The 137510-nt window shown below is 42.3% G+C and overlaps 3 protein-coding genes and 1 long non-coding RNA gene across 13 annotated transcripts; 2 read left to right on the top strand and 2 right to left on the bottom strand.

The window, feature by feature from the left end:
• Positions 1–3330: 3330 nt before the first annotated feature.
• On the top strand, positions 3331–51443 carry greb1l (GREB1 like retinoic acid receptor coactivator). Of its 5 annotated transcripts, none has more exons than XM_030403882.1 (34): positions 3331–3452; positions 25873–25984; positions 29528–29687; positions 29781–29954; positions 30096–30272; positions 30444–30620; positions 31603–31725; positions 33456–33578; positions 35199–35336; positions 35433–35558; positions 36586–36723; positions 37153–37338; positions 37605–37904; positions 38013–38141; positions 38423–38557; positions 38944–39141; positions 39233–39413; positions 39979–40168; positions 41248–41381; positions 41549–41891; positions 42272–42387; positions 42868–43100; positions 43286–43845; positions 44246–44354; positions 44641–44787; positions 45496–45635; positions 45852–46013; positions 46123–46327; positions 47181–47343; positions 47495–47722; positions 47809–47950; positions 48047–48247; positions 48778–48916; positions 49169–51443. In XM_030403882.1, exons 3-34 carry the CDS (start codon positions 29531–29533, stop codon positions 49330–49332), a joined length of 5838 nt encoding a protein of 1945 aa, XP_030259742.1. In that variant the 5' UTR covers positions 3331–3452; positions 25873–25984; positions 29528–29530; the 3' UTR covers positions 49333–51443. The 5 variants fall into 5 exon arrangements, with proteins under 5 accessions (XP_030259742.1, XP_030259740.1, XP_030259739.1 ...); XM_030403880.1 differs by having other exon boundaries at positions 41245–41381; XM_030403879.1 differs by having other exon boundaries at positions 38941–39141.
• Positions 36571–37008, bottom strand: LOC115573194 (uncharacterized). The gene is made up of 2 exons (XR_003982239.1): positions 36892–37008; positions 36571–36784 (listed from the first exon to the last, which is right to left on the bottom strand). It is a non-coding gene; the product is annotated as an uncharacterized LOC115573194 (long non-coding RNA).
• Positions 51444–54924: 3481 nt separating the features above from the next.
• Positions 54925–72225, bottom strand: abhd3 (abhydrolase domain containing 3, phospholipase). The gene is made up of 9 exons (XM_030403318.1): positions 71879–72225; positions 68866–69029; positions 65394–65576; positions 62779–62824; positions 59147–59259; positions 58398–58571; positions 57596–57644; positions 57339–57504; positions 54925–57198 (listed from the first exon to the last, which is right to left on the bottom strand). The coding sequence occupies exons 1-9, from the start codon at positions 72038–72040 to the stop codon at positions 57017–57019; spliced, it is 1239 nt and encodes a 412-aa protein (XP_030259178.1). The 5' UTR covers positions 72041–72225; the 3' UTR covers positions 54925–57016.
• A 1714-nt stretch (positions 72226–73939) lies between these two features.
• On the top strand, positions 73940–131079 carry mib1 (MIB E3 ubiquitin protein ligase 1). 6 transcript variants are annotated; one of them, XM_030402578.1, is made up of 22 exons: positions 73940–74864; positions 75836–76007; positions 79495–79624; positions 83687–83791; positions 84826–84892; positions 85372–85576; positions 86006–86189; positions 87542–87686; positions 87798–87931; positions 88817–88924; positions 89062–89259; positions 89452–89603; positions 118135–118267; positions 119285–119371; positions 119855–120013; positions 121906–122087; positions 123539–123728; positions 123834–123912; positions 124036–124122; positions 125716–125784; positions 126467–126567; positions 128776–131079. In XM_030402578.1, exons 1-22 carry the CDS (start codon positions 74636–74638, stop codon positions 128914–128916), a joined length of 3057 nt encoding a protein of 1018 aa, XP_030258438.1. In that variant the 5' UTR covers positions 73940–74635; the 3' UTR covers positions 128917–131079. The 6 variants fall into 6 exon arrangements, with proteins under 6 accessions (XP_030258438.1, XP_030258437.1, XP_030258436.1 ...); XM_030402577.1 differs by having other exon boundaries at positions 125713–125784; XM_030402576.1 differs by having other exon boundaries at positions 124036–124185.
• The last annotated feature ends 6431 nt before the right edge of the window (positions 131080–137510 follow it).

The following is a 137510-nucleotide window of genomic DNA, read 5'->3' as shown; positions in this document are numbered from 1 at the left end:
GCGTCGAATCTATTCTGTTGTATTCTCTTGTGTTCTATTTCAAGTTTCAATCAAGTCACATCTATTCTATTCTCTTCTATTCTATTCCGAGTCTCAGTCAAGTCCAAAGTATTTTTTTTCTTGGGCAGTTGTTTTCAGGTCAAGTCCCAAAAGTCACAAGTTGTGTTATGTCAAGTCTAATCAAGTCCTTGATTAAGTCCTTACATAAGGTCTGGATGCTGCAGTTTTACGTGCAGTATTCAGACTTAATAGAGATTAATAACAAGATATCAGTGCATCGGCCGATGATATTATCCACCAATTGGTCTTACTTGTTCTAAAAGTATGACAACGGAATTCATTTGTGTTATAAATTATGATAATCAGTTAAATAAATGTGATTGAAAAATAAACAATTTTGCATAAGATTATTCATTCTTAAACTCTTCTCAATCAAATACAGACGTCCCTACCCATCACTTTTTAAACTTCACAAACTGACAGCTGGACAAAATTGAATTGTGTTCTATTAAGTACATACTGTAAATAATCCATGTGGGTTGGAAATGCTCTTGGTTCTGAGCCATAATTACTGTAAATGTTCTATTCTATTCTGTAGTGTTATATTCTACCCTTTTCCATGCTATTGTATCTGTCACTGTGCCGCTCACGCCGGGATAGCTGTTCACCCCTCTCACCCCTGCGAGCTACATGATAAGGTTAGATGGTCATCACTGACATCCAGAAGGCATCAGCATACCGATCTTTTAATTTATAAGGTCACGCTCTCTGAATTGCCAACATATTTAACATCCTTAGTTGGGTTCAATGTGAAGAACCATAAAAAAAACATTATCACAGGATCAGTTTTCTCTGAGATTTTCTCATACCAACTGGAACAAGGGGAGGCTGGTTTCCAGTTCCATGCATCTTACTACTGGAATGAACTGCAAAGAAAACTGAAGCTAGGGGCACTGCATTAATGGGGCTTTAATGCCATTTATGCTGACTTTTGTTTTTTATTATTTGTTGTTGATTTGATGTGTCTGTTCATTGTTGTGTGATGAGTGTTTATCATAACAGCAAAAGACATCTTGATCAAGTTGAGATTCCCTGAATGAACAAATATCGACTTTCTGTCCTGATCATATTCCATTTTCTAATGTATTCTACGAAGAAATGATTATCATGTGAGTTGTGGTCTTGATTCTCAACTGTATTCTATCATTCATCTGTTCTGTCTGCTTTACATCTGCTTTCCTAATCCCACAGCATCCTGCATTAACTCTAAGTCGTATTAAAGAAAACCCTATTCTCTAAGATGTCTGAAAATATTAAGGTTGTTAGTCATAGCATACATTTTAGGAGTCCCAGCTTCAATAAGGTAACTGTAACTCACTTGACTCCATGCTGTGACTGTCAAGGTGGCTTTCACACCTTTTTAAAGGGCAAGCCAGAATCTCAAGGCACGCAGGTTTTCATATCTGTGCAAAACAGACTCTATACCATGTTATATATATATGTTTACTTTTTATTCACTAGATTATCATATCTTCATAGGTTGTAGAATTTGCTTCTGTATAAGGACATTAATTTGTACAAATGACTGATTTAGTCAGTTAAAAACTCATGCATTACTTGTTGTATATTTGTATTTTGCAATCATAATCTATGGTTGTAACAAAACACCATTTAGAAAAACTGGTGAATGGAAAAAAAGATGAGTCGATCACAACACTCTCGTCATCTTCTCTCGATTATGCTGGAGTGATTTCAAATATAATCTTTATTTCAAAGAGATTCATCTGTCTGCTTCTTTCTAGTTTAGATTAAATGCCTACTGACTGTACATGTGTCTACTGTGATCACACACAGGTAGTCCTCTGCACGATATAATGATGGCCTGCTGTCAGTTGCTCCCTGGGGAATGGCAGCTGGTCTCTTGCATGGTTAAGTGTGATCTATCTATACTTGCTGTGTAACTATCTTAGCGTAATTATTTAATGATAACATATAACTGTACAGATTTTCTCTTTTCCTCTCTTTGTTCAGCATGTCATCCAACAGAGGGCGCTGTTGTTCCACTTTTATGAAGAGAACTCTGCTGTGTTCACACACTTAAGGCACATGATCCTGAATTTTATGGCTATGAAATATGTACTGAAGCTGCTGCCAAGTGCTCCTCGTGAACTGGTACTCCCCTTTTCTTTTTATTAATATCACCTTAAATATACTTTCTTTGGTAAAAATGGATTCCCTAAAACTTGCAGAGTGAGGCAGCCCTCGATAGTGCAAGCTGAATTCGGTTTCTTTTTTTGCCCATAGAGGGAGATGTTTCAGCTTTGAATACGCTGAGTCGGAGATATACTGTGTAAACTTTATACAGTTACAGACTGTATCTACAGTTTCAAAAGAAATATTGAGTGAAGGCTTGCTCGTAATTATTTTGTAATCAAATATATTAGCCAGTCATGTATATGTTGTATACATGTTTTGTAGGCTTTATTGACAAAGGGTATAGACTATAACCTGCACAAGAAACTTGAAACACAAGTCCATGTCATGTTCATCAAGGTCTACAGTCAATCACCATACCACCTTCATCTTTTCTAAGCTATACTGCAATAATTTAAAATTCAATCTTTAATTCATGTATGTATATATGTCTGTAGGCCTGGTATGTATGTATGTAAGTTTGTATGTACACTACTCAGAATTAGTTAGGGATACTGGGATATTTCATTGTTTAACTTGTTTGTCAATTCTGTGACATATCTGAATTTATAATCTTAATCGTATGTATGTATGTATGTATGTATGTATGTATGTATGTACGTGTGTATGCATATATATATATGTGTGTGTGTGTGTGTGTGTGTGTGTGTGTGTGTGTGTGTGTGTGTATGTACATAGCTATATATGAATATTTGTATGTATGGTTGTACATGTGTCTGCTGGCCTATGTCAAGTCAAAGCGTTAATCATGTAAGATAATAAGATAAGAATATCTACAGATGATGTCAAATGTACAATATGCAAAACATTAACAGTAGCCTACCTGTACAGATATACATTATTATAGTAGCCTATGAATACAATTTACAGTATCAGTGCAGTATACATATCAAGTGCAATATGTAGTGTATATATGTAGCCCATGTTCTCCTACGTATACACATATATGTATAGTCCTACTGTATAGATAGATAGATAGATAGATAGATAAAACTCCTTTGTGTTTATTTCCTTCCCCCTGTGCAGCAACGAGCTGATCCGAACATTTTTCTTGCGTCCATGTGAACCAAACGGCACGTACAGTAACTCCCTGACGTCAGCTGGCAGCTCCTCGGCTGTGCGCAGATCAGCTGTGGCAGAGCACAGCGAGCCGAGCCGCAGCAGCAGCAGAGGTGGTGTGTACTGGACCCAGGGACGCACATTTACCCACAGACTGACCCGCTTTCGCGCTGATACAGGTAGGGTGCCCTGCTGCTTTTCCGTGTCCTCAGTTGAATCGCACGTCATGATAAACGTGTTGGCGATCATAAACTAGGCGCGGGGCTGCTGACGCGCTCCGGAGGATGGTCGCTCCTGCGTGCGCGCAGCTCGTTTTTCGGTCCGAGGCTGAAAAAGATGCTTAAAGTTTGTTTCGTCCTTGAATCTAATTTGACTAACCCATATGTGTTAGAGGATTGGGTGGCTAAAGTGCGAAAGAGGAAACTGGAGGTGACCAACTCTCGTCTCGTCAGGGGACCCGTTTGAATGCTCGAGAACACTGCACGAATAGCCTGAACCTATTTTATTTTTTCTTCAGCTGCTTCCTTTGACTAACAAGCCTCTCCAAGTGTCGCGGCTGTCAGTGATGCTCGGCCACTGACTCTCATCCAATAGCTCAACTATGACTGTAATGAACGTAGTTTAGTCCGTCAGTGTGCGACTCAAACTTCTGTGAGAAGTGTACCAACAACGAAGATTGGAGATTATTCTGGATCAGCAGTCAAGTAATTCCTCTCGTATTATCTTGCGGATAACTCATTTTATTCATCTCTGAAAGTGTCAATCCTGCTGATTAATCATCGTCTAAGAAGTCATGTCAGGAATATCGGGACCCAGCCCACTCTCCTGTTGAACACTGTCCCAGTTGCCCGGGGCTCCGTGTTGAAACAGGCTTCAGCAGCTCAGATAAAGACCTATCAGATAAGAGGGACCAGGGAGATGTATTTGGTGGTTTGTCATTGTAATGACAGGCAAACCAGTCTGTCTTGACTGCATCTAATCTGCCATTCCTCATGTTTCGTGTCCCAAAGGTTGCATTCCTCTTGGCTCCACTGCCCCCCTTTCTCTGTGCTCTCTCAAAATGCCAGAGAGTCAAAGCCAAAGAAGCAGAGAAAGAGAGACAATATTCATGTTAAAGTAACATTTTCACGTATCAAGTTCTCATCCGGGGCCAGTTTTGCTCTCAAGTATTTGCATGCATGATTAGATATATTGACAATTGCTGCCATTAAGTGTATATTTCATTCATGGTTGTCCACTGTAACTCCTATGCCAAGTAGCGCAGTATCTCTGTATGAGCAGTGTGGATTTGTGTGTGTGCTGGGTGGCCAGTCTCGCCTAGAGCATGCGCAGCCCTGTCAGAGAGGGCGAGGGGCTGGAGGGGTCAGGGGGCTCTGGACGCTGACCATCTGGCCCCTTGGGGAGGGGATGGTTTCCTCACTGGCTGCCTTTGTTCAATGCCGAACAATTGGGACTTAATCTAGAAGGAGATAAGTAAGGCCTCCGTGACAGGGCTCCTGCGCTCGGACAGGGATCCCTCTTCAGCCTTGAAGGAGACATCTTCGTCCCCATGATGCATTGTGATGGCCATGTGGCTCAGACGTTGTTGGCACTGGGCGTCTTGTTTGTTCGATTGAAGCATCCTAACCTTTTTCTGGAATTTTCAAAGTTGAGCGGTAAATTAGCAATGGAGTTGGGTTTGGTTTTGCAAGCGGTATTTGTGAACTTTGAAAATGGCAAATCCCAACCATATTAATCCATATGTGAAACGTCACTGTCTACTGAGCCCCTGATGGAAAGCCGGGTGAAGTTTTGTAGTCCTCAAAACACTTCTGGAGCTTCACGCTAAAAACAGCGCTGCAGCATTCTCCTACACAACTCAGTAGATGTTTTAAAATGTAAAATAACAGCTCCTCTGGCATAACCCAAGCCTGCCGAAGCTCCAGATTCCCAAACTGATTTGAAAAGATGTTTACACCTAAATAGAAATGAAGGGACATGACCTGCCAGAGATGCCCTTCTTTCACAAGTGCTGTTCTATCCAGTGATGATAATGGTCCTCATTCACAGTTGATTTATTTGGCATCAGACCTGCTGTGAGGCAAAGAGGCTTTTCCAAAAATGGACCATGTCATTTGTCACATGGAAAAGCTCCGCCAAGCTGCGGACGGGTGACTGTTTGCATGTACAAGGCAAGTCGTCACCGTGGTAACAGATTGATTCTCACATTATTCCCTCTCTATCATTACGGGCACATCAGGACTCCTTATTCAGACGCTCCTCCTCCGCTCTACTTTTTGTTGGGTGGGGGGGAGAGACAATATGCACATTCGTTCAAGTGTTCTGTAATCATTACTCTCTGTTATGACAAGTGAGCGTGTGATAGAGCGCTCCGATTTGTATTCGGTGTCATAACAAAAAAGGCATACATGAGAATTGATTACCGATGCAGTCTGTGACAAAGAGGTTTCAGTTTCTGCTTTGGCTCCCGGATCATATCGTTCTGAAGATTGATCACTGAGGATGTCGAACGGATCATTCGCCGTCCCAGTTTAGATCTCAAAAACACCACTGGGACCAGTCAGCGGCAAAAGCAGGCAGATGCTCCTCTTGATCCCTTCAGAGGTGCGTCTTAGTGGTTGTGGGCCTCTCTGATCCTCAGTACAGATGGTACGAGGGATGAAATCCCAAGTAGAGAGATCAGCGCTATTGTTTCACACTTCATTCGTTGAGTCCGATGTAAAAGGACCCGAAAAACAGTTTCTTCAAAATAGCTGTCATTCATGTCAATCTGCTGAGGCAGAAGCCAGGAGCATCTTTGAGTAATTCTCCTTGTGGCACGCGCTCACGTTGATATAAACAGACAGATGATTGTTGTAGAAACACACGATATGATCTGAAACTACACAATCAAACACCAGCAGCAGAGGAAGTCATCAGATACTGTGAAAATTAGCAGAGAGAGCCCGATCAATACCTGATTCTGGGGACTGATCCCAATACTAAAATTCTTCCTTACTTAACTACAAGTAATATCAGACAAATTTACCTAAGATATCAAATTAAACATGTTCATTGCAAAATAAATGGCCTCTAAATTAGTATATGTAACATGATTTTATTTGTAAAACAATTATAATAGTACATTTAGTTGTTTTTCAGCGTTGCAACTGTTGGAGATGAAGCTCATTCACACTGCTTTATTCAGGGTTGTGTGTAATCTCGAACAGTCCATTATAATTCATATATACGTAGGTCATACATGTCGTGTGTGTGATGTTAATGTGAATTGTACATTTCAAAAGCTGACTTGATTTTAAAAAAGCCAGGAAAGCGTGTACCTCAGAATTACCAAGACAAGTAGACTATTAGATTTAAGTCATACGAGCTAAAAAGTTAGTCTGCATTACTCTGTAATTCTGAGGTCATCGGTTTTCTCTATTCTTTTTGAGTAAAGTCACTTTGCCAGGTTTTACAGTGTGCAGATGAACTGTATCTTTATCATGCAAATGATGCAAAATAATAAGTATGCTATTTCCTTATGAAATGTAGCGGATTAGATGTCTAAAGTAGCATCACATGGAATTACTCAAGTACAGTATCTCTCGAGTAACTCCAAACTGAATATCATCTTTTAGTAAAGTCACCAAGTAAAATGCACTCAGTGTTGAATGAAGAATGTATATCCACAGTGTAAGGTAGAGTTACAATTTTGACAAACTTGTACTTTGTCTGAATATTTCAATGTTATGCTACTTATACTTAATTGATGTCCAGGGAAAATATCACTCCATTACATTTTTTTTTGAAAGCTATTGTTACTTTTTACATAAAAACACACGGTTGAACACATATGATGTGATGCAGTACTATACTGTTCATCTATGGTAGTATAGAAAAGTATTTATAATTTGCTCTAATCCGACGAAGTACAGCATTGAAATACTCCTGCCTATTCATAAGTGTTAAAAACAGAATATTCTATTGAAAGAAGCCATTCTGCATAATAAAACTTGAACTTTTGATACTTTAATTTGCCTACATTCACTACTGCAAAATTCTGAAAGAGACCATTTCACACCTAACACGATTAAATCATATGTTTATACCAAACACAAACCAATCACATACCCGGAAATATGTTTCATGATTCTTGACAAAATATCTTTATTGCTTTCGCACTAACAGTGTCCAATGTGAGTCAGAATCATTCAGTTAGATGAACTGAAGGAGCATCTCGCTACTGATCTGCCGAGCCAGATGCGTTCTGCATGGATGGTTGTAAACTTTTTAACCTGTCCTCTTTTATTGAGGGTTAGGAACACTAGGAACACTGTGTTCTCGCAGCGTCTATAAAATAAATAAATATTCACAGAGTGTAATGGTAGTGGCTCGGTTTTATTTTAACTTTTCATGCCAGTCGGGTATAAACATGGCCAATTAGTTTCAACTCAAAAGCAGTCATTTGAATATCTTACTTTAACTGAGTGTTTATTTTGAGCCGCTTTTTCATTCAAAGTCTGAATGTTAGATTCATGTAATGCTTTGCTTCTTGCACGGGAGGATCTTGGAAAGCAGTTTATTTATGTTTTTGTTCTCTTCCTGCCTTGGGTCTTTTTAAGTGATCAAACTCCTGTAGGAAAAAAAATGCAGCATGAAAGAGGAGGGAGGGTAAGTAACAGATAAGGAGAGGAGCAGGGGAGGCTGAGGACTCGAGGTGATGAGGGAGAGGAGAAGGAAGCAGATGTAGGAGCGAATGAAGCGAAACAAGGCGGCTGAATGCGGGCGGGTATTAGAAGATACGGGGCAACACTTTTTTTTTTTTAATCCGAACCTCACACTTGTGGCTGGACGGTTCAGTGAATGAAACCATGCATGGGTTGAATGAGTGCGCGGGGTGGAGTGGAGTGAGATAAGATAAGGTAACACTTTATTGAACCCCCAGCAGGCAGATCGGGGTATGAAAGTGTGCAATAAACTGTATGTACTGTATGACGTGGCATGACACAGTCGACAATTGGATCATTAAAGCCAATCTCACAAAGGCCCGTGCCCCTCCCCCGGCTGAAAGGACATGTCAAAGGTCTGTGACCTCTTCCATTTATGTGCATTGATCCCTCTGGTGGGGGGAGGGGCTTCCTCCTCAAAGCCCCCTCCACCGTCAGCTGTTATATCTTAGTTTCACCTGCAGGAAGTGGAGTGATTATTTCATTTTTGGTTAATTTAGTTTCCCTCAGTTGTTGTTTTTCTTCTTCTCCTTGTTCTAAATTATTCCAATTTTAACGTTTCAAGTATTAGTACAGCTTTGTAGCCATGCTGCCCTCTATCCATAGAGGATAGTGACACACTGGAGAAGTTGCAAAAAAGCAGAACAATACTCAAATAAGTCAATACCAGTGCTGGAAAGAGCACTGAAAATGTTTACTCAAGTACGAGCACAGTTACACTGCTGAAATATTGCTCAATTCCAAGTTAAACTATTGGTCTTAATGTAACACGTCAATAAAAGTACATTTTTTAACCGGTTGATGTTTTTAAGGCATTAACAATAGCAGGCCTTCAATCAAAGGGGGTCTCTGTTTCTCTAAATCTTTAGTCTACAAAAATGCACACGGGAGGTTTAGATATGAATTCAAATTGTAGTCAGTAATCAGTTGTGATTTTAAAAGTGACTAAGTAGATTACATGGTGTAATGCATACTGAAGTGCGAGTGAAATTACAGACATATACTGAAATAATCCGAAGTACAAGTACCCCAGTTGAGCGTGCTATTGTTCAAAGCTGAAGCGATTGGTCAGTCAATCAATTACTCAGTCAAGAAGAAGAATCAATTTATTGTGAGGAAATTTTCCAAGCAAATATGACAAAAGTTTGTTGGTTTCAGCATCATGTTTTCACAGTCTTCTATGAAAGAAAATGTAATATTTTAAGTTGTTTTTTTTTTTATGTTTTGGGATCTAAGAAATTCTGGTGGGTCTTTCTGTTCCTATTATAATTGGCGGATGAATCACATTTTGCCAATAAAGATGTAGCTAATGTAGGAGTACTGACCTGCAGCTTGGTTTTTTTTTTTTTATGGATGAGAATTGAATTTGAATATATTGCGTTCCAGCAACTCATTAAACAAATACGTTAACTCTAGAACAGCCCGTTCTTCCTTTAGATGCCTGACCATGAATTTGTGCTGCAGGGTGTTGAGTCTACTTCACGCCTCTGCATTTACGGCCTGCTCGGGGAGTGAAGGGGAAAGGGGAAGGTTGTGAAGATGAGATTCCTCTGAGTTGAAACAAACAAAAAAAGAAAATCCTTCTTGTAGTGGCCTTTAAGTGATGGTTGAAAGGAACTTACAGTCAGGAAGGTAGGAGTACGGCCAAAAAGACAGGCCTGGACATCCTGCTCTTTGTTGCAAAAGGAGACTCGGGATGCTAATTGTGCATGTTCGTCTACATTTATGCATGAGTGGAACATGACCCCGGTAGATGGCACTTCCTGTTGTCCTGTTAGTTATCTCTGATTCTGACATGCAGGGCAGGTTCTTATCTGTCACCGCTGGATCCTCTGGTTGACTAACTAAAAGAAAACTCAATGAACCCCAATCCCTGTAGTTTATTTAAGCCCTCCGTCTCTGTAACAGTAAAGGTGCTTCCTCCTCTTTTTAAGGCTCTTTTTTACATAGTAGTTGTAAAGGCATCCGAATGCAAAGCTTAAATAGTTGTAAGAAGTTGAAAGCTCCAAATTTGGGCTCTTTCTCTCTGACCTCCAGATCGAAGTTGCAAAAGCTCCCTGACAAAAAAAAAAAAGAAGAAAAGAATGGAGCTGATCTGGACGTGTCCCTAATCATTCGTCAGGAAGCGTGTCCAGAGCAAAGTCAAAGGGGTCGCCATTAAGCTGCGAGTGCATTTGTCTGTTTCGCAGGGGCGTGATGGCGTGTCAAGGTGAAGGAGGAATTTCAGTCTTTTGTTTCCTCGAGGTTGAACTCTTTCATTTGCAGCCGTAATAAACAAATGAGGCCTAATAACCCCCGACGCCTGGGCCCTAGAATCTTGCGTCTTGCATCGCATCGCACCAGCACTGTGGTATGGAGCGCTCGTCTCGTGTCTGCAGTTGTCCTCCTTGTTTTCTTTTTTTTTTCTTGTTTTGAGATCAATCGCGTGGATTCTGTTCGCGGGGCTCCATTACATCAAGTGTGCGGCGGGCTCCGTGGAGAGCACTTAGTAAGAATAGATCCTCATTCTAGCTGCTGAATCCTGGACAGCATCCAGCTGCGATTCCCTTCTGGCACAGCGCTGTTGTGGAACAGTGTGTTCTCACAGGGTGTACCGCTGTATCCCCCTCCCCTCCTGCGTGTGTGCGTGCGTGCAGATGCCAACCCATGAACAGCACCGGTGGCCAGAAATGACTGCTAACAGCTCTCCTGTACTTATTAAAGAGTACGGTGTGTGCTGTGCTGCTTGCTGGATCACAGAGCAGAATGCCCTGAGGGAATGTTAATGGTTTTTTAGATTGGATTTTTTTTGTTTGGCCCTCTGCTACAAGGGTCATTTTTCTATTTTTTTTTTTTTTTGGAATAACAAACACTGTTCAAATAGTTCATCATTATACTGGGTTCCTATCTGTTGATTAACATGTTAGTTAGACACACCGGTGATCATTGTCTGCATTTACTACTAATCGGTGCAGACTGCAACACTGAACTTCCGTCTACCGTAGACAACTAGTGGTATGCTGAGATATATGCAGCGATACTGCGTCTCTACTTTTGAGTCGTGTAGGGTTGTCAGGGAAAGGTAAATAGAAGGGTTGGCCATCTGTATCTACAGTAACTTATGTTATTATCAAGATAGGGGCAGGTGATGTTAGATCTTTCTTCTTCCTGCTCCCGTTGGTTCCTGGAATCTGAAGTATAGCGGGTAAAAGTGTATATTGTATTATCCGTTATGGTTTTGGAAATCATGCGCAGAAGCCAAATATGAAAAGAAATATGAATAAAAGTTTGACGGAAAGACATCGCAATTATTTTGACAGATATTGCGGGTATGGTAAGATTCACCATTAATAATGGATTGGATTTGTATGGCGCTTTTCTAGACACTCAAAGCACTTTTACAGGGTTCCAGGTTCCGTTCATTCACACACAGTCATACTGGTGGTGGTAAACTACGGTAGTAGCCACAGCTGCCCTGGGGCAGACTGACGGAAGCGTGGCTGCCATTCAGCGCCTACGGCCCCTCCAACCACCACCTCAAACATACAGCAGTCATACACATTCACACGAGGCAAGGTGGGTGAAGTGTCTTGCCCAAGGACACAACAACCATGACACAATTTGGCAGGGCGGGGATCGAACCGATCGAACTCCGAACATAGGCCAACCCACCTGAGCCACGGTCGGAATGATCTTTTTTTTGCATCACAATTTTAATTTTTTACTATTATAACTATTAAAATCGAGGTGATGTGACATTTGTTGGAGTCTGTACCAAATAAACATGTTTTATTAAATCTGGAGTACACGATTTGGAAGGCCAGGGCAGCTCTGCAGCACCACAGTACTTCATTATAATGCTGTTTTGTCACACATTTGACCTTTGGCAAAAATATTGCGGATTATTGCAATTTGGATATTGCATTCAGCTGTATTGTGATTCCAATTATATTTGGATAAATTTGGCTCTTCTAGATGATACCAACAATTATTTCTCATTATTGGTGATTCTGACAGTTATTTTCAGAAATAACTGATTAACCATTTAGTCTATAAAAATGACAGCTTCACACTGCTCCTTTTGTACAACCAACACTCTAATCCCAAATACCCTTTATTTACTCTCATAAATGACAAAGAAAAGCAGCAAATCTTTACACTTAAAGGGTGACTTCACCAGTGTTACACATTGAAGGGCAGTTGTATTGCATATGTGGCAAACATAAGTATAAAGCCGTTCGTCAAGCCAGAGGGAGCTGCATGTAAACTGATGAACTGCCTCCAGTGATGTCAGTGCATTGTGGGTAATGTAGGCACTGCAGGTTACAAAAGGCAAGAAGAATGCGTGGAATAAAAAAGCCGATATCTCTGTGCTGTTCCCATTTTGAGTCCAACAGTTTTTGAGTGTGTGCAATGCTATACCGCAATGCAATTTAGCAACTGAGTGACATCACCGGAGGAAGTTCATCAGATTATGTTTGTTTTTAATATTCTGTGATATTATGTGGTGATATTACTCTGTGATTTTATGCTTTTATCCTATGTAAGGTGACCTTGGGTGACTTGAAAGGCGCCATCAAACAAATAAAATGTATTATTATTATTATTATTATTATTATATGCAGCTCCCTCTTGCTTGAGAAAAGGCTTCATGCTACTTTTTTCATATATGCAGTTGGCTTCCCCCAGGACCTGTAAACACACTTCAATCTGTTAGGTTGGTGGAGTTACCCTTTAAGAATTCACTAGTTGACTTGTTGCTGCTGTAGTTTGTAACGTCTTTGGTTTCAGACTGCCGAATGTGAGCTTTAGTAGATTACAGGCTTCTAATATATTGGTGACGATTATGTGTTATTAACGGAAAGTGACACTGTATATCAACCGTCATTAATAAATGGAAAATGTTCTGTTGATTAAGCTTTAGTTTATAGTTATTTCAATTGCCTAACAATGATTTATAAATTATTTTCTTGTTTGTTACTAGTGAAATATATACTATAAGATAAAGTTTGATTAATTAATGATGGTTATTATCAAGTGTTACCCATGTGGTCAACTGTAGATTCTGTTTGTGGGTTGTTGCTGTGGAGAAGCAGGATGTGTGTGAACAACAGCTGGAAACACTCAGGCTAGAAGCCAAATATCCCACATCAACACAGCAAGCATCGCTGCCTTTGCCCACATGGATTGTCCCCAGATCTCCCTGCCTGTGCTTACACACACACACAAACGCACACACACACACACACACACACACTCCTGCTCTCCCTCCCTCTTGGTATTGAAGCACAAGGTCAGTGTGTGTTGATGCATCCAGGGTTTGTGGGGGAGAGCAGAAGGCTTCTCTATAGGCTGTCACAGATTGTCCAAGGCTACGGTGACCAAGACCCAGCCCTCTGCTGCGAGGACTCAGCGTTCCTCTGTGGCAGGAGAGGTCATTCTCTCTCTCTCTCTCTCTCTCTCTCTCTCTCTCACTCACTCTCATTCTCTCTTTTCATCCATTCTCTGTGCACATTAGCAGCTCAGGCACAACCAGAACAGTACATAAATGCAGCTCCCTTTCAGGTAATGAGGGGTTATTGAATGGTGAATAAGTGTTTGGAGATTTTAGCGGAGGTCGTTTAGCGGAGCTCTCCACCATCATCATTAAAACACCAAATGAAGGGAGTGTCTTTTGGGAGAGTGGTGTCCGTCCGTGGAGAAGATCTCCAGAGAGCCCAGGAGCATTTCAGCTGTTCTCTGTATGACTTTATGCTTTTACGTACACATGGTTGACTTTTCATGTGCCGTGTGGTGTTGTATGCTGTTTTCCGCCCTCTTTCTGTGGATTGAACAGCACAATTGTAACCTTAGACACTGTGGAAGGAAAACCAGCTGCCCTGAAAACATTGATTGTCATTGTATGAGCTTGAGAGGAGTTTGTGTGTGGATTTTGTTATCTTTGGAAAGAGCCAGGCTTGCAGTTTCCCCCCTATTCCAGCCTTTATGCTAAGCTAAGCTAATCAGTCACAGGCTGTCGTCTCAAATTGAATGGGCAGTTTTATGCGACCATTGCGCTGCAAAACGATACACCATGATGAGTAATATGTGTTATAGTTGTAATGATTCTACTTAATTTGACCATTATTACGCACAGCTGAACTTAACAGTAATGGCTTGAATAACGGAGTTGGGAGTCCGATGTTAAGCTGATAAAGTGACACTAGGTGTGTTTAATGTCTTCCTGTGCTGGTGTAGAATTCAGAAAATAAACTGAATTGAAACCGAAGCCCTTGTATCACACACAGCCAAGAGTAACTGGCAAGACAAACAAAACAAAAATTACCTGGTTCGGAAGAGCTTTCTCTGTGCTGAGGTTTAATAAATGTCACTTTCTCCATAATTTGGTGTAAGACTGTTAAGTAGGATCATTTTGGAAGTCACTTTAAAATGACCCAAGGATCCATAAAACTCAGTTTTTATCAGCATGGCTGAAAAATACGGAAGCTTAATGCTGCAAAGAAAAAAGAGGCGGGGAAAAGGATCAATATCATATTTAATGTGAAAAGTTAAATAAGGTATTTTAATGTAAACATGAAAGTTTCATGATACAACAATAACATGGGTACTTAATGATTTAATGATAAGTTTGTATGATGTGATAATGTGAAAAGCTTTTTCGTATTTTTCACATAATAATAGAATAGAATAGAACAGAATTACTTTATTGATCCCAGACTGGGAAATTATTTTGTCACAGCAGCAGTGATCCTGATTAATGTTCCTTTCTATGTGGTGGCAGCAAGAAGGAACGAATTTGAAATTACATTTTTATATTATTTTTATTTGAAATGTTCAGTCTTTTTTGTTACCTGAGTACCTTATTAGCCATTATTTCTGCCTGGTGAAACACATTGTCTGAGGCGCCTTGTCTTAACTGTCACATCTGCCAGTTGGTAAAGTATCTCATCTCTTGGAGGGATCAGCGCAGGATGAAGTGCAACAGACCTGAATAGGTTTACTGTCACTTTTTCTCATCAGCAAGGTTTGTGTGTGGGGTCAAGCTCCCAACAAAGGACAGCCCTGCTTCCATTGTCCCATTAAGACAAAGAGAGTCCTGCTGATGCTGTGGCTCTTGCTGCAGTAAGGAGGACTGATGGGATTTAAAGTGTGGGTCCTGTCACCGACGGCAACCTGGTGCTTATTAATCCGGAGGGTGGGGGGTAATGGATGAGATGTGGCAGGAGAGTGACGGGGGTGGGGTAGTTGCTGAGGCAGCAGTGCCGCCGCCTGGGGTCAGGAAGAGGGGGCATGATGGATACAGCTGATCGCCCGGTAAGGAAGTTTTGAGGGAAGGAGGAGGAGGCGCCTTCGTCGGGACGTTAAGAAGCCTCTTTGTCACGGTGTCACTCAAATGGATTCAAGGTGGCTGAGGCTTTTTTTCAGGGAGGAAAAGAAAGGAGGGGTCCCATTGTGAAAGGTGGATCTCTCTCTGGACGCCTGATAAACACAACAGACCTCTTTCTTATGTCCTCTCCATGAGTGCTCCTGCGTGGCTAAATTGAGTTAGTGTGTCAGCGGCGGGAACTTTTCAAGGAAGCACTTTGACTGAACTTTGAGTGGATCCGCTCTCTTTTGTATCTTTGCCTTTCATGTCTTTTCCTTTATTTGTAGGTATCTAGAATATTCTTGGCAAAGATAAAGGATGGCTTTATCTTTAACATGTCTTCAAGATTTCTATTGAAAATACTCACTAATTAGAATTAAACTGTATAATTTCCATCCAATAAACCTTCTTGTAAAATAAAAACCTTTCAAATTTACAAGTGTGGCCAAAAATTCTGTTGGTTGATGTTATCATGTGACCAACAATCAACCCTTATATCACGTGATGACGCAGGGGCCACTTTCATTTGCTGATGAAGACTGTACAATGCGATTGAAGGCTCAGAGAAAGCTCATGTGCAAATCCTCTTTCATCTGTTTTGGTAGAAACTTAGCTGACGCGGTAGAGATCTGGAAAACACAAAGCCCTTCTAATGTAGGCTGTGACCATCGGAAATCCCCCATGAGTATCACCTCTGAACCTCTGTTCGACTGACGAGTGATGCGGAGAGCAGCTCAGGCCGGCTCCTGGAAACAGAACCTGACCCCTCCAGCTAACTCTGTCATCTGATAAGAGCCAATGTTTTGATAGTGTTGGCCCTCTCAACGTGATCCATGGCTCTCCTTTTACACCCCATAACAAATAGGGCTGTCTAAACAACAGTTTATGGCCGGGACAAGGCCTGGTCAACCATCATCAAAGATCTACTCTGGGATGAGCCATTAGGTGTGGACCAGATGTTAGAAGAAGCTCTGGTGATGGTGGAGGATCAATTTTTATGTCGGAACAGGATAAGATACAGATACATCTTTATTTATTTGCTTAATTTGACCATAAAGTCTGTATGAGGTCAGGGTATTAGAATGAAAATATAAATCTTGAATGCATCGAGGTCCGGTTAGAATCAGGCTCAAGTTTTAAGATTAGTATCCCCTCCCCTCGTCTTGCCCTTTACCATTGACCGCCATTTGACCACAGCCCGTGACAGCTTTACAGTATGAAATAGAACTCATTGTTGTCTCATTCAATATGGCTTCCCTGAATAAGTCCATAAATGCATTAGGGTCCTGTGTCTCTCCCTGTTGTTCGGACTTAGGTGAACTGGCGTTCAACCCGGCAGCGTTGTAAAATGCAGATTGGGTTCACTGACAGGCCTTCCATTTTATTACACAGTCATGAACGGCATTGTAAACTGTCACTCGTCCTTCACTTTCATTCTCTGATTCTATCGGGGGGGAACAGCCATGAGAAGCAATGGCTCTGCTCAGCGCTCACATCGTCAGAACAACTGACTCTTTTGTTTTGGCCATCAGGATGGAACATTTCTTACATTCTATGAACACTAGTAAATGATGACAATATGGATGTATATGGTCATCAGTTTAGATTTGGCATTTAAAGTTGTTGCTTTTTTCCTTCCTTCGCAAGGATGAAATCAGGAGGAAATCTGGTATTGGATCAGTTGTTTAGAGCAATCACTTAAAAATGGCAGGAGATTATATAAGTTTCTTTTAAAATCACCGTAATAACACAAAACGTTTTTAACTTGTAAATGTCAGCTTTACTGAAAACTTTCAGAGTGACAAACAGTTATTTCATTGATTATTCAATCGCCCCAAATCAATCAGTCACCAAGACTGAAGATTGATTGTACCAGTGAGTTTCCAAACAAAAATAATACATGTTGGTAAATGGAACTGCTTTAGGACAGCCGGTTAGACATTACAAAAAGGATCATTAGAAAATTATTAGGAGTAATTTTCACTACTTTGTTAAGTTTGATAGAGAAAACAATTAACTAAACTAAACAATTAAGAGATGTTTTGAGGCTTCCTTCCATTCCTAAAAGTTTGACCGCACTCTCTCTAATTATTTTAATATGGGTGTGTCCAAAAACCCAACATGATGTTCTGAAAGGTCTTGTTTTGTCCACAAACCAAAGATGTTCAGTTGAGTCATGAAGTAGAAAAAGAAACCAGAAAATATTCACATTGAAGAAACAGGAGTCAGATGATTTAGCCCTTTCCTTAATTAGAAAATGATTCAAAGCAATAAAACGATTATTAAAATAGTTGCAGATTAATTTGATGATTAGCATCTAATCCATTAATTGATTGCACTGTAAAATCTGAAAAACTGACCTCAAAACTGTCTGTTAAGTCCAACTAAAGTTGTTTGCTTTGTCTGAGGTGACCAGTTTCCTCACTTTTTAAGTAAATTCAACTTAAAGTATACAGTTAAATCATTGCAGCGTTAGTCTGCATGACTATACAAATGCAATTTATTTATTAAAAAGACGAAACATTGTCTTCCAAGTGATGTTCAGGAATATTAATTATGATGTACACTGTCATTTTACTGTAAACAGATGTAGTCTGAAGAAGTGTCTAGAGAGCGCCCTTTAACAAGGCTTGTCTTCAGTTTGTGCTGCCTCAGCGAACTGCTCGGTTGCCCTGTGCCATTAAATGATGCCAGCCTTCGTCCGCGGCTGAGATTTAGTTTAAGGTTAAATGCCTTGCCCTTAAACTCATCCGCTCGGCCCAGAGTGTTTGACAAGGTCACCACTCCAATCAACCTGCTGTTAACACAAAGCCTGCTTGTCACCTAATGAATTAGCGCTACAGTTCCTCTGCCCCTCGCAGGCCTTCCCAGCCTTGCTGCCCTTTCACACACATACCCCTCGCCCCTAATTTTGAAATGAGTTTTATAACTGGACAGTAAACTTCCAGTGGCTTAATGATGATGACTTCTTCATCTGCCCAAATGCTCCTTTTGTCCGCCCCTCCTCAGACCTGGACCCTGCCCCCGTCCCCTCTGGTCACACCAGGTCTTAAACCCTGGTTCACCCCACTTTATAGTTCCACTGATAATCCCCTAGAACACACACACACACACACACGCACACACACACACACACACACACACACACACACACACACACACACCCTCAGGCTATTATCTCCACTGAGCCCTGCTCTGTCTCCTTCTCCCTCTCTTTCTCTCTGTTGCTGCCGACTTCAGCAATGGCATTCAGCTGGAATGTTTGCTTTTGTTTGTGTGGCCCACTGGAAAGCCATGAATGACCTCAGCTCATCTGCTATCCTCACTAGCACCGATTTGCACTTCAGGGCCCAGCAGGTAGTCCCGAGGAGCAGTAGGAGGGGGAGGGATTGGAAGAAGCTCGTGGGGCTTTTATAAGGAAATTAGAGCCGTGGACTACCACCCGGATAGTAAATAGCAGTGCGAGTCCTCACACCCTTGGCGTCAGGTAGCCCACGTGAAGCGGTCAGGAGAGGGGATTCTGTTGCGGGAATTTTCACATGGTGGCAGCTTCGTTTTCTTGTTTTGTTTTTTGACAGTTGAGCTGCTGGATTGTTTTCTTATTATAAGAGTCAGACGTGCTATTTAGCACCTCGGTTGCTGTACTTCCTCCACCACCTGATGCTCTTCACTCATCTCTTGATTCGTCGGTTGCACCTCATCTGCAGAGCAGTTTCCTTGCAGTGGCAGATCCTCCACCTGCCATGTTGAGTAATAAGTGCAAGCCATCCAAATTGGTAGTGTTGCATTGATCTGATATGGTTTATATGTGTCATATAAGTGTTTCTTCAGGACAGGCATTTCAACTGACCAAGGACGTATTGTGATGTCATAGCTTATGACTCATGAAAAAGACTGGGAAAATACCCACATGGAAGAAATGAGCCTTTTTCTAACATGTGGTTAACTTTGTGGGTCTATTTTATCCCAAACCATGATCTTTTCATAAACCAGTCTCTTCAGGATTTCTTTGTCTTTTTTGGGATTGGTGCAGCTTAAATTGGCTGATTTTAAGGCAGCCTTCCTCAAAACCACAATGTTTTTTAGGTTTTCCGATGCCCTCAATTTGGTGACGTGCATGCATGGCTCAACATTTGCAGGGAACTACAGTGATTGGTCAAATTTGAGTAAAATTGGTTGGAATTGGACAACACTTAATGGTCAAGTCAAGTCAAGTCAGTTTTATTTGTATAGCCCAAAATTACAATCACACACATACACACAGTGGGCCTTTGTTGCCTTGACTTAACATTACTACTACAGAAAACAAGAAACTGCAATTATTAAGTGAACTGAATCTAAAAACAGTAATTCAACAGTACAATATCTTCTCCCTGATCTCCCAAGTGAAAGTCCCGTGCCAGACCCATTCAACCACCAAATCCTGCTACCAGTGTGGACTTAAACCACATGCAGTGATGATTCTGGACCTGCATTAATTATGATGTGGTCGCAACGTTCAACACGATGACATCAGTTAAATCTAGGGGGGGGGACACATCTTTGCTGAGTCAGCTAAGACAAAGCTGTGATGCTCCTCTGGGAATCCCAAAAGAGGAAGAACACTCTCCCCCTACATTAAGACCCCCACAGCTGATCACGTGACTCGTCTTTCCTCAGGTGGCGGTGGCAGGGATACTTCCCCTTTGTCAGGGACTTTAGCAGGAGCTCAATGCAGTGGTGAAGGATGGGCTCGGGGGGCGGGCGAGCATTCAATCCACACTCCTTTGTTATTTTGCACAGTGTCTTTTGAGGCCAAAGAAAATGCGGGGTTTACTCATTATCTCCATTCTAAATGGGCTATATAAGACAGGCCATGTCAAAGTCAGGGGCTTAGAGATAAATCACACTGACAGCTCTTTTCCCCCCGTTTGAACTTGTGGCTGCGGCGGTATGGGACGGATCATTGTAGAAATTGATTACTACAGTTAATATACACCTCAATCACTTTAAGATGTTGAATATAAATCGAGTGGCACTACCTGAGACTCACCCGTGTTTCCCATGCGTGGTCAAAAAACAGCAATAGCCGGACAAATTTCACAGTCAAACTCAAGCCCAATGTTTAGACAAATGCGGCTGATTGAGAGAAAATGAGTGTGTGAGGACTAATGGACGCCCTGATTGGCTCGCGTGGTGGTTTACAGCGGGGCCCTCACACTGACGGCGCCCTAATATAACCATTGGAGAGGAGGTGAGAAGAGCTGCACACAACTTGATTAAAACAACTGTTGACTGTGTCCGTGGTAATGAACTGGAACATCAGTCTCGCGGCTCAGTGAAGCAAGAAACACAGGCCGGCGGAGGGAGAATGAGAAGAATTCATGGCGAGCATGAATTGCCGTCGTTGATTTGCGTTTTGAATTCACACAAATATGCCATTTCTCTGCATTTCTACTTCAATTAAATGTTCTAACTTTTAATGAATCTAATACGTACAACTGTAGGGACTAACTGGTATGAAAGAGAGACACCTGAAATCTCTGGGTCATGGTTAATCGTGAGTGCATCTTCCCGCTCATCAAGTAGATGTGAGTTTACTCAGACCTGCTGTTTGCCTGACAAATTCTTGCTGACTTGCTTGACATTAATTAGTTGGCCGGAAAAAACAGACGCAGAAGCCTTGCAGAGTGCTGTCCAACTGATATAGTTACCACAGTAAATGATGCACATATTGTATGGTATTCAAGCTATTGAATTAAACAGCAAATGTTCTGAGAATTGATTTTTTGAGAGAAAAAAAAAACAACCTCTTATTGAAATGGCGCTACGTAGCATGCACACTTCTGCCAGGGCCCTACAGTCCCCTTTAATACAATCCAGCCTAATAGCAATATTATGGAATACACACATTTAAATCTGCTAGATCTGGATTTTAACTTGGACCTGCATCAAATTGTACTAATTCATAGATACCAGCCACCTAAGCATGCCTGATTTTTTTTCTTACTTCCTGAGAAGTAAGAAAAAAACCACAAAAATGTCAACCAGCCTCTTACATCACAACGTAAAACAAAAAACCTTGCCTTGCATTTGGAAATGTGAGTACTTTCTGACTTCTTTACTCCTCTATGACAGCAGATTAAATGTGTTTGGGTTGTGGACTATAAGATATTTCAAGACGTGTCTCGGGCTTTGAGAAACAGTTTTTAACATCTTATCGACCAAACAGCTGATCGATTAATCCGACAAAGAGTAGCAGTTGGTTGAGGCCCTGAGCTGCAGTCTAAACAATGTCGTAACGGTTTACAGTTAGACTTGGCAGTCCGACAGCTGGTGGTGTTTACGATTCAAAGTCAAGAGATAACTCAGCAGCCCTGACCTGAAAACAACATTGACGATTTTGAAACTGTAATTGTTGTAACATTGATCGTAAATCCTTAATATAGTGTCAAAATACAGTGAGTTCTGCGACTGAAGGGAAATTGAGTCTTTTATTTCGAAGCAAGTTTGGCCTTATGCTCAGGCGTTGTAGATGTGACACGTGTGTAACTTCACACGCATGCGGTGTGATTGGCCTTTCCTGGAAGTGAGCGTCCTCTCGATCTCAGGATAAGGTACACGAGCAGTGATCGCTTGGCTATGATGACACACAATACCCAACATCTGCCTGCGCTGGTTGATTTGTGGTGCATTTCCGTTTATTTATTTTGGCCAGATGAGCCCCTTGGTATTTATAGCGGGAGTAAAAGCCCAGTGTGGGGTCAATCCCGGGCAAGGCTAACCAAGACAAAATGCTCAAGCTGACCTGACATTCTTGTCTCTATTTTGCTGGGGACGGACTCTTTGGGGCTGAATTGGCCCCCAATAAAAGTAAAAAAAAAAGAAAATCCGGTGTGGCAACGTGGTTTAACCTCATGCATGAGAGCGAGCGTTTAATGCAAAACGTCCACCTGATGCTGCGCCTGCAGCGTCTGACTCGGTGTGCTGGGGGTCACGCGTGGCAGGGCTCCGAGGATGTGTGGCTGCTGGGAGATGTGGGGCTTCTTCTTTGTTTCCCCCCCCCTCTCCCACGCGACTCTGCAGGCCTCCAAGAGCATCTGTCACCACAGGGGGTCAGCAGGGCCAAGATGAATGAGCCCCCGGTGGATTCCCTCCCTCCTTGGCAAATGGCACAGGAGAGAGGAGGGCATAGGGGACTAGGGGGAGGGGTCTGTGGTTATGTGTGTGTGTATGTGTGTGTGTGTGTTTGTTTGCATGTGAGTGAGAGAGAGGGCCAGAGATAGAGAGAGAGAGAGAGAGAGAGAGAGGTCCAGAGAGGGAGGGTTTCTGCTGTACTGAGGGGAAGAGTGGGATTCCCATTTCTTTCTATCATGACAAAGGTGACTTGAGACATACCAGGGAAGAGTGAAACTCCATATGCTGCCTGGGAATCAGCAAATTCTTTCCCAGAGGATTTATTATCTAAAACTGGACTATATTTGAAAGGAAAAAGGAAACCACACATTTTGGGATTTACCGCTTTTAATTTGGAATTTGAAGGGCTCATCTCACCGGCCGTCATGGAAGGTACAGGAGAAGCTTCTTTTTTTTTTTAAAGTGTGTCACATGTGGCCCTGATGTAGCATTAATGAGATGGGCTTTTTGCACCTAATTTAGAGAACATGGAGAGATGTTTGTTGTGTCCCCCCCCTACATTTCTCACCCCATCCCCCCTTTTTCTCTCATGTCTGATGGGCAGTGGCTTTTCACCACCACTGCTTTTCTAATGTTAAGAGTGTGCTGAGCTCTTTCCCGCATTTCAACTATTGGCATGGGCTTTATATGTTGAAGCATGACAATGAGGGCGAAAACAATTAAGATATTTATCAAATATTCATTAACATTAGATCTACGGCTTAGGCGAAAAGAGGAAAAAGAGCTAATATAGTCAGGGGGTAGCTTTAATTTTGTATGTTTAAACACATGCTAAATTAGCTTTTTTAATTTCTCTGTAGCTCAATTTTAACAACACCCAAGTGTCAAGTTGAACTGTTTGGACGGTATCAACATCTTTGTACCCATATTTCTCAAAATATTTATAAGGAATGGAGATAATATTACAGAGGGATTTCTTCAAATGCATTTAGAAATTGTGGTGGCTTTGACTTAAAGGATTTGGTGAGTCAGAATGTGTGAAACCATGTTAAAAAGGCAAGTTTAACCCTGCCTCTCTGCCTCTATTGTAAAACAGTAATGTAATTATCCAGTTGAGGGAGAAACAATAGGACTGGAGAGAAAAGAAAAAGGTTGGGCTGAAAGTAAGATTAGCCCATTTGGAAAAGAGTTCACCATCTAAAATAATGTGTAAGATAAATGTTATGTAAGGCTTGATTTACACCACGTGTAAGAATTTAAATCACTTCACCACAATGTTGACCATTGCTTAACAATACTTAACAATTTGTGCCAATTACAGGGAATTTAAGTGAACATTAATTAAATTTTGGTGATTTTCTTTAATGTGCCCCATTGCCAGTAATGTAAACTCCTTGTTAACAAAATGACTGCAGATAGCCTACACTTTATTATACTTCATCCGAAACAAGATGAATTCCTCGAACATAAACATTAACCAACAATATTCTGAGAACTTACCGATTTTTGCTTTCCGATCTTTACTAATTACAAAAAAAAAATATATTTCTGAATAAAATGAGGATATACAGAGAAACATGAGGCTGAGGCTGATATCCTTTTTGATTACAGCCTTCAGTGTAAAATGTAAGCAATGATATCAGCACAGACAGCACAGATGACTGTTTAAAGATACTCTAATGAAATATATATTTCTTGAATGAATGAAATCTTCATATGTGCATATATTGTGCTGTGTATATTGCAGCGAGTGCATGATTTACAGATATTGGGTATGCACGTGTCCAGTTGCACTCAGGCTGTACGTGAGAAAATGTGCCTTTAATGGGTGAAAGACCAAACCAGCGGGTGAGCCTAAACTTTAACTCAAACGGGATTTCTGGAAAAACAGGACCTTATTAAGCACCCCGGGCTGGGCTCATGTTGATCTCTTAGGTTTACGGCTCCTTCATCTCAGGAGCCATCTGCGTCTCCTTCTGTGTCGTCTACCCCTCGCGACTAGATAAGCATCAAAATATTTCAAGATTCTGCTCCCTGGGTAATTAGCAGAGGGAAACCTGTGGTTGAGATTCTTCCCTCTGTTGGCAACACCCAGTGCATGGAGTTGCGTTAGCTAGAATAGTACATTTCACGTGATCAATGCTACATTGAATTCTGATGGAATTGTCTTCTATCTTAAATGACATTTTCAATCGGCCAGAAGGTGAAAGAGTGGAGGTTTTCTGACTTATTGACATTTTTAAGTGTACACTGAGTTGACTGTATCAAGCTGGCTAATCATTCACAAAATAAGGTCCAGTGAATGCAAGCTGGAGCAGCTTATGTACACTTGCTACGTGAAGGACTTGGACCCCAGGCCAGCGTGCATGAATAGCACTGGACAGTCAGAAAATGAAGATGGGGTAGATTGTGACAGTCAATGTTTAGAAGGGGAACTTTGCTTATGTTATATCAGAGCCTGAGTGGGCAAACAATCCTTTGTCAAAGGGTCAAAGTAACTGGCAGTTCCATTCAGAGTGGAGTGACTTTGTGCAGCGAGGGCAGCTACAAACTAAAGAAACCCAATTGTGTTTTTACGAAAATAGCCCGGGGCCATGGTATCAAATTGCACCCTTTTTAGGCCCGTAATAGTGAGTACATATGTCACGGTTGGAGCCACTGTTATTGTTTGGGTGGCCATAAGTGCACCCATTTATTTTGTGAATGGGTATGCTCTCTGGATTGTGGTGACCTGCAGTGCCTGGATATCTGTAGCATTTCAGAAAACAGCTTGTGTTCTTGGCTTTCCATTCAGTAGTACACTACCTCAACGTTGTGTTTTATCTTGCAGGATATTTGTGTATACTACCAAGGTCTACAGACTTATTTTGCTGGATTCAAGTGATACAACCTTTAGCAGACAAGATTATTTCCACTTTTATTTCACATTTTGATTTAAAAAAAAAAAGCATTGGACTGAAAAATAATATTAGGAAAATCACAAACAGTGTGTCTCCAAAATTGTAAAATGTGTCACAGAGCACCATTATAAAGAAGCACCGTAGTGCTGCACAGACTTCCTGGTTGAACAAAAAGATGTTCGTTCAGTAAAGAACCAAACAAATGTCACATCGTCAAGACTTTAAATTAAGTTTTTACAGTGAAAATAATAAAAATTAATAAAAATTGTGGTGCATTGTGATGATTTGTTTGCCTTAACATTAAGCCCTATTTCAATGATTTTCCATAGTAAATAATACTTATGTTTTTGTTGAGTTTGTAATGATTTGAGATTAAAACCCAAACATAAACTGCAACATTACTGGCTGCTGAGAGAAAATCTAGCCCCTGGCAGGCTACAGCTTATCTTTCAGGACATATGAAATGTGACATTTGTGTTTCATTGTGTCCTCGTCAGCGACCTAACTTAAGATCTCCCTTCTCCTCCTCCAGGTCTCGAAGCGCTGAGTGAAATGTGCTTGCTGAAAGTTTCTGCTGAGTGGTAGCGATCCAGCATGTAGCAGAGGTGAACTAGTCCCGTCACGCCTGGGAACAGTCCGACAACGTAAGTCACCTCATTGTTTTTATGTAATGCAAAGCTTGTGTGTTAGAAATGCAGCTGAGTGTCTGCCTTCTCATATTTTTCCTTCGTCTCAAATCCGCTGAGTGAAGATTAGGCTAGTTTGTGCTGACCTGGGGTCACATTCATACAATCTGTTGCTGCCACCCAGGAGCTGCATGGCCTTGACTGAGCATCTGAGAGGCAGTTTTAAAGCCTCCACTCAGTGACATGGACGCCCACTTTTAGCCATGAACATTAAACTATTTCTTCCCCCCTGGTAGAGAACACTCATTATGTTTGACAATCCATCAAGCAGGCTGCAGCCGCTGACTCACCTGAAATGACCCCCCTCCCTTGCCACTGCAGCTGACCTTAGCAACCACCTGAGTCACACCCCAGAAACACCCGTTAAGCGACCTCCGCCGCAGTCGAGCTTTGTTTTAAGTCTCGCAGGTGATAAAAGGTCATTCTCTGTGTTCACCTCCGGCCCCGTGCGAGGTTAATGACAAATCTGTCCGTTGAGGCTTGAGGGGTCAGCCAGCCAAAGAGGCCCTCCGGAGCCTCCTTTGACTTGACAATCGAACAGGCAGCGTCCGCTTAAAAAAAAAAAAACGCCCCTCAGGCACTATTTACCCTCTCTGTCTTTGTTTCTCTGTGCAGCCGCCTTCCTCCATCAGTTAAGCAAGAAATACTGTAGCTTCATTCTGTTAAGCTTCTTATCTCTGTGACAGCACAGTCAGGCACTAATAATCTTGTCTTTTGTCTGGGTTGGTCAGATTCCTCCCCAGGAAGGTTGTTAGGTAAACATGGGATCTGGAACCCGTCCAGGCGTGGGTAAGATGAGTGCTGGGAGGAGGAAGGCAGCTCCAACTTTTATTCCAACCAAGCCCATTATTGATGAATTAAAATATGACTGACAAAATGATGTATTCATATTATTCTTATCCTGGATGAGTTCAACAACTACAGAGGAGTGTTAGGGTCAGGAGTGAGGATAAAGAAGTTTTTTTTTTTTTTAGTACAAAGTGCAGGATAAAGTTGACATTTCAACACTAAAGTCGACCTTTTTGAGACTACATCAAACAGCACATATCACTGCCTCAACAAAATGCCGCGTGTAGATGAATTGGTGCAACTGTACATCAGAATTGGCTTAATAAGAAAGAAACAATTTCTCCTTTAGCTCATAAACACGGTGTAGTTTTCATTATTTGAAGAGATTGTGCCGAAAGCTGCGTCTGTTCAGAAGGATAAACCACAAACGCTTGATAGAGGTGGCTGCACGAAACTGCAATTCAACTAAATTAGGACACTGTAACTTCTGTGTTTCAACTCGCAGATTTTGCCTGTAAAATCTGTTCACAAATTTTACAAATCAAGTCAGTTAATCGATTAGACCGTCAATGGAAACAAAAGTCAACTATATTTATAATCACTTAAGAGTTTCGGTTCTTTTTTTCACTTGATTTTCTTTTTCTGATATCAGGTAGAAAATTGACTGATGTTTGGGTTTCAGACTTTTGGTCATCAAAAACTAAATATTTGACTGAGCCGGACACTTATCGCTCCTTTCTGACATTTTATAAACAACACAACTGATCAGTTAATGAAGAACAAAATCTGTAGAATCAATAATTAAATAAATTGTAAGGTAGCCCTAATTTTTTTTTAAAAGTAGTCGTAATTAACAAATCCAATGATCTGAAAAATAGACCCTTTTGCTGGCCTTTGTTAAGTGCTAAATAGCTTTAATTATTTCAGTTTGGATAAGTGTTTTGCATCGTGACAGCTACATTTGTAATTCAGCCTTCGAGCACCGTTTCACAAAACACATAATTTGTTTAAAAGGTCCATCACATCAGCAGCAACTCAACAACTCTTTTTAAATCATTGCTACACTCTGAGCTCAGGGTTTTCTCAGTTATATAAATGACTATCATTGAAATGAAGCTTGCAACGCAACCTTGTCATGTAAGTGTTTCAACAGCTGTGCAGGATCTTTGTGAGACATGAAAGAGGACTGAAAGAGTTCCCAAACAGCTGAAGTCTTCAACCTGGCCTCCACTTGGCCGCTCCAGTGTTGATGAACCACAGCTCTGGTCTGCACCAGTCCAATGTAGTCCAAGAACAAACACTGAAGGCATTTCTGGCCAAACTCATGTGTCAGGATAGAAGCCAAAACTCCCTTTATTTTCCTTTCAACTCTCAGCCCCACGCAGCCTGAACACCCTTGATTACTGGCTTGGTATTAAAAACAAATCCAGCGAAATGTTGTGAAACAAATTGAAAAAGAGGGAGTTTGAGTAGGAAGCTCCATTGTCTAATGAATGGACACCGTGATGTAGGAATGGGAATTGTCAGTGCTGCCTTTTCACCGCATTAGGATTGCTTTCTTTCTTCTGTCCTTTGAGACGGCGTGCTCGGCCCTCTGTCCAGCTGCCACCTGCCACCAGAGAGCCAGCCAACTTCGGGCCCACACGGCCGACCCCGCCAGATGTCACGGAGTGGACACTGGGGCGGAGGGGGGCACGGGGGCAGAGCAGGCGGTGACAGAAGGAGAAAGAGCCAAAAAAAAGACTGGAAAAAGCCACTGGCCTTGGCCATTATGTTTGTGCTGACGTAGAGAAAAATCTTTGCGTGTGTGTGCATCTGCAAGCTTTCAATGGTGCTTGTGAAAGTCAATTAATGCAGTAGCCTCTGGTTAACCTGGAAAATGTATCACAGGACGGATATCACCAGTACCAAACCAAACAGCAGGGCGCCAACATTCATTACTTACTGATTGATAGTTTGAGCTATAAAATCTGCCAGAGCAATTACCCAGAGTCCCATGTGATGTACTGCGATAGTAAGCTTTGTCTGAAGAACAGTCCGAAACCTTACGATGTTTTGTTTGCAGTCATTTTAGGAAATCTTTCAGCAGAAGATTCAGCATTCTTGCTTGAAGAATTGACAAATCATGGTATGCCTGCATTCTTAAGATGGGAAAAGGGATACATGTAGAGATTTAATATGCTGTCCTCGACATGGCATATCTGCACCTCCTCCTCCTAAAATGCAAATACACGTGTAATTGCAGGCATTCCCTTGAATTTTTTCTAGTTTCTCTTGTATTGTAATTTTTTTGTTCTGGCAATCCATTTCCAGTCCGAACTTCCTCCTTGTTGAGGGTGCCTTTCTTTAAGTAGAAGAAGGCCGACTTTTTTAATTAAAGGAGAAGTTCACTCCCATGTTGCTGGAAAGTTGGGTGGTACGTCATCGTCCACAAAACCAGCATTGCAGCATTCTCCTAAACAACTGAAGATGACGGTGACTTGTTTTAATATGTAAAAAAAACTGACACAAAAACAAGCTCCAGACCCAAGTGTCACCCAAGTCTCCCAGGGATCCATGCACCCTATATTGTCATTTTTTTTATCTGACAAGCAGGCCCTATATACACAGTCACGCCAGTTGGCTGTCTTTGCTATTCTGTATGACTGCATTCTACATAACCAGTCAATGCATCGTGATAAACATCCAGCTCTTCTCCCTTCGCTCTCGCAGACAATGGGGAATTCGTACGCCGGGCAGCTGAAGTCTGCTCGATTTGAAGAGGCTCTCCACAACTCTATTGAGGCATCGCTGCGCTCCAGCAGTGGAGATCCACAGCCCATCTTCACACAGCTCTACCTCGACCCGGAGCCGTATCCTGGTAACATGGAAGGTAGGAAAACACTAAAAAAAACAAGATCTCGTCTTTTATTACACTGTTATGTAATCGACATCTAACTGAAATTTGATTTCCAACGTCGGTCAGACATGAAGCCGAAAGCTGACCTGCACAGACGGGAGCCGCCGAGCCAAGAGCTCATGAACGGCCACTCTTCCAACGATCTAGAGGAGCTGGAGGACGATGATGACTCGGACAGCAGCAGCCCTCCACTTCCCTACCTGCAGACCCCTGTACCTGACGGCTGCTGCACACTGGATGGTCAGCACGGCGCCCACAAAAGCCTTGATAATAACTGTCAAAACACCACATCGTTATATTGTAGTTTGAATTAAATACAGCTATAAAACATCTCTATTTCATCCAATATCTCATCTGTTTCTTCTCCTCCCCTCCCTTCAGGGTTCTGTCAGGCCGGCAAGGACCTTCGCCTGGTCTCCATAGCAACAGAGCCCATCGAAGTCCCAGCAGGCTTCGAGCTGGTCGGTGCCAAGTCCCCCAGCGTCCCCGAGCACATCCTGGTGTGCGCCGTGGACCGCCGCTTTTTGCCTGACGAGAATGGGAAAAATGCACTTTTAGGTCAGTGTGCCCCCCTCCCTGCTCTGAGATAAGAGTGGAGGAGACAGATAGCCATCAGCATCGTCTTAGGGCCTTGTTGTCAGCCTGTGCTGCGCATACAGCTGCACTGGACCGTAAATAAGGTTTGTCAAAAATAAGATACTAATTCTCTTTCTGTCATATCACCCGCAGGTTTTTCAGGAAACTGTGTGGGCTGTGGGGAAAAGGGTTTCAGATACTTCACCGAGTTTTCCAACCACATCAACCTAAAGTTATCCACCCAGCCCAAGAAGCAGAAGCACTTAAAATACTACCTGGTGAAGAGTTCTCAGGGTGCTCTGTGCAAAGGACCACTCATCTGCTGGAAAGGTAAAAACACTCACGAAATCCCAGCCTTTTTATTTCTGCGCCTGTGTTACACTTATTTATTCAACAGAACGACTCACAAATTTAAGAACAACAAGTCAGTTAGAACTTGAAAAAAAATCTTGTTTTCCCCATTATGCTTGTTCCCATTGCATTTTCACATTTGTGGGAATTCTTTTGAAAATATATCAACATTATATGATTATCATGATGTGGGACTGTAAATCATCTTGATTTTGGATGTCGTCACTTCGTGATATAGCACAAGTGTCGTCTTTTTAAGGTGTTAAACGCTGCATTACAGCACACTGACATCATTTTCGTCATTTTTCGACCATACTCGCGTAGCGGCCATCTTTCTGTGACATCAGGCTCAAATGTCGTAGTGTTAGGTTCCAAGTTGTATAAAGGTAGTAAATCCGACTAGTTGCTATCATTTCACGTCTTTCTTATTGTCCAGCAACTGAAAAGACAATGGATTGTAAAAATCTGGAGGGGCATTAAAATATTTAAAGGTTAAACAATATACCTTTAGCATTTGATGCACATTACAGTATACGATAGGAAAGGAGTTAAATTCATTCTAAAATATCATCCCACATTTTGAACACCTTTATTCAAACCAGGAAGTGAAACGCACTGGATGCAATAAAACAATAACGTTAGCTGGCAAGTGGTTGAATGCTAACGTTAGCTAACGTGTTGTAAAATATGTTGTTTTACCTTCAAATGTGGCTCGTTGTCCCCTCCAGATTTTCATCATCCATCATATTTCTAGTCAGAAACGGTGAAATGATCACAATTTGAATTCCTCGTGTTTATAAAACTTGTAAGCTGGAACATAGCAGCGCAACATCATCAAGCAATATATTTGATTTTGTCGCCCATTCCTTCCTACTGCCTTATATAATTTTAAGGCCAGCCTTTACGATGATGTGCCATCACATACTGCATAACAGTTTTGCTTCTCTTCGGGCATTCGCAGACTGTAAATCCCGCCAGTTCTCCAGCAGCGCGTCGACGTCAAAGCCCAGCTCGTCCTCGTCTCTCAGCAGTAAAGAAAACGGCGGCACCAGCGGACACAGCTCCTCTCCCTTTTCCCTCTCAGGTGAGACTTCACACTCTGGGCTGGATGTGTAGATAACCTCTGTGCTATATAATTAATATTTAGACAAGCCAGACAGTATTTCAACACGGGAGGCATTGTATCTGTTGGTTCATGCTTCGTGTTGTTGCTGTAGAGACGGGTGGTGGTTAACCCCCTGATATGTATTGCATGAGCGTGGTCTGACACTTGAAGCACTCAGCTTTTAAATCAGTTGATGATGAAGGGGCGGTTGTGTGTGTTGTGTTTCATCGCTCTCTGTTGATTTGAGGCTTTGCTGTTTATTCTGGTTACATTTCATCAATTGTAAATAGCCATTTCCGATAAAACTGAAATGTTACGTGTTTTAGCATATTTCTGCACAGAACATAGCTTAAGGGCCAGACATGTCAGGTTAAAACTTGTTGTCCCTTTTTAAGCAATGGTCAATTTTAATGTTTTGCACCGTTTTGCTTCCATAGAATTTCTCCTTTTAAACAAAATGTCCAAAATACACCCTGTAGGTGTTTATTTTAAAAGCCAGAGGCAATCCAGGCACTCCAACTATAAGGACATGTATCAGGAAACTATTTAAAAGCCTTTATGTGGCTAGTCTTTAAAAAAGCCAACATGCTTCAACAGCAACACAATTTCATACTATTTTACTATGTTTATATTTATTTTCCTCATATATTGAGTTTGTGTTATTATCTCATTAATAATGTAAAAATTGGAATTCCAAGTTTGAAATTCTTCTTCAAAACTACAATTTCTTTTTAACCTATTCACCTGCAGTGTCTTGGCTTCAGTGTCACATTGTAATAGGGGAAATTGTATATATTTGGTCAGAATACTTCTTGAGAGAACAGAAGCTAGACAAAAACATGTTTCTTGATAAACTGGTCAATTAACATTTCTTTCCGACTAGTGGAAAGAAATGTTAAACATTTATTTCTGCATTTCTTCTAGTTCTTCTAGAAACATATGGAAATTTGTTCACATTTGAATATATAATACATCATTTGCACACGTAACCATACAATTTTAGAAAAAACTGTAATAGAAAAAATGATTGATTATGATGATATCTATTCACCTGTATTAGATTGACTTAATTCTTTCACTTTCTGTCATTGACGTCATGACACGTAGAAGTTGTAACAGCGTAATGCGATAAAGCCCTGACTCATTTCTGCAGGTGAACTAACAGCTAAATGTCACATGATGGAGAGGCAGATCCTGCTTCTCTTCAGGGAGACGCTGTTCTTCTCTGACCTCTCACAACGGGAGTGTCTGTTCCCTCTTTGATTGAAAAAAGCTCCCAGGCTTATGCTATCGATTTGTTCTGAACCTGGAAGCTGCCTGTCAGCAGAGATCTCACAATTTAAGGTGTCAGACAGCAGAGCTGCAGGGCTCGTCGTCTGCCACCTCCAGGTACATCCTGCTCCTGAAGAGGTCGCTGACATACAGTTCCCTGCTCTGAATTTGCCCTGAAATGATTAATGGAATCAGGAGTTATGGTTTGTTTGTATTGTGCAGTGGACGTTGGATACAGCTGCAACATTTTTACTTTGATAAATGAAGGCCAGGAGCAACAGAAATAACCAATGGCTGCAGTTTTGTGGCCAAAGATCCCAAAAGATTTGTAGCCAGTCGATGGACAAGGGGAACATCACATACATCGTGGCAGGGCGTTGTTGAGTTATAGATGTTTTTTACTATAAACTCCTAAGTCATTTGTTTTTCACCTCCAGATTCTCCGCCCACCAGAGTGACGCAAGCATCCTCTGTGTTTTTCGGGAGCCAGGACCTCAGCAGAGACTGCAGTTTCCTCAAACCTCTAGCATCCACACCAGGAAACAAGACCCTCCCGATAGGTGAAGCTCTTTTTCAGATCCCCCTGGAATTTTCATGTTGTTTTACCAGCCAATTACATTATCGAGTTATTTCCCCTCTGCTTTATGCTGTACATTGGCTGTATTATATAAACACACACAATTACATACTCCACATGCAGTTTTGGTCTCATCCAGGCTTTTGACACTTTTCAGCATAAGACTGACTCATCGCTGACCGCGGAGCCAAGATTAACATCTGCCCTGACCTGCACACAGACACTCACTAGCCCTTGTACACACACACAGGAATCAATACAGAAGGAAGGAATGCTGTAATGACTTTCTAAGGCCTTGCTATCCATTAGCCCCTTTAAAGGTTGTGATATTGACAAGCAAGCGCTACACGTACCGATCAATGTTTTAACGTATTGCAAACATAGTGAATATATGAGATTGGAAGATGGTTACTATGGTCATTGGCAATTGACGTTCATGTGTAGGAGATCAATATGCTATTGTTTTCTGACTTGGCTCGTTTTTATGTATATCTCAGCCTCTGCTGATGATTGCAGTTGTTGAAATATGTTTAATTTTACGTTTTATTTATGCGTTAATTAGCTACTTAGAATTCCTTAGCCAAGTGAGTAGCATGGCTGTAATGACGGCAGCTTCTGAATTTTGATTGCCATCACTTTTTTTTTTTTAGAGAGACATTCAAAGATTCCAGAGGATAAATGCTTAAAATCTTGGTGGTCAAATTAATTCACCACTAGCACCATCGTCAGGTCAAAATTTTAATTAGGCATCACGACTAAATATCTGCAAAAAGATTAACATTCCCATCAATCTTAGCTGTGCTACCTCGCTCCACTAAGAGTGTGAACATGGTTGCATATTTGTCAATATATTAGCATTTCCACTGTAAGCATGGTAACATGCTGATGTTATGTTATTTAGAGCAAACCTGTGTCTACGTATTTAATTGTTGTTTCAGCAACCATTAGATACATTGTGTCAGGGTTCAAATTATTCGGCTTTAGTGTGAACTAAAACATATGTTATGGATACCTTTAAAGGTGCAATATGTAAGAACTTGAATGGAAGAATATACAAAAATAAACACGTTTTTTCAACTGAACGTGAAGAGATGGATGTTTTATGTAAATGTATTGTTGCCGATATCTTTTAACTGAAGTTAGCATGCTAACTAGCTAGCCCCCAACATTTCTCCACTGCTCTGAGCTCCCAGTCCAGCCCACTAACTGCACAGCTAACTGAGCTGACCACCTAACGGCAGCTGCAAGTTAGCTGCAGTTGTTTGTTGGTTTGGAGTATGAAATTGACAGGTGGCCAATTCTTACGTATTGTACATTTAAATTCGCAGAGAATGTTTAGCCCGGGAGCACAAAGAACCAGGAATTATTCAAGATTGCAATGCTGTTGTCTTTTTTGAAAAGCTCCTCACCAAGAAAAAACTCACAGTAGACAGGCAGTTACTTTACATCCAACGATGATGTTGTGTGGGAAAAAAAAATGCACGCTGCAAATGCACATTTCTGTGACACTCCTTTAGCTGTCCTGTATTTGGAACCCTGAATGCCAATAACGTAGTAAAATGTCTACATTTCTTGTGTATTTACGTGTGGTTTGCGTCTCCAGTACCCACAGCTCTGAGGGTGAATGGGCCAACAAATGGTCTAGGAGTTGACGGGCGTCCTCCCTTACTGAGCCCCTCCCAGGTCTCTTTAGGGCCTCAAGGTCAGGGGTATCGCACCGCTGACTTAGGCGACAGTCCTGGTAAGACCTTCGCTCTTGAGACAAAATAAAGTTGTTGTTTTTTTGCTACATTTTCTGCATTGATGTTGTTCTGTGTGTCTGTTTTTCATGTATCAGTGTCCTCTGCCATGAACTCGGGGCCTCCAAAGAAGCGCCACCGGAGCTGGCACCCTAACTCGCTGGTACCTGTCCCACCGACAGCCGTCCCCGTGCCAGCCATCCGGCCAATAGTTTGTTCTCCAGGTCAGTCCAGGATGGCTCTTTGATCTGAAATGTAATTCTACCACAGTCACTTTGAGATGAGCTATAAATTGACCCTCGCATGTTATGTGATCTTCTATTTTAGCTCGTTTCACTGCGTGTGCAGAAGTGTGTCTCTGCATAGACTGTGTCGATTATCAGCCCTCTGCACCCTCGGGTTTGGGGATGAGTACACATCATCCCTGATGTCCTTCTTGTTGTCAGGGATGATTCACCCAGTGTCTCCATGGAGATAGAGCTGGAGAGTTTGTGGCAGAAATTATTTTCTAAAAATTGCATGATCAGGGAAGATTTGTGCCGAGTCATGTAATCATGGTCAAAAAACACAACCGTCGTTTCAACTTAATCGTCTGACCTGATTTTTATTCTTTCATTTGTATTAGTCCTGTGGAGGCAGTAAAACAACCCCAAATATCACTGCAGTGTTTGCTTGCTAATGTAAAAAACACAGATATGTGAAACCAAGGTCGCTGTAGTTAATATATATATATAAAACTAAAAACATTTTAGTTGAGCACTTAGAATCAAATATCTGCAGCTACGTGTCTCTCACACAGCATGTAGCGTGGGATCGTGGGAGTTGTTGTCCTCATTCTTGAACAGCCGTCATCGCAAATAAAAATCCATCTGACGTGACTCTGCCGTGTTATGTTTTATTCATGTTACGTTGAGTCACATTTGCTGACAACTCAACAAAATATATAACATATGTGGAGTCACTTATACGTGGAGACATTTTGATCTGGAAGTGTAGAATATTGTATGTTTAACTGAAATAGAAGTAAAGAAAATTGAATTTTGAGGAAAATGAAATGAATTTGGACTGACATAAAAATACACAGGAAATTGTTTTTTGTTCAAACCCATCCTGACTGCAATTAGACTGAATTTAATTGACAACAAAAATTATAAATGAAACCAAAAAAAAAAAAAACCAAAAAAACCAATGAAAAACAAAAAACTCTGACTCTGGTTAAGGTTTTTTAACGTGTGATTTACTTCCCTCCAGGTTCTGTATTAGGAGTGTCGTCGCCTCAGGCGCCTGTACCAGGAGTCATTCAGCCTCAGCCCATCAACGCTGGAGAGACCGTCATCGTCCCCGACAACCTGCTCAGCTCCTCAGGAGTTCGCCCTGTCATCCTCATCGGTACGAGCCTCACTCCACTCATCTGACTGCACCTCTGTCATACTGCCAATTAAGTGTCATCCTGCAGGGCATATCACAACGATATCAACCATCGAGTAAATTGTAAAGTTTCGGCCATCGTAACAATTTTTGATACAAATTATTTGAATGTTTCCATCGTAGAAGTACCCTGCCTACATGTAGCTTGTCATACATAGCGCTAATTAAACTGACAATAATGTTACACTATATCACTCTGCAGGCAGAAAATGGTACACATGTGTCAAAACAAGTTGTAAATCATCTCTTTTTTTTTTATTTGTTTTTTGTTATTGTTCAGTTCGCTGTGTTTAGACGTTTTCATAGTAACAAATTGAAAGTGTTACAATTCAAACATTAGGCTGTTGTTTGTGGCTACTATATGTTTCTCACTGTGTCTTTTCTCCTCAGGGCACGGCACTTTACCTTATTTCTATGGGAATGTTGGGGACATAGTGGTGAGCCCCCTGCTGGTCAGCTGCTATAAGAGCAGCCAGCTGACGGACAAAACCCTGGAGACCCTGGGCCTCAACAGCAGCCAGCTTCTCTGCGTGGAGACGATGATCCTGCTCACTTTACAGTATCTTGCACGCTTAGGTGAGCAGCGAACACACACCCTCGCCGTCCCTGAAAGCTGAACGCACATGCTGGATGTATGCTGTTATAAAGCACACAGGGAAGTGGGGTGGATGACCGGGAGGTGCTGCTGTCTTATGCAAACAGAAATGTCACTGGCAAAACAAATATCCCACTTTGATGTTTATTTTGCAACATTTAATATTCTACACACTCCATACGACGGAGCTGAACTAAAAGTGCGCTTCCCTAGGAAATGACCCATCGTGTTTAAATCTCTCCCACAGGCTCGGAGCAGATTCCTCTGAGGGAGGAGCTGGAGCAGATCGTTCTGAAGGCCATGCTGTGCTGCCCCGGTGGTCCCGCCATCTCCCCGACCCAGCTGCCCTGGTTGGCTCGGCTGGAGGCCAGCGTCTCCGGGGGCAGCGTCCAGGTCGTGGTTACCCATAGCTCTCTGGGAGAGGGCATCTCAGAGTCACTCCGTTCTCTCTGCGAGGGCCCTCACCACCAGCAGTGCCTGCCCACATACGTCGTCATTATATGCGCCTCTAAGATGACCGGCAACGAGTTCTGCGTGCTTGTGTTGGGTGAGCGCTGCTGCATTATCTGCAATCATGTATCCTGGCTGTTACGTATGCACGATATGAGCGTTAACATTGTTATAATCTCGTCTTTTATTAACGTGTTGGACACAGGGAAGTACCAAGCGCGGGCCTTGGCCGAAGGAATGCTCACGACCAACGAGTTTCTGAAGGAAATCAGCTACGAACTCATCACAGGGAAAGTCAGCATCTTGGCATCTCACTTCAAAACCACCTCGCTAGGTGAGTGCTGCATCCACACGGCAGCTGTTTATGGCTTCACAAACAGATGGACGGGTGGTAATAATGAATTCATCACTGTCACGTACTTTGTACATACGCATGTGATTTTATTGATGACGTAGATATTTTAGTTTAAACTGGCTGAAAAAAAAGCAAAAAAACGTTGTAAAAAGAAACAAACAAAACCCCCAAAATTCAATCACAGGCGCATCTTGCTTTTAATAAGCAAGAAAACAAAAACAACTGCAAGACGTGACGTCATGTGACTCTTTCTTTCTCAGGGGACAATCTGGACAAGCAGCTGGTGCGATACCAGCGCCGACGGAAGGGACAGGTCATCCAGCCCTTTCAAGGCGATGTCACAGACTACATCCACTCTCAGGAGGCTGCCAGCATGTCACCGCCCTCAGACAGAGGTCAGACTGCTCTCCGACGTGCTCACTGTCTATGCTGCCGGGCCCACGAGCCAGGGGCAGCGAAAAACCTCATTATATATACTTCTTCTTATTGTGTATATCGTTAGTCTGCTCAGCCCTCTGTGATTGATTTGTACGCCTCTTTTTACTGCCATCCCAGCCAGACCATAACCACACTCTCATTAGTCGAATGCTTTAGTTTTAACTGTACTATAAATGGAATCTCTCAATGAATTCATATCAATATTTGTCATTGCTGGCAATATTCTCCAATTTTCAAATGTCTGTATTGCTTGAGGTCGTTCTTGATTTGCTGCACATTAAATTGACACACGTATTAATGCGTGTACTTGCATGCGTTCTCCCTCTTCTTCCCCCTGTAGCAGAGCTGCTGACCAAGGTCTTTCAGATCTACCCGACCCAGCTGAGTGTGGCCCGGAGCCTCCTTTCTCAAGTCTGCTCCATCGCTGACTCAGGGACCCAGAATCTTGATTTGGGCCGTTTTTGTAAAGTGGACTTTCTCGTTTTGGTCCCTCCATCTCACATTCTGGTACACCAGACGGCGCAGCGCATCAGACAATCAGGTTTGTGTCCACGGATGACTTTTCCACCTGCCCGGATCACATATCATCAGAAAAAAGTCTCAAAAATCATTTTGTCCTTTGCTTTGCTCAGGAGTGCTCGTGGACCTGGGGATCGAAGACGCCTCCTCGGCCTATCAGAAACCCGACAAGTACGTGGTGCGTCTGGACGGCGACGTTCACGCCAAGATGGAGGCCTTCATGAGGAAAGTCAAGCAGAACCCCTACACGCTGTTTGTCCTCATCCACGACAACTCCCACGTCGACCTCACGAGGTAAGACTCCTCTGGAAACAAGTTGCTGACGACATTTTGCTCTGTGCCGTGGGATGGTGGGATGATTGTTATGGCTGCAAACGTGGCCTCGACCTTTTTGATGCACTTATTAAAGTGGAGAGAGGAGAACAGCTGCGTGGAAGTCAAAACAGATACAGCACAGAGTGTCTGTTACCTTGAATTTTGCTCAAATGTAGCTCAGATACTTTCAGTTTCCTGTTTTTATTAATTAGTTTAGGAAATATTTGAGTTTGAATGATGTTGGATCAGTGATTTTGGACGTTTTTTTTACATTTTAGTTTTAAGGATCTTTTGCTTCTTTAAACCAAAACGTTTTTTTATTATTTTTTTTATTTGTGATACCAGAAGCATAAAATAGAGCACTTCCAGTTTCTCGGAGGATCTTAGGAATGACCTAAAACACGCTGGGCAGTTTGCAAAGCAAACCAAAAGCCATTGCAAACATAAATGACCCTAATCGAGTTGTTACTTGCGTCCATAACATCTAGGAATCTAGAATATCCGTCACAAATTCAAACACTTTGCCCTCCTCCCTGTCCTCCAGTGCTCTGTCGGGCTCTGTGTGCCACGGGGAGCTGCAGGGTTTGGCCGACCGGGTGGTAAACTGCCAGGAAGTCCTCGATGCTATGAACCTCCTGGTCCTGCAGGTCAGCTGCTTCCCGTACACGCTGCAGACCCGCCAGTCCCGCATCAGCACCCACAACGAAGTTCACTGGCCCTCCAAAGAAAGTCTGGTGAGTGTTGATTTAACAGCAAAAAACCCCCCCCAAAATCAGAAACACTATGTTGTTTTTGTTAAAAACCAGACAACATTAAACTTGTAAGAGGTACTGTTCGATGAAAGTCAGACAGTTTGTTATCTGAGCTGCTTTACATCTTGTGTTTTGTTGAGTTAAAACGTCATGGTTCGTCACAGTTGTGGTTTAGCTGCTCCACCTGGTGTGCTAAAACTGCAATTACACTCACGGGAGAGGGGACGTCACCCTCACTGACAGTTGGGATGTTAAATGAGAGATTGCTTTGCTATCTTTGCCTTCATTTGACATTTGTAGAAGACGATAGGAAACGTGTTGAGGTGCTATTGAGTCCTCAGAATGTTTATTTGGCCTGCTTTCAGGTCATTATGTGTCTGGTCACAATTATGTTAACACTTACTCCATCATGGGGGTTCAGATCTTTAATACGTTATTTTCCAAGGAGTATCAGAGCAGAGGAGGGGTGTGAAGGTCAGGCTCAGATTAGACTGAGCTGAATGCACAGTGACGTTGTCTGGATGATGATATTTAGAGCTGTGGCTCCCCAATTGTGACAGTTAACAAGACAGCAAAGCAGATAGGAAAAATAGTGATCCCTCTTGTCTTTTCTATTGAATTGGGAAAAACTGCATGATATTCAGGATTGTAAAAGACTATGCAACTGATGCAAGTGGACATTGCCTCTTTTCAGAGGACCACAGGCTCAGCTGTACCGACTAGTAGGTCGGAGGTGGTGGGGAGTCAATAGTTGGGCTCGGATTGTAATATACTGACAGTGACAGAGCAGGAACAGGAGCATTACACAACAACGATGTTCTCAGTTTAATTCTTTCACTTTTACTAATACTGCTCTTTCACTGTGGACCTGTCATTTATTATTTATACCGTTTGATTACTGTCTCGAAAAGCAGCAACTGTTTTTTTTTTAAAAAGCAGACAAAGACATGTAATGAGAGTTTTGTTTTTCCCCAGCCAATAATCGTACCATCAAAAAATCTATTATAGTTGCATCTGGAGTGCCCATCATGGCTCAGTCAGGTATCGTTTTCTTCCAGCAGGGGGTGCAGTCTCCTAATGACTTGCTGTACTTTGGCCTGAGGGACTACAGCAGATCCCTGCAGTGGGGCGTGGCCAGCCCCATCCTGCGCTGTGATGATGCATTCGAGAAGATGGTCCACACGCTGCTGGAGAGGTTAGTGCGGTGTCACCACTGAGAAATCATTAACACAGAGTGCTGCCGGCAGGTTGATCAAATCAGATGCATCCCGGCAGCGAGCACCGTATGTTTAGGTTAAGAGACACAGACACGTCAAATTGAATCATCATAATAAGTGTTTCCTTTCTCTATCTGTGTCCCAGACATCCTCACCTACACAGCATGGTGATCCGCAGCTACCTGCTGATTCAGCAGTACACCGAGGCCATGATGGCCCTCACCTCCTCCCCATCCCTGAGAGACCACATAACCCCGGAGACCCTGGCCATGGTGGAGGACCTGATCAATGCCCCGAGCAGAGAGGGCTCCCAAGGCCGGGGCCACATGCTGCTGGTCCGAGTCCCCTCGCTGCAGCTGGCGATGCTGGCCAGGGAGCGGCTGGAGGACGTGAGAGACAAACTGGGGCTCCAGCTGTGCTTCGCTGTGCTGCTGGGAAGTCCCGCCACGGAACTGAGCCTGCCCAGAAACTTCACCAACCGCCTCAGGGTGAGAATGAAAACAGTGACAAAAGCGTTTGACGTATTTGAATGTTTTTATTACTTTCAAGGAAGCTTTTTGGGTGCAATTACTTTATTCACTTATTTAACATCTCAAATCTCATTTTAAACCACTTTTAGACAACAGATACCTCCACCGAAACCCCGCTAGTCACATATGTGACTCGTATTTCAGATAGTATTGAAACTCTTTTCTAGACAGAGTTTTAAATAATTACATCTGTACTCAACATCTTCAATATTGTAAAAGAAACCCTCTTCCTCAGATAAATTTGAATATCAGTCCAGAATAAGCCCAGTAGTTGTTGTTCGAGTTCTAAATGATACAGACTTAACCAAGCATTATGTAATAACGGTGTTTTGCTGTAGGTGTGGCGAGGCTGTGAGAATGAAGACTGGGTACCGCACACTTACGAGGATCTGGAAGGGCTGCCCTGCATCGTCATCCTCACGGGGAAGGACCCTCTCGGAGAAACTTTCCCCAGGTGAGCTCACACGTCAGGGCTCCCCGGTCACAAGTCAACAACAAGTGTTGACAGGAAAGCAGGGAGAGGAGGGGGGATGACATGCATACATAGGTTATTAGTTTAAAAACATGTTCTGTCCTTTTTGAACAGATTTAGACTTCTCTTAGACTTCTCAATGCTCGGGAGTCTTGGAGATGTTTGGATCACAGCGTCAACATTATGAATGAAGTAGCAAAGCTTTCAGTTCAGACCTCACTATTTCTTTTATTCATCCTCCAGGCGTTGTTTTCCACTTCCACATTCACGCAGTGTCTGCTGTCTGTTCTCCAAGAAAGATCCAGTTACATTTATCTTGCGTTGAGTGTGTCAGCAGCACAGTATCTGTGCTGTGTCAGCATAAGTAAAGATGCACGTTGGTTTAAAAAATGCACTTTAAAAATTCTGTGAGAAAATATAGAAATTCTCAGTAACAACGTTCTTCTTACTTTCCCCCTCTAGGTCTCTGAAATACAGCGACCTGCGTCTGATAGACTCCAGCTACCTGACTCGTACGGCCTTGGAGCAAGAGGTGGGTCTGGCCTGCACCTATGTGTCCATGGGCGTGGCTCAGGACCCCAAGAAGGCCATGGCCCCTCGGGAATCAGACGGAGAGAAGGCCGCCACCAACTTGAACGATGGAGATGAGCTGGAAAGACCTCAGAGCAACGGCAGCGCTGCGACCAGAGCGTCTGGTGAGTCCCAGACCCTGCTGAGTCCAAACATTCAGTTTCAATCACTTGAAACTCTTGGGATTAGCTTGAGTCTCGACTGTGTTATTAAAAGTTATTTGAAGTAGATCAACCGATGTATCATATCTTGAAGCATTCATTTATCTGTGTTTAATTTTCACATTTCGCCTCCTCATGTCTCCACTCAGGCTCTTTGGCAGAGAACGGCGTCAGCTCATCCGACGTCGCCGACTCTTTCCAGAAGCCCTCCACCTGCCCACCTGAAGGTGCCGTCACATCGGACGCTGGCACCGTAACACAAGGCTTCAAGCAGGAGTGCGACTTCCTGGGGAGCCAGCTCTCCTCCAACTCCTCCCAACAGTCCAAGGCCCCACCCTCTCTATGCTCCAGCTCCTCCTCCTCCGCCCCCTCCCCATCGTCCTCATCCACCCAGAGGCCCAGCCAGTCCACGCAGTGTGGTCGGGAGCCCAAGCCCGCCCGGGTGTCCCCGCGGACGGTCATCATGTCGCGAGCGGCGTACAACCTGCTGGCGGGGGAGTCGGGGAGTCAGCTGAGCTCCTCCTCGTTGTTGCCTCACGCAGACGTGGCGTGGAGCAGCCCGCTGAGGCCCCTCATCACCCCCAACCTGCAGGGGGCCGATCAGAGCATGTACTACCGCCAGTGGACCGTCACCAGGCAGCACCACGCCGACTACGAAGCTCCACCTGTGCCACATCCTCGACGGCTGCTGCTCAGCGGACCACCACAGGTAACTGCCCTCCCCTCTGAGTGCATCGTCAACTCTATTTCAATAGAGGTGAACCTGTCAGAGGACATATTAATATATTTACAAAGAGTCAAAGGAGAGGATGACTTGAGACTAGTATGGGATAAGTTAAGGTTTTATTTCAAAATACCAAACCTGATTTGTTACTTTGACAAGTTGTTTGAGGAATTTTAATCACAAAAAAATGATACATGAGAAGTTTTATATTTACATCCTGACTATTTTCAACTGTAGCTGACTTTGTAAATGACTCCCAATGAAATCCTAAATGTTATTGCTGTCTATTTTTTGTCAGATTTAAATTGGGAAAAAGAAATGATCAAATGTCAATAAAACTTCAAAAGTGTCACAGTGACATTACCTTTTATTTGTCCGTTGCCAGGTGGGAAAGACCGGCGCCTATCTGCAGTTTCTTCGCATCCTGTTTCGAATGCTCATCAGACTGTTGGAGGTAGATGTGTACGACGAGGAAGAGGTGGAGGAGGAGGAAGGTAAAGATCATCGGGACTTGTAATTCTCTAAACTTTTTTAAAATTGATTGATGGTCATTGCAGTTTCTAGTCGCATGCGCTTAAATTATTTAAATGAATAAAAAGCATGCAATTTGGAACTTTATTCCTTTTTACAATTATTAACATGTGCTAAGAAATTTGAACATTATCTCATTTTAACTGAAAACGGTAGGAGCACCGGTTAGTGTAGAGCCCTGGATGTAACAAGGCACTTAAAGATTTTCATGGCGTTGCTTCACCTTCTCGTGTTTCCTTTCATCTCCAGAAACATCCGAGGTCACAACTCCAATAAACACCCAGTGGCCTGACATCGAGGAAGTTCGAAAGCTGCCCTTTGACCCCAACCCCCGGGACCCTAAGTTCAGGAAGGCCAGCCCTGTTTACACTGACAAGATGCCAAAGTGCTTAAAAGGTCAGCAGAATTATGCAAACACAGGGCAGGGTAGTATGGGATTACATGTGACCAAGTTTATGTACTCAGAATACAAAAAATGTAATGAATTCAGAGCACATTTGAAAAGAAATGTGTAGTTATAGGATCATAATTTAAATGTCAAGAAATGCTCGATCACATCTTTGATTGTGTGTTTAAGATATGGCAATTAAGAAAATAAACTTTTTCATGAACCTGAAGAAGATGAATATGTTCAACTTAATTGTGTAATGAATTTTTTATTTAAATTGAAAATGAAAGATAAACATATTAAGTGACTCCATGATGCTTTTGATTAGAAAATGCACATCTGTGGCTTGTAAAGGGTAAGCTAATTCAGCCAAAAGTGAATGTTGAATACGTTTAATGGATTTTATTTGTATTGAAAATATCTTGAGATGTTTATGGAGAAAAAAAGAATATTTGTGGAACTCATACTTTTGTGGCTGCGTCTATATTGTCAGCATAACATAGTTTGACTGAAGAAGTGAAAAAGTACTCAACAAGTCATCAGATTAATTTACTGATTTCAAAGTTTATATTCAGAAACCTTCTATATGTTTTATATTAATCCGACTTAACCCTGGCAGACACCGGCAGCCTCTGTCAAACAGTTGAATCTGCCATTGCTAATAAAACACAGATGTTCTATGATGTGTTAACACGTATAATTTCTCCTACCTGCAGACTTTAAGCAAGAGGGAGAGATCCAAGCACCAGCCAAACGAGAGACCAAGTCCATCCGCCTGAGCAGGTTTGCCGCCCACAATGCCTTTCATCACTGCGAGCAGTGTCACCACTACTGTGAAGCAGGCCCTGCCACACAGGTGAGCGCAGCGTGCAGGGTCACATCAAATGCCTGAGACACTCCTCTTCTGCCTTCTTTGAGCTCGAGTAACTCCAAACTGTTGGCTGACTTACGGATGCATATCCTAACCTGTCAAAATACTTTGACAGTGTAGAGCTGGAGAGCTCTCTACTCTCTGTAGCGGTTACTTAATGGCGTTCTCCCTGTGTTAATTATGCATGTGTGTGTGTTGCAGCTGTCGGAGTGCACCTTCCACGCTTTCACCTTCTGCTCGTCCATGCTGGGGGAGGAGGTCCAGCTCCAGTTTGTCATTCCCAAAGCCAAGGAGCAGCACTTTGTCTTCAGTCAGCAGGGGAGCCACTTGGAAAGCATGCGCCTGCCTCTGTTCTCCACCAAGGTTAGCTTCCTGTGCACATGTGGGAGTGTTTGTGTTTGTGTGAACTAAATGTCTCAAGAGGGTTAGGGTTTGGTCACTATTTTGACTCTTCTCCCGTGTCTGTCTCCAGGACCCTGCGCTGCTAAAGAGTCCGATCTTCACCCCGACCACAGGACGGCAAGAGCACGGCCTGCTCAACATTTTCCACACCATGGAGGGCGCCACTCATCTGCACATCCTGGTGGTCAAGCAGTTCGAGATGCCCCAGTACAGGAAGTACTGGCCCAACCACATCCTGCTCGTCCTGCCGGCCATGTTCAACAATGCCGGAGTTGGTGAGCAGCTTACCGCCGCAATTGATCAAACTGAGACATCTCTATCTTGCGTAAAAAATAATCAAGAATAGAGTTTTCCTTAACCTTCCTCTGCCAGCATGGATGTGACGGATAAACAATCAAAACAAACCACAAAACACAAATGGGAGAACTTTGCAACGGCAGGAACATCAAAAGTTCAATGAGCAAATTAAGGTCAATCTACTGTATGGCCCAAAATCCCAATCATGTTGTAGGGATAGTAATTCATCATGATACCACAATGGTAACATTGGTTGAATCCTTCATTGTTGCTTGCAGTCCAATTCGTTCATGCCTTTGCTCTTGCATTATTGCACTTTGGAACCACACAAACGCTGCTCCACTAGTCATAAAAAACCTACACGGGGCACCTTTAAGTCTGCCTCACCTCGCACTTTATCTCCCTGCTGATTATCTGTGATTTGTTACAGTGAGTGGGCCACCCTGGTCATACATCCATTACAGTCAGTCATATGTGAGCACAGTAGTCTGATTTGTACGGAAGCCAATCAGGTGTGTGGCCTGTTTTGAAAAGGGGCGTAACCGAACTGGTACGCAACAGGGATCAATGAGGTTAAGAGAGACCATTTACCCTTTTACCCATTTTCTCTCAGCGTGCCCCCTCAGTGTCAACGTGCTAACATTCCTGTACAGGACAGACCCGATGCTCTTTTATGCTGAATGTGGAACATGCACTTGTAAATTCACCTGTGAATCTTTAATGCCTACACACACTATGCAGCTTTTTAATACCAATTGCTCTGCTGATCGAAAAGCATTTTGTGTGTTATTGGTGACTTAAATGTAAGACTGACATCCCTGTCTGTTTAAGGTGCGGCCCGCTTCTTGATCAAAGAGCTGTCGTACCACAACCTGGAGCTGGAGAGGAACCGACTGGAGGAGCAGGGCGTCAAGAGGCAGGACGTGTGGCCTTTCATCGTCATGATGGACGACTCCTGCGTGCTGTGGAACAGCCATCAGCCAGCAGACTGCAGGTAGAGATTGTTTCTGATTTGTTAAAAGACTTTGTTGCTGACTTTTTAGCGTTATGATTATTCAAATGTACTATTAGCTGTAGTTACCCCCACTACAAAGGTTCAAACTCATGTTTTTTTTACCCGGTCTTCTTTTTCGTCCATCTCTCAGTGAGACATCGGATGACGGCTCAACCTACACGAACGTGTCCCTGAAGATGGTGCTGCAGCATATGGAAACCACACCGAAGGTCTCCTTGTACGCGATGTGCGGCACGCGCAAGTGGAGCAGCGGCCTGGCTCGCAAGTCCACCAGCCAGCTGTACAGTCGGTGCCACCTCCACGACTTCGTCATGCTCAACGTGGACCTGACACAGAATGTCCAATATGACCTTAACCGGTGAGTTAGTGTAAGATTGTGTCAGTCGGACACACGTGTTTGGTGATTTGTGACTGATGTCCTGACTGGTTTGCTCCTGTGTGCAGATATAGCTGTGAAGAGGTGGACTTTAATCTTAGGGTGAACAGCAGTGGGCTGCTGCTGTGTCGCTTCAACGCCTTCAGCCTCATGAAGAAACACATTCCAGTCGGGGGAAACAAAGACTTCCTGGTCAAACCTAAACTCGTGGTGGGTGTCACGCAACCTCTGCCTATTTGTCAGTGGGTTTCTAGTGAGTTTACTTGTCACACTTTCAAGCGCTAATCCACTTTCTTCTCTCTTTAGGAAATAGAAAACCCCGCCCTAATCAGCCCGTCCCAGTACGTCTGCGCTCCAGACAGCGAGCAGACCCTCCTGGACGCCCCGGCCCAGTTCTTGCTTGAAAGGTTCCTGCAAAGCTGCAGCCACAGACTCTTTCCGAAGGCTGTTCAGAACAGAAACAACCCAGTTCTGTCCATCGACAGCTACCTCAACATAAGCCCCGAGGTGAGCGCTCCCAGGAGGTATCAGCTGAGAGCAGGAGAGGAGACAATTAGCATCATTACTTCAACTTAATCACCAAAAACTACTGTGAAATCCTCTAATGAGTAATAAATCAAGTAGTTCTAATGTTTCAGGGGAAGCCTCCACCCTGCTATCTGTTATGAAAATAAGACAAACCTGCTGACGGAGTTAATTTCACGTTTAAAGTTTGTAGAACAGTCTGAACCCGCAGAGAAACATGTGGGATGACTTCGCCATCTGTTTCGCTCAGAGAACTCCGACCTGCATCTGTGCACGTGCACAAACAAAGAATGCTCACAGTGCATATTTGCACTGTACATTTGTGCACAGCGTCACTGTCTACGCACACCTAGACAGGACTCTCGTGTTTGCATTTTTTTTCCGCAATGGAAATAAATCACGATGCGAAGTCCCAACGAGTGCAACCTTTAGATACAAGAGTATTCCGCGGGTCGTAACCTCAAATCTGCGCTCCATTAATGAAGTGTGTCTCGTTGTGTCTTCCGTCGCAGATTTCCGTGTGCTACATCAACTCTCGGCCACACTCCACCAACCTGAACCACCAGGGCCTGCTGTTCAGCGGCCTGCTGCTTTACCTCTGTGACTCCTTCGTCGTCTCCGGACTCCTCAAGAAATTCCGCTTCCTTAAAGGTGAGTCGTCAGCGAAGACGTACTTACTGCTGCTGCTCCTGTTGTTGTCCTTCTCTCTGTTGTCTTCCTCTGGCGACACATTCTTGTGAAACCAGTAAGAAAAGAACAATTAAACGGTAGACGTTATGTATCAACCTTGATGTGTATGATCAGGTTTTGGCTCTCAAAACATAATTTGTTTTTCTACACATAATGACAAGCGGTCTAAGCTTTGATGTAGGGAAAAAACTGATATACTTTTCTTGTCCACAGGCGCCACCCTCTGTGTGATCAGCCAGGACCGAAGCTCCCTGCGTCAGACCATCGTCCGACTGGAGCTGGAGGACGAGTGGCAGTTCCGCCTCCGGGACGAGTTCCAGACGGCCAACTGCAGCGAGGACCGGCCTCTCTTCTTTCTGACCGGCCGCCACGTTTGAACCTAAAAAACGTCCCGGGTCCCGACGCACTGCTGCCTAAACTTAAATCAAAAACCAGGATAGTTCTTTGACATTCCAGTGGAAGGTCAGAGGGGGATCTGCTGGAGATCCAAAGTGCCCCACAAGCGGACAAATCGCCAACTTTTCATGGCTTTCCCTTACGTCTGTACTACCACAGTGCACTCTGCCTGGCTCGTGATTGAACTCTTCTACTGAGAAATACTTTGCTGTGGGAAAGAAAGCACAGCTGAGACTGAACTTTATTTGTTTTGTTGTTGTATATTCCGCAAAAATGGACGCTCCCTGATCAATGATGTGACTATTTGAAGATTGTATGTGTACATGGACATTTAACTGTATGTCCCGTACTGGGCGTACTAGTATATCTCAGGGTTTTAATGGGAGATCCGAGGGAGGTCGCTCGAAAAGGGTAAAGCTTTTCTCCCAAGTTGTATTTTTTGGCTTTATCTTACGTTGGCACCAAAGACGTCCTCAGCTGCTCCCCACCTGCCGCACCATCGGGATTCAAGCAGGATGCAATTTTTTGAGCCTCCTCTTCTTCTTGTGCCTCCTAAACGTATTTACGTGGCATCGATAATCCATCTTGCACAACAGCGTTTTTCATTTCCCGAATGACTCGCTCTCAAATGTACCCAAAGATTTTGTTCGCAGCGAAAGAAAAGCGCAAGTCGCGTCCTCTCAAGAATGTAAAATGTTTCAAATATGAAGCGGGTCCGTTGTCCAGAAGAGACAAACATGACCTGCCCCAGGGTTTTACTCATCTGGTAATGTGTATTACCGATCACGCATGGAAGTAAGACAAGTTTACTGGTATTTTTTGGGGGGGGTGTTTTGAGCATAATCAAGCCACATCAGTAAATGATACATAATAATCACTGCCAAATGTCCTGCTACTGACTGTGCCTGGGGGTTACACCTCCTGTTGTAAAGAAAGGCCGATCTTACATGGGTGGTTCTGGCTGCCGTCACAATCTGGGTAATAATCAAGAGAAAAAAAGCTTTAAAACGCTGTCAAAAAGCAGGTGACCAGATCATTTCATATACTTGAACGTAGAATGTTTTTGTATGTTTGTGCACAGGGTTGTCCAAAGAATATGCCTTATGGTGACGTTTCATACCGTCGCTGCTCAAGTCATTCATTTTTTGTTTTTTGTTTTTTTTTGTTTTGTTTTTCGACCAATGAGAATGAAGTAAAAACCATTTAACTGTGAGGCGAGGGGAATGTTTGTCCAAGCGAAGCAAAGTGAGTAATTGGATTTCGGACTACTGTACTGTTTAAAAATTGTGTTTACATTATTAATATATTATATCAACCCTTGAAACCGCTGAGGGTTACTGATGTTTTTTTTAGTCTTGTGACTTTTGCCAGTATATGTCGGTCATGATGTCTTGCTGCATTTTTTTTTTTACATTTTTTTTTTTTATGTAATGTCGCAAAAGGCAAAAAGAAGAATCTACCTAGATGTGTCCTTAACCATATGTCTGTATCCCTTCCCTGTTCTTGTGTTGAATTTTTTTTTGTGAAAATGAAAAACAGGTCCGTGAGGGATTCTTATTTATTTGAACAGCGTTTTTTGGGACTGATAATCATGTTGAAGTGTAATATTTGATTGCATGCTAAGCTCACCTAAACAGAGGGAGCGGGCGTGTCCTCTTCAGAACCAATCCGTGAAAGGCTTTGCACAAGACCCAAATGAATGATTCTTTGATCTACTGAATGTCATCGGGGTGGGGTGGGGTGGGGGTGGGGAAGAGGAGGAAATGTGAACTTGCACTATACAAGTTGCCAGCAGAAAAGGAAAATGTTGCCCGCTGTTAAATGAGCCCCGCAATTAGTCCAAGTGTAAGACTGATGATCAGGAAATATGTAACTTAAAACTCCAATGGTCCATAGAATGTGTCTTTCTTTTTTGAATAATTTAACACTTAATATGCAACTTGCTCTCACAATCTTCACTGAAGTGTGTTTGATACCTCATGTTTATCATTGTGGTTACAGGCTTTTGAACATATGACATTAGAGCCATGCTATTGTTGTTGAAAGAAACGTATGAATGTAATAAAAAAAAAAAAAAGACTTCTAAAAATCATTTGTGCGTTTGTTTGTTTTTAAGTGATTATATGTTCAAATGGTTTTCTCAACTACGTTCTCTGATTTCCAGCTGTTTCGTATTTAAAGGGGCACTGTGTAGTTTTTTTTTCAATCAGAAGAGAAAGATCTTCATTATTTAAATGCCTGAACACACTAAATAAGCAAAACTCTTTGTTTCCATGACTGACTGAACAAACTGACCTTAAAGGACAATTTCATACTGTGTTACTTTGTGGCAGACCCTGCCACCATTTCAGCTCCGAACAGTGTCCTGGGGATTTTATTTTCCTCTGAGAACAACTAGTTTATTCAGTTGTGATGTAAATATGGGTCTGAGTTTGTATTATTTTCTCATTGATATTATAGATATTAAAATTCTGAGTATGAATTTCTTCTCCCAAACTACACATTTCTCCTTTAAGTAAACGTTTGTCCAACCTCAAGCTGTGCAGCCAAAGTTTATAGATACCAAATATGATCCTAATGCTATCACACGAATGGTTTTCAATCTTTGGAACATAATGAAATACTAGGTTTGAATAATTTACTCTTCCTGAACATCATAGAATACTTAAAGGGACAGTTCAACCCAAAATCAAAACTATTTTCTTTCTACCGAACTACACCCTCGACTGGTATCTTGCCGCAGGAACCCTCTACTCATGAATAAGAGTCTGCAGCTGCCAGTTGAGGACCTATGAGGTGTCTGTTTCTCAAACTACAGACTTTAATGTACTTGTCCTCTTGCTCAGCTGTGCACCAGGGCCTCCAGCTTCTCTTTCGATCCTGGTCAGAACCAGTTTGTGCCGTTCTCTGGTGGGAGTAGTTCACACCGCTCTACGAGATTTTAAGTTTCTTGGCAATGTCACTGAAAAATCTGACAAGTAAGTGATCTTAGGATCTTAGGAAGCCAATTACCAAAGACATTTCCAAGAAAAGTCTTTTCATTAGTCTACTTTACTTGGTAATTCTGAGGTAATCGGGCTCCTGACTTTTCTAATGATCAATTAGCCATTCAACGTGACAAACTTGGATTGGCAAACACAATGTGCACTGAGACCACAGGACTGATGGCTGCTGAAAGTGGTCCTCTGTACACATCTGGAGATATTACATTAAAATCAGCCATTTACTGCTAAAAGAGGCAATTAAAGGTCCGATTAGGGAGAAAGTTGATCTCACCAACAATCCGTCAAATACAGGAGCTTAGAGATCAAGACTGTATTTCTCCTGAATTTAATGTTATTCAAATTGAACTTAAGGGGACTCTGAACTTTTGGTCAGTGCACATCCTTAAGAAGATGCACACTTCCTTCATTGCGGGTGTCCTTCTGTTGAAAGAAAATGATTACGACCTGTTCACAAAAACATGACACAACGTAACATTACATTAGATTTCAGAGGTTGAGCTGAGCTCCTTGTCATTAAGAGTCTAAACTTGGACTGATTTCCGTTTATTTTTCTGCTTTCCTTGTAGTTTGGTGTGCTTCTCAGGCAGCTGCTGAGTCTTTTAAAGTCTGTTCCCGGTGCATTCATGCAAAGCTCAGGCAGTGTTGTTGAAATGCATGCGCAGCCCTGTCTTCAGCCGATGATTAATAATCCTCTCACTCTCTCCTCTGCGTCCACTGAACCCCACATCTTTTCATTCTCCTTAAGAGCAAACCCTTGCGCATCTCCCGGTCACGTCCTTGCCTGAAGTTTGCCTCACCTCAACGCCTCTGCAGCCGTGCCGTGACTATGCACAATGACCCTCCTCGTTATCGAGAGCAGAAACGGCCTCTTCTCTTTATGGGCTGCCGTGCAGGATCCTCCCTGGCTTCACTGTAAGGGGCACAGGGGCATTGCTTGTCCAGGGACAGTACTATTTCAGCCCGTGCAAGGTAATATTAGAGCACACTTTCCATCAACCTACAACCCCTGTGTGATATAACACAAGGCTATTTTCAGCCAGCTGCAGTCAGGCTAGGATAAGGAAGAGAGGGCAAGAAGAATGGCTTGCATGCCGATTCCTGCGTCATGTAATTGCTCTTTAGAGAAAAGCAGAGTGACGCTGTGCACGAAGCTCGGGGGAGTTTTGTCTTTAAAGATTTTAGATGCCCAAAGCGTTTTTCCTTTTGTTGAACTGGCGTTACAGTACAGAGTAAAGACCGGCTTTCTTTGGCCTCTCTTGATTATGCATCCTGGACCGACTTCATTGTTCGATTTGATCTTTTAGATGATATCTCAACAAATCCCTTCAAAGGAAAAAAAAGAGAAAGTGTCTCATGAGAGTTCTTTTTTTTCCATTCATTCATTCAGCCCTGAGGCAATGCTGTACTTAATATTAAACTACTTTGAAACACTGGAATGATTAAATGTATGACTGTGAGACGTCCTTTATTCCATCTCAGAACATTGTTTGGTTCCTTATCTGTAACTATGTGGAATTATGCAGAGTACGGTCTCACATGAGCAGAAATATCAGCATTAACAACAGAGGGATTCCTGCCTACATAATATCAATTCTCATAGATGGTAAGCAACAGTAAATTACTCATCCTGCCTGGGCAGTCTACTCTAATTACTCTCAGGCTTCTATAAACCATCTAGCTAAAAACCAAAGCTCATCTGTCTGCGGGCTTATTGGGGGGTTGGGGTGAAGATAAATGGAGTGCTGGGGGATTACGGTTTGCCTTTGGGTGGATCACACTCACTACTGCAGCAAATGCATATCCTATCAGCAGCTAAGCCTGTGAGTGTGGAGTGAGTCAATTCCAGCGACCAAAATCCAATACTGTGACGTGAGCGGGGAGGAGGGAGCGTGACCCTGCAACGACACACTGGTCAAGTGGTAAAGCCAGCTCCACTCGTAAGACTGTAGAACGTCTTGACTTAAGGGCCGGTGGTCTGTGAGCCAGGGTGGAGTCGAGCGTGAGCCTGACACCTCACGTGACTGACACAGCACTCTGGGTACTATCAATATGTAGCCACAAGGCTGTTCTAAAGGGTGCCAAACCTGCAACCGAGCAGCCACATCCTACTGCGCTGAGGGTGACCAGTGGACACTATGACCCCAATTCCAAAAAGTGAAGTGGAAAAGGGTTCAGACGCTAACAATTAAAAACTACATTCTTTCCAACCTATATTCAATTGAATACAGAAGACAAGATATTTAATGTTCAAATGATAAACAATTGTTTTTGGTAAATAAACACAGCGTTGAAACTTTTTAGGAATTATAATCTATAATAATGTTAATGCTGTTTATTATTTTATTCTGTTTGAGTCTATTTCCCCCTCCTGTCTTATGCATTGCCATGTGTCTTTATGTTGTATTGCAAGTAAAAAACAAGAAAGACAGAGGGAGAATTGCTGACAAACGGAAACCGCAGTCTTTTCAGAGTTTTTCTAGCCTGCGGTGCATGGTCAGCTGAGCAATCCAATATACTCTGTTGAGAAGATGAATTACGTGCAGAAGCACCAGAGACAGTACACACAAACCGATCTAGAATGTGTTTAATAATTTATTAAATACAGCATATTACACGCATGTTGATAATGTGCATATACTGGTACTTACACTATAGAGACATTTTTTAAAATTTAAAATCTTATTGCTGCACATGTTAAACAGATTGGTTTTTTTTAATTTTCTTTTCATGTAGTGTACAAAATAAAATGCAGCAGCCTATGAAAACAAACAAACAAACAAACAAACATGTCCTTGTGCTACAGATTACCAGGTGATGTTAAGGTTCAGGACATGATGACGCAGATGAGACACATGCTACTTCGATGGACACTTGGCAGAACAGACAGACACCAAAATTCCACAGGAACAGGAAGTCAAGATCCCTCATGCAGTGCATTACTGAAAGCCTGGCCGTTGAACAGGTCTGACTGTTTCATCGATGCCAACTCATACACGGTAGCCAGCCCCATGATCATTGTTGGCGAAGCAGAGAACACACCAGGACCGACAGCCAGGTTCCATTAACGATACTATGCAATCTCGTAAAGCAACATCCACCACTTCGAATGTATTTACACTCTCTGTCTTCCCATGTGCGTTACTTCATTCACATCACTGTATCTAGCACCCTCAGACTTACTTACATCATATAATGACCGACTTTCCCACAAAGAAAACCTCCCCGAGTTCATATACTGCTCTGTTCAGCCTTTTAGGATATACTTTCATATATCAAATGAAATGATGTGCCTTGCATGAAGGAATTAGAGGCTTGATAGTATCAACTAAAATAGTGCAGTTTCACATTCCTTGTCATTTATGAGTTATTCTCTATATAATACATTTGTAGAACTATTTGGTGTGCGTAAAGGTAGAATGTGTGAAAGTAAAAGTGCATGCAGATGGTTAAGGAAGGAGTAGTTTGACATTTTTGCAAATATGCTAATTTGCTTTCGTGCCAAGAGAAAGACCAGACAACTGATACCACTCTCATGTCTGCAGCAGCTTAGCTTAGCATAAAGACTGGATGCAGGGGGTGGGAAAGCTAGTTTGGTTCTGTCCAAAGATTTTTTTAAATAAAGGTGGATTTTATGACCTTCGGATCCAAGCTAGCGGTTTCCCCTGCTTCCAGTTTCCATGCTAAACTAAGATAAGCTTAGCTAAGCTACGCTAAGCTAATCAGGTGATGACTGTAACTTCAATGGGATCAATCTACTGATCTAACTCTCTGTAAGACAGCAGATAGTTGTATTTACCATAACATCAAACTATTACGTTAAAAGAAAATATACAACCAAATGTCAACTGATAAATAACATCTACCTTTAAACAAGGAAAATACAAATTAAAGGAGAATGATTGATAAAACAAAATTACACAGGAAGGATAGACATATGAGTAAACAAAGTCAATCCCTGAGGGCTAAAATCCTACTGACATGAGTACTTAAAGATGCTTCATGAGCAAACATGATTGGATTTTCATGTACAGTACGTGTGTTAACTTAAAAACAAAATAATTGCACAAGGTAATAGCAGGTTTTTTTTTGTCATAGCTAGCTAATGCAACTAAACAAGATGGGCACAAATTCAGCTTTTCAACAATGACATGAACAGCTATGCTTGTTCTTTTTTTAAGAAGCATATTATTCAGCTCTAGATTACATACAATGACCTGTTTACTGTACGTAATAAATTAACGAGAATTGAATGCAACACAAATGCTGCATTCATTAAGATGTGCCTTTTGAAATGAGAAAAAAAGTTTTTTTTGCTTGTGGCAGGAGGAAGAATAGGACGGAAGGATGTAGGGAAAATATTTAAAAATGTGAATGGAAGGAAGGAAATAGGCAGGATAGGATTAGGTAAAGAGGAAAGAAAGAAAGGGTGGATGGAATCCGGTAAGGAGGAATGAAGGGCAAAGGATGAAAGAGGAAAACAGGTCAGAGGAAGGAAATCAGGAAGAATGGACTTAGAAATTGAATGAGAATAGGATGGAATGCAGAGAGGAAAGATGGATGGTGAAAATGAAATAAAGGAAGGAAGGAAAGAAAGATGAAAGGAATAAGAGAGAGGAAGTAAGTAAGTAAAACTAGAGGAACACTTTGTCAAGTTCTCTTATCAGGAGAGGTCCGTGAGTCGGCTGCCTTGTTCGATGACGGCTTTAGCAAACTGTTTGAAGACTCGGTCCATGTACGTGCTCTGTCGAGGCCACAGGCCCTCGAGGAAACCAATATGGCCGCCATGACAGGTGATGAGCAGGGCCAGGTTGGGATTCTGCTTCACTGCCTCCACTGGAATGGCTGCAAAGGAAACAACAGGTCCTGTTTTCTTCTCTGTGGACTAGATTCTTATTCTACATGCCATCATATAAGCATGTTCTCTAAAACCATTAATCAGTTTCCCTGATGTTTTCATCCCTAAATTACTGTGTTGAACTCACCATGAGATGGGGAAAAAACATCATCAGCAGCGTTCAGACACAGCATTGGCACCTGCACAGATTTGAGCCTGTGGACAGGACTGGCATCGTGGTAGTAGTCATCATTGGTAGGATAGCCAAACATTATGGAGGTGAACCTCTCGTCAAACTCTCGAATGGTCCGCGCCTGTAGGGGCCGTATAAAGTGATTAAATGTTGGCCACTTTGTTTAATTAGATTAGAATTTATGGCAGTGTGTCAGTGAAAATAATCCCGACCTTCATGACATGATCGATGTCGTAACACTTTTCAAGCACTGGTCTGTGTCTGCAGGGGAGATTAAAAATAAAACTGTCACTGTGGTGGAATGATTTGCGTCCAAAAATGTCCCTCAGAACTGCTGACAAGGTTGTTACAATGTAATGAAACAACAATCAAGCTTTCAAACTACAAATGCAATACTGTTAATGTATATCACAGACAGTAATACAGTATATTGACAGTGTTATTATTGCTAAAACATTTTTTAGGGGTTGTAAATTTCCCACAACATTTCTGAGTTAATCTTTAAGACAATTCAAGTGTATATATTGTGGCGGTAAACCAACGTTGTATGGTCCAACTGCGGAAAACTCAAAGGTATTTAAAGGTAGTGTAGTAAAGTTTGCTAATTAAGGAATTAAATCAATTACGCTTAATTTTTTTCAGTTTTTCAATGTGAACTCCAGTTGGAATTTTCAAAGTAACATTCCCCATTAGCTAACTCACCACATGAGACTTTTCACATTGTAAATATTTGACAAATTAACGTTCAATGGTAAGTTTGAAATTCCTGGTATTTCTTGTTGATTCCAAAGATTTCCAATTAGCTCGTAAACTTGCCGCAATTTTTCAACCCCGGGCTTTTTTTTAAACATGTTTTGTACTTCATCTAACAAACAAATATACAACAGTATTGTTGGCCTGGAACTAAAAAATAAAGAAATACTTGATCAACATATAGACGATGAACACAGTTTTCAACGTTCAGAACTAGCAGTGGGTTAGTGGCGTGTTAATCCCTCTCTGTCCCCTGCTGACCTGTGCACGGAGGCTTGTAGGCAGCTGGTGAGGTAGGAGTTGAAGAGGAAACGGTCCAGGGGCTTTTCCAGTGAAGCGGTGCACTCAAACACATCCCAGCCCGCTGAGAAGACTACGACCCCTTTCAGACAGGTCTCCCGGCCCTTTCGCCCCAAGTAGTTGGCCAGCATCATCCTGAATTACGAAAAGAGGGTGAGAGGAAGGGACAGATGGGGGAAAAAAAACAGGGATTGGGACATGTTCCATTTCTGACCAATCCTTCACTACATGGGATTAGTGCTGTGCAGTAAAAAAAACCACCTTCTTTATGCCGCACTGAGTGACTGGAACCATGTTGAAGCATGGACTATAGCAGATTCTGGATAAAAAAGCCATTGCTCGATCGCAATTTTATCTTTAATAAACAAAAAACATAAACAACAGTCCAGATATAGATCGCTTGGATGCCAAGATACATACTGAGCCTCCAGAAGGACTCTAGATCTCATTTTATCTCCAATGTTAAACTATAATTTTGAGTATTTTCAGTTTTAATCAATATGAAATGTATGAGTTTAACATTTAACAAAAAAAAAACAGACTGTCTGCTGCACACAGAGATAGTTTGACTTATTAACATGACATCTTTTGCCTCACTTATCCTTCTGGTACCTAAAGCTAAATGAGTAAATGTGATTGAGCTCTGTGTCATTTACTAATGTTGGACTATGTTATATATGGGGTCAAGCGGTAGTGAGTGGCTTTATTACCCGCCCATTGATACTCCAGCAGCCATGATAGGAGCAGCTTCATGAGCCCTCTGGATGTGATCAATAACAGTCTCTAGATCCTCTGTGTTAGCTGCACAGTAGGTCCTCGGCGTCTGTGTGGGACAGGAAGACAGTGCCGTCAGTCTTTTATTACTGCTTCTCTCTGTTTGTTAAAAAAAAACTCAATGTGAAAAAATGGTAAGGTGAATAAAGTTAATTCTTTTAATTTTAAGCTAAAATGCTGAAATATACATGGTATTTATGTAATTTCTGTTGATAAAAAATATGGACAATTGTTTCTTTTGTCAGGTATAAACCATCTTCACTTTTGTATAAACGTACAAGTTACAGCTACAATACCTTACCACTTTCTCTGGGTGCTCAAATTAGAGGAAAAACCAGTTAAAAGGTTGCAAACATCTTGTGAGAATTCAGGTGTCCAGACTTACGTTTTCATCTAGGTGCACGCACCAACACATTTTAATTCAATTTCTTAACATAATATTATCTAAATGATTGTTGACAGAAATAAAGGTGCAAATTGAATGTTTTTTCTACATTTACATCACAGCACAAGCAAAAACAAATGGCAATGACCTTGATTGTTTAAAAAATAAACAGCAAATGAAAACAATGGACTGATGGAAATGTTAAGTTGCACTTGACAGATTTTTGAGCGCATTTGTAACCAAAATAGTCGCACCTGGAGCCCAGATATGAAGTGATTATACACTACAGTATCAGTACAGCTGTGACAACTATGATGTTGTTGTAATATGTTGTACATGTAGTATGTTGTAAATACTGCACTAAATTATGATTATCAATAAGTGTTTGGACTCTATTGGGAGAATGTTGTGAGTCAAATTGTACGTATCATAAACAATTATTTATTCATTTCATTTATGTTATGTGCTGTGCAGCTTTTGCCCATGTTTGCCTTGGCATGGCTGCTCGTAGATATGAACATTTTCTCTTGGGTGAGGCTTACATGGACTATGTATGATTAAAAGTCTGTTCAGGATAGGAAATATAGCATTTTTGTCAGCAACACAAGAAACAATGCTGCTTCTGATTGAAGCTTTTTGTCCTGTGGGAATGTTGGCAGAAGGAACGAGCTGGGCCGGTAGGAGTATGGGAGGAGGTTGCTAATTTGCAACAGTCAGAAAGATCAGCACAGACAGTGAGAAAGTCCTGACTGGAGAAAGTATCAACAGTACAGAGAGACGAGATAAGGAGCTTACGAAATTTGCTTACAGCATTTTTTTGCGGTACACACATAATGAAAGTAACCTTTAGACAATACTGTGAACAATACTCGTGTCTCGTTACTCTGATTGTCAAGAAGTTACATCTCAGAATTTCCACAACAATGTCACTAAACAAACAAATATAGTTAAGTAAATCCTCGGCAAATACAGCATACTATACAGTAGACAGGTGTGAGACACACAGCCATGACACAGACAGTAGCTAAAACACATGTGGACATGAGGACCTGACACATGATCATGAAAGAGACATGGTGATCCGGGGCTACATCAGGACCTTTGTTGTGTAAGAGGGAGAGATAGCAGCAAAGGAAGTTCACCTATAGATTCTACCACTGTTGGGCTGCACACGAGCCAGTCTCAGGTCATGGTATTTTCCATCTTAAGGGAAGATCAATTGTTGATATCAGCTGGTGCTGTACATAAATGCAAGATGCTCTGACAGTGAGATCAACCAACACGATACAGGAGGCAAATCACACTTTAGCTAAAACGATAAGTTAATACATTTTCTGATATACAGAAGATAAACCTGCAACTATTTCGATATACTTTGGTAATCTTTAACAGGCATTTTTCACTTTTAGTCAATTTATTGACAAAACAAGCGTCTGAATATTTTAAATGTAAATAATCGATAGTTTCAGAACACTTAAAACAGAAAATAAAAACTGTGATTTTATAAAACAGGCATGAAACAGTCAACACGATTCACTACATCATCTTTGAAATACAAACAGAAACTACACAATTTTATGACTATGCTGTGCCTTTTTGGCAAATCATTTATGCACTGCCATGAGTGTAAAGCATCTCTCCTGACATACATTGGACTCCAGAAGTGAGTCCACACTTTATTACTGTGTAAGAGTGTGAACAGAAGATTTACTTTTATTTCTATAACCTACTGCATATTAAAAATAATTCCCCTTATCACAGCTAAAGGCCAAAGCTATCAAATCATCTGTTTTTTTTAAAAAGTATTTCTGGCTATCACATAGATGAACATGTTGTTGAAACAGCCAGGCAGTGCAGGTTACCTAACATTACAAAACAAACCGGCTCAAACTCCAAGGAACCTACTTAACACGTCCAGTTTCTCAGGATGCTGTTGACTCTTAAGCTCTTTAAGGCGCATCATTAAGATTCAACTCAGGCGAAGTGAATTCCTGTTTTTCTGCCCTCTCATGGTTCCTCTAATAGGCATGCACACGTTTTAGACTTTGCAGTGAAAAGGCAATACTTACACATTGAATTGTAACGTATAAATACGAAAAATAAAATACCAAGAGCTGGGTGGAAATATTAGAGGAGAATAAGACTCCTGCACTGCAAAGCTAGAACTCTACAGGGAAGTGTCATGTAATAGGCTTTTTACGAGGTTTAGAAATAGGGCACTGGCACTTTGGACGGTCTTTGAGGCGGGGGGCATCTTTCACTCATCGGGTCATTCTACAGCGCTGTCCAATTTAAACAATGGGCAATATTCACACTAACTGGGCACAGAGAAAACGCTCACAGGAGCGTAAAAAATGCTAAATTGTTTGCATCTAATATAGCACAAATCCCAGCTGAAATGAGGGAGAAAACTTGCTCCTTACCACCACCACTTGATACAGTGCCAAGGTTACAGGGTTTACACTTTTGTCTGAGGGCAGCTGAGCCAACTGAATTCTGGATATGACCTAGAATACATGTTTAAATCAAACTGGGTGACATTTTTGCTTTACTGTCGCTTTACTGTCGCTTTTACCCCCCTTATTTGTGAATACAGCAGGACACAGATCAGCCACTGATTCAGATTTACACCCAGCGACAGGAACATTAGATTGATTGTGGGCAACCCCTGCCAGTAATGAAAAGCCATTTGTGCTTCAGATGAGATCTCTGTATCGTAGTGATGGCATGATTAGATCAGGGTGATACAGTCACCCATAAAGAAAGTGCCTCTGTTCCAAATGTACAGACAGGGAGGGAGGAAACTTAGAACACGCCAAGCACTATGAGAGCCCGGGTCCATTCATTTGGCTAAATATACCCGGGTGTAAGAGGACAGATAAGGCCGGGTGTCGGAACGGCACGTGCTCGGCGAGGTCATATTTCTGTGGATGGGCATTAAAATACGGTATCTGCCTGCAACTTAATCCCTGCTGTGCAACAACATTGTCTGTGCAGCGTCAGGTCAGGCTCCCTGTGGGCTCTGTGACACGTGTGGATCAGACATGCTCTGTGCCGGCTGACGCATGAAAAGAACAACTGTCCTAAACAGCTGTCTTGTATACACATTTCTGAATTGGGACAAGACAAATGAAGGAATTAAATAACAGAGGACGATGGAGTAGTAACACGCTCGATTCTTACCAGCAGCATTTCACCAGACACCCCTCTGTTGTTGAACACCACGCATCTGAAATACACAAAACATATACTCATCAAATATTAGCCTCTGAAAAGATTCCTTTGACAACTTCATGTGTTAATTGTAATGGGGATGTAAAGCATTTAAAGGACCAGTGTGGAGGATTTAGTGGCAGTAGGCTGTGGATTCCAACCAACTGAATACTCCTCGTCTCAGCCTGTATTTAAAGTGTGCAGGAGAAAAATTAAATAAGGCGTCTCGGGTGTTTTGTTTGTCTGTCCTGGGCTACTGTAGGAACGTACTGGTGCAACATTGCGGACTCTGTGGATGAGGACCTGCTCCCTCTGTTGATGTTAAAGGCTCATTCTAAGGTTTCAGGTGACTAGTGAAAATGTAATCATGAATATCATATTGCGTTAATGAGCCTAAATCCCCCTAAATCCTACACACTACAACCTCTGCCATAAATCCATTAGTTCTAGCATCTTAAGTGTAAAAACGTTCTAGTTATTGTAGTCTTTGTTAATTATAAAGGCAATATGCTTGAGTTTTCCACTGTTGGTCTGATAAAACAATAATTTTGGTGACATTTTATGGACTAAGTTATTTACTCAAAATCAATAATTCATCTAAAAGAGCTCGCAATTTCAATCATCAAAATCAAATGTAGGATCTGCCGTTCTCGCAGGATTTTAACCTCTCCTCTCAGTCCTACTTGTACTCGCTAGGCGCATTTCCTACAAAAAAACAAACCCAGCCCTTCTAAGACGACACAGATGGCTAAACGGTGGCCCGCAGCTGCACTTCCAGACACCGATCACGTGTGCACAAAGACAACCAACTGACTAGTACTGGAGGTAACTGTGCTGTGTGGCCTTTGCCCGTGTTTGCCTTGGCGTGGTTGCTCATACATATGAAAAGCAACATTTTCACATGGGTGAAGCTTAGATAGACTGTATATGATTAAAAGTCTGTTGCAGGTAGGCAATGTAGCATTTTTTGTCAGCATCACTAGAAACAATGCTGCCTCAGACTGAAGCTGTTTGTCCTGTGGGAATGTTGGCAGAAGAGCTGGGCCAGCTGCAGTATGGGAGAAGGTTGCTAATTTGCAGTCAAAAAGTTTAGCAAAGAGAGTGCATCGGAGATGTTAGGTTTATTTTCTTTTTGAGAGATTCTTTGGGAAGAGGGTTTCCAAATTAATCGAAGAGAACCAATAATATTACCACAGATCCTTAACTCTGTTGGTTGGCAGGAGGGTTAACTCAGATTTAACAGATTTGAGGAACTAAACTCTTTAACAAGCTGAATTTCTATCTTTTGTTGGTTATTGCTGAAGCTTCAAAAGGTATTTTTTGTTTAACACTGACATCTTTATTTTTAGTGACTAATATTTGAACTTGTCTGATTCTAACCTATAACCCAGGAAAAAAATCCTCACCCTAATCTATTGATTCTAACTGGACAAAATTCAAGAAGAGCGAAAACTGTCAATGAATGGATCAGTTAATCAACAGAATTAAGTAGCATCGACTATCGACTGATGGTCGGACAAACCTGCTATTTCAATGTCCACTTGCAGCTCTGGGAAACTGTGATGGGCATCTATATACCTCAATAACTGGCAGGTTAATAAATGATGAAAATACAGAGAACATACATACAGACGTATAATGCAGCTTTGTACAAGGAAGAACATTTAGAAGATTCGGTGCACTTACACTTGTTTATTTGTTGTTGTCACTACAAGTTGCTGACTTTGCATGTTCAAAGGAACACAATGCCCCAAATTCCTTTAAACAAATGTTCCTTACTTGGTGAGGTGTGCAGAGAGAGGCACAGCTGTGTGAAGAGCACTCTGTCTATACTGCAGAGCAAAGGCATCAGTGTCCCTCCTTGCTTCATATCTTCCGCCAGTCATCTATTATCTGATGGAGTCAGACCTGCTGTTTGTATCGGTGTAACCCAGCAGCGGGGCAGAGCTGGACAGGGTGTTGGGCAAGAGGACGGGTAGGTGCAGGGAGGTGTGTGTGTGTGGGGAGGGTGCTCAAACACACACTGCAGCATACACTCGGAAGCTGGTCTGGGCTAAGCTGCAAAAGCTTCTACCGGGATAAGCTGTAATTCATTAAGCTACACGGACAGGGGTGAGGGGTGGAAGATGCTGAGTTTGCCGGCTCTCTTCCCATGCCTTCCCAAATCTGGGTGAAAGAATGAGTGCACAGTGAAAGGGCCTATTGCAGAGGGAGAAAGGAAGGGGGAGAAAAAAACTGCCTCCCTGTGCAACTCTTCAAGCCTGTGCTACGTTTGGCTATTTACAAAAGCAGCTCTTGACACACAGCTTAGCCCACCACTTTAATTGTGCACTTCACCTGAAATAACCCCAGGCTCTTGTCACTCCTGCGTCTATTATATAAAAGTTCTAAAAAATGCTACAGAAGTGGGTTTTACCTTTCAGTCAATATGGTTAGCTGAGGTTGAATGGACAGCATAACTGTACGCTAGATGATTGCAAATTAGAACATAAGGCACAGAGTGTGTCAGTTACGTGATTTAGTGCCCTGAGTGCGTGTTACTCAGCGCTGGACCTCTGCCAGCATCTCTGTCCAAGACCACCCACCTATAGCCCAGATCCCGGCTCTGTTGGACCATGTGCAGGATGTAGGACTCTCGGCTGGTGCCGGTCAGACCGGGGAGAAGCAGGACCGTCGGCCTGGTGGCGGGGTCGGGATGAGAGAAGCTGTCATCGTTGTCAAACCAATCCAAAGAGATCTGTCCTCCATCTGCTGCCTTAATAAGCTCACTGCAGAGACGAGCGGGACACGCAACTCAGCAACGGGTCTGAACATTATCCTCCATCTTTATCTCTTCATATCTATTCACTCGTCTCATTTCACTTTTGATATGTAGATGCCGACCACATCATCATCACCGTCTTGTTGCTGCTGCTTACATACACCCTGACGCCGATTGAAAAGATGCACAACATGTTTACGCATATTTGTATATCAATAACTGTATACATGTTCTGTAATATGTGCAGCATGAAAACGTGAGCAAACTTTCATTTCGTTATGCAACCCTGTGTTGTCTAATAAACAAATAAATCATCTTATACCTTGAAAGCTTACAGGAACACTTATATAAGTGAGAAAAAGTACCGAAAGTAACATTAACCTTTGGTGAAATGTACATATGATCGCTCAATAAATGCTGTTTAAAACACTCCACAAAATGAATACTTTTTGTTCAGTTCCAGGTAACGTGAGCACTTCATTGTATCCATCACAAGCTCTGCCAAAGGGGAATTTGATACGTGGGAAGAACGATCACTGACAGCCGCCTCATTTCCCTTGTGATCATCTTGTCAGCGCTCTTTACAAAATGCAGCAAGTTAAGATAAGGAGGGAGGGCATTGCACCAGTGGGCTTTTATGATCAATCAATTTCTGGGCTATACAACCCTAGCCTGGCAGATGAGGTCATCCACTCCCCGCGCTAGTGCATTTTAAAACCTGCACTGCACACTGTGTCAGTGAGCCAACCAGCCGACTTGGCTGGGCTGGCAGTAAAGACATCAGCATGAAATTACAGAACCGCCATGAAATATACACCTAAGGCTAGACTTTAATGTCTGCGAGGGCCAATCCAGAGTGACCAGCGCGCAACGCTGGAGGGCACCTGGCGCTAATCCTCCGCTCGGACAACGAGATGAGTGGAATTTCACCCAGACAGCCAATGACAAAAAGGATGGTTTTCACAGTGTCCTTCCTTGGGTCAACCTTGCGTAACTTTATTATGGGTGGTGTCCTGTTGTCCCCAGAGATAATGTGATAATACAGTGAATGTGACATCAGTCGTGCCACGTTTTGATAACAGACAGCTGTGGGTTGTGGGAATATTTGTCTCCTTGACAAAGGAAGTTTTTAAGAGCAGAGGCTTTGTGAATGTCCTTGGGATGGGTAAAATAATTAGCTAATCATTTAGCTAAAGGATTAAAAACAACTATACCTATATCATCAATCTTTCAGCTTTTGATCAAGTGTTTCAATAAAATCAGAGATAGGTTTAGTTTTAATGCATTTGATATTGATTGATAATTATTAATTACTAACAAACTTTATTAACCCAAAATGTTAGTATTTGACGTTCTTAGAACGAGACTTATTCCTTCTGGTTTGTTTACGAACAGCTCGGGCAAATCCTACAGGTTCTACCATTAAATTGAATAGTCTTTGAATCATATCAATATGACGTTAACTTTAATTAGCTATACAGAAAAATGGCCGGTAGAGATGTCCTTCAGAGGGACACTTTTTACTCTTATACTTGTGTACATTGAAGAGTCTGAACTTTTTTACATTTACTGAAGTGAGGAAGTCGTGTCTTTACTTCTGCTGTGCGTACTTTTGCCACCTCTGGAGAAAATACACAAAAAAACTAGGGGTGTACAATATGGATTTCTTTCAGGTGATACTGATAACTGATAATGACCTGCTTCTCATGGCAAACAACAATAAAATAACCGATAGTCTGACATTTTTGTATATTTAAAAGAAGTTCATCACCTGAGGTTAGGATGTAGTAAGCAAAGACACATGATTTAATATTGCAAAGCTCTAATAACATTTTCAATATCAATATCCCTCCTCTCTGGATCCTTGTGAAACTTCTGTTACGGATTTCATGGTGTTGTTTTCCCCTGAAACTGTAAAAATAGTTCACGCCAACATGTTTGGTTCTCTTGTCTACACTGCATGGCTCTACCCTTCTTCTCCTTTGTCTTCTTCCCCTACTTTTTCATCCTCATGTTTTCTGGCAGATTGCAAACCAACTGTCAAGGTGCAAACATCCACCTACTGAGAGCTGGTAAACGCTACGCTTCTTAAATCAGTGAAATTATTTAGGCTTCAAAGTAAGGGTTATTTTTATCAGCTAGAATTTCACAGATACCGATAAATAGCAAATAACATATGTTTGCCAATATCGGCCTGATATTTATTGTGCATCCTTTCAACGACAATATCTGTCCAAATAAATCAATTCAATTTTTTATGTTAAGTTTGGGGTTTAACTTTAACAGTTTTTATATTATTTGTGCACTTTTTTAGAAACTTTTGTTTTTAAGTCCTATATTCTTGAAATGTAGAACTTCTACAATCTTTTTGTTCCCTCCATAAGTTAAAATACAAGCTTTTTTTGCTATAATGTTCATCAACAAAATTTGTAAATATATGGCTGTGAAGTAGCCTAAATCTAAAACTCATGTTAGCTTCTGCAAAAAGTTGCATAGTGCAGCTTTTAGGGGTGAAGTGGCAAAGTCATAATTAGAGAAGCTGATTGTTTTTTTTTCCCTCTCCTAGCTGACAAATAAAGCACCATCACATCACATAATATATTTCATATTTTATACACACATTTACAGTACATCAAGCCAAATAGCATGGTCACTGAAATGAGGATAAATCAGAATACATGAAACAGATTACGTGACAATAGAATATGAACAAATAGGTAATAAACAGTATAAATGAAAAATAAGCCTCTCTTGATGAATTGTAATCTCCTTTATGTGCACAGGGGGCAGGAATGCAGCGCCAATTAATCTTCAACAGAATGTACATTATAAAGGCGCAGGCAGGGCGGCCTGAGCCAGCACTGTGCCACAAAAGATCTCTTTCTCCCCTGAGCTTTTGAGTCTTGGCTAAGAACAAAACTGGGATTTGTTTCCAGTTGTGAAATTGGAAAAAAAGACATCAAGAAATAGTCAATGGCATTTTTCCTGTGCTAAAGCTAGTTTTGAAGTTTTGCTATAAAAGCTTTTCTCTGTGGGAATGGAAAATTCTGCAGTGCTATTTAATTACAGTAGAATTTCTAAACAACAAAGCTCTTAAATTAAATGTTTATTTATTGTAACTATGTCAAAGTTTCACATTTTTTCCAGATATAACCTCTTCGACTTACACTGTTAGGTTCAAATGAACATTTTTACCAGCGTGTCTACTTGCAAAGAGCGATAAATTCTGAGTTTGAGGAAAAGAAAAGCAATTTTTGTGATGCATAATTAGTATGTTAGTCACGGTGAAGACTTACTTTCTGTAGACGACCCCAGGTTTGGCTGTGACAAAGGGTCTCAGCAGGGTCTGGATGCGGCTCTCCCAGCACCAAAAGGTGGGGTAGTAGGTCTCTGACACTACGGGACATTGCTCTCTCAGAAACTGGCAGAACTTCTTACCCCCAGATATGAGCTGTGGCTTCTGCAAAACACAGGTGAATGAAATTTGGCACAGTCAGAAAAGTGGCTTCTTTTTTCCCCTCAGGGTTTCTTATTCAATATGACAGCAGATCCATCGGTGAAAAATGTTTTAATTATTTATTTTTTAGCTCCAAGCTATGTTTCATTTTGTCATCTGTTGTAAAATAAAGAATCAAATAAATTTTAATCCTTTCCTAACTTGTTGCATTGTCTCTAAACTTAACATCAAGTCTTAATCTTCTGATGATCCTAGAACATTAAATGTACGACAGACACTTAAAATAGAGAAGATTTCACTTGTAATACAGGATTAAAACTGGACTGGAAGGGCTGATTTGCAAAAAAATAATAAAAATGTTTGTGTGCACTCCAGGGAATGTCAGTTAAACTGGTGTTTTTGTTTTTTGCGATAAAATGTCTGAAATAGTTTCCTTTTCATAAATCATGTTGTTTTTACTGTGCACTCCAGGGAAAATCAACCAAACTGTTGTTGGTTAATGCACTTAAGAATGGCTTGTATCTGTTTTTGCAAATGAACTTGACAGCAAGCCTGTAACTGAGATGAACGCCAACATTTAGGTTATTTTTTAGTGTTTAAAATTCGATTAATAAGAAGGCAATAGCCCTGCATAATGAAAAGATAAATTGGGAGTCTCACTCCCAATTTATCAAAAACTGACGCTAAGGGATGGCAGCCGATCCATCCTATAATCCCAAAGTGTCTGTTTTTGACGAGTTGAGAATGGCACTCAAATTTGCACTGTTTAAAGGTGCACTATGTAGTTTTCAAGGCAGAAATTTTAAAAAGAAGAGAAAAATCTCATCTTCATTTGACTAAACTGACACGCACAATTTCTCTGTTTAATAGGGCTGCAGCTATAGAATATTTTTGAATCAAGTATTCTACCGATTATCCCATCGATTAATCGAGTAATCTAATAAAAAACAATTTTTCATTATTGAACAACAATACCAAATAATGCATAATAAAAATGACAGGCCTGTTAAAAAGACCAAGCAATTGGCTTTTATTTTGGAGAAAAACATACTATTTATTCTAACTATTCCTAACACCAGGAGTAAGAGTGTGTGTTTGTTTATGTGCGCACGTGTGCATGAGGGAGAGTGAGAGAGACGAGATGAGTGTGTGTGGAAAGGAGTTATTTGGTGTAGGCTATTACTCTCTTGAAATTTAACACAAATTAGTTTCCACTTCTTAACATGATGTCTAGTCATACCAACATCAGGTTACAGTCTCTAAATACCATACGTTTTAACTAGTGATGGTAGGCTACGTTAAATTAGCTAACATCAATGTTTACGTAACTTGTGTTGGCGATGCTTGGTGAGCTGGTGTTAACAACTGGATGCTTTCGGTTCAGATGTTGAATCATTGGGGACGTGCTGTTGTGGTATGCCAGTTCTGGTTTGCAGTAGACACATTGCACTTTGTTATCTTTTTTTTTAAGTATGAAATAATCCCAAACTTTGGACATTCTTTGAATTTTACGGACCGTTTCATGGCTCTCCGCAATCGCGCTAACTCAATTCTGAACGTATGGGTGTGTGTCTGCAATAATAGTCTGTGTGGAAAAATGATCCCTGACCTAAGCAGGCCACATAACGCGGGTGATAGGAATCAAACGAAGCCTCGAGGCAGAGATTTTGCTTTGACCATCTTTTGTAATCGAATTATTCGAGTTACTCGAGTAATCGTTTCGGCTCTATAACTTTCTTTATATTTGCAAGGACCTTCTAGCCAACTTTGGCTTGTTTAATCCGTCATGGAAATGTATCAAATAAACATTTCTGGGTTTGTATTACCATCATAAATATGAACTTTATGATTTTTTTTAGACTTTCTTTTCCAAAACTACATACAGCACCTTTAAAGGGGCCCTGCATAGTTTTTGGGAGAAAAAAAATTCAAACTCAGAATTTTAATATTTACAGTATTGATTATGTTAGAACACAAACTCAAAAATATTTTTTTTTCTCCAAACTGAATAAACAAGCTGTTCTCAGAGAACAATGTTTGAAGTTTGAAAGGTGGCAGGGTCCGCCACATGTAAACAATGTAAAACAGTGTGAAATTGCGTTGTCCTTCATTTGTTGTTTGTTTATTCAGTCCTGAAAATGATCAGATGTTATATGGTTTATTGAAAGCATACAAAAATGCATCAATCAAGATCTTTCTCTTTTGATTAAATGTTTTCCCCAAAACTACATAGTGCACCTTTAAGTTCAGATGGTAAAATGTTGCATTCAGTGCTCTTTTCAAGCCTCTTTTAACGTTCTAACTTATATTTCTCTTGTATTAACATTATAATGACACCCATACATGATTTTTTTTTAAAACAGCCAATGGGACATTAATTATTAAATAATAAATAAAATCATTAACACAGTGGGTCTCGTGCATTACATCCTAACCGGCATTTTTAGCTAACATACAGTTATGTTAGCCTAGCTTAGCCGACACGGACGTCCAACTGTAACTGTCCGGCTTTGGATTGATTTTAATGTGGTTACATAAGTGCAGCACATAGGTGTGGTTTGGATAATATTAATTGACGGTTAATATGCTGATTAAAATATGTGAGTCCGGCTGCCTGACATCCTCCCCACATGTGCGGGCGGTGTAACGTTAGCCCCGCCGGTGGATAGATGCAGCCTATAATCGAAGCCTCCATCAGTGAACGCACCGGTCGGTTACACGCATGGCAGTGATGATGCCCCCTCCATGAAAAAAATAATCACGCAAAATAGAAAAAAAAAAAAAGAGCTCTAAGGAAAACTGCAGTCCCTTCACGATAGTGTTAACCCATTACACACGTCCACGGGTCTTACCTTCGCTACTGAAAGCAAGTAGTAGCAGGTGTACGCTGCGCTAAAGCCCAGCACCAGAGACAGTCCCACACCCGAACCGAACAGCCCGACTTTCACTTGATTCTCCAGATAATGCGACAGGTCCCTTGTCAAGATGTTGAAGTTGAAGTCCAGCGAGATCATTGCAAGGTCCCTGGTGTCACCCCTACTGTAAGCACAGCGGCCGGCTCGGTTCAAAGTCAGCTGTGTCTGCCTGCGAGCCCACTGTGAAGGAGACAGTCAAGGGGAGCTGGTGATGTGGGGGAGATATACGTGTGAGCGAGCGGTGGCGCTCTTTGACCGGCTATCTCACAGTCAGTCAGCAAGTCAGTCAGTCCGTCCGTCCGTCAGTCGCCCCCTGCAGTCAGCACAGGTGAAGTGCACCATGCGGAGCTGCAGCACTGGAAGCCTCCTTTCACTGGGATGTTTACAGCCAAAGTAGGTTTATGCAAAAGGCAGCATCATTGAGCACCTTCAGCTTCTGAAAAAATGATTTTCCTGCAGTAGAAGCTCACTCCAGGATCAAACTGGATTGCCAAACTGGAAAACAGGCAACCGCCCCTGGGAATACAGTCCCACAAGACTCCATGTTTACCGTGTTGCAATCAGTTCATGGTAATTTAATTAGAGGGGGGCATTATGTAGTCTTGGAGAGGAAATTCAATCTCAGAATTGTAATACTTACAATATTACTGAGGAAATAATACTTATCCATATATATATTTTACATAACTAAATAAACAAGCTGTTTAAAAAAAAAAAAATAGGTCCCCGGAAGGCTGCAGGGTCTGCCAAATACAAGCAAAGTAAAACAGTTTGAAAATGTGTTGTTCTTTATCATGTTTGTTTATTCAATCATGAACACTATTATTTCTTTATGGGTTTCTTTATTTCAGGTGTACAAAACAAATGAAGATCACTCTGTTCGGATTAAAATGTCTTCCCCAAAAACTACATAGTGCACCTTTAAGAGAAAATGTGTGCATTAAGACTATATGCACAACTACAAAGACAGCACTTATATTTTGGGGGACAGCCACCTTGTCAAGAGCGGCCCATAAAATAAGGTATAAGTGATGCCTTCAAGCTCCTATGGTCTTTAGTAGTGCATACAGTCCCAACAAAGACATTTTCATTTTTTAAATTACCAAAAGTAATTACCTCACTGTGAACATGGTGTCTTTGGGCAAAACTTTCCATCAGCATGACAGTCAGTAGCTGATTACTGTATTTCTATCTTTAGGTAAAAACTTATCCTTGAAGGCCTTTTTATATTTCAGCTCATGTTGTGCTTAAAATTGTACCTTTGGCTGGATACATTTCTGGTTAATACACTCACAATGAGTTCAAAAGGGGCGCACTGGACATTTTCACCCCTGGGGCTCTTAGTGGGCTATTCTAATCCGGGTTCCCAGGTAGTTTATATCGTAAATATGTTTTGAGTCAGATGCAATTTGAAAAACATTATAACAGAGTTAAAATTATGAATACAAGATAAATGTCAGACATCAACTTAGCAAGTTGTTAGTTATGGTCAATTTAATGATTATTCAACATGCCAATTGATAACTATATTCAGTATGATTAATTACATTGTCTTTAAATGACAAAAAAAATGTTTGATTCCATACAACAATGCCAGCTGGTAGCCTTTGCCGTTTCCTCTCCGTGGATATCATCTAATTGTGAATATTTTAATAAAGGTGTTTTATATTTAGTTCCACAAAGTTACCAATACTGTTTGTTGTGACTCAAATATTGATTAATTTATGATGTTTAATGAGCTGATGTGTTCACTTGGTTACTTATTACTTTTCAGTTCTAACAATTACAAGGTGTGTGTTGGATTAAAGTATTGTTCTGATGAGAAAAGTGAAAACATTTTAATTTAAAAAATCATCATCAAAATCATCACGTTGCTTAATACACTGAGATATATATTTTATTATTATTTGTTTATTCATATATATATACATTCACTTAAATTATCTGAATCTTCAACAGTGCATATGCGCATGCGCGTCGTGGGCTGGACTCGTGCTTGTTTTCCAAGCCTCTAGTCTTCGGGCTTTGTCGTTTACCTCCGTGGCTAGTTGTTGCTCGTCTGAGGTCTGAACGATGATTGACAATAATGGCGACGCGTTTATTCTGAGTTGACTCCAGGGAACCATCACTGGTTGACAAAGGGGGCATCTTGGATGGATTTTCACCGCCACGGACAACAATCACAAGAATAAACAACCCACCTAAGGACTACATTTGCCTCAGCGAGAAGGACTTGCTAGCCAGGAGAGGTTTATCTTGCTAGCATTTCGATAGCTAGCAACTCGTCTCGCTAGCTTGCTAAGTTGAAGAGGTGGCATTCTTGTGTGTGGAGTGGAGGAGAGAGCCAGCCTGCTGAGCACTGAGATCTGGCTAAGATAGCAATGTGGCTACTTAATAGGCTCTTAGGGTAATTGGTTTCTTAAACTCTGAGGCGACACTGAAGAGGCACTTGCTTGCAGTTAACACTAGCTTGTCGGAATAGTTTTTGTGAGAGGCTCCAACAGCCTCCTGAGGTAGCTAACTCAGCTAGCAGGCTAGGCTTTGAGGGTTTGTTCCAGTCCCTTTCCTGTTAGGACTTGCTTGCACTTGGATTTGGAAACTGTCCTCCAGCGCATCGATATCCGGCTAGCAAAGAGTGCTAGCTTGCCAGCTAACTAACTAATTCCTGTGGCATTTGCGAGATCCTTTTCTTAAATGACCACCGGCAGGAATAACCGAGCCATGATGGAAGGAGTAGGAGCGAGAGTCGTCCGCGGACCTGACTGGAAGTGGGGCAAGCAGGATGGTGGAGAGGGTCATGTTGGCACCGTCAGGAGTTTCGAAAGTCCAGAGGAGGTGGTGGTTGTCTGGGATAATGGGACGGCTGCTAACTACCGTTGTTCCGGAGCCTACGACGTGAGGATACTAGACAGTGCTCCAACAGGTAACTTCACATCAGCTGGGTTTGTTTGCCAGCACTTTCAGACTCGGTTAAAACAAGCGTTTTCAAATGCAGCCGAGTTATGCACAGTATAATAGAGGTCCGTGTATTGGCCTTTGTTGTGGGTACAGGGATGGGCTTGATTTGTCAACAAGTAATAACGCTAAGTCTCTACCGCTTAGGTTGATGGTAATACAGGTTAATAAAGTGAAACTAGGATGCAGCACGTTAGTTAATTCCGTGTGTTGAAGGCAGACAGCGTCCGCCTGACTTTGTATAAAAAAAGATGAGTATTTGAATACATCCTGTCTGTACAGATGTATGTCACAGTCAGCTCTGTTCACAAGCTATCCAAATAAGATGTGGGAGATGTACGTTCAGAGTCAAGAATATGTCAGCACAGCGTGTGACTCTAACTTGCACATTGAGAGAAGCAAGAAATCTCGTTCATTATCTAGTATGCCAGTAGGATGAGTTTGTTTAGCTTGATCTCTCTGTACTTGTCATAGCAATACATGCTGATCCAATTCTTTTTTTTTTTTTGCAAGAATCCCACTGACAGGCTCCTTTCAGTTCTGCATCCATCTGAGGATGCCTCAGTGGGATGAGGAGCAGTCAAGTTTTCTGTAATTGTTTTTGTGAAAAGAAAGTAATTAGAGGCCATAGAGCCCCAATTAGTCAATCTGTTTTTATATTAAAGTGTAGGATAAGTAAAACCATTAAAAAAGGTATGGATATTATCAACAACTCAACAAGGTTCCAAGTGAATAAACTGATGACAGACTATGACATAAATATATGGAGTTCTGCTTGCATGTAGAATTAGTGGTTTTTCTCTCATATAGTTTTCATATTGTTGTGGCAAAATGCTGAAAAGTTATCCCAGTAGTCTTAAGATGTACATATGGTATCACACAGTACTATCACAATTTATTAATTTTGACTCATTTTGCCCCCCCCCCCCCCCCCTTCAGGCATCAAGCATGATGGAACCATGTGTGACACCTGCCGTCAACAGCCCATCATTGGTATTCGCTGGAAATGTGCTGAGTGCACCAATTACGACCTCTGCACAACCTGTTACCATGGAGACAAGCATCACCTGAGACACCGGTTCTACAGGATCACCACCCCGGGCAGTGAAAGGTTAGTTAACCCAGCAACAACATTTACTATGATGAAGCCTCACCATAGACCCATCAACAATGAAATGGACACAAGGTAGCCAGGTAATCCCGGCGCATCATTGTGATTGGTTGGTCTGGCCTTTTACTCCCTTAGTTTGGCTTTATGTGTGTGTGACATTTGAGAAGTCTGTTGTGCACCCTGCCTCAGGATCTATCTCTGTGCTCCCAGCCCTCAGTTGCCAGGCAACAACTCAGCCTCGTTTTAAGAATTACTTTATTGCAGTGCCTCCCATTTATATATTTCATTTGAGCAGATTTCCCTGATTTCTTTGAATGTTTTTAAATTTATGTCATCAGAATGCTGCATGCTCATAAAACATAAAGTGCATATTGATTATATGGTCTACTTTGCAGCTAAGAATTTAGTGCTTTGACTGCAGAAAAAAATTGCAATCACATTTGTTGAACAGAAATGATGAAAACTTTTATTACAATGCAAGGCAGCTTTTTGTTGAATATAACATACTTATAAGTGCATAATAACTGTCCCAGAAGTTACTAAACATAATGTTATAGTACCAAAGTGTTACACAAGACTTGTACACCCGAGTGTTTTCACTTCATTCACTCTCAACATAGTGTTACAGCAATCCCCTGTGCCAAATGTTGCTTTATTATTTATACCTATTTGCCTGCAGTCATTGTTTCACTCAGATGGCATTATCACAGTGGGAGCCCAATTGTTTTCTCTTTTGCTCTTTATTTGTTGTCGTCGATGTTTAAAACTACCACACACCACAGCACTTACTGTATGTTTCTTTTTATAATTAACGCATTTTAGTGTGCAAGGGTTTTTGCTGTAAGATGTGGGTTTACTGTGAAGCCTCCTCCAGTATTAGCATTGTCAGCAAGACTTACTAGCATTAATTAAGTTGATTAGAAGTTTATTTGAAAACAGATTAGAGTGCCGCAGGAAAGAGTCCTAAAACCCAGAAATAAGTTGGCACCTTTCGCACTTCTGATACCCTCATCTTGAACACAATTGTTTTTTTAATTAGGATTTTGTTTGGATGCCTAAAATAAGGTCTGTGGAGATTTTTTCATGTTTTGTTCTACAACAAAAAATAGGTCAGTAAAAATCTACTTGTGAATTTTAAAGCATTTACATATCTTTTAAAATGGTGGATGCTAACAAGTGGTTAAATGAGACCAAAGCCGCTGGGACATTGGATGTCATCATGCCAATCAAGGAGGCTCATCTACTTACCTGTCCATCTTAACCTGTTGACTTCAGTTGCAAACTATTCTAACTCTTACTTTACAACAGTAGATTGATTAATTTAAGGTAATATGTGTATAGTATAGTGTACTAGTTGGAAGCATTTTGTGTTGACATTGAAGTCATGTGACCGCAATGTACTGTATTTCATTTATAGCCTAAGGTAAGCTTTGTACTTTTTTTCATGGGAACCAGTGTGATGCCAACTTCAGTGTTAGCCTTAAAGAATGGATCATTCCTGCAGCACTCTATAGAGCTGCACAATTGATTGTAATATTATCGAGATTGCAGCGTAGTTAAATGCAACATCCAAATTGCAGAAGTTGCCATTTTAAAGGTATCATTAAGTGCTACAGAGATATACTGGCCTGTATATCTCCAGATGTTTGTTCGGGGCAGACCCATGAAATGTCAACTCAACATCATTTTGACATTGTTTCAGGAATAATTTAAAGTTGTGGTGCAAAACTCATCATTCCCACTAATCATGAATTCTATTGCAATCTCTGTATCTCTCAAAATAATTGCAGTATTAATTTGTGTCATATTGTGCAGCCCTAAAACTGTTTGTTTTTTGTTGGAGGTTGTCGCAGAAGCCTTTGCAGTTTGGGCGAACTTCAAACTAGGGCATGATCAGTGATTCAGTGATTATCTAATATAAGGGATTCGTACACTATACCAATAATCCTACATGAGGTTCTGTGTGTGTGAGTAACAGTGGGTGTATGTGATGTATCAGGTCTCCACAGGTTTTATGGCAAAAAAATACCAAAAGTTGCGAGTGGAAACAATGTTTCAGGTGTGGTGTGTGGAAAGCAAAAACATTGCTACCAATTAATTCATGTAGGGACAAGATTAAATCAAGATGTTGAAGGCAGCTTTACCCTGAGCACGCAGAGATGCTCTACATGGAGATTAGGGTAGCTCATGTATTGTAGGCAAACACGCCATCAAATAAATCCCTGATTTGCTACAAAACTTTGAATGCATCATTTGGACTCATTTAGCAAATATGCACACCCACTAAATTCCACAAGTTGCATTTGATTGTGTTATCACATAGACTGTCAGTACTGTGATGATGCTCCATCCATTTCAGGCCTATTTCAGCCAAACACTATAGTTTAGTAACTGAACACATGGCCCAACAGCTGGCAGCCTTTTCAACTGAGTACGACTTTATTCCCCCAAGACAGACATTGCATAATGCACAATGGGTGCTGGAGGTCTCCCCAGCCCACACTGCTCCGACAGCGTGGTGGGGTGTTTTGTTACACCACATTAGACTTTGTCGCTAACTGCTGAAGAGGGAGTGGTTAGAGGCCTCAAGCTGTTTGCATTGGTTAGACCTGCACTGTCCAGCTGCCATGTCTACCACTGAAGCTCACATTGTTGTTTGATGGTTAGAGCTCAGCTGGGTGTTTTATTTGCTATTTCCTTTTCATTAGTTAGGCCTGTAGCTACGATGGAGATTAGACTGCAGCTTACAGCTTTCTAGTGATATCCTAATGTAAAATAATAAAATGAATTTGCCTTCCTTACCACTGGTTTTTCATTTGCATTCCCAATGGCATGATTCTTGGGTGTGGATGAAAAGGAAAGGAATTGTCACTAAGGTGTGAATGCTGAGCTACTGCAGAATTGACACCTGCCAGTCAGTTAAACACAACGTGTTTCTTGAATTTAACTTAAATAAAAGTGGCATTCCTAAATGCAGTAAAAATACTTATTTTGACTTTTATAAAACCTCATCGCCATGCATCGACCAGTGTGAGATGGTCAGTAACGTTGTGTTGCTCAAAACTCTGTCAAATGTTTCTGGCTTGATTTGTGTTGCTGTTGTTAAACATCAGTGGCCCAAAGCTGAGTCAGTTATAATGATTGTCAGGGGCTGCATGGTTGGTACAGCAGATTAGATCCTGTTAAGGCCCAATGCCCACAGTGAGATTTTTCATCTGAAGCCATGTCCCATTTGCTGAAAGTAATTTACACCATGACTGCAGAAAAGTCATGCAGCAAAGGGCAGTTAAGGATACTGGGTAGCAGGAGGGAAGTGCTGGCATCCCCTCTGCAATGCATATTCGCTAGTAACTGAAAGCACATTGAATTAATCCACCTAAAAAGAGCTCATGTAAACACCTGCTTTTGTATACTCCGACAGTGTCACTCAAGTGATTAAAGCTGAGCCCAACTAAAGATTTTTATTTTTATTTTCTTATCTCTGCAGAGTACTTCTGGAGTCACGTCGCAAGTCAAAGAAAATCACAGCCAGAGGGATCTTCACTGGAGGCCGAGTGGTGAGAGGAGTTGACTGGCAGTGGGAAGACCAAGACGGAGGCAACGGAAGGAGAGGAAAGGTAGGACACCAGCCAGGTTATCTGTGCAGAGTCCAGTAAGTGTAGCAGTCAGTCACCCACTTCTGGCCTAACTTTGTATTGTACAGAGAAAAGCATGTGACCTTTACAGTCCTCCACGCCTTTTCTTCGTTTTATCCCAAATAATCTTCTACATCACCCAAGCGTTTGTCTGAGTTCCAGCCACTCAGATTTATTTGCAGTGGACAAGGCAGAAGACAAATTTGTATTATGTTTAAAGTAAAAGGTGCTCGATGGTTAAAAAAGAAGGCCAAGGAAAAATAGTTGTCTTTTTTCACAAGTGATTATTGTGAAAAAGTAACTATTTTGTCCATCGACCACATGGTTGGTGAATGTTGAACATTATATTGGTTTTGTGGCTGGTCAGTGAAGCAAATCGACCAGACACTTACATACTTTACCAGCATTTTGCCGTGTTTTTGTGCCTTGCAAGTGAGGTTTAAATGTATAGATATGTTTCCATTTTTTGCTCAATGAACATAAAAGACACAGTTGCAAAATCATTTTTTATTTAAAAGCTGCAAGATTAAGTGAATATTAAGTCCCTGGAAGGAAAACCATTCAAACGACATGTGTGCAGCTGAAGTGGGCACGGCATTGATTTGAAATGTGCTGGTGCCTCTGCCGAAACAGGAAAAGCACTAGCTGAGCGAACATGTTTGTAGCATGAAAAAAACTAAGAAGCAAATAAGGCAAACCCACAAGAGATACAGTCCAGTGGTGTTGAGTTGGGTGTGAAGCAGTTGACACTGTGGCCCTGAAATAATTGGGACAATTAAGTAATACATTTTTAAGTTCAGAAAAATTATATCCCTTATTTGCAATCCATTATAATGCATACTACAGTAAGCAAAATCATTATCTTGTCTCATATCATCATGTCAATATATTGATGTCAGCCACCTGTAGCTGGAATGGAGAGTTTCCTACACCAAAAATGAAAGGTGCTCTGTTGAACATCTGTGTTGTACTGGAAGCCGGACGTTAGTTTATGTTAGCAGACATTTCTATACTAACGTTGGCGAGGATGTGCATCAGTTCACATCCTTTTGGCCCTTCACAAAGAAATCCAAAGTCCAGCAGCATTAAACAACTTAAACAAATCGTCAGCAGGCTTGTATGGGCAACTGAGAGAGACAGGAAAGGTCTCATTTTTCACATAGCATTACAATCCGCTCACATATAGTCAGTAAAAACTTGACTTGAATGTATTACCTATGTCATATGTAAATTGCCACAAATTGTAACATAGGGCCCATTTAAAAAGAAAAATAGAAATGAAAAACATGGTGATTTTAGAAAGAAAAGATTCTGCATGATCTTTAACATACATTAGCACTTTTGTTAAAATTCAGCAGCCAGCACTCCTTATTTAGTGGAAAATATCTGCTGATCCTTTGTAAACTTATGTGCACAAGAGGTAGAGCAGCTTCAAATAATGTATAAAGTTTTTTGTAGATTTGTATTTAATCCAGTAGAATATGTCACAGAAAAAACCTTTACTCCTTGGTTTCATTCTGCTGATTCTTAGATATCTTTACTGAGGCTATAAACACACTTCTTTGCTGCAGGTTATTCCAGCCTTAAATACATCATTAGAAAGTAATACAATGTCTGATGAGGTTGCATTTGTTTAGCACACTCTATTTAGATTTATGCTGTAAATGTGCTGTAAAGTGCTTGTATTTTGACTCTGGTCCAGACCCCAGAGTATTCAATTTAAGAGTCCCTCCAGGCAATTTAAGACTTCATTTTGCTGTGTTATTTAATGGCATATCTCATTACTGTTTTATGATGCTGTAAGCAATATGTTCTCCAGAAAACTGCTATTGCATGTCCTGCAGCTTAGATGTTCCATTAGTTTAGCATGAATATTACCTCCGAAGGCCCATTAATCAATTACCTCTGTAAGGGGCCTGAAAATAATTTAACGATTTGATTCCTGTATTTACTTTAGGCAAAGCTTTTAATTAAAGAATTCATTTACTCCATTGCAGCTCTTCTCTTGACACTTTCCCAATGTGATGAAAATGCTGCGCCACTGTGATGAAGAAGGAATTGTCTCATGTGACAATCCCAACATTATCCTCCAAATTTGAATTGATTTTGCAGGCCCCTTCAGACCTCATTTCATACTTATGCTTATGATTTTCTTTGGCTCACGGCGCCCTGCAAACATCACAAAGGCTGTGAGCGGTTTCTCACTACTAAAGTTGAGTAGAGCATCAGTCATGTAATAAAATGAGTACTAACTGAAGAAAAGCATGTATAAAAATGTTGTGGCAGATGTTATGCTTTTGATGGTTTTGATCAACTTTTGATGCTTTATCAGTGGGTGAGGCAGGCAAAAGATGGACTGTCTGACTTGCAGTGTTTCCTAATATTTTTTTAACGTGCATGCACAAGTTGAGAGGCTCAAAGGAGCAAAGGTAAAAGCCATGTATTTATTAACACATTAATGGTGTAATACACTGTAAAAGGACTGATGAGAGTAAGGACAGAAGCTTCTCTCCTTTAGCTTTCCTTCCATGTGACTTGCAGTTTATTTAAATAGATAGATTTCGTTTTTAATGGGAGGCTGGAACTGTTGGGGCCAAAAACTTTGACTGACTGTTCGTATATTCCGAACACAGTGTGGAGATATCCAGTAAATAAGGATGGCTGAGAACATAAAATGCTTTTCTGGCTGACCTGAGCATACCGAGTAACAATAACCACAATTTGGATGCAGCACTTAAGGTTATTTTCCGTTAATGCTAATTGATGGAAACATACACAGATATCGATGTTGAGGACTTTTCTGAATTCATCAAAGATGATGCAGTTAATCATTTGTGGATACCCAGTCTCAGATTTTCATCAATTACTTGTTAGCGAAATAGCAGCTGCATCAAGTTATTTTTCAATAGGGGAAAACAGCCTTCTGAAAACAAACCTTAGTTTTGGATAGAATGTTTTGTGTCAAAAGTTTGTTGCCTGAATGAGCAGTGTTTCCCACAGGCTCTGTCTGTGGTCTGGCTGAACTAGGCCAGGCCCATTGCCTCTGTCCTGTGTCATGTTTTTCTTTGCAGAGAAACCCAGTAAAAGTTTAATTAAAACATTCTTGGAGATTTCACAACTATTACCATCTTGCCCAAAACAATTAAGTAGTTTAGTATTGACTGTAAAATTGCAATGCAGGGAGAATTAAAACAAAATCTAATTGTGACTCCAAAAATCAAAGCCTAATCAGATTTGTCCTTGATGAGTCCCACTCCTAATATCTCAGTGGTCGGGCGAATTAAATTTTCCCTCAGGTCGAAACACAGTGAACGTGCAACAAACAGAGCATCTGACACTGCTGTGTATAGATTTATTACATCAGCTTTCCAACTACTCTGCTTTCCTTTGTCAGATGCGCAGTATATCAACATGTAGGAAAAAAGAAGTACATAAAACTAAAACTGGATCTCTGAGAGCAACAAACAGAGCATCTGACACTGCTGTGTATAGATTTATTACATCAGCTTTCCAACTACTCTGCTTTCCTTTGTCAGATGCGCAGTATATCAACATGTAGGAAAAAAGAAGTACATAAAACTAAAACTGGATCTCTGAGAGCGCTGATTGGTATCCTGTACATGGCAAGAGGTTATTTTTTCCCTCAAGTTGAGAAGCTCAAGTTCAACGTGTTGTGTTAGCAGACATTTCCCTGTCTTTCACCCTAGACACTGCAAAGTAACTTGACTCCAGGGTTTCTATTCTGTAGTCCAACCTTCACTCTGACCTTCAATTTGAAAAGATAATTTCCCTACATTTTCCCTTATTTTCTATCATTATGAGGGGAAAAAGATGAAAATCACCTGCTTAAAACCTTCCACTAAAATAGTATCCCCTTATGGTCGATATAATATTTTCACATACACTATGCCAAAACCTTTTTTTTGATATCCAGCCAGTTGAAACTGTTTTTTCCACAAAAAAGTCTGATTCAAGCTCAAAACAATCTGCTTTCAATGTGTCTTTTTCTGTCTTACTCATCTCATCTCATCCCGCCCTCCACAGGTAACAGAGATCCAGGACTGGAGTGCAGCCAGCCCTCACAGCGCTGCCTACGTACTGTGGGACAATGGGGCCAAGAACCTGTACAGAGTTGGCTTTGAGGGAATGGTGAGCAAACTTCCAGCCTGACCCTCACGCTCAGTCACTCACTCACACACACTGAGTCTCACAAAAGATCAGCTGTCAGGTGGCTTTTGTGTTTGACCGCAGGGCTGAGGTTCTTTCTTTTGCTGCCAGGCCTTTGTGAGAGCCACACAGCCAGCATGAGTAAGGCGCCATTGTAGAGGCAGCTGGAAGGGGAAGGTATCTGCATGATAAAGGCAAGCTGTTCCCCTTGCTTTTTAGGGGCAGGGAGTGAACATGGAGGTCAACTTTAGAGGAGGGGGACATCCTCCTGGGGTTGTTGCAGGAGCAGCTACACACGCGTCTCAGATGAAAAGCATCTTCCTTATTGGTGGAGACTGCCCTTGACTTTTTTCAAAAGAGGCCAGTCGGGTTTCTTGGTTTCAGAACAGATTTGTCCTTTGTTATTCTAATAGGCCAATAGGATGGTAGATAGCATCTGCTTCTGGCTTTAGTAAACATGGATTAGACCCCCCATCTCGGCAGTTTCATTTTGGCTTTTTTTTTTTCTAAGGCTTTGAGCAAATCCTGCAGATACATAGTAACAGTGTATGTTCCAAATGCAGCATTTGAGGCCAACACCTTTTCCTGTTCCATAATGTCTGCTTTGTGCGCAAAGCATCATAGGATAAGGAGTGTCCAGCTGCCTGGATACAGCAGGAAACCCTCAAGTTATTAATTTGTTGGGGCTTGTCGTATTCAGGACTTTAGTGTTTCATCAGTTCAGAGGAATGTTTGCTCTGCCTTACAATCATCTCTGCCCTCTAACTCTGCCACAGTGGCTGCGCATCTGAGTCATCACAATGATATGATGTAGTCTCTCTATATAGAGGTGTAGTGTCTCATTGTCCTGCATTACCCTAAGGGCATGGATATTGTTAGTTATCCAGACAAACTACACTTACACAACAGCTTGAAGTGTGTAAATTCTCAAATTCATTATTCATGATCATCATGCCTCTCTGCTAATGGAATTACCCTGGCTAATTATCTCACCCCTTCCCTCTTTGTTCTCTTAGTCGGATTTGAAATGTGTCCAGGATGCCAAAGGAGGTTCTTTTTACAGAGACCACTGCCCCGTTTTAGGTAAGTAAGCCACTGATCTGTGTCCACCGTCATTATTGCACCACTTCTCTCACCTATCGTTCTGGTGCAGTGAATTCAAGGGCATTAGGGGAGTTTCACTTGTAGTTAGTCCTGTTTGGTCACTAGATGGCAGCACTGCATAGTAGCCCCGCTGCCAAAAGCAGGTACAGGCTCAGGTCATGCAGTTACAATAATCCAAGACAACAGGAATGAATCGTCCTCTGCATTCAACACTGCAGCAGAAGTCCTTCATTTGGTTTGATAGTGTCATTATTCATATAAAGAAAATCTTTTGATGTAGTAATGCTTTTTTCTGTTTTTTTCTAATCAGTTTGCTTCAGCATGTGTACTTAAAACCTTCTGGAGTACAGATTTGTCTTGGAAATTTTAATTGTCGATGTTCAAATTCCCACCATTTTTATACACTTTTAATAGTGCAATTTTGATATTAATAGACCTAACTTACCAATATCTCCCAGGTGAGCAGAATGGCAACAGAAATCCTGGCGGTCTCCAAATTGGAGACCTGGTCAACATCGACTTAGACCTAGAGATTGTTCAGTCCCTCCAACATGGCCACGGCGGGTGGACTGACGGCATGTTTGAGACGCTCACCACCACTGGCACAGTATGTGGCATCGATGAAGATCATGATATTGTCGTTCAGTACCCCAGTGGGAACAGGTACGTGCCTCGATGGACTGGTTCAGATTTATTGGCTGCCAATGAGTAGAATCAATGAACTGTATCGTCTCATCAGCATAGTTTGCCAAGTAATACGTTTTATATAATGCTCTTCAGTTCAAACTCAGTCAACAGCTGCCAAATACACTCTTCAGTATGTTCTTGCTAGATAGAATTTTGGTTTATAACAGGCTGAGAAAAGACTCAATAAAAATAAGTGGTCAATTTGTAGTAAAATATGGAATAAAAAAGTGAATCTTTGCTGAATTTTAGTCTGCTTCTAGAATTCATAAAATGTAAGCTCATCACTCTGTTTGACTTTGATCTTAGGTGCCTTTAGATATTCCATGTCACTGCTCATAATCAATACTTGGTTCAGCAACATACTTTATGTGAGCTATTTGAATGCATTAATTTCTGTCTCCACAGATGGACATTCAACCCAGCAGTGCTGACAAAGGCCAACGTTGTGCGCAGTGGTGAAGTAGCCGCTGGGGCAGAGGGAGGCAGCTCCCAGTTCCTTGTGGGAGACCTGGTCCAGATTTGCTATGACATCGACCGCATCAAGCTGCTACAAAGAGGCCACGGGGAGTGGGCTGAGGCGATGCTGCCTGTAAGAATCTGAAAGATTTTCTCGCTCATTTGAGCAAATGTTACCACCCCTCGACCTTACTGTAATGTATATTGGAATATTATGTTAGCATATACATTTACCTATACAATGTTCAGTATCCCTGTTTCATTAGCATGTTGCGTTTTATGATTGATCTTCAAAAAAACGTGGAGCAATTCTAGAAATGGATCTCTGTGGATTTATTTCATTAATATGGGAAGTACAATGTCAAATTAAATTATCCACCTTAGCTATTAAGTTGTCTGAGTGACAAAACATCTTGAAATCTAAACTACACTTAAGTGGATAGTTTCATCAAACCTGAGGAGAAAAATCTGCATTATGATAGGTACTTAGAGGAAAATCTGAGAAAGTCATTGCTGTTGGCACCAGGCATTTTAACTTAAAAAAAAAAAAAAGTCATCAGTTCTGACATGGATTTCATCACAGGCACAATTTGTATGCAAGAACCGTCGTTAAATTAGTCTCAATTCATCTAACTGTGTGTAATTTTCTGCTGTACACGTAGCAGTGCCAGTCCCTAATTTTCTTTAAAGAAGTGTTGCAGTTTAATAACATCCAGAGACACGGTTGCTCCCCTTAAATAAGTCTTACGCTATGTCACTGACATTTTTTTATTTATCTTTTTTTTCAGTCGCAACACAGCTTTATTCTTCGCTTATTATGTAGTTTATTCATTGGTGCCCAGCATGCCTTAGGTTATGTAACGCCAGTCTACTCCAATATGCCACTTGTCCCTGCCAAACTGGCCCCCCTCAGCAGCTAATGAGCCTTAAAACCCTGAGATGGGTTGTAGCTTTGATCACTAACCACGGATGTTTGCCGCCCGCTGCTGCTTCTACTGCTGCAGTCCCCATTATTGATGGCATCCTCTAGGACAGCCTGGACCCGACTCGACAGACTCAAAGTGCCTCTTTCTCATATATAGCCAGAGCCGAGATGATATGATTCAAAATTGAAAAGCATTTTGCTCTGTCCTCTCTGTATTGCCTGTATAGATGAAGAATAGTCTAGCCAGTAGACGGTTCTTTTTCTTTTATATCCATCTTCTTTCTCAAGTACATGTCCTCTGAATAATGAGAACACAGCATAAATCTGTAATATAGTTTTTATTTTGCCACAAGCTTTGTTTCTGCTCCATGTTGGACAATTGCTGTGTTGAGCTGGTATTATTTCCTCTTTATCATCTCCTCCACCATCTCATTTTTTGCTCTTTCTAACAATCTCTCTCCATCTTTCCTCCGCCACTTACAGGCCCTGTTACACAGAACATAGCCCAAAGACAACATTCTTCCATATACTAATGAGTTTGTCGCAATATTTATCAACAGACCTTAGGCAAGGTGGGCCGTGTGCAGCAGATCTACTCTGACAGTGACCTGAAAGTCGAGGTTTGTGGAACTTCTTGGACGTACAATCCAGCCGCTGTCACCAAGATTGCGCCCTCTGGCTCCGCTGTCAGCAACGCCTCTGGAGGTGTGTACAAACATGCACTTCTGTGTCATCTGAGTTCTTTGTCCTCACTGCTCTCTGTTTTCTGACATCTTTGCACAATTACTTTCTGACGTTTTCTCTCTGTTTGTCCAGAGCGTCTGTCTCAGTTGCTGAAGAAACTTTTTGAGACACAAGAGTCCGGGGACATCAACGAAGAGCTGGTCAAAGCAGCAGCCAATGGAGACCTGGCCAAGGTGGAAGATATCCTTAAAAGACCTGATGTGGATGTAAGTGCTCAAAGTATCGTATTTTGGGAGTACTTTTTTTTGGTGTGAGCATCTGCTGAATTTCTAGCTGGCTTTATGACAAACCTATGTAATATTGCCCACTGAACAGACACAAAAGATCTGAGTACATTGATAATTGGAGGTGTAATACCCGTGGCTGTGCTCTACTCTGCTCTCAGTATATTGAGGAGGCTGAGAGTCTCGTAGGAAAGGGCTCTGAGATCCTCCCACTCCTGCACCTCTCTCAATCTGAAAAGCATTAAGGCTGGGCCCAGAGGAGGCACCAAGGAGCATTGGTGTGCACTGCAGCACAGACCCGATTCACTCTTAGAATCGAGCTGAGATCTACAAACCCCATACGGCTGCAGATTGTGCTCTGACTCAGGCTGCAGGCCAGGGAAAACACCCGTTTGCTACAGGACAATGTGCCCTGTATAGGTTAAAAGAACTGCGTACGTCAAGTCTGCAATACAGTCTTCACTCAGCGAGCAAGAGAGAATGAATGACTCTGCATGTGTGTATGTGTATGTGTGTCCATGGTGAAGGCTGGCCAGATGCCCTACTGCCTTTCAGTGGAATTATTTGCTTAAAGCTGAGCACACTGAGCTTGGCCAAGTGATCCGCCTGCCAGGACAAGAGACGTCTCGAGACTCCCAAAGGAATCCACATTAATATTTATGCTCTGAGTTTTTGCAGTGCTGCAGTTGGTGATGAAACATGCACACCCAGCCGTTCATGCACGCACACATACACAAAGGCTTAAACACACCCTCAGCAATCTCTTAGCCCCTGAGGTGAACAGCTAATTCAGTAGATGCACATCTGAACATCAAACATGACATTGACACGCACCCATATTCTCTTTGGCTCTTGATGTGTTTACAGGTGAACGGGCAGTGTGCTGGACACACTGCTATGCAGGCAGCCAGTCAGAACGGTCACGTTGATGTCCTAAAGCTGCTGCTTAAACACAACGTGGACCTGGAAGCTGAGGTTAGTATAATTAAATAAATTTGTCCTCTCGCATCCAAAACCTTTTTATCATGAATGCATCTTGGCCCATGCAAGTAAGAAATCCACTCTCTCGGACATAACACTGAGTCATTATGCGGGTGTGTCGCTGTACTCAGGACAAAGATGGAGACCGGGCAGTGCACCACGCAGCCTTCGGTGATGAGGGCTCTGTCATTGAGGTGCTGCAGAGGGGCGGTGCTGACTTGAACGCCAGGAACAAGAGAAGGCAGACTCCATTACACATTGCTGTCAACAAGGGCCACTTGCAGGTGGTCAAAACCCTGCTGGACTTTGGCTGCCACCCCAGCCTCCAGGTATCTATCACAATGACAAAGAAATTTCAGAAAGGTAACAAAAGAAAGTATACCAGCACCATCAGAGATCCTTGTAATTAACATTGATTTACATTGCTTTGTCAATAAACGGTGGTCAAAAGGTCATTTTAGGCAGGGTTTGAATCACGGATTAATCAGAGAGTAGTAAGTAACACCAGGATTGTCTTCTAGGATTCAGAAGGGGACACACCCCTGCATGATGCCATAAGCAAGAAGAGAGATGACATGCTGTCAGTGCTGCTGGAATCTGGTGCTGATGTCACCATCACAAACAATAACGGGTTCAATGCCTTGCATCATGCTGCCCTGCGAGGAAACCCCAGGTAAGAGACTCTATCCTGCTTCTGCTAGCTGTCACACCTATTTACTTTATTTCGTGGTTGGACTAGGGCAAATTTAAGCGGAGTCTGTGGTAATGATATCCTCAGGGTCACAATAAATGTCAGCACAATGCTTTCAGTAAACTCTTGATTAGATGCGGACTGCTGAATTTTTACCAATTACATTCATAGATGATGAGTATGGTGAGAAAATTGATCTTTGATGCATGAATGTTTGACGTTGATGCCTAAGACTACCTAATTGTCTTACAGTAACAAACTGTATAGAAATCACAGTAGAGCTGCATTTGAATTTGAAATCTTGTGCTACTGAGAGATTTTTTAGCTCTGTTAATTAATTAGCACCTGAGGAGTTGTGTTAGATTTTATGTGTGACAGTCATACTGCATGAAACGTACTTGTCACTGAATATTCACCTCAGCGCAACTGAAACATCACTAAAACAAGAACAAAAACATATCAAACCGCTGAGAATATGAGTCGAAACTACAACCGCTAGACCTTGAGGTTTGCTTCTTAGCAGCCAGAGGACTGAAGTCATGTCAGCATTACTTATCTGTTACCACTAATCCGTTATTTAATCATCCTCTGATGGAATGAAAGATTTAGGCTCACCACCTACGGACCGACAAGGTCCAATCACGGACAAAAACAAATATTAAATTGGCAAGAGGATGCTGTTAAAAGTACGGCATTTTTAAGAATGTAGCATAATAACATAATGTGCCTTAAATTCCCAAATTGCTGCATGTGTAGTACATTTGCAGTCATGGTCTGTTTTGCAAAGAATTTGCTCAAAGGGAATTATCCAAGTCAAATACACTTTTGCAGTCTAGTGTGGTGCTTGCCCCTTAAAATGTGCTTAAATCAAGAATATATTGAACACCTCGGTATGGATATTTTTAAAAACGTTAATTTGTTGTTTAAGTGACATACACACATAAATGCGCACAAAGCACATCCCCCTAAAGATCGGTATATAACAATTTAATTAGATCAAATGAAATAACTAGACTACTTAAGAGAGGGACAAAAAATGTCCTACCCCCTCCAAATTTCGTGGAAATCCTCTCAGTAGTTTTTGGGTAATCCTTATGCCATGCCAAGCCAAACCAACCAATCAACGGACACAGGCAAATACATAACTTCCTTGGCAGATATTAAAAAAACAACAGCAATGGGAGACACATTTGCAAACTTAAATAATACAAGTTTACATGTACATTTCAATCGTGACAACTCAAGTATGAACAATCTCTCTATGGATATTTATAAATCTTCCACAGATTCCACTTAAATTCAAAGCCAGTAATACTAGAAGAAGTTGACTGCCTCACTGATCACATTTTATTTTGCTGTAAATTTACTTTAAGATCTCAATTTAGTTTGACATTGATTGAAGTTTGAAGCAGGCTTTGTAGGCTGCATCCATCTCCACAACAGATGGTACGGTCTCAAATTGACATTAGACTACCTTTGAGGCCTTGAAAGCATCTGTCTTACATTGACTTTTTTTTATCAGTGTACTTAATAGCCCTTGAAGTTCATTTGTTGTTTCTTTTTGCTGTTATGCTGGTCTGTCACCTTGTGTTGTGAGCAGAGGCTGGCCTGAAGCGGCTGGTCCGTTCAGCAGCAGTTCGCCTTGTCCTTGGTCATAGCTATTTCCGGCTCCAGCAGGTTGTTACTCCACTCTTGAGCTGTTTTATTCTTGTCTCTCAACCATGAGCATATTAAAGATGGCTCAGTGAGACAGCTGTCCATGTCATGTTGCTCACCCAGGGCCTCTTAAGGTGATGGGCATTGGCGCTATAGGGCCAGTGTTACAGACTGGAGCGATCTGGCAAAAGTAGACAGCTTCGTCCTGTTCTGAAAGATTTGGGTGTGTATGTGTATGTTTTTTGCGCATGAGCGTGGTTTTCCAAGGCTAAATGTCATTCCCCTTCACTGGCATTCATTCCTTTGGCGTGAGGACAAATGGAATTGAGGTCAGAGGGCGGTGAAACACCTGCCACCTGCCACGGGCCTGCCCAGTATCAGCCCCCCACCTCTGGCACACAGCAGAATAGATTGTCCAAACCAGCGCCCGTTTCCTGTGTGGTACACTGATCAATTGATTTGCAGATAGACTTAGACATAAAGAATAACTGTATAAAAACACAAAACAAGGTTAAAATCAGTTGTCAAAGGGTTAATCGCCATGACAAAATTTATAGGCTAATGGATTTAATTAGACAGAGTGTGGGTCAAGGATTTATTTTCTCCAACAAAGCAAAACAAGCGTATTCAGCACATTTCAATGACAAAGGAAATAACACTTAAATCACAAAAATAGAGTGCTTTACAAAAAGACAAATCAGAAAATTGGACATTGGAACAGCAACAAAAGTGCTGAAAGATGCAGAGTATAATATGATAATTCAAGTAACAGCAAGTCTATGATCATTTATAAACATATATGAAAAATTTAAAAACGATGCGAGTTAGCTTGCCCGATCCCCTTAAGCAGCTCGTTCCAGAGTTGTTGTTCCCTTAAATTTTATAATTAAACGCAATTATACAGATATAAATCTATCTGGTTCATTCACAAATTAATTATTTTTTTTCAAATTATAACTAATAGATGACAGAAATAATTTATAATCACACACACAGAACACACAAAATTGTCCATAGAGCCAGCAGTCGCAGCCTGACTGTAGAGAGAGGCCACTGTGTTGTCTTTTACTCCCCACTTTTTCAATTTTAATGAATTATACTGAGCTTATTTAGAAAAGCTTGCAGACTGGCAGAAAATCACTTGCATTATAAATATTAAAATGCAATGAGAGTGTAATGTGCATATGTTAACCAGGATTCAGCATATAAAGGAGCACAAAGCCGGTCTGTTCTAGGACTCATTGATTAAGTGGCGAAAAAGTGCTGGAGTACAGAATTTTCTGAATCAGGGCTACTGTTGTGGTGTGTGTGGGGGTGTGTGTGTGCGTCTCTTGCTGCCGTCCACGCTCTGTCCCCTTGCCTTCAGAGAAACGAAGATATATGTCGCCTTCTCCAGTCTGCCCATTTACTTTTATTTCACACTCGAGCTCCTGCAATATCGGGGAGACAGTCCACAAGTCCTAAAGCCCTCGAAAATCTCTCCCTTGGTTGAAGTGAAAGTACCTTGTCTGGTGTGTTTTTTAGTGGAGAGGCAGTTGCTTCGATTGAGTGCTTAGAGGAATTCCTGCCGCGGAATCATAGCTTCTATGACAGTCTGCTTGAAGTTGATCGGAGGCCCACTGGATGAAGGATGATACGAAACCCCTCTAGTTAATTATTGATGTCATTATTGCTTCCTGATGGTAGCTCCGTTTTCCCTCTCTCCTCGTGTTTAGATTGAGTGCAGTATGCTCTGGCATTCGTGGTTTAAACAAGTCTAATCGCAATACTATTACAGTAACTCTTGTAAAATTTGCTTGTGTTCTGTTACACTTTCTCTTTGTAAATGATCTAAGTTACGCCATCAAATTCCAGCGCTTTGGTTCGAGTAGAGAATGTGTCAGAGTCCCTGGTGTGTGTGTGTGTGTGTATACCTCGGTGCTTTAAAAACGCTGGTGGGTCTTCCGGCGGTGGAAAGAAGATTGAGGAAGACGCATAGGAAGAACCCGGTGGGTGACAGATGAACCTTTCAACTTGTAGTCCCAAATACAGAGACAAATCAGCTCTACCAGCAGGGGTGCTGGAGGAGCTGGGGCTTTACAATATTTCACCTTGTTCATTACTCACACACACACGCCCCACGACTGAGTCTAAGGGCATTTCCTCATAAATTAGACCTAGTTGTTAAGTTTTACAGTTGCTAGTAAATTTGAAAGTGCTGTTATAACCAGTTGTAGCATGTTCTGGGAAAGGATTTTCTTCCTCGGACATCCACATCGTGTATTCTGCCTGTGTGTGTTTACCGCAGCTCCGGCCTGCAAGGGGAGCCTGGTTCGTCTCCGTGTCTTTCCCTCTGGCTGCTTGAAGCCAGTAGCTGCTACAATACTGTAAACAATACGATTAATAGCCCATGACTCATAAATGGGCTCCAAACAAGCCCTGCAGTGGCGGTCTGTACCCTTTTACGTGTCACCTCCTTGTATTATTTGCCCTCCCCCCTCTCTCGTATCTTGCTCAGCTTTCTTTTAATATGGCAACATACAGGCAAACTCCAAATGGTAATCACCTCACCTGCGCAGTCATGGGGTTCTGCAATCATACACACTGTGATTGGAAATGCAGACAGATATGATGTCAGTACTAATAGGCAGCAGCAGCAGAGTGGTAATATTGTAACAGGGTTAACAGTTACATATAAAACAGTGTTTTTTGGCCCATGGAGGAAAATCTGCTAAAAGGGGTCAAATGTTTGTATTTCTCAGGGCTCCCTGCTAAATTCACGTGTTCTTCATGGCTGCCATTGATTGAATTTTCACTCTCTCTCTTGCTCATTTCAGACAAGGCTAATCAAGTCAGACTGCTGTGATTGAGTAAACTAGAGACTCTTGCATTACCCAAATAGATTTCATGGTTACTGGTCCAATAGAAAACACGTTAAATTCAGGAGAAATTAGAAAGAATACAGTGCTATTTGAAATGATTATAATAATTGATTTCAGTGTGCTGAACACACATCCTCAAATTAGTTTCAGGTATTAGACAAATAAGATCAGGGATGCCCAAAGTGAGGCTTGCGGCCCAAAGTGTGCCTGCAGTAAGGTTTGATTTAGCCTGACAGATGTTTCTAGTGGTGAAAAAATTATATTCAAAAGAAAATTGTATTATTAATCATTGTTTATGCTGTTTTATTTTGAAGTAGAAATGCTCTTTAAACATGTAGCATACCTAATTATTATTTGTTTTTAATATTCTGAGCACAGTTGGCAGAGTGACAGAATGCACAGGAAGGAACTGAGCTAAGGAAACTTGGAATCCTGGTACCATTATGCATCTTAACAATACAATAAAATTTAAAACAATACAATAGGTATTTGGCTTGTGGCCCACTATTAAGTTTGAGTTTAGCCCTCCGAGCGAAAAAGTTTTAATTGGATCAAGTCTAGAACAAATCCTTCAGGAGTGTCTATTTTCTGAGTTTAAGAACAGGTCAGTTTGACATCATGTTCGGTGCCAAATTAGGAAGGCAAAACAAATAGTGAGAATAGAAAAGGAGGGTGCGCAGGAGACGCAGTGTGAAGGGAGTTTTGATCTGCCTGCCTGTTCTGCAGTAACGGGGAGTGGATGTGTGAGACTGTAACTGTTTGTGAGCGGTCTGCTCCTGTGATTTGTGCGTTCAGCTCCTGTCCTCTAGAGCATCTGGCTCTCATCTACCCCAGCTTGTCTAACAACACTGCAGGAGGCTTCAAGGGAAGGAGGCCAAAGAGTTTGTGTGTTTGTGTGTGTTGTACTGTCTCTAAACAACTATATTTTGCCCCTTTTTTTAATTTCCTGCACTCTTTATTCCATATTTCTACTTTCTATTTTGTTACAGTGCCACTGGGTCCCTGCTGAGCTGCATTAGCTGTCCTTTCATTAATTTTTTTCCCTTTTGCTCATTCCCACCCACAGTGTAATTGACTGTTAGCATCCAGCGACAGCCAGTTTAGGAGGTGTCTTAGCAAGACAGCCGCACATTCTCACACTGACATGTGAGTGCTGTGTTTCCGAAATAGCACTCACTGCAAGTCTACCCCCCCCTCAACCTGGCTATTTTTGAAACAGCCATTGATAGTGTGGTCAGATTAACATTCCCGTTGTAGGCAGAGAGGCAACACTCAGTCAGGAAAGTGGACCATACCAAAGTTTGAAGCTGGGATTGGTTTATTTATTAGTCAAAAATCAGACAGCTTTAGCATTGAACATGAAAATCACCATACACTCCAGATGTTGTTGGTCGAGAATCATCAAGAAGCGGCCTGCTGTCATTGCAGTGATTGTGTTGAGGGCATCACAGCAAAAGGAGCTCCTTGTAGTCATCAAAGCATAGCTACAGCTGGTTGAAGGGGACCAAATCCATTCAAGAGGTGATTTGGTTCCATTTTACCAGCTTTAGCAAAGCATTGTGGAATCACTGTTTCTGAGACGGACACGGCAGCTGCTGTAAAGAGAAGTGAACCATCTCAAAGACTCGACTGCAGTAAAAGTTTGATCCTAAAAGAATCAGAGCGACACTGAGCAGAGAAAGGCCATGTTGCATTCAGACATCTTATTAAAACCTCAGATGTGGCTCATCATGCCATGTCCACCCACCGGTTGAAAGGGACAATGCCGTGTCTCTTTCTCTCTCCTGCTTTTTCTCTCACCCGTTCACCTTCACCCACTCTGTGTGACATGCAGGTACATTTAGCACACTACACCCCATTTACCACCACACCAATAACACATAGGTACAGTTGATCAACCTTACCTAACTTTCTCCTTTGCTGCCTCCCAGGCAGCCTATTTATCCTCCTTGCTATCTTTTTAAGTTTTATGCTTGCCCCCCTCCCAGAGAGCGAGAAAAATTGTTCCCTGAGAAAAGGATAATAATAATCTGTGGCAGTGCACTTGAGTCAAATGTCCTGGAGTCATGAAGCAATTACAGGCTCTGACAGATGGGCCCTGCTGCAAGCTCGCTGCCGCTGCGGTCACCGAGACGGCCAACAGACAAATGCAGAGGCATAACCACACACACAGGCTCTCTCACTCATGTTCCTACAGCAGCACTCTGGGGTGTCAAGTCACAACATTAATTTAAACCAGTCATTTAAGTCCTAGAGACTGATTTGTAGTGTAGAGAGAACTGTTTGAACAGTGACTGAAGGCAGGTTATTTTATGTCTTTCAGCACTCTAAAGTAATACAGTGTTGTTGCATTGTCTGATAAAAATCCATCCCTCAGCTGATACAAAAATGATCAGAGTATCACCCACCAAAAAGTTGTGAAAACTTTCGATTGTTTTTGTGCGTTTGCACCTTAAGCTTATAGTAGCTGATGTTAATCATAAGTTCAGTAAATCAATCCTGCAGTTACAGCAACATCAAACATTTTCAATATTTTAGCCATGCATTGTAATAAATAATTTCTGGTAAATTCCACTGCAGCAATATTTTTTATTTGTGCTAGAAAACATTCAAGTTCTCCACCACCCAATAAGCTGTCGGGTACCTCGATCTTTCCATTAAGATACAGTTAAGTGACATTTATTTGGCCTTTTTTCCGCTTTTATTTTTTTTAGTCAGCTGTTATAATTATCGACTTTTCTGCCAAGCCACGAATGAGGTTCTCAAAGTGGTCAGCGACAGCTGAATGATATACAGCACTGCTTGTAGACAGGATGGAGGTCAACATAGGGCCAGCTTGATATGGCACACCAGAGGCAGGTCTATTTGTAACATACACATTCATGCCTGCTCACTTACACACACACACGCAGTCACTCAGAGTCAGGTGGCCAGGCCGCTCACCTCGTCTAAGGGCCATAACAGGGCAAAAGCAGGGGGACGACAGGCACTGAGCATTTGATAATGTCAGCATCTGCTGTGTTTGTCACTCAGACAGCAGGTCAATGCTATTGAGGGCCTGGGAGAAACACGCAGTGCAAGCCATGCAATCCTACACGCCTCTGATGTCTTGACAGAAAAGAGAGCTAGGCAGACAGAATGTAATGCAGATAGGTCTGAGGAGTGGAAAAATCTGAAGCCTAAAAGTGCTATTTGATTATGATACTAACTTAAAATATCCTAATTTATTAAAGTTTAGCCATTTTTCTAGTTTAGTCATTATAAACTGATTTGATTTAATTTAGCAGCTCTTAAAAAATAAAACATTTATCAATCCAGTGTTTCCTAAATTCTCATGAATTTGATGCAGGTCCTGCCTTTAAGTTGAGTGTGTCCTTTTGGAAAAAAAAGAGTTGGACTTACATTTCATTTGACTTTATCAGAGAAAAAACATTCAGTGGGATGTCATAAAGGGATTTACAGGCTAAAAACATTTATTTTAATCCATGACTTACTTGGTTTTAACTGCCATCTAAAAACTTATTAAAGTAAAAAAAGACGATCTTTTGTGTCACCTCGCCTGAGACACTTCTTTTATTCAAGGGGAACAGAGTAAATCAACCCTACACTTGACATATTAATCAGTTCAGAATGAGGCGTCTTGTATTTCATTCGAATAGAGATGTCCTTCTATAGTGGCATACGTACACTTTTTCATTGCTCCACTGCGGAAAAATGGTGTAGGCACGGATACATCTCAGCCTGCTGCTTTTAACAACATTTTAATTTAGCAAAATAAATCTAATTTAATGTAGCATTTTATATTTGCTGGTAATGTGTTTAAGTTTTACAGTTTATTAATCATCATAGATAACCTGAGGTTTACTGAAAGCAGTGTACTTGAGTACATTTGTATGAGCTATTTTTGAGCCACTAATTACTTGACCTTAAACAGTTATCACAGGATATTGACTTTAATTAATTGTATTATTTGTTAAATCTTTAACTTTACAATTTCTTTCATTTGATTTTTCTATAGCCAACATGGAGTGGAAAAAATGACCTTAAGTAGAGAAGTGGATCGACATTAAAGGGGTTTAAACCTGTGCTAAAAGTGGTACATTCATTGTCAGTGATCCAAGCACAGGCCAGAGACGAGGTCAGAATAGGTGAAAGTGCTAGATATGAATAGCTCGCCATGCAAACTGCTCCCCGCCTCCCCCCCACTTTATTTCTCTCTGTGCCTCTGTCCATATTCTGTTGCCTTTTTTTTGTTTGAAGCAGTCAACAATTGGAATCAGCTGACGGGCCATAGTTGACTCTGATCCTGCATTGTCACTTTTTGATGGTCTAATCTGACTGCCATGCGGCCCAGCAAAGCATTTGGCAAGCATAGCAAACGTGAACAATGAGAGCAGGAATCAGGGGGAAGGGAGGGGAGCACGGGGGCAGCCGGGTTGATGCGGGCTGGGGGTACGGATAAGGGCAGCAGCATAAAGGGAGGGCAGCCATAGTTAAACACACAAGATTGTTAACACGGAAGCCATATGATACGGCAGTAGGATACATCCAGCTTGTGGCAGCAGCAGCAGCAGCAGCAGCAGCAACGTCAGTGCCTCTTCATTCTGCCTCCTCAGCAACTATGTCCTTCTCTTTCAGTTGCATGTTAAAAAAAAAAAAGGCAGCAATAATGGCAGAGTTTTGGTCCAATTCACCTTGCTTTCTTTTCCCCTTGAGCCATGTGGGAGCACTGGAAAAGATTATGGTATTAATGGTCAGGAGCAGCTCCAGCATACCTCTCGCAGCCTGCTGAAGTTGGTTCTAAGTTGCAGCTGGCTGAATTTCAAGGGCTGTAATGCAGTAAAAGCACCTAATAATGAAAGGAGGCCCTGTTCGTATGGCGATGTCACAAGGCAACCGTTTGCCCATAGTTGGTGTAGGTGTCTAAAGCAGTGCGCTAAACTCACACTGCTGACGGAGCAGGCTCAAACATGATAGCTATCAATTTATGCTAACTTACATAATTGTCTAATGAATTGTTGGCATGTCTTGGATGAGAGCTTTTTATTGGCCAAGTCAGCCAGTTTCAGAAGGCAGTAAGTTCCCTACAGCGATCATTGCTGCAGTGAGACTGCCCAGAGACAGTATAGCTAATGTATGAGCCTTACCACTCACATTCATACTCTCTCTTTTCCTCTCTCACTCCCTCTCCCCCCTTTCTTTATACTTGCCTCCTATTTTCTCTCACACCATGATCACAGTCATATTAACAATCTGCAAAGCACAAACATATCCACAGAAACAGCTGTCAGACATCAATTTTCCCAGAGCGAGGACTCGCACCTCACCAAGAATACATACTTCTTTACATTCCATAGCTATCATATGTTCATATGGGTACATAAAGAAGTATGTACACCAAGGAGGTAATCTTAGGTATGAAATGTTCTCACCTTTCGCCAAGGTCAGGAAGTTATGAGCAGAATATTTTTCCTCACCGTTCTCTCTCCCAAGTATGGTAGTCTGCACCGTAAGGTGACTTTGAGTGTAAATTCAGTTCAACACTCAAGGCTTTCGTTTGGTTGCCATGTAAGGCTGAACAGTCAGTCCCCCCGCCCCTGAACATAACCGAAGTTTCGCAGTCCATACCATAGTCGACTGTCCCAGTGACCCCCGCTGTCCTCCAGACAACCAGGAGAAACCAGGAGGATCAGGGGGAGGAATACAGCTCAGTCAGAAGGTGGTCTTTTTTTTCTGTTTCCAGGAAAAATGTTGAGGAAGATTAAGGGCTTGGATAAAAACCGGCAAAAAAGAAGAGAAGAGTTTTCTCCTTGATTTAAAAAATAAATTCAAAGAAAAAGTCCGCGGGGTAAGGTGCCTCTGTGTGCACCTTGTCTTGCATGATGATCATTTGCCGTGTCCTGGGAGCAGGGGTGCACCTATAAGCCGAATGGCCCTGCTGACATACTACACATTTCACTTCTCTCCTCCCACTTCTCTTTCCGCCTATCTCTCTCACCGCCATCATGTTCTCTGATTTCACCCCCACTTTTCTATATCCTTTTTTCCTCCCGACCTCTCACTTGCACCAGTATGAACCCCTCTCTTGCCTGTCCCTCGTCTCTCTTGTGTCAGCAACGTCCCCAGTGGCTAGTTGGAGCGCTTGCTGATGTTTGAAAACGAGGGTGATCCAAGTGGAACAGGAAGCTATTGTGAGCAGGATTTGGGCTTTAGGCGCAGTGGCAGGCCATAGGTCACATGAAGGCGCTAATGCCCACTCAGCACTTGTGGATTGGTCCTGGCTATACCCCCCGCCCACCACCACTCCCCCACCTCTCTCTCTGTACTTGTTCTCTCCCCCTCCCGCAAACTGTTTTTATGGTCATCTTTCCTGACTTCCTTTTTTATCTGATCAAACCTCACCTGTCCTCAGTGAATCCAGCTGCTCTGTTGCAGAGGGCGTGGAACCGATCAATAACCATTTGCATGGTGGCGAGAATTGTTCAGCAAGTCTCTAATGAATCTTTGCCCCACACCAACACATTCCACAAGTCGACAACTGCCTCCAACCACGCTAAGCTAGCCAGCAGCCTGTGTGCTGAGGCAATGGGTGTAAAACGAAAAAATGGATTAGGAGAGACCAGCTTAGAGTTGAGTTTGGAGACTTGGTGGCGGAGAACTAAATACATGGGAAAAGTGGTGCAATGTTTTTGCAGTAGAAGGGTTTTGGAATAGCAATGAGGAGAGGTTGAACAGGAGGTTACAGTTGGTGGATGAGCCCGGTCCTAAAGGTGTGACGTCCTGTTTAGGAAATGTCACAGCCGTCCGAGAGGTTGAGCGAATGGGGAGAGGGGGGGGATGAAATTCCTTCCTACATGGAGGTTGGGGAACGTGAACTAGCGAAATAGCCTGCTGGTTGTTGTGTCTGTTCTGGTTTGGGCGATAGCACTGCAGTACTGTGTGCCCTGCATGCCATGCCAAGCCCATAGCAATCCGTTACTGAGAGTGAGGGAGAAGAAACTGGGTTACTACCCTAAGTGCTGTGGGTTCAGCTGGTGACACACATTTACTCAGCCAACCATTGCTGCCCAATATCCCCTCCCGCCCATCCTCACCTTCCCCCCCCCCCCCCCCCCATCTGTTTTAATACACTTCTCACAGCTGTGTGCCGTCAATCCGCTTTTCCCCCTGTTCAGAACTCCCAACCTGCCCGCCGTTCATTATTCTGATGCTTCGTCATCCCTCTAGATGCCACATTCCATCCTTCCGCCCCAATCAGCCAACCTTGGGCTCAAAAGTGCGACGTGTTCTCAAACTTACCTCCCATCAATTAAGAATGGCAGTGACCTCCCCCGCCCCTCAGTTAAATTGAAAAGTGGTCTGGTAAGACCACCAAGAAAGAACCAAAAAAAGATGTTTAAAAAAGACAAAAATGACACATTAAAAGTCCCAGTATTTATAGTATCCTTAGTCATGGTGACAAAAAGCATCTTGGAAGGTGTCGGACGCAGAGGGCGAATTGTGCACAGAAGAATGTCTCTCCACACCAGTGCAGGTCTGAGTTAACGAGTCCGTCATTAGATAGCGGCAGGGCTGCAACCATGAAGCCTAATGAGCCAAAGAGCTCTGCTGCTGCAGCATGTCCGGCCAGTGCCAGGAACACAAGAGAGAGGGGGGGGGGGGGGGGGGGGGAGAGAGAGAGAGCAAGACAAGAGAGGGAGGGAGGGAGGGAGAAAGAACAAGATGAGAGAGATAGAGTGGAGAGTGCAAAAAAACAGGGCTAAAATCCATGTGGGCCATAGCAACTCCCCAGCCTCCCTTTTCCCTCTTCCACCTCCTCCTGCATCCTCTTCCTCTCCATACTTTTTTCTTTTTATAAAGCCTTTATTTGTTCCCTTCTTTAAAGACAAGAGGAACAAGAGAAGGAAAAGCCCAAAGGTGTTCTCTGGTTAAGTTCTGTCCCAGTGTTGCTGCTGCTGCAGAACAGTACATTCCACTCCCCCTTTTCGACTACGCGACTCACAGGCAAACCATGCGGTTCATAACTGATCGCATCCGAAGAAGAGAGAGAGGGAAGAGACAGGACAGGAGACGTCAAGGCCCGTCAGGGGTAAACTCCGTCCGAAAAGCGAAGGAAGAGCATATATTACCTGTCAGATCAGTTTCTTATCTGAGCTGCTCCTCCTCTCTTCCCTCCTCTCCTCCTCTTCCCGTAGTGAAGAGAGCCATAATGACCTAGAGAGCGCTCCAGCTGCTGCAGCCATCGTGTGTGCCGGGTGCACGCCTGACTCGCTGAATCAGCTTCTATGATTGGGGGGAGGAGGGGTGGTGGTGGGCGGGTTGAGTGCCAGAGTCAGGGAGGGGAGGAGGGGGAAAAGGAGAGAAAGCAAGCACATGCACACATGCACACGCGCACACGCGCACACACATACACACACATACACACACATACACACACACACACACACACACACACACATTCCCATACAAACACAAGTCATACCTTTAGAAGAGGAAGACGTAGAGCTGACATGAAGAGCTACCATTTGAAAAGGAAAAGGGGGGAGGCAGAGAGAGAAGAGGGAGAGAAGGAGGGGGCGAAAAAAAATCTGCAGCACTCTCCTCTCCATCATGTGCGTTCTGAGGGAGAGAGCTGGGAGGATGCCCTGGTCGGTGGAGGAGGCAGAAAAGTGTACCAACCGTCCTTCCACCCTGCATTTTCCTTATTCCATCGACACACACGCAGCCCCTGAGCTTTATCCTGCTCCTAAAATGCGCTTTTATTATTCAGTGGAACTTTATACAGCAGCTTAGAAGAGGGAGTTTACTGAATGTTTCAGAGCAGAATTGTGATGGAGGTATTTAAAAATGATGTGGCCGTGCCTCTGCGGTAGAAGATAGCTGTACTTTTAATAGTCCCCCGTGATCCGTGAAAATTTGATTACCATTGTCAGGGACTGGAGACGGACGATCTTGACATTGCAATATCTTTTTGGTGTTTATATTTTTCGTGCGCAGCTTATGCAGTCTTGAGTGCATCGCGAGGGGTCACCTTTTGACGAGAAAAATATCAAGTAGACATGCAGCTGCAGTGTGGAGAGCAGGGAGCGCAGGGAAGAGTACACTGGCAGCAAATTAGGAACAAGGGGTCAACCAGCCAGTAGCTTCCTACCTCGCAGCGCCGAGGGTTAAGCTAAACGCTTAGCACTTTGTGGGAAGCCAAGCATTTGAAACACGCCTCGGCCCCTGTTGCCGGGCTGCTCATGTGTCTTGTCTCACCACCTCCCTGACCATATTTAGTCAAGCAGTGCAAAAAATAGTTCCAGCTCCGCTCCACTCCACACTGCTCCTCTCATCGCCTCACCCCCCTCCCCCTTCTCTTCCATATCCCCCCCTCAGCAACTGTTGGCTGCAGACTCCGGGAAGCCTCCCCTACGGCTCCCTGCCTATCGATTCCACTGGCCTGGAAGGAGAGAAGCGCGTTAGGCCAGCTAGCCCCTGCTACCATTTGCTGCACTATTTTTAGTAGCTCCAAATAAAGTGGTCTCTCGTGCTTCCACTTGTATATTCTTGAATCCCCCCCCCCCTCCCCTGCTTTACATCCTTCACCACCAACTCAACCGCCTACTCTGATACCACCCCCTCACTCTGTGTGTCCTTTTAACCCCCACCAGTCTCTTTCATTCTTCTTTTTAAATAGAGCTGGAACACGCTGCTTATGGTAGAGCTTCCGTCTGCTCACCTCTATACTTAGAATAACTGCATATTCGAGACATGGAGGAGAGAGTAAGGGTGAATGTGTAGCGTAGAGGAGCGTGGATGGTGTTAGACAGTAGGAAATATTACCGAGTTTTCCCCCAGTTGTTTATTTATTTATTCTGCTTATGGCGTTGCGGGGAGACAAGTGGCAGCCTCACCTCTGAGGCAGTGAAAAGTTTGGGCTGCTTCCTCTCCTTTTTGAGCTCTCATTAATTTTCAAGTGTCTTTTTCAAGCTTTCCCGAGGCGCGGCCACTGAAGAATCTGTTTAATTAGTCGGTTTCATCACGGGGCACATCTATACTGTACGGAAGCAATGTCCTCTGTGCCCTCCTCTTTTTCTCTCTCTCCTCGTCTATACCTCAACGATAGCACACAAGCCCTCTTACTTACCCCACCTGCATTTTAACTGCAGAGTAGCCCGAGGATGTGTAAGCCAATGTTTTTGCGCTTTAAGTCGATCATATTGGAACCAGACGTTTCAGTTGTGATGAATGAGATTGTGAAAACTCACAAACACCCTCAATCCAGAGTGGACATTCGTCAAAGTCTATTTTTCACGAGCCAGAAAAATGCCATGCAATAGTCTGGCCGTTGATTTGATAAGGCTTTTTAACAAGCTCCCAGTCATTCGGCCCTCACTCTCAGTTATATATCGCAAGGCCTCTTTCATGGCGGAGATAATTCTGCATAGATTTAAGTGCGCAATTTAATTAATGTATTGTCACTGCAATTTATAGCTTTTCGATTACATTATCTTTACGGCTGTTACAAGAATTGACCATTTGCAAGGTAAAATGGATTCCACGCTAATGTGTCTGCTCAAAACTTGACCTTACATGGCCAATCAAAATGCTGACTCGCAGCTACATAAATGGCAACTGTGAACGTGCACCTGTTATTGCCCTGCAGTCTACACACCACTTAAAATTGAACCGGCAGTAACTCTCTCGCCAGCCTCAATTCCCTCAAAGTGGAACTTTAAATGTACACTACATGCGCTTACTGTACATGTGTATTAGACCTCAGTGGCGTGCTTTAATACTCCACTCAGCTGGTTAAGGTATTTGCGGCCTATAACCATTTCCACTGATGATGCCCTTGTGTGTTTTGCGTATCCCCTCAGTGGGTCTCCACCCAGCCTGTTCCAGCCACCCAACCCACCAGTTTAATCTCAATTACATCCCGACATCCCATCTGCCCCTGAAACTCAGCAGCACGGCTTACATCTTGCCTCCATGATGAATAGCGCAGGGCTGAATGTTTAGCTGAGCAGTTAATCGATCAATAAGAAAAGGGTCGACTAATGGATGTGCTTTCCTTGACTGGATGAAGGGGTGGGATGGGCTGTTCTCCCTACGAGAACTGCTTAAGACATATCTCCATTCAAAATAAGAATATAAATGAAACAGATTGCAGAGAGATCAGCCTTTTGCTTGTTTTAATGCTGCTTTATATTATTCAGAGGATGCATCCTGGGTGGAAAAAAGAACATTAATTAGCTGATTACAAGCTTCTTGTAGAAACTTTCTTCCCGTTGTTATCTGAGAATTGTGAATGGATGTAATTAGGATTTCCGACATTGATTAAGAGGAAAGGGGCAACCAAATAAATCTCAACAAGTGATCTAAATCAAGTACAAATATAAAACATTAGTTGCAGTTGCAGGAGTATTCGGCCTCCACATATTTTTAAAAAAATGTTTATTCTGTTTATAAATCAACAGGGAATAGCCAGTTGTTTTCAGATGTTTAATGAAATTCTGAGTTGAGATCACTTTTTTTATCAACGTCTGACTAATAAAAAATCAAACATAAGTCTACTGCTGGGCAAATCCTGTGTTTGGTGCAAGTCAAACACGGCACACTGGCAGAAACACACAGTCCCCACCGTGAAGCGTGTTGGTGGCAGCGTCACGCTGTGAGGATGATTCTCGGCTGCAGGCCCTGGAAGGTTTGTGATCGAGAATTTGTGGCAGGACTTAAACAAAGATCTCATGCAATGGAACAGAGCCATGGCCTTTTAGCAAAGAAGAATCGGGGTAGGAAGAAAGGCGCATCCACTAATAGAGTCAAGGCTATAATTGCCGCCGGAGGTGCGTCTACTAAATAGTGGCTTGAGGGCATGAATACAATCATTTATTTTGTTTTGTTTGTTTTTGTCCAAAATTAAGATAATTTGAAGAGATTTGTTTTCAGTTGTATATGAAATAGTTCTTCTTTTGATCAATTTCATCAAGCCTGATTGCTTTGACTGTGATTCAGAGTTAAAAAACTAAAAATGATTGAAAAGAGCGGAGGGTTGTGCATGTCTTTTTAATAAGTGATGTTCTTTCATGGGATTGGCAGTCTTGATTAGAAGCAGGTGTTCTCTTAGAGTGAGGTTTTGTATAGGAAATTCTCGTTAGTTTCAGATGGTGATGAAGCCCCTGTTTTGTCTTTGAGCTTCAAGCCTGCTCGGGAAGTCTTGGTCGGTCTTTCAGCTTGTCTTAATTCCTCCTCTCTGTGTGCCTGCCCACCAGTCAACATCATAGAGGGATTAGAGACTATTTCTAATGAGTCCAGTTTGTGCTTTTTTGAGTAAATCTCCGTGCTTCTCTCTCCATCAGCCCAGCTCTTCCTCGTGCTTACTTTATCTCTCTAGTCAGTTCCTCTCCTCTGCCTCCCCCCCACGCACCCCCTCCTCTGTCCCCGGTCCCACCCCTCCCTCCTCATCCCTTTACACAGTGCATCATTTGAAGAGGTGAGGCTGTTGAGCGCTTGGAGGAATAAAAGTGATTTATGAATGGGCCAGCCTACCTGGGTGCTAGAGGGGGAAGCCAGTGGCAGCAAGGCTTTCTGATCCAGCAGCCCATTGTTCCCTCCAGCCTCACTGCAGGGGAAGCTCCTCTGCCTCTGCTGCCTCTGATCTTTTACCGTGCCTTACTGGCGCCGCATGTTACCATTAAGTGACTCACAAACTGCACAAATACCAATGCACTGCAGGGCGCGCGCGCGCACACACACACACACACACACACACACACACAGTCACAGTAACACTGCTTACAATCTATGTTTATTTTTACGGCCACTCAGGCAAATGTGCTCAAAAACGTGCACAGGTTATGTTGTCATGCTCAGACTGAATTAGTCTCTTGTGATTGTGCATTTTCATTTTTCCAGAATTTAGAGGTTAGTACAAGAGAGGACAGCCAGATGCACCAGCCAACAACCCTATCGATAAAATAAAGAGAGGTGACAGGGAAGGTGTCGTAGCTGCTGAGGACAATGTATGAGTTCCTTCTTGTCACCATATGCTCACATGCATATACACGCCGCTCACTGCCATCCATTCCAGCTTTACACAATGGTAGAATATTGTGTTAGTGTTGCAGGGTAAAATTGAGAAGAGAGGTCACTTAGGCAAAGTAATTCCGCTGTTTGTGTGTTAATCTGCCGTGTGTGTAATCTTGTGGTGTTTACAGAGTAATATATGATAATTCCTGATTGCAGGATGGTGGGGAGGCGATAAACTTGGTCAGGGGAAAGGGTATACACAGGTGCCCAGCTGTAATTCATTAAAAGATAACTGATTGCAGAGATATGTCAAAGTATCCTGTGGAAATGCACTTAGTGAGCTCTTGTAGCACACGTTGGGAGGTAATATCCCTATGTCAGACAGTCATCATAACATACTCCACAGTGTGCGGTCTAGAGAGACTGATACCGCTGATTTATTATTTGTAATTACAAATGTCTCCATAGTATTATCTGTTATTATGTTCAGTTGTTCAATTAGACGCTGCATTATGTTGCTGTAGCCTATTCAAGTTAAATTACACACTGAAGAGTGCACCAATAAAAGATGCAGTGCAGCGACTGGTCTGTTCAGTGAGCCTGGGTACCAGTTTGCTGCAGCATGCACTGTGACTTAATTGAAAAGTCGGCCAATCCTAGAAGCCGTCCCAGTGTCCACCTCTGTATGCGCTGGGACCAGTCCAACAGATCAGCCAGAGGACAAGCTGATACAAGCCCCAATCCCCCTGTGACCAATCAGAACGCCTACATTTCCTCCTAGGGCTGGGCCAACAGTGGCTCTGAGCCAATAGATAAGCTCAGCCATGCTGTAATGCTCTGTCTGTCCTGTGGCATGCTGAAACATTGAGTCCTGGCTGCTATGTTGCTATAGCACATGTTGGGGGAAGGATGGGTGGGGGTAGCAGAGGGAGGGAAGGATGGATGGATAGAGGGGGAAGCGAGAAAACAAGGGATCAAGGGATGGATGGAGGGAGGGAGAGAGAGGGAGGGCTACATCCCTTACTGAAGGGACTCAAGGACATAAAGAGCTTTTGGGAAAGTGACTATAGCATGCAAAGAGAAAAGCTTGCATTGTGGAGCCACTATAGGCACTGATGGTATGCTTTTTCCCCACTTGCCAAACCTAGAAAGAACAGGATTTATTTGTGGCACTTTAAGTGCCTCAGCAATGCAGGTAATAAATATGACAGGGCAAGGTGAAATACGTCCACAGCACAGCTGTCAGGCATCTTTAATATTTTCTCCCCCCCGTTTAAACAACAAATTTAGTTTATCTATTTACTTGATGTATTGGCATAAGTAATAGAATTTATTTTTGTGTTTGTGTGTGCTTTAACATCAGTGATGGCACTTTGGTTCGTGATTTTAATGAGACACTGAGAAGCAGGCGACATTTTTCTTAACTGACTGGATGCATGTAAAACATCAGTATAAACCTTTCAGGATAGTAAATATGGTTTCACACAACACAAAACTCAAGAAAGCATGTCACACAGTAAACTTTTAATTAGCTTGTCACTTGGCAAGATTGAATGTATTTATCTTTTTACACGTATTTATATTTTGTACTTTATTCATTATAAGACCTGGGCTGGGACCACAAAGAGCATGATCTAGACACCCCTAATTAAGATCCAAGGCAATATTAACAGTTCTAGGGGTGTCTAGATCATGCTCTTTGTGGTCCCAGCCCAGGTCTTATAATTCAGAGTATCAATACAGATGTTTTGTTTTTTTTATTTATCAAACTAGCAGGTTTGAGTTTTGTGATTTTTAAAAAATCATATTCACTTTTTTAAAGAGTATGGTACAATGTGGCCAGAACTTCTTCTCAGTATCCAATGTCTAGATATTAGCTGTTTTATAAATATAAAACTTCTGACAACGTCCAGAAAATCTGGTTCGCCTTTCACACATGAGCACACATCAAGAGATTGTCCGTTTCAGCTGCTTTGTCGCCAGCTGTGTTATCTCTTAATCAATATTATGCGCACTGACGTATCCGCATTAACGACTAAATAGTGGAAAGTAACATACAGGCGAGCAGAAACAGTAGCAGCTACACTACATTCAGAACTTGTATGAGGAGCTGGCAAGGGTAAAGTGTCTTTAATGTCCGGGTCGACGGATTCGGACATTTGCGTTATATATCAGGTTTTTGCTCTGAAAATTTCAGGGTAGCAGTCTACGTTTGAAGGGGGCTATATACAATTTTTGTCAACGTAAGGGTTATTGGTAAACTAATGGGCTCTGAGGGACACATTCAGGTCGATGTTCACATCTAAACCAAGCTTAGCTGTTGAATAATGCAGGACATGTTACCTTGGTAACCTGTGCGGACGCTGAAGTCTGTGGCTTCCATGTAAATGCAGTATGACAGGTCAAGGGGATAAGGATTTGTGTTTGTTAGTGTCGTTTGGTGTGCTTGTGCATGTGTGGATGTTTGAACATGCAAAGAATACGAAGGAAAATCAACAATGGCGCAGCAGTTTCTTTGCAGAAAGGCATTACATTATTATTGGGATTAGGCAGAGTAGCTTACGTGGAGAGAAAACCTCCATTGCTCTATATGTAGAATCGTGGATCTGTGTGGAATACGTTCACGTTTCTATGGAGCCTTATCTGTGTGACGTGTAGTACATTCACACAAGCTTCATTCCCCCGCCATTAACAAGTTGGCTGTTAGACATTTTCTGTGCTGCTCTGGGGCATATGGCCTGTTGTCTCAGTGCTTAGGGGAGGCAGTAGCTGATACATGGCCCTTTGATCCCTATTATTTCCCACTGCAAACAATAGATTTTAATTACCAAACCGCTCTTTCAGCTGCAGCTTCTTCCTCGGCATGTGTGCCTAGAAGTGTAACTGCTGAGGAAGTCAGAGTCATCAGCTGCAATATGGCAGCTTGCTTTTGTCACTTTGGCTCTGTTCTGCCAATTACAGTGGAAGAGAATTTGATGGCGTGTTATCCTCATTTTTCTGTTGTGTTTAAAGGGTGATACTGTTACTGCCGGCACACTGTGTGTAAAGGGACCATCACAGGTTACAACATACAGAGATGAGCGTTTCAGGGGAAGTCCGAGGGTGAACATAATGTGTTTCTAGGGGCAAAAAGGTGGGAGGCAGGCCAGGGAGTGAGGGGTGATTTAAAGTGGTAGATTTGCAGTGAGACTGTAGATCATGTGAGCCTCTCAGACTGTCTGCCCATATGGTGACAGTGTGGGACGCTGCTGAGTGGCTGTCGATCGAAGGACCTTCAGCGCGGCTGAATTCTCCTCCGCTCTGCAAAACCCGGAGTCAATCCCTCGGTTCTATTTACCGCTTTGTACCCCAGTGTGGAAGCACTTGCAGTAAATTTCACGAGGCACGAGCAAGTCTGATTTTGTTTCACAAAAACTGAAAAGGAACTTTATAATCACAAAGCGGCCAGTATCTCAGCCACAGCGAAAGAGTCATTGTCAGCCAGAAATGAAGTAATGGCTTCACAGATAAGAGGTAATTCAGATGCTATTGGTTGTGTGAGCTTATGTCTAAAAACTTGATAACAGTTTAATTGACAATGACGTGATGTCTTAACTGTCTTGAGTCCATCTGCAGAAAAAGCAACCAGGCCTCCAAAAATGTCCCCAAGACAAATTTCAGAACCCGACCAACGTAGCGGTGCTGCTCCCAGTGCTTATGACGTATCACCTTGTTCAGCTGCTTCACTGTAAATTCAGTTCTCTCTGCTGAAAGGCTTTAACTGTCGCTGCACAAAGTGTCGATCAATATCATCTCTAAGCCTTGGGCTATACAAAAACACACTGAGAATGCGTTACGTTACCCATAGGTTTCCAAAGGGAGCTTTTAAAGCCTTGGTTTGGGTTCTCACCACCATCTTTACAGTTACAGGGGCTATTTGCTTCTAGCAAAGCAGACTAATGAGCTCAGTTGGTCACAACCGGGGACAGTGAATGAGCACAAACGGCATCAGAGGTATATTGGTATATCAAAGTGCAGAAGTGTACATATTGACAAGTAGGTTCTGTTTTCACATATTACATTTCTGTATTATCATCAGAGAGAAAATCTGTATTTGAAGCAGTAATGTGGATGGGCAGTGATCTGTAGCATGTTCCAGAGGGCTGTTTGTAGAAAAAGGGAGTGAGCCGGGTCAGAGGGGTTGGAGATGATTTCCTCCGCGCTGTTAGCCACTTGTTTGAGATGCAATGACTGTAATGATAGGAAAGAGAGGCTGGTGTGTGGATGCTCAGATGACAGCACTCTCAAGCCTGTTTGTATCTTTGGTTGATAAGTGATTTGAGCCACAATTTTCATTTTCTCTGCCTTGTTTCCTATACTTTGTAATCCGTCAAGCCAACCATTTAAAATGCTATTACCAAATCCTGTCGCGTTGTCAAAGTGTATTCCCTCCCTTATGTCGGTCTTAGGTAAACTACTTGTCATAGTCATTTCCATAAAGCAGGTTCATTTCTGTTCTGTTTTTTCAATATTTATTCAACTGTCTCCAGATTTACATTAGCCACTGACTTAAAATGAATGCACAACCTATTAAATCATGATCCAGGCCTACCCAAGTGCGAAAAGTGATGTTCAATAATTATATGGTTGTTTTATAGGTAAAAAAAAATGCTCATGAGTGATTGTTTGAAATATAATCTGCATGTCCTTGCTTTATCTTTTTTTGGGTAGAAGGATGTATATTATGACTATTATGGCCGGGGAAGAAATGAGAATGAGGTTTTTTCAAGGTGCCGAGGAGAATAAAGAGCAAAGGAAGAGTAGCACGGGAAAATAATTGGGTCATCTCAAACCAATGGGACATTAACGCGCCATTGGGCTTCTCTGACTGTCTTGCTGCCTCCTTCTTCATAAATTGCTATGAATCAGGACACCCCATAATACCAGGTGATTTAAGGCTAATTAAAGCTAAGCCTTTACAGGCACCCACCCACTTCTCCAAATGGACAGACAACTATACCTGAGATATTTGAAAATGCACCTGGCGTCTCCTAAACAACCTTCAAGGCACCAGCAATGGCTTTAGTGATAACCAAAACATCATAGAAATGCACCACATTCCTGTCTTACCCCTTCCCAGTTTATGCAAATAGTCCTTAATAAAAAGCATGCTCACTCGGGGGCCTCAGGTACAGGCAGGCTGGGGAAGGTCACATTGTAGGGGAAATTATTCTCTTCACGGCATGGTAATGAAAGCCTTTTTTATCGAGCGGAGCCGGTGAGGTTCTTGTCCTCAGCTCTCTGCTGCACTGCTGGCCTGGACGCTACCTGTGTTTATTTACTATGTCCACAGCAGGTCGGCCAGTAGCTGTGGGACGGCCCCGACAGCGCCAACTGGTAGCTAATTGCTTCTCGGGGTGGAGGGATGGCCAGGATGAACTTTTAGAGAACTTAAGTTCAAGCAGTTATATTTGCATGGCGATTACAGGCTACTTAAATTATTTGTCACGTCTAATATCTTCTGTGTTATTTTGTGGTAGCGCTGGATTTGACATTTAAGTTCCCATATTTGTGTTGAGGTTATGCTCTTTTAATTTTCACACACACATTTTTAAAAAAAATAAGCATTAAACCAACATTCCAATTAAAGCAGCATGTTTTAAGATCAGTGAAATCCTGAACAGTTTTATGACTCGAACCTTCCCAGCTGCCACCGATTTAGGGACTGTGTGCCTTCTCACATGATGGAGAGCGCCTCCCTGCCCAGAGTGGAAGGGGGGTTCCATTTGGAAGCAGTGTGTTGCATTTGTGAATGATTTGTTGGGAACAGGGTTCACTATTTCAAAGGACCTGAAAGTATTGATTCTGTCCTGGATAAGCTGACACCTCATGTATCGTCTGAAGTCGTCTCATCTCGAAAGGCTGTTCCAAGAAGGACTCTGCCTCAGGGAGAAAAAATCCTTGTGGTGCTGGGTAACGAATATATAGATAAACCTCACTGAAAAATGTGACCGTATGGATAAGGTTGGGCAACTCAACGTAAGGCCCACTGACTAGGGCTGCACGATTCTGGAAAAAATGTGAATCACGATTTTTTTGCTTAGAATTGAGATCACGATTCTCTGGCACGATTTTTTTCACAAAATGTTTATTGCACTGATGAACTTGAACAAAACAAAAAAAAAACATTGTAGTATGCAGAGCAATGTTTTTTTTGTTTTGTTGAAGTTCTATCATTGGATGAGACATGATTTTTACAAAAGTAAAAACAAAAAAAAAAGTCTCCAAGATGAGAGGGCATCCTTTAATCCCTCATGTTGTACAGTGTTTATTGGGGCCGTATCCTTGGCTAGGTGATATGTGATAGCTGCTGTGGTCGGCTTTCTAAAACAGAGGCATAATATTCCTCCTTTTCCAAAAGCCATGTGACGTGACGTGAAGCTCAAAGTTGGGCTGTGAACAGTTGACAACAAATTTGTCTTCAAAATAAGAGCTTTACATTGCAGCCCATTGGAGTTTAGAACTGGGTTCTTAGCGGGGGGCTTTTAATTTGAAAGTAGCGACCGTTCCTAGCTTGCGCTACAACAACAAGCTAGAGATCCAGGAGACGCTAGCATCTCCCGGGTCTCAGCGGCTGTCCAGTTGCCCATCTAGCAGGCGAGGCGGCAAATCGCCGGAGCAAAACAGACCCTCAATTTGCCGCCCTCTGTCTAAAACCGCAGACCTAGCCGCCAAAAGGACAGGCAGATTGGTGGCTTGCTGACCTGTCTAAAAACGGCTTCTCACTCTCACTCCTTCCAAACACTCAACTGCAGGCGGGCTTCCTCCACTGAATCAAGTGCTGCATTTGAGGGCGCTTCAAAAAATCCGGGAGGAAAATAGGAGCATTTGTTTGTGATTCAGCTCGAGATATAAAATGCTTCAGAATCGCTATGTGTGGAAATGAGATCACGTGTATGTGTGAATCGAGATCGTGATTTTTTTTTACGATTTTTCGTGCAGCCCTACCACTGACTATCTTTTTTTCCCCAAGTTGTCATGGAGATGGGTCTTTTGACATACCAAATTGCAAATGCATTTTTTAAAGTAATTTTTTGTGTTTGCAAACAAGTTTAACACTCCCCCATCACCAGCAAAGGAAGACAGATCAAGCATCAGACATACATCCCTGTGCTGGGTTTTAAGGGTGTCCAACTTCACATGTTATGCCTGTAAAGTAGTTTTCAGCCTCCTGTTACCATGAGTGGAACCAAGCGTCTTGGGTTTACCCAACGACAAATGATCGAGAAAATCACATCATCATCCACAGATTAAGACTACGTGATGGAGATGAAAGCTGGTAAAATAACTTTAGTAAGTTAGTCAGTTCTTTATTTATGATTGTGTACCAAGGTCAATAATTAACTTTGATGGTCAAGAACAGTTCTTTAAGTATTGGAGTATGTGGAAGATTTGTACCCAGAACTGTCTGTTTGATCATGTAAAAATTATCATGGTTGCAAGACTTCTTTTAAGTATTTGTTTTATTAAGCATTTTATTTTTCTTGGGCAGGCAGCACCTTTTGTTGACTAATTACCAATGCAGAATCTGGATCTCCTTTCTTGAGCTTGAAGCCTTAGTTAATGGATGATGGTATGCCAAACACGTCTCCTACATCAGAGTAACCATATGTTTGTGCGCAGCCATTAATCTCGGGCTGGATGTTGACTGTTCCCGTTTTGCCCTGTCCTACCCAAGTTATTGTCCCCCGACTCTCACTTCCTGTTGTAATAACGGCAACTGACCACCACACAGATGGCTGTCAGCCAAGCGAGGGCAGCAGAAGGGCCCTGTCGACCCCTACACTCACACACACTGCCTTACATACAATGACAAACGCCAACACACACAGAGCTGAGGGCGTCAGAGAGCGTCCTGGTCAATGACAAATTGCAGCCCAAGTCAACAGGCTCCCGTGTAACTCTCCTGAGGGACTCTTGAGATCTCTCACAGGGTGACCCAGTTCCATCACGTCTCCCCTTCTACCTCTCTCCTCTGCTGTTCCCTCTCCTCAGCTGCACATCCTCCTGCATTCACACAGACAAAAGCACTGGGTTTAAAGTTCAGCTGCAATAAGGCGATCCTCACTTCACTCTAAATATCGTTCAGCTTCTCGTGGCAGATAAACCTGAGTTGTCTAAATGTTAACTCCCAGGTCATGTCAGTGTGTTCTGCTCGGTAAAAGGTCTGTAGCCGGAGTCGCGCTGACTCTTCTTCTGTCTCCCGCTCGACAACCTACCTCAGAGGCCAGCACGTAGTTTCTCTCATGCCCCCCTTTAGTCTCTGCTAACATCACTTACCCAAGAGATAAAAAAAAAACAACTAGGATTTATTTCTTGGTTCTTAATTCACTCTCTTTTTTTCTGCCTTTACAGCAAATAGCTTAACTGCAATGCAGCAGTGCCAGTATGGGGCATTAATATTAATGTCCGCCCATTTTGCCCAGCGTGGCAGGGAGCCTGTCAATCTAGACTTCTATTGGAGGGGCTCCCTACACCAGCAAACACCTGCCCAGCACTGATGTGCAGGCTTCTGACACTAGAAGGCGCCAATCTGCCCCTATAGTGTAGCAGGCGTGATTTTATTGGCCGCTGGTTCAGCATATAGGAGATGTTCCCAGCCAATCTGGACTGCACAAATGTTCTATATTGCACCAATAGGAGGAGGAAAATGGGCACAAAAGAACAAAGGCTTTATGTGGGACAATTGCCCTTGATTGTGATGGAAACTGTTGTAGTTAAGAAAAGGAAACTGCATTCCTGTATTGTCTATCAGTCTTACTTGAAAGCCAGCTAAAAGAATGCTATGTTTAACCGCTGAGAATAAGTTTTATGTTATAGCTTCAGGCAAGAATCTGATGTGGCAAGGTCTTTTCTTGAATAATTTGCTTGTTTAAGTCTCAACTCATACCCAGTGGGAGAACCATGGATGAAATTACTCAAAAGTCCTCCCTGATATGGTAAATCTACATCACGCAAGCAAATAATTCTTTGTAACAAAGGCGACACATTATGAATGTGAGATTAGGCAGAATGGGTGCGGTTGCTATCACATTTAAGCAGTGCTCCTCTGCATTAAGTGGTTGAAGATAGCTGCAAGCAATGCAGGTGTGTGTGTGTGTGTGTGTGTGTGTGTGTGTATGTGTGTGTGTAAGCCTCTGTGCAATGAGAGAGGTAGAGAGAGAGAGCGAGGGAGCCTGGGATCAGTGTGCTGCGCTGTTCATCACTGCAGCAGTACACCAGCCCCGGATCTCTGTCCGTGCAGAGGTGCTGACTGGCTGCCCCCCTGCCTCTCTGCCCCCTTTTTCTCTGCTTTCCTCAAGAGGGTGTGCTGATGATGCTCTCTTTCATTACTCCAGAAGGATGGAGACGAGCTGTAGGTTTAGCAAAAACCCGCAGGGAACCAGCCATCCTGATTGCCTTCAGTCTTAAAGCCTGCCAGCATGTTGGTTTGCATTTCTTTCTTTCCTCTGTCTTAATAGTTAACAGAATCCATTGATTGTGCAGGCTGTGGCCTTTTCTGCTCAAGGCTGGAGCCCATTTCCTCCCAGCACTGCTTCAGACCCTGTTTACCTTACTGTAAACACTATAGTGCTCGCATGGGGGCTGTTCAGCCATATCAAAGTCAGAGTAAAATCAGCTGCCTCCTTTTGTCGCAGTTCAAAGATATGCCCTGCATGATTATTCAGGGTTAATCAAGGTCAGAAGTGTTCCCTCCCGCGTTGCTGCTTTGAAGCTTATTGAAGGTACATTGTGTACCTAACTACAGACAAGATACAAGAGCAGTTCAAGGAGCTGTCTCTATAGTCACTTGTTTTGTATTCCATAGTATTTGCACACATAGAGAAGAAGAGTTGAGTTTGCAGCCTTAGTTTCTTATCACATATCCTTGACTGATGCACTGGTCATACATTAAATTGAGTATTATTTCACAGTGTTCTCTTGTACCATAAGCCTGGATCTGTGCCCAGGGGCTAAAGCAGGAAGAGTAGGAAGAGAGGTAGGGGACAAAGAGATATTAGATCAGTTTAAATGCTAAACTAAAGCTGCCATGAAGCCTAGTTGACTTAATGGGAGGTTATTTGTTAATCCACATTTATTTATTTCTAATTACAACTGTATTACAGCTTGAATACCTCATGCAGTCTTTTCCTCCTGCATTTAATAAAAAATCTAAATGTGTGTGGCATTTCTTTAATGAGGCTGTAGGGAGTGAGAGTCAGCTTCCCTCTTTATCCCCACTGTGACACTGTGACTCCCTCTCAGCCTTCCTCTTGTACAGCCGCCTTTGCAACCACGTCTCTGTGGCACACATCCTTTAAATGACCTTCAGTGGCACAGAACTGACTGGCTCTTTTCACTACACCTAGCCACCTCTGTTAAACAGCACTGTTTAAACAATGGATTTTTTTCCTTCGTCCTTCCCACCCTGTCTGTTTCTTCCCCAGGAGGAGACTTGAGTGAATGCAGCTAAATCTTGTGTAATTACCATTTTGCCTCCCAATGATAGGCGCTTTTGCGCATCATCAAGGGAAAAGTGGCTTCCCTTTTTAACAGAGGAGATGGTAGGGGCGACGGGTACTCTAAAATAACACACAGCACTTGTACCGCTCAAAGCTTGATGTAAATAACACTCTGCTTTGGAAAGCAACTCCTCCCTTAGTTGATTTAGTATTCTTGTCCCCATGTGTAAAAATGGGATATGCTCCGCTTGGGAAAAAAAAGTGTATTGGAATATGCTTTGTATCAGCAGTACAGATGCTGCGATGTGTTTGCTTACAACAGCTTGTGTCTGGCCATAAGCTATCATACAGTGCAGGAGGCATTGATTAATTTTGGCAGTTTACATCACGAACCATCAAATTAACTGTACTGTCTGTACCTTCTCTGGCTTTTTCCATCATGCTTCGCAGCGCAGCTCATTTAACACTCACTCTTCCCCCCTCTGTCTCTCCTCTGTGCAGCGCCATGCGTGTGTTGCTATCCAAACTGCCGAGGCCTTGGATTGTAGACGAGAAGAAGGATGACGGTTACACCGCACTGCACCTGGCTGCACTCAACAACCATGTGGAGGTGGCTGAGCTGCTCGTGCACCAGGTAACAACACTCCAGCATTCACGCACGTATAAATAGCTTATTTTAATGCAGGCCTAATCACTTAATGTAACAATAAAAAAACAGTTATTCATTCTCTATAGGAGACCTAAAGCAGCCCAAAGCATTGCTGCATCCTCTCAGCCTGCACTCCTGGCTATCCCTGACTACCGACCATTAAGAGCAGCTTCCACTGCTCTCCCTGCAGCCAGCAAGCTGTAGACCACTTGAAGCAGCTATAACTGCCATTTTTTTATTGAATCCATATGGTTCACAGGGCCTCCAGGGGTATTCTTTAGTGCTGTTGGGCCCTCATATCCTCCTCCTCTTGCAATCATAGCTTCGTGGTCTTTTTTTCCCTTCTGAGATTGCAGGTTTAACTCCCCAAAGCCTAAAACATGCAGGAGTTTACAGCAAAAGTCACCTGACCAGGTGGGAACTGGGTTAATTGGGATATGGTGCAGGGCAGCAATGTTGCTGCAAAATTCCAACGCATGAGCGCTCGCTGTGCAAGCCTCCTTTCAGCAGGGACGGCCTTTTTCCCAAGTCCCTGCAATGGGCTGGCTCGCAGTGATGGCTCAGCTTTCTATTCAGAAATTGCAGCACACAAGGTGCACTGCAGATTCCCTGCCAGCCAGCCAGCCAGTCAGTCAGTCTTATTACTTCGGGATTTCACACACTGCCTGATCACAATGCTTATCTCCCCTCCACATCTCCTCAGCTGAGGTGTTCGCAATTGGAAATGACAATCACATGCAGCGTTATTGTTGGATGCGTTTTTTCTAACCCCCTAGGTGATAGTTTGTTGGTCGGCGGGGTTGAAGGAAGGAGATTCAGTCATGGCACATAAAGCTAGAATAGTTGTTTGAATCTTTCTTCTTCTGAGCTAGCATTTATTTGACTTTTTAATTTTTTTCTGTACACTCGTCTGTCATATCCACATGCACATATGTGATTTATTATTATGGTTGTTGAGATTAATTGTGTGTGTTTGCCTCTCTCCCGTTTCCCACCTCCCAGGGCAACGCCAGCTTAGACATCCAGAACGTCAACCAGCAGACCGCATTACATCTGGCAGTGGAGCGTCAACACACCCAGATAGTCCGGGTTAGTGGGCCCTTCTCCTTTAATTTGCTCTCTGTGATATTTTTTTTCTCCTCCTTTTCTCACTCACATCACACCACAAACCGAAGATCCTGCCTCGAGTTATCTCTCCGTCAGTCCCTCATTCTGTGCTATACATAAAAGGGAGTAGAACAACATCTATGCAGCACCACATTTAATTTGCACTAGTGGATGTCCTGCAGTTGAATGAAGTCCTGCTTCAGATTGATGCTGTGCAGGGAAAATGCTCTCCGAGGCAGCGTCTTGGTTAGAGTCATTTGGATCGAGATTGCCACGTTGCCATCTTGTGGACTCGAGAAAAAATGCACTCCGTAATTGGGTAATACGGCACTGAGGCAGTTCATTGTAAGCAGCAGCCTTATAAATCAGCACTGTGACATTTGCATTGTAGCATAAAATTTGTTTTATGGTTGTTGCTAGAGCGTTTGCCCGTTTGTGTGATTATTTATGTGTTATTCTTAACAGCTGCTGGTGCGTGCAGAGGCCAAGCTTGATGTGCAGGACAAGGACGGGGACACACCGCTGCATGAGGCACTGCGTCACCACACACTGTCCCAGTTGCGGCAACTACAAGATATGCAGGACGTCAGCAAAGTGGAGCCCTGGGAACCCTCCAAGAACACAGTACATATACATCTATTATTAACCTTGCTGCTCCTCCCAGATTACAGTAATTTACTTGGGTCAAGGTTCCTAAAGGTATCATAAGGCATCACAGCATTAAGGTTTTCAAGAGCCAAGAGATGCAAGAAACCAATAGACTAAAAACATTTGACTTTTCTTCTCCTGTATATATCTATTACACAACAATGGTGCAGATTAAAAAATTTAAAATAAATGTTCTAGGTCAGAGTAATGACTTTTTTGTTCTCCAGTGTCCAGTGGCTCAATCTGGACACTGGAGATCTTTATTTTAGGAAATGTGGCACCCCATTAAGCTGATTTGATTCAATTTAACATCCCCAAATATTTCTGGCTAGAAGACAATTCAAAAAATCACACTAATGCATGTAATGAAAACTTTACACTACCTGTAATTGCTAGACTGACTTTCTTGGCCCTTTTTAAAACCCTCAGTTTAAAGTTTTAAAACCAATTCCATCCATATTCTTAACTTGCTTTTTCCTAATGAGGGCAAAAAGCAGAATTTAAACCCTGTGTAAATTGGACAAGTGGGCAGTGTAACATGTTCCCTCCTAGGAACAGTTTATGCCACTTTAATACACCGGCTGTGTGTTTGAGACAGGACAGGGTACCTGCTGCAACTAACTGCAACATTTCTCCTGGAGATTGTGTCCTATCCACTTCTAACTATTTGTGACCTTTCTGAATCCTCTTACACTGAATTGACTGGACTTATTTGACATGTGAGACAGGCTCCAATTCATAAAAGATATCAAGATAGAGATACAAAAGTTTCCAGAAACCTCTATAAACATGGAAAGAACACTGCAGTCACCTCTGTTAAGACCTGAATACTTGTCCCTTATGGCCACACCAGTGATTAGACAATGTAATGAGGTCATGGCATTTAGCTTTTATGATTTTGGGTGATTGTACTCAGAGTCGTCTAGGCAGCATTCTGCAGGATACACCTGTATTAAGATCAGTATGTGAACCCACTTGCCTGATGCGTGAAAAATGATGACGGATCATATTTAGACAGGAAGCTGCATCACCGGACAGCCCAGTCAGCACCGGCCCATCACTCAGACAGCAGCCAGACACGAGCATGGAGCAGTCAACCAGCTCGCTGCCGCCTCTTGACCAGCCTGAATGAGCTTGTAGAGGCCAACAGGGGCATGTCAGTCCTGAACCCTCTGTATGTTAACAGCACATCACTAATGCCTACAGGGGATGAGTTAAAGGCTACAGAAGCGAGACTTACCTTACCTGTCACCTTCTGTCTCCCTCCTACTTCTTTCTCTTCGCCTCCTCTGCCGCCTCCTCTCTTCTGTGCCCTCCCTGGTTCCCCAGCAGAGGAGCGGAACAGACAGACAGTGGACCTAATTGAGATATGTGCAGTTGGGTCACTCTCCCATAGCCCACCCACCCAGTTCAAGATGAGAAGTGAATTAACCGGCCCGATGGCTCCATCAGCAGAGATGTAAAAGCTACTGGTTGAAGACAATCAGACATGGAAGGCCCAAATTGCAAGAGAGAGAGAGAGAGAGGGACAGAGAGAGAGAGAGCGGCTATGAGTTGGGGTAGACTCAGTGAGGTGATGAGCTGGAGGAGGGAGAGAAAGGCGAGGCAGTTAATGGGATTTTGGGTGGGGGCGATGGGGTTACACTGCCTGACAGCCTTCTCAAGACATGTCTTTGATTGGCTAATTAGTGGCGATCTGACAGAATTTTGACATTGCTCTTTTGAATTTAACTCTGAAGCCATATAAATAATGTCACGATCCTTTACTCTTCTTACTCTGTACATTACTGGTTTAGGTGCCTGTTGTGGAGACACAACACTTCCCACTGTATTCAATCTTTTCTCTGTTTTTCTGTGTCTACCTGCAGTTAATCATGGGCTTGGGCACCCAGGGGGCAGAGAAGAAGAGCGCAGCATCCATCGCCTGCTTCCTTGCAGCTAACGGAGCGGACCTGACCATTCGTAACAAGAAGGGCCAGTCCCCTCTGGACCTGTGTCCCGACCCCAGCCTGTGCAAGGCTCTGGCCAAATGCCACAAAGAGAAGAGCAGGTAAACATCCCTTAAAGGAATAGTTTTGACATTTTGGGAAATACACCTATTGGCTTTCTTGCCAGGAGTTAGATGGGAAGATCAATACCACTCTCATGTCTGTCTGTTAAATATGAAGCTGGAGCCAGGAGACTGAGAGCCAAGTTTAGCCTGAAGACTGGAAACAGGGGAGAAGCAGCAAGTGTAGTCTGTTGTTGTAAGTCGATTCGGTCACAATGTAATGTTACGCTTAGAATGTCCAAAGGTAACAGAAAATTGGCGTTTTTACCAAGCCTTCATCAGGCTATGTCTGCTCGTATCGACTGATTATCGCCTATCTCTGAAAAAAAAAGAGATCAAATAATTAAACTTTTTGTATTTCAAAAAGATGTTTATACCTGCTCTGTTGCTCTACTACTAACATCCTAGTCGTTCTAGTGATCCTTTGTCCACATCGACAGATTCAAAGATAACAGTCAATAACCAGGATGGGAGGCATGTCATTAGGTGGGTTCTAAAATGGGGAAAAAGACCAAACTGAGTGATTACAAGTGAAACAAAAACGCTACACAAAGAAATGTCTGCTGTGTTCCTTCTGTAGCATTTAGCCATGCTTAATAGCACCCACACCTACTCTGGTCTGAATGCAGCCGAGGACAAGATGTAGTGAGCGAAGATGTTTGATTAAATGTTCGATAGCTCTGACCTAACCAAATGTGAATTATCAAATCACTATTATAACAAAACCAAAAAATTTTGTTTTTTTCAAATGTTAATTTATTTTTCTAGTTGAGTTCTTGACAAGCATACTTTGGCCTTTTTTTGAGCATTTTACCGAAGAATTTAAATTCAACACTTTGACATAGTCTGTCAAACCAGAGATGTCAGAGTTGTTAATTATCAATATAAAGATAAATATGTGAAATCCGTTAAAGCAATTTTGCTTTATATTACTGGCTTGATTTATCAGCTATTTTTTCTTTATCTGAATAATGCATAATGCATTTCCCATTATCGGACAATCATTTATCAGCTCAATTTATAGCTTACATCCATAACTCTGACCCAGATTTTTATATGCAGTTCATTATTTTAAACAGATTTTCCATTTATGTTGCCAAAAAGGTGTTTAACTGTTCATCATACTGACATTAGAATGGAAAGACAAAGGGAAGAACATGATGAATTTTAGTGCTTTTTGGTATGTTCATGCTGCAGCGAATGTAACAACACCTGCAAGAGAAAAAGGAAGAAAGCACCGTCTCGAAAAATCAATGATTTCCTGTCTTTGCTAAAAATGTTTCATGTAGGGAAACACATTTCCTTGTTCGCTTCTCCTCCGTCTCTCCCTATTTTTAGTCTCTCTCTGTCTCCCCCTATTTTCTTTGTTCTCTGTCAGCCTCTCGTTTTTTTTGTAAGCTCCTCTGCGCTCACACACGCGCTCACAGTGGTTTTTATTCTCAATGTTCCAGTGGTCAGGTGGGCACCCGCAGCCCGTCTCTGAACAGCAACATCGAGTCGCTGGAGGAGTGTATGGTGTGCTCGGACATGAAGAGAGACACTCTGTTCGGGCCCTGCGGACACATCGCCACCTGCTCCCTGTGCTCGCCTCGTGTCAAGAAGTGTCTCATCTGCAAGGATCAGGTCCAGTCAAGAACCAAGGTATCAGACGCGATACTGTCTGTCCCACCCAGAAACACGCGCATGAGCGGAAGAGGAGCGGACACTTTGACTCCTCTCTTTGTTGTTCCATTTGTCTCTCCACAGATCGAAGAGTGCGTTGTCTGCTCTGATAAAAAGGCAGCCGTTTTGTTCCAGCCCTGTGGTCACATGTGCGCTTGTGAGAGTAAGTTAGAGACACATTTCAACATCAAACATAACCTTGACATTACACCAGTCACTGAAATACTCTATATATAGAATAAACTCTGCGTCCGTGCCTTAACAACGTGCACTCTGTCCTCACCAGACTGTGCTAGCCTCATGAAGAAGTGCGTACAGTGCCGGGCTGTTGTGGAACGCCGCACCCCTTTTGTTCTGTGCTGTGGAGGGAAAGGTATGGAGGATGATGCCGCTGATGATGATGATGATGATGATGATGATGATGATGATGACCTTAGTGAGTGAATCTTCCACACATTCCCTTTTAATTCCCTCTTCCCTTTTTTTCAAATTTCTTTCTTCTTTTTTAGTTTCCACTTGTTTCAGTACTATCTGCTTTAGCCCTTTTTATCTTTTGCTTTGTTGCTGCCTTGCTTATGCATTTTATTCCTTTGTTTACATCACTGATGTGTTGTTGTTTTCTCATCCTTGTAGAGATGTTAGAAATGTACAAATTAAGCCACATGTTTGAATCAGTCAGTGTTAGTTTCTAAACTGTTTTCCACCACTAGATCTTTAATCATTGCATCCATTGTTACATTTTTAATTCTGACATGATTACACAGGGAGGAGTAAAACATAAATAGATATAATGTTAACTGAAGATACATCTAGGGAAAATGAATGGACAGTGGTTTCACAAATCCTTGGCTGCCTTGTGTAAAAGTTCTTCAAAGAGAGAGGATTTTCTCTTTCGAACCATAATCTTTTCATAAGCAGGTTCTCAGAAGCCATTCCTGGATGTAGTTTTGCTGACCCGCACTGAATAATACAATAATGTCAGAGTACACAGCCAACCTTATTACCTTATTCATGTTTCTGTGGCCTCTAAAAAAGTTTGACTAATCACATTCGCTTAAAATGGATGGACTTATTTGTGAGCATATGTTAAATGCCCTGTAGCCATAATGATATATGCATATTAATACCCTCCTGAAAGTGCAAAAAGAACTGCATTATAATGCATCCCTTGTCGAGAAAGACACAGAATGATATAATGTCTGCTCACAAGCATGTTTTGTAACTGATGTCATCAATTTTAACCAAAATATTGACACTGTCCGGTGAGTAGTGATGTAATGTAGTGTGTAAATACATTTGTTTTTGGTTGCATTCACCATCCATCTTCCTGTCTCCAAGTTGAACACAGTGTTATTCCTGTCGTGTTTTCCACATTTTATTTTGAGTTAAAAGGGAAACTGTTGTAAGTTCACTAACTTCATGTTTACCCCCGTGTTGATTATTTAACGTCCTCCACGTGTCGGCTTGTTGGCATGCAAATCTTACCTGCAGACGCTGCCAGACGCGCAAAGAAAAAGGATGCAGTCCCCCAAGCACACATACACTCATGCAAGGGGCAGCATTGATTGTTTATCTCCCTTCATCCCAGTAACACCGACCATCGATGTCTGTTGCAAAAGCAAATGTAGTGCACGAAATTCACCTGTCAGTTTGATTATTTTGGCTTCCTACTTCTCTAGTTTAATACTTTCATAATGAGCACAGGCAGTAGAATTGTGCTTTAGCATTGGCTGAGTTGCAAAAAGAATCACTCGCTGCTATGCATTTTAACTCTTAATTCTACATATAAAAGACTCTATTTCCCTTTCTTTTCCTGATCACTGTTTCCAACTTGCTAGATTTCTCTTCAAATTCTTTCTCTGGACCTCCCTCAGAGGCTGTAGTGAGTAGTTTTGGCCCGCTGGCCAACTGTTGAGCTGGTGAAGTCGGCTCCTGCTATAACAATGTGACTGGTTATTCCCAGCAGGGAGCTCTAACACTATGGCAGGGGGATCGCAGGATCTTCTCCAGCCCAACAATCTGGCACTAAGTTGGTGTAAGTATACCTCTATGATCCCCTCCCTTATCAGACCCTTTTTTAAAGGGCTCCCCACAGTGCTGCCCTGGCCCCTGTCCCCCCCCCTTAAACCCCCCCCCCCCCTCCCTTTCTCTTTCAGCAATTCACACAAACCATCAACAGTATATGCTGATACAGTAAATGTGTGATGCACATGCCAAGAATTGCACAAGTCTGGACTGGAGTCCCCAACAGGGCTGCAGTCCAGCCAGTAATACATTCAGGCAGTTTCACACCGGTATCATTATCCACGTGCATCCTGTGGCCCTTACAATGCCAGTATCGCTGTATGATGTTTTCTCCTGTGCCAGTTTATATTTCCGATAATTACAAAGTATTAAAAGTGAATGCAGTGCCAACACGGGCTGCTAGAGCCCAAGTTTCGTCTGCCAAACATAATAAAAATCCAGAGTGCATGTGTTTGGGATCCATGCTTGTTTCACAAAACTGGTGTTGTAAATACACTCTAGCTCCCAGCTTGTTTCGTAATGTCGGTGTGGCTGTATTTCTGTTTGATTGGCAATATAGTTTATCTTTACGAGGAGGTGAGGTTTGATGTGGCCACTGGTGCAAACTGTTAATTTGTTTAGTCTCTAGGATGGTGACTTAAATTCCCAGTTTTTTTTCTCACCGTGCCTTTTGTATCGTTGTGTCCGAGCAGCCAGCGGAAACATCCCAGCCTTGCAGAGGGACAAGGACAACACCAACGTCAACGCTGACGTACAGAAGCTACAGCAACAGCTCCAGGACATCAAGGAACAGGTGAGGCCAAACTGTAGAGAAGGGACCAGCAAGTAGGGCGATCCTTCTTCCGGTGTGTGAATTTACATTCAATACAGTAGCTTGAAAAATACTGATATTCGACACCACAGGGAAAAACTGACACAACACTGAGGGCCTAACATTTGAGATTTTTATTAGAAGATTAGAAAATTAGTGTTTAAACTTTTCCAAAATTCAGAATTGACATGATTTAATATAGGGCTGGGTGATTAATCGAATTTTGATTGCGATTTCGATTTTGGCTTCTCACGATCATGAAAACACTGTAATCGAAGAAAAACGCTAAACGTGCCGCCGCGCGTCGTGTATGCAAATTACTGCGCTGTAAATGCACAGTGAACGCACCTGTGTCGCCTGCAGCTGCAGCAGTGAGTGTGTGGATCAATTGTGGAACGAGCGATTGACAACATGGCAGAAAAGCAGCCTGAGCCTTTAGTTGAAAAGAAAGGTAGGACAACTTCGGTCATTTGGAGACATTTTGGCTTCAAATCGTCGGACGTGGAGCAGAAGGAGATTGTTTGCAAAGTCTGTCACACCATCGTGTCTGCACCCCAGGGCAACACGACAAATGTATTTAACCATAAAGTGGTCTATGACAAAGTATTGAAGGAGCAAAAGACCCAAAAAAGTGCAAGAGCGCCAACTTCAGCCACAGCCACCGCCACCGCAACACAGTCCTCCATTGACGACACTCTTTACAATGCCGCTCCATATCCCACCGGCTCCCGGCGACAGCGAGAGATAACGGAGGCTGTGACATTCATGCTAGCTGAGGACATGTGCCCTATCAGTACAGTTAGCAACGCAGGCTTCAAGACACTGGTCAACACTTTGGACAAGCGGCACGTGTTGCCATCACGCAAACATACAAATGTTCATTTATGTTCAAATGATCATTTACTTTTTTACTTGTCACTAATCTATCTGGTTGTTTTTCTAAAAGTTATATTTAAAGTTGAGTTTTGGTGGCTCAATAAATACTTTTTTTGAAATCAGTGAATAATTGTGTTTATTAATCGTGATTTCAATATCAATCAAAATAATCGTGATTATTATTTTTAGCATAATCGCCCAGCCCTAGATTAATATTCACTGTCTTCTACTCCAGTTAATAATCCATTCCTGAGGTACAGTGAATGTGAAAGTGTGGCTGCACCTAGAGCTGCAACGATTAGTCTTTTAGCCTTATTTTTGTAGTCGATTAATAGCTTTAAGAAAATGTTAAACGTTTCTTCTTAAATGTATGGATTTGCTTCACTCTTTGATTGCATGATAGTAAATGAAGACTCTTACGATTTCGGACGATGATGAGAGCAATGAGAGGATGTCACTTTTGTCCCCTCAGCATTTTTCAATGTTCTGAAAACTTGACATCCTGTAGAATAAACGATTGATTTGTTGAAAATAAGCAGCCCTAGGCCTTCAAGTTACAGGATTCTGGCTCCCTTTTGGTTTCCTGTGTCAGTCAAAATGTTTGGTGAATGTTGGGCATAGCAGTGACGGATCCAAATGGTACAGCATATCCAAACATTATGCATCAGTAAGATTTATTGAGATCTTTAAATGTTTAATTGAGATTTAGGGCTGCAACTTACTATTATTGATTCACCTATTGATGTGTTTTCTCAAATCTAATGAGAAAATGGTGGTAAAAGGCACATCACAAGTTCCCACTTTTAATACTCGAGGATATTGAACTTTACAAATTATGTAAAAGACATAAAATCTACAAATCCTCATATTTGAGAAGCTTGAACCAGTAAATCTACTGCAGTCTTCCTTGATAAATGACCTAAACGAGGGCTTAATCATCAAAATTAATTTCGCTATCAGCTCATCCTTGCAGCTCTACTGAGACGGATTTTCAACACAGCACAGCATTAAATGAGCTTTCCTAGTAGGAAGTAGTACCCTGGCTTTGCAGGATATGCAGGGTTTAACTATAATATGGCTAACTAAGCCGGACACACCCTGTTTTTTACGTAGACACAAACCAGGTGCGGTTCGCGACCTACACAGGAAGATGACAAAAGAGCTCGTTGTGACGAACGGCGCTGTGAAATGTGTGATCAAAAGGACCTCTGTGTTGTAAAGTTTTTAGGAGGGCTTGGCTCAGTTATTGATTCTCTGTGTGACTTTATTACAACCAAACATGAAGTGTGATCGCTCCTCTTCATCTGTCCGCAGACCATGTGTCCGGTGTGTCTGGACCGGCTGAAGAACATGATCTTCATGTGCGGCCACGGCACCTGCCAGCTGTGCGGAGACCGGATGAGCGAGTGCCCCATCTGCCGCAAGGCCATCGAGCGCCGCATCCTCCTCTACTAGACGTACCCCCCCTCCCCACTCCCCCACAGACTCTCTCTTTCTCTCTTTTCTCTGACAGCCCACACCGACCACGCCCGCAAAGCCACAATCACACCAGCTGCTGCTGCTGCTGCTGCTGTTTGACCATCCTCACAGCACCCGAGTCAGCCAGCCAAGGGTGTTATCTAATGTCTTACTCAACACAACAAATGCTCTTTTAATGGTTTGATTGTGCTTCAGATGGAATCTGTTACAAAACAAGGAAAAACATGAACTGACTTGACTCTGTCATCATCATCAAGACGCTCGCATCATGGCGTTTTTCTCTGCTCCCACCATCCCCTTTCTCTTTCCGTGTCATTTTCTCTGTTTTTACTTGATATGTGATGCTTCTTTTACTCTGATTTACTCTACGGTGGCTCCTTCTTAGGCTCACGGTCTTGGATATTTACTTTTTTGGGCACGTCCCATTTGCAGATTTTATCCTCCAACAGCTGTGCGCATCCGAAGCGTAGAGGAGATGATGTAGAGGTTCGGCCCGTTACCTTTTTGATGTAAAGTTCTCGTGCATCTGTCGCAGTCGGTGCCAGCTGCAGTCGAGTTTTATTGTATTTGTAAATCTTTATGCACGTGTATTGGTATCAGAAGCTCCAGATGTGGATTTAAAGTACTTAATTTTTCATGACAGTATGGCAAGTTTGTGACAAATGCACCACTTAAAGGTTCAGTGAGTGTTTTTAGCTTCATGTCCGTGTTCAGTTTGGCCCGTCGTGACACGCTGTACGCCGACGTCCTGGCAGGTTCGAGACCGGATGTTGGCAGTTTTGCACTAGAGAAGCTGAGTCAGGGTAAAAAAGCTCTTTTCTGCGCAGTGACGAAAAACACAGATAGAGCTGTAGATACACCCAGGTAGCACACCACACCCGTACTTTGTTTACCGAGCTGTACAGTGAACGATGGCGGGTGTCGCAACACCCTTTTAGCTGGCCGATTTTCCAGAGCCGTCGTTCAAGTTCAAGAATTCAAGACGAACACATTCAGCTTCTGTCCAGTGATCAGCCCACCCCCCTGCTGTGCCTGTTTGTTGTAAACACACATGATGCAAAACATTTCTGTAACGAAGAGTATCTTGTCACAACTTGATGTTAAACTGTTGAGACTGCGTGGTATTTGTCTGACAAAAAAAATGTACAATTCAACGAGCATTGCTAATTTACCATTGATGACTCTGTGCCATTTTTGCTTCCAAAAATCTACTTGTTATATAACTCGTATGGGGATAAGGTGCTCTTTATCTTGTATTACTTTTATTTTTTAATTTAAGTGTATTTCCTTTTCTCAAAAAAAATAAATACATCGACATTTATTGAGCTAGAGAGTACAATCTATTAGAACACTAAGATGAAAATGTAGAATAAATTATTTTGTATTGCTGCCCAAACAAATAGGATTTATAGGTATCACTGCCTTCCTAATATGTAGCCTCAAAAATCTCTCAAACATTCTGCTCTGATATTAATGTTGAGATTTGTTTGTGAAGTTTTTATTTGTTTGCTTTTTCGTTGGCAATAGCTTTCTAGCAATCATCAGTAGAAGCGTTTTTCTCTGAAATAGGTCTGTGTAAGCCTAACTTGTTCGTTTGTGAAGCAGAAGAAGAAGAAGAAAAAAAAAAGACATTTTGTTGTCAAAAGTGTCAAATATGTTTTCACCAGTGTTTTATTTGGGAGGAAAGCTAATGATTTTTTAACAGACAGAACTTGCCTTACCTCTTTTTAAAAGGCAGTTGCCCATGTGGAGACTCAGTGGTGGCTAGCTTGCTCCGCTATGTGGGAATTCGCAACGGCACAAAAGCTTTTTCTCTTTCCTTTTAGGACTGAAAGCAACTTTTTCTGAGTACAGTTTTGATTCTTTTCATTGATCATGATAACACTTTAAGCTAGAAGCACTAATACGCTTTATGGTAGTGTTGTCTTGTTATGGTTGTTCTGAAAAAAGCCTATTTTGTACTTTATTTTCAATTACCTGTAACTGTCCTGTTGGTAATCCGTAGTATTTTTCTTTGGCATGAATGTTTGACATATGCAGTACGACATGTATCATGGAAAACCGTTCAGTCTGTATTGCTAATAAGTGCTTTTAAAAACAACCATATAGCTGAAATAAAGTTCCAAATGAACCATGGGACATTCGAGGTTTGTTTTTTTGTTGTTGTTTTGTTGTTCATTAGCTTGTTGTGTGTTTTGGTTTCTCAGATGTATATAGCTTCTTATTAGCATCTTGTTGCTTTTCCCCTGCTGTGCGGCGTCTACCTCACAGAGGAGACAGGGTGGCAGGGATGGGAGGTGTGAGGTAATTGAAAATGCTAACACCTAATAATGACTCAGCACCAGCGTGTGATAGGTCAGCTATGCTAATCAGAGAGAAGAGAAAGCAGTAGAGAAAACCACTCAGGGGAGATGAGAGGGACCCAAATAGAGTGATGCATCTTCTCCAGCGGGCGCCGTGACAGCGGGACATCTCACAAGACATCTCCATAGCACTAAGAAATTATGACCAAAGGCCATTTATGTTCTAGCTCATTGACTAGTCCATTCATAACCTGGACATCTTTGGGTTTTGGCTCACGCGCAGCAGCCCTACGCAGCTGCTCATAACAAGACATTCATCATGCTGTCACCCTCCGTCAGTGCACGCTGACTGTAGGGGAGACTGTGACACCTCCTTACACCCTCTCACATCTCTAACTTGGCACAAGGCCTAGACAGTTGGTGTATAGTCCGGTGTCATGTCATTGTCATTTTATACTCAAGTACCTGTCTTTAGAACAATGGGCCCTCATGCGGTTTTTCCTGCTACAGTGTTCGACAGCGAGTGAATGGCAGCTGCGGCCGGCCACTTAAAGCCCCTCTTGTACCAAGTTTCCAGAAAGTTAGCTCTGCTTCTTCAAATGGTTCCATTCAGGAATGTCTGAACTTTGGTTTTACGTATTGAACCAGCCCCAATTTCCACCAGTTTTAAGTGGAACCACTGTAATCAAGCGTGTACCATCAGTGGAGGATGTTGCACAAAGTAGCAAGATGGTGGATTGCATTTTTGATTTCCTGACTACCTAATTTAATGTCCAGGTTGATATGAATACTAACCTTGAGAAGAACCATTGAGGTAATTATTTAATGATTCAAGACAAATGAACCTCTCCACTCATATAAAATTGATATTAATCTAGTTGTGCTTGAAGGAGCCCAAATTCAAACTCGGAATTTTAATATTTACTAATATTAATGAGGTAATAACACAAACTAATAACGTTTTTTTTTTTTCCCATAACTGCATAAACAAGCTGTTTAGACAGTCATGAAAACGCAGATAGTTTGTTCATTGAGCTTTTTTAGACTTAAAAAAAGAATAAGTCGATGAAGATCTCTCTCTACTGATTAAAATGTATATTACAAGACTGCACTGTGCAACTTTAAATCAACTTCAAAGTCTTTTAATTTCTTTAAACTTGAATCCCAAAGCTGAATAAAATTGGATGTTAAAGTTCACGAAAGAAGATAAATTGACTCCACTGGCAGATTCCGCCTGCTTGAAGTTGTAATCAGAGTTCCCCTCGCAGAAGCTGCCCCTGTGCTTTCACGCCATCCATGAACGGACGGCTGACACTGAGGATTATTTTCATTATCAATTAATCTGCTCATTGTTCTCTTGATTTACTGTCCAAACTGTGAAATGTCAAAAAAAATTGTGAAATGTGCCCTTTATCATTTCCCCCCAAACCCTTGATTTAGTTGACAAACAAACCGACCCCCCCCCCCCCCCCAAAAAAACCCCAATCTGCAGTAGCTTTATAATTAATTAACCAGCATTACAATATTATAGATAATGTGAGTATGTAAGTATTAAATAAAGTTTAATACAGCATCTTTTGTAGATCAAGGTCACAAAGTGCTTATAAAAGGACAAACAATGCAACACAAGCAGCAACAGCAAAAAAAAAAAAAAAAAACTGCGGTGGTGTTATCAGAGCCCTCCTTGATGAGGGAAGGCTGATCTGCAGCATTATAACACCCAAGATTTTGAAATGAGATGCTCAATAATCACATTAGAGTGTGATATGTGCCTGTCCACACACTTTTGGCCGTGTCCGAATCACTGAAAGCATGAAATTACACCTTTAAATAAGTCTGCGGGGTGAATGGAGCTGTTCGGGGGTGAATGTCAGGACCGGGCTGCTTGTCCGTCACTGTGACTGACTGCAGACCAGCCCTGCCCTGCTGACTGACTGTCAGGGTGCTGGAGACGCCACTATCTCTCCCGATCCTGGGGAGGATCCCTGACCGCCACGCCTGCCGCTTTCAGCTGCTCGCAGACTGCAGTGTTTGCTGACTGGACTGCAGGGGTTGTTACTCCCACACCGGGGGGTCAGCTAATCCCCTCGGCTGCCCCGCAGAGCGTGAGTGATGGTGGCCCGGCGCTGCAGGCTTCACCGAGCAGCAGATAGAGATGAATTGAACCCCCCGGAGAGGAGAGCGGGCATCCACGAACAGGAAAATGACTGTGACCCTGCTTCAAGTCTGCGCCGTGATCACTGAGAAGGGTCGGTGACATCCATCTACCGCAGGGGAGGAAAAAAAGTCCACGTCCCCCTCTTCCTCCTCCTCCTTCTCCTCTTCCTCACCCTCCTCCTCCTCCTCACCCTCAGGCTTTGCCCTTGGCACTGGTTCTGAAGTTATGACCTGACAGAAATGAATAAATTCTCCTCACATTGACTGTGAGGTGAAGCCGTGACATAACATGCAGGTTTCAGAGCGCATCACAAGGTGGCAGTACATCCAATGACTACGTACTGTACCGTGGGCCTCTCCTGTCACAGACGGACTCGATATTTGTGGCGCAGAGGACGAAACCAGGGAGAATTTACAGTAGGATGCTTCCTCATGTGTTTTATTTTTGGTGTGACAGCCGGTTGTAGTCACCATCATTCAGCCAGAGGTTATTCTGCGAACTCGCTTTGGAAACAGAGCTGTTTATCCTCACCTTGGAAGAAACAAAACACCTTACATTTTTACCCGCGTCCAAGACAGAACTTGAACTTGACACGTTGTGGTCCTAGTTGTTTCTCATTAAACTCCCCGAGCAAGATCAGAGCACTGAATGCATTTTTTTTTAAAACTACACTGTACTGTTTTTTTGACCAAAAGAAAAAGTGTTTTTTTTTGTTTTGTTTTTTTTGACTGCTATCGCACAACATTTATTCGAGCAAAATCTCAGACTTTCAAATTCTCACGAAAACCAAAAAACCTGTAGCTGCAGAAATCAATTCTTCCCGGGCCACACAGATAAACGGGGAGAAACAAAGTTCTTTCTGTCTGTTTTTTTGGCCACTTGGGCTTTTCCTTCCATGTTGGAGGAATTGATCGCTGGCTGTGTGAAGGTCCTTTCCTTCTCTTTTCTCCCTCATGTCATCCAGTTCAGAGGTCCGGTTTGAATTTATTGTCTCAGTTTATGGCCCAGGCTGAGTGAGCAAAGTGCAATCTGGCTGTCTGGACAGACTCTTGGAGGAGCAGGGAACAAGGGAAGGGCCTCAGGATTTATGTGCGCTGCGATTTGGGACCCATTTTTTTGGACTTGTGGCCAGCTAATTCGGGACGTTTGTCAAACTAAGGACACAAATTGTTCCGCTGATTTTTTATTTATTCATACCTTATCGAGGTTATTGTAAACCTTTACCCACCTCCTTCCTCCACACCCCCCCCCCCGTGTCCCCTAAATGTGATATAACTTTACATGTGTTTGTGTGTTCGAATGGGTTGGTGTACCTGAAGGCAAGCGGCCCCACCTCCACAGTAAAGCCATAAAGTCAGTTATACTCTCCCACAGATTCCTCCTCAAAAACATGTAAGCCCCTGACGTGCTGATTGCTTTATTGATATTGATCAGGGCAAAGTGTCAAAGCACTCGTCCATCTCTCTCTCAGCGGTGGGTGATTGTTATTTATGCGTGCCGAGCCGGAGAAGGTTAACACAAACAACAACCCAGTAGAGATTCATTAAAGCAATATTAAACGAGGAGCCGCCTCTATTTAGCTGTAAGGTTTCCTTGCATGTCATGTAATATTTGTGGCTCGATTTCAGTTTAGTTTTGTTCAGGTGAAATTTCAATATATTATCTTTTTTATTTTTTATTATTCCAAACAACCAAGAAATTGTGTTTTGTATCTAATATTCCATACACAGTTGCTTCGAGGTTCGACAATTAAGGAACAAATCACGTACTTTACTCTTTTATTCACCTGGAGCAGCTGATTTAATTACGTTCAGTTAATGATCTTTTCCAGGGTAAAACTTGGCTTTCAACATCCCCAAACCAAATATTCTGTGGCTTTTGACCTTTTGGTTACAGCCCCACTCAGTGCTTGTCCTTATCATCCCGGCACGATTGGAGGCTGGAGCCTGCGAGCCACATTTACAGTGCAAATGTTATCGTTCCAATGACACTTTAAACAGTCTTTATCAATATATAGTCATTCAAGGTTTATGAGCTTTGATAAAATGCCACTATAGCCTGGCGGGGTCATTACGACGCGCAGCGTGTTCTCGTTGCAGATTATAATTATTATTTTATGTGGATCACCTGGAACTTTTTTTTTTTTTTTTAATGCTCGACAGGTAAAATAAACACTCGGCACGTCGAGGAGGACAGAGCGGCCTGAGTGCAAAAAAAAAAAGGGTATTGATTTTCTCCTCAGGAAGAGCAGGCGTAAGGGCAAACTACAGTGTGAGTTTGGCAGAACCTTATCATCCTATTATCTTTAAAACAGTGGGTTATCATAATTGCTTACTTAATAATTCTATAAAACTGTGGAGGCTCAACCTTTGCCTGGGCAGTAAACTGTCAAGTGCTTTTGATGCCGAGATTGAAAAACATCCCTGACGCCGTTAGAAAAAGAACACTGCTGCAACCTATTAATTTTATTGGGTAGATTACAAACACTAACAGAGCAATAGTTTCCAGTCACGTAAAAAGTGGTGATAAATAAATAAAATAATTTATGGTTTAATGGATGGACTGCTGTAGAGAGCGTAGTTTGTGAAAAAAAAGACAAAAATTAGATTTATTTCTTTAAAAAGACACTAATAGCTATCAGTATCGGCCTGTTACATCAGAGCGACGGGTGACTTCTCCAGATAATTAACCAACAGAACACTCTCTTTAGATGTGATGCATTTCACACCTCTACAAGCATGTAGAACAATGGGGGAGACATGCTTAATCAACAAGTGCAAACCTCATCACATTCAATTCTCAGCTAAGACAAACAAGGTGGCGTCGGTGACACTGTCCCCGCTTTTTCTTAAAACGCGCTCGGCTCTGGGATCAGTATTTTTAAGCCGCATGCGACCTCGACAGTTTTGTAATCCCTGTGAACTCGGATACAACAAGGAAAAACTCCCCCAAGCCAGAGTTTACTGAATTCCCCTGAGCGATTCCCTTTTTTTTTTTTTTTTTTTTTGGGTTTCTTAACAATTTCTTTCCATTGCTGAAGAAAAAAAAAAAAAAAAAAAAAAGAGCCAGCAAATGCTACAAAGACACGTTGTGTAAGAAAACAAGTGTACATCTGGCAGGTGCTCGCCTCCGCCGAGCAGGCAGTAACCTTGGAGGGAGTAGACAGGAATGCAGCAGCCCTATCTGAGCTCAGAGGGAAATACTGACTGCAAAGGCCCTTTTTTTTGTTCGGGAGAGAAAAATCAATATTCCAGAGTCCATCACACGGGCGAGCATTTTTGGTGTTTTTTTTGTTTTTTTTCCATGTGGGTTCCAGCTATGTGAAACAGGCCCAGAGTGACCCCTGGAAAAACTAGTTAATGCCTAACTTCTTTATCTTTGTTTTACAGCCAAGGGTTGTACCTCCAAATCAATACACGATACACAAATATCCCAGGGCTCCGTGTTCTAGACGGAGAGCGGTGACGGGGGGCTTGAGAGTTAGTCGGCTTCACACCACCTGGCAGAGAGAAAGGGCTCTCTTTAAAGGCCACAAACTTCAGTGTGGAGACAGCGGGGCCGGATCAAACACCAGGGATTATACTGAGAGCAATATTTAACAGTTTCACATCATGTTTTTTGGCAATTCGAAGGCTGTCTGAGGCAAAAGTCTGAAAACTTTTTTAAGAAATGCGCTTTCTCATCGGGAGTTAGACAAGAAAATTGACAACGCTCTCAAATTTGTAGACTGGTGCTGCAGCCATCAATCATTTGCTTAGCATAGCCCTGAGGATTGGAGACTGTATGGAGGTCAAGAAGTAAATGTGCACATAACCACCCATCACACTGCAATATTTAATTTTTACGATTTACCTCCGTACAGTTTTGAAAAAAGATATGGCTAATATATGAGGCTAATTAGTGAACTTTAGAGGTGCTGGTAGGTGGATTTTGCCGCCTTTGGACAGAGCAGCCCAGCTGTTTCCAATCTTTATGCTAAAATAAGCTAATCAACCCTTATATTTAGAATACAGACCCAAAAGAATTGGATAATATACAGGGAAACGTAAACAGAGTGCGCGTGTCTTGTAGTTGTCGAGTTGCTAAGTAGGCCTACAAAGCTAATAGCA

The sequence above is a fragment of the Sparus aurata genome, chromosome 21 (assembly GCF_900880675.1).
Source record: "Sparus aurata chromosome 21, fSpaAur1.1, whole genome shotgun sequence".
Classification (NCBI taxonomy): Eukaryota; Metazoa; Chordata; class Actinopteri; order Spariformes; family Sparidae; genus Sparus; species Sparus aurata.
The sequence above is the reverse complement of the archived record's forward strand: the minus strand, read 5'-3'. Positions and strand labels throughout refer to the sequence as shown.

Coding starts and splice junctions, on each gene's coding strand:
- greb1l (XM_030403877.1), top strand. CDS start 29,531: ATGGGGAATTCGTACGCCGGGCAGCTGAAGTCTGCTCGATTTGAAGAG. Junction 35,337..35,432: donor TGACTTAGGCGACAGTCCTG/GTAAGACCTTCG, acceptor TTCATGTATCAG/TGTCCTCTGCCATGAACTCG. Junction 41,382..41,548: donor GTCCACACGCTGCTGGAGAG/GTTAGTGCGGTG, acceptor TCTGTGTCCCAG/ACATCCTCACCTACACAGCA.
- abhd3 (XM_030403318.1), bottom strand. CDS start 72,040: ATGATCTCGCTGGACTTCAACTTCAACATCTTGACAAGGGACCTGTCG. Junction 59,260..62,778: donor TGTCTGGTGAAATGCTGCTG/GTAAGAATCGAG, acceptor TGTCCCACACAG/ACGCCGAGGACCTACTGTGC. Junction 57,645..58,397: donor CTACAAGCCTCCGTGCACAG/GTCAGCAGGGGA, acceptor TCTCCCCTGCAG/ACACAGACCAGTGCTTGAAA.
- mib1 (XM_030402575.1), top strand. CDS start 74,636: ATGACCACCGGCAGGAATAACCGAGCCATGATGGAAGGAGTAGGAGCG. Junction 83,792..84,825: donor GAGTTGGCTTTGAGGGAATG/GTGAGCAAACTT, acceptor TTGTTCTCTTAG/TCGGATTTGAAATGTGTCCA. Junction 123,913..124,035: donor TCACATGTGCGCTTGTGAGA/GTAAGTTAGAGA, acceptor TGTCCTCACCAG/ACTGTGCTAGCCTCATGAAG.